Source organism: Procambarus clarkii, chromosome 71 (genome assembly GCF_040958095.1).
Source record: "Procambarus clarkii isolate CNS0578487 chromosome 71, FALCON_Pclarkii_2.0, whole genome shotgun sequence".
Classification (NCBI taxonomy): Eukaryota; Metazoa; Arthropoda; class Malacostraca; order Decapoda; family Cambaridae; genus Procambarus; species Procambarus clarkii.
This window is the reverse complement of record NC_091220.1, coordinates 14,733,689-14,861,681: the sequence shown is the minus strand read 5'-3', so window position 1 is coordinate 14,861,681 and position 127,993 is coordinate 14,733,689. Positions and strand designations below refer to the sequence as shown.

Here is a 127,993-nt window from a genome sequence, read left to right as displayed (position 1 = left end):
CACTGACGCACACATAGACGCACCATACAGGCTGACAGACAGACAAACACACACGGCCATGGTGGCTGAGTGGACAGAGCTCGGGAGTCGTAATCCTAGAGTCTGGGGATCGATCCCCGACGATGGCGGAAACAAATGAGCAGAGTTGCTTTAACTCTCTGATTGCTCCTGTTCACCTAGCAGTAAATAGGTACCCGCGAGTTAGACAGCTGCTACAGGCTGCTTCCTGGGGGGTTAGTATGTATGGAAAAAAGTGGCTTGATTGACAGTTGAGAGGCGGGTCGAAAGAGCCAGAGCTCACCCCCCCCCCCCCACAAGCACAACTAGGTGAATACACCCATGCATACGTGCTTCAACACCCGATACAATTAAAAATGCCATGACGCACTAAGATGACTAACTGCCATACAGCTCTGCCAAATCACTCCCTTGTTTGTATATTTCCCATTCTCTAGCTCTCCCTCTCCCCCCTCCCCCTCCCCTCCCCCCGGTGGCCTCTTGACATCTGTCTGTCACGGTTGATGAGGCTTGGATGGCTGGCGAGGCTCCCACAAGAGTCATCGCCGTCATCTAGATCAGCGGCTGTGATAACGATCCTGAACAGTGTTAGTCATGTGGCCGGAACAGCTGGCCACACTGACGTAAACACGTTCAGAACCAGTTGGCACCAGACCCACAATAGGGTGAAAGGATATCTTGCCAGGACGTAAATATTTACATAGGCGATTGTGTCGTGAAATTTAAATGTATTGATCTATTGTGTAATAGGATTTGCATGTAATGGTAATGCGGTTACATAACAACATAAACAATGTGAGGAAGAACAAATCCACAAGGGCCGTGACGAGGATTCGAACCTGCGTCCGGGAGCATCCCAGACACTGCCTTAATCGACTGAGCTACGACAGGGTAAAAGGGTTGAAACCGAAGTTCTACTGAACTTACTGGATCCCGTAGCCTCTCCGAGGCACAAACCAGGCTTTTACACCCCCCCCCCCCCTGCACCCGACCTATGTCAATAGGCCGTTCTCCCTCTTCACCCTTACATCATTACACACAGAGATCACACTAACGTGATGCATCAAATGAACAAATCCACAAGGGCCGTGACGAGGATTCGAACCTGCGTCCGGGAGCATCCCAGACACTGCCTTAATCGATGTGTAATGTGAGGAAGGATTTGAATAGGCTTTCCGCAGTTCAAATTAGCTCATGCGTATGACAATTGTTATATATAGTGATTCCCGCTAAGTTTACTCAAGTTGTGAACTGTTTACTGCTCAACTATACCTGCTGGTTGGTCAGTACTAACATATTTTTATTTATTTACTTATTTATATATACAAGAGTTCTTCCATTCTTGTACAGCCACTAGCACGCATAGCGTTTCGGGCAGGTCCTTAAACATAATTTTCCCTGGAATATGACCCACACCAAATCGTTTAACAACCAGGTACCCATTTTACTGCTGGGTGAACAGAGGCTACAGGTAGGGATTGGCGCCCGGTCAATCCTCCCTGGCCAGGATACGAATCCAGACCAAACCGCTGGCGAAGCGCCGGGCGAGTGTAATACCACCGTGCCACAAACAAATCTTATTTTTCCTCAGCCCTTGTTGAAGAGTGGCTGGTCGTAGAATCTAACCTAGAGCTAGATTCACGAAAGCACTTACGCACCTATACATCTTTTCTCAATCTTTGGCGGCTTTGTTTCCAATTATTAAACAGTTTACAAGCATGAAAATTTCCCAATCAACTGTTGTTATTGTTATAAACAGCCTCCTGGTGCTTCGGAGCTCATTAACTGTTTAATAATTGGAAACAAAGCCGCCAAAGATTGAGAAAAGATGTACAGGTTCGTAAGTGCTTGCGTAAGTGCTTTTGTGAAGGCCCCTAAAGTCAATGTCGCTGGACGACAAGTTTTCTGAACCTGTTTACAAGTCTGGGTATTTCATGGAACATGACGACAAGGTCTGTAGATAAGTTTATAGGCTGAGGTAGTCTATAGGTAGGCAGCCTAAGGTAGGTAGGCAGGAAGCCTGAGGTAGGTAGGTAGGAAGCCTAATTTACAGACGACAATGTCTGTAAATTAGTTTATTATAGGCTTGGGGCTATGTTACGAGACAAGATCTGTGAATCTGTTTATGATTACAGACACTTTGATAAGAGACTGACTGAGCCAAGTCACTTTAGAAGACTTATCATATGCCTTATCTTGCGATGGGTCAGCTACTCGAATCTATAATTGTAATCTCATTTCGTAATCACCTCGAAAATCATAATAAAATAATATATTCGCAGCGTATAGTTACAAAAAAGGACGCACTCGACTCACATATTTATAATCGTTCAAATGTGTCTGAAGTAGTTAATATTAGTAAATATGATCACATTCGTTGTCTTAATGTTGGCAAAATTCTGCGTATCAAGCTCTCTTGCGTCAGCCTAGTGCTTTAGTAAATTAAAACAAGCTCTCTTGCGTCAGCCTAGTGCTTTAGTAAATTAAAACAAGCTCTCTTGCGTCAGCCTAGTGCATTAGTAAATTAAAACAAGCTCTCTTGCGTCAGCCTAGTGCTTTAGTAAATTAAAACAAGCTCTCTTGCGTCAGCCTAGTGCATTAGTAAATTAAAACAAGCTCTCTTGCGTCAGCCTAGTGCATTAGTAAATTAAAACAAGCTCTCTTGCGTCAGCCTAGTGCATTAGTAAATTAAAACAAGCTCTCTTGCGTCAGCCTAGTGCATTAGTAAATTAAAACAAGCTCTCTTGCGTCAGCCTAGTGCTTTAGTAAATTAAAACAAGCTCTCTTGCGTCAGCCTAGTGCATTAGTAAATTAAAACAAGCTCTCTTGCGTCAGCCTAGTGCATTAGTAAATTAAAACAAGCTCTCTTGCGTCAGCCTAGTGCTTTAGTAAATTAAAACAAGCTCTCTTGCGTCAGCCTAGTGCATTAGTAAATTAAAACAAGCTCTCTTGCGTCAGCCTAGTGCATTAGTAAATTAAAACAAGCTCTCTTGCGTCAGCCTAGTGCATTAGTAAATTAAAACAAGCTCTCTTGCGTCAGCCTAGTGCATTAGTAAATTAAAACTCGCCTGAAAGCGCATGAATAGAGCGATGAGGCTTCCTTCTGTAGGGGGACTAAAAGCCTATTTTGCCTTATCAACGTCCCCCAAAGCCAACAACTGATTATTCCCAGAATGCAACCCACAACAGCTGTCTAACTCTCAGGTATCTATTTTACAGCAAGGTGGCCAGGGGCCTTTCTGTTGATTGATTGTTTGATTGTTGCCGCCGAAGGCGGCTAGTTTATTGTGCACCCCATACTCATCCTGTGAGCGGTAGCGCAAAAGCATTACAGAGGGCACAAAAGGTCTTTATCAGACCTCTGTTGCGAGAACAGTATAACACGTGGTGTACCCCAGGACTCTGTTCTAGGACTGTTTATACGAACGCTATTGATGTTATTGTAAACAATAACACAAGCCTATTGTAAACAATAACACAACGGCAGACATGGAGAACATGGATAGGAGGATACAGGGCATGGAGAACATCACTAAATCCAAAGAGAACTCTTGCAGAACTTCAGGAACTTTCAGTAAGAGTCAAAGTGGAAAATGCAGGTGAATGTTGACAAGTGTAAAAGTTTTTACTTATAAAAATAGCGCACCACTCGATATCAGGTCAACAATGTTCATATTATTAATAACCCTGATTGTGAAACGGTTCCTAGAGTAATGAATGATTAATATGTTAATCTAGGCACAGCCCAAGGTAGTGTATTCAGCTCTATGATCTCATACTTACTTAGTATGATTAACTTACACAAGACTTGCCTGTTCAACCTATGGTAATAGGATATCAGCTCCCCTTAAGATTTACCAACATCAAAAAACTACTTATGTGTACTTATGTGCCCTCTCCTAACCTACCAGAGGATCCAAAACAGAAAACGTGACAGTATGTCAATTTCTCGAGCCGCTACCATTATCTAGTGCGACAATTGTTTTGCCTTAGGTAGAATATACGTCAAGATATGACGTTCTTTTAGGAGAACGGGTTGAGAATACAAGCATTCCTTAATGCCACTGCAGAGGAAACAACGGAATGCGGTCTCATTAATTTTGTTGATAAAACAGGGGGGCATTTCTTCCTCGTTCTCTTCACTCTGATAACTATAATATCAATGGAGTGCCCGCGGAGACGTGTTCATCTTATAAATACCAGGGACCTGCCCGAAACGCTAGGCGTACTAGTGGCTGTACAAGAATGTAACAACTCTTGTATATATCTCAAATCAAAAAATAAAAAAATATCTTGGAATCAAGAGCGATGATACCAATCTCATCATCAACCTTTGCAAAGAGCGACTTAAAACTCTCAGAACTCTTGGAGGCGTTAACGGATTTGCCCCCCAAGAGTGTGGGAATGTTATGTAAGACAGTTGGTGAAATAGCGAAGATCATGGAATGACTCTTGTCGATGATATATGTCAAATAATTTGTATCAAAAGCCTGGTGGGACCACGTGACCAGGTCTGGTGGGACCACGTGACCAGGTCTGGTGGGACCACGTGACCAGGTCAGGTAGGACCACGTGACCAGGTCTGGTGGGACCACGTGACCAGGCCAGGTAGGACCGGACCTTGACTACCTCAGGGACATAGTAATCCCTCGTGCCTGGTTCGACACGTGTCAGGTATAAATTATATTGGTTATCACTGCCGACATGCGAATGGGCGTCACCTAGAACATCTTGACGTGACGCGCTGCATTTGTTTCACCCCACAATGAGAGAGAGAGAGAGAGAGAGAGAGAGAGAGAGAGAGAGAGAGAGAGAGAGAGAGAGAGAGAGAGAGAGAGAGAGAGAGAGAGAGAGAGAGAGAGAGAGAGAGAGAGAGAGAGAGAGAGAGAAAATACTTGCTCTCTTTCTATTCCATTTTCTGGGCTCTTTTTCTGAATTTTGTTGACATGCGCATTAGGCTTTTTTTTTTAAATTGAGGTATCGAGTAAGTTTCGATTCTCTGTTCCTAAATCGTTCACCATCTTCACTGTACCCAAACACCTTTTTGCTGGTATTAGTGATGAGGAGTTGGACGGGAACTCGAATTCTAAGATTACAATCAACTCAGCAGGAAAAGATTGTTATGAACCTGACCATCTGTCTTCTCTACAACAGACCCACAACTCCAACACTGGAAATTCTTCTGCAGGACCACCAGACACCTGTACTCCCCTAGTTGTGCTTGCGGAGGGTTGAGCTTTGGCTCTTTGGTCCCGCCTCTGTGTGGTGGAGACAATACCTGCCCTCACACAACCCGAGGAAACACGTGGAGTTAGTTGATAGCTCGAATACAATCTACACTGTGACCTCTACTCTAGCCAGATTAGTCAAGTCTTTTTCTATAGCTGAAAACTTTTGAACCTGTACAAATGCAAATCCTCTACCAGCCAGAAGAGCAATGATTTATACGAGCAATTCCAACATTTATCGAACATTTCGTATTTTATTGCGAAATCAGACTTTGGCGGTCGGACTTCGCGGTCTTAACTCCCTCCAGCTCATATCCTGTAACTCTTATCATCATTACCTAGCCTCAAAACCTTACATTTGTCAGCATTAAACTGCATCTGCCAATCTTTTGACTATTTCAAAACCCTATTTAGATCGTCTTGAAGTGATTGTGAGTCTTCTTTAGTGTTTATTTCCCTCCCGATTTTCGTATCGTCATCAAATTTGCAAATATTGCTGCTCAAACCTGAATCTAAATCATTTATATAGATTATAAATAACAGAGGCCCCAGGACAGAGCCTCGAGGCACTCCACTTACATTTTCCCACTCTGATTTGACTCCATTTATACTACCTTTTTGTTTCCTTTAGTATAGCCATGCCCTAATCCAACTTAATATAGCACCCCCAATACCGTGAGTTTCTATCTTTTTAATCAATCATTCGTGTGGCACTGTATCAAAAGCTTTGCTAAAGTTATGATATACAACGTCACAAACCTTACCATTATCAACTGCCTCAACTATGCTGGGATAGAATGATTAGCAAAATTTTTAAACATTATTGACCCTTAGTAAAACCATGATGTGAATCATTTATTAATCTATGTTTTTAAAGCAGAAGACGAATGGCTTTTGCAATTAACGATTCAAACAATTTCCCCCACTTAAGTTACCTGTTAAGTAAGTACGCTACCTGTTAAGTACCCTACCTGTTAAGTAAGGTATGTACAGTACCTTGGTACTTCTCTCCCCAACCCTTTCCATGTCACATGTCTCATATCAGTCTACCTGTCACTTAATTTTTTTCCCATAGTCACACTGCCCCACACACCTCCACGGTAGGCCTTACTGCTGCCTATACACACACGCCCTTCTTGCCGGAGAGCAATAGATCAACTGTACCCAGCCTCCACTTTATTTACGGGCTCACCATAACCCGTGCTACATGGACACTTTGTCCTGAGTAGCTAAATCTTTAACAACAACAACTCCACTTTATGCTCAACTCTTATACTTCTTCACTAAATGTTTCTTAGCTACCACGAAACTTAATATATAACATATTCGTTGGTGAAGTTAAAGCAGATTGTCATATTTTTATATATCAATCAAGAACAAAAATGTTGTGAGTTTGCGAGGAGTAATTTAATTTCTTCTCTTGAGCATAATGGACGTAAACCTCCTAACGAACCGATATTCGATCTGATGTTCTGTTAAAATTGTATGTACTAAAAGGGTGTAACCTCAGTATTGTTTAATAAATACAGGTTAAATAACGTGTGTATTTTTTGTTCATATTGTTGGCTGGATGTAGAAGGTAGAGTGAGTTGAAAGTGGAGGTGGATGTGAGACACCTGGAGCTATACTGTGCCCGAAACGCTGTGCTTATTAGTGGCTTTAGGCATTGTATGTACTAACTATATCTATAAATCCAACATTATGTTTGTAATTCATCTTCTATGTATGTATCTTTACCTGAATAAACATTTGATTTGATTTGATTTGTGTACCTCCGGCAGCATGGCGCCCTGCTGGGCGGCCATGCGTGGTACACTCAGTGGTATTGATCCACGCCACCCTTACCAGAATGGTCCAGTTCCTCTGGCCTGACGCATTACTACCCTTGCCGCCACGCTAGTACGTCACTACCTTCTGCTAAGGCCACATGCAAGCCCTCTGAGGACCTCCAAGTGGTGTACCTGTAGACTACTAATTGCTGCAACGTGTTCAGAGCTCCGCTACCGGCAGCCAGTGGTCGCTGAGCCAGCCAACCAGCCGACCAGCCAACTCCCAAGCCAGCCGCTATCCACTGCCAGCGGCTCGCCTAGCCAGTCGCTCCACGTGTGTCAGGCGTAGAGGAAGCAACCGTCGCTCGTCGCCAGACAGACTATGTGTATTTAGATCAAGTGAGAGTTTTGTTAAGACACTCTAGTGGGACATATTGAGTGGTGTGATTCCCTTGGTCGTTGTATCAAGCGCCGCACCCACCACCAGTCAAGCCTACACACCATCAACTAAAGAATCCTGGAGGGTCATAGCTTTCCCAGACTGGCACTATTCATTTATCGGTTTCTGAACAATATGGTCGTTTTCCCAGTTGTTCTCTAGCAGGAGGTGAAGAGGAGGCCGCCCGGCTTTGTCACAGCCCACAGACGGAGAGGAGAAGCGCCCCAACAGACACCAGCCCCGCACCTCTCACCAGCGTCCAACGCTCCCTAGGTAAGTGGAGCCCCAAGCTCGCTCCTCCTCCTCCTCCCAGTAACAATTAAATGTCGAAATATATATTAAAGTTTCCTGCTTTGTTCTTTTTTTAGGTTTTATATGTATAGGTTTGTCTAAAGTGGAATTACACCACTGACAAAATAAACTATGGATTGGTGTACTATAAGGCTTGGTAAAAGTCTAAAATCATTTTAAGATAGGCAACACCTCTGCCCCGGGCTGGCTGAGCTAGGGGAGTGCACATTATATAAGCAGTAACTTAACCATCTAACTTAGAAAATTATCGACGACACAGCAGTTTTGATCTCTTAACATCTCCTTGGAAGCCTTATTTAATAACATTTGGTAAGTCTTAATTTTGTCAAGACGAAAGTATATATACAGCACGGTATTGTCTATATGTACTCGCCTAATTGTACTAGCCTTGTTGTACTTACAAAGAATAGGCAACGGTTTATAAAAATTAATTTTAGGCAGCCAGTGTTCGTTGTCAGTAAATATATAAAGACTGTAAACAGTTGAGGGCTCTTAAGTAATCTTAAGTCCCTAGCGTCACTAATACACAAATCAGTGTTTCTTAACCCCTGGCTAGTCAATTTACGTGTCTAGTTAGGCTGTCATATCTATACATTTGAAGCTAGTTGCGGGGTTTGCTTACACTAATTATTGCACTTTGTCATCTGACAAGGGATGGGGGGAGGGGGGGGTATCTACGGCTCATTTGGTGCTCGATTCCATATGTTCGTCTACAATCTGAAAGAGAGATGTGACATGTTTGTACTCACATAGGCGTATGAATAAGCATGTCTGTATTCTTACTCTGGTAGCTGAGCTCCAGCTCCTGGGCTCTTTCTGAACTTCGTTGACATGCGCAGTAAGGTTGGTAATGGGTCTAGTGTGTGTGGGGTGGGGGAGGGGGGGGAGAACGACCAAAGGTGAACAGTGTCTGCAGAATGAACACGACCCCAATGTGTGTGTACACGCACGCACGCACGTACTAGACTTAATCGTTTGGGCGAGTCCAGCGGTGAGTCCAGCTTCACCGCCATGTTCCCGCTCTCAAATTTTAATTAACTGGTATACAGGTTCCCCGAGCCTATTGGGTTGTTAACTCGACCTTTGAAAGACGTTTCTTGGCACATTCCGTTTCTTGACTAATCAAAAAAATCTCTGGTCTGTGGTTCGTGTGGTTCAGCTTAGTTTCGTGTTACATATGCCAGGTACTCGATCCTGGCGCTGCATATTCCACAGCTGGTCATAGTAGTATACAAGGTCCTAAATCATAACTAATTCAGATTTGTGAATGTAATGGCATACGCCAATACATTTCAATATCATATCTACAGTATTGTTAACATGGAGTTTTTCTACAACCTGCGCTTTAGTTCATTCCATTTTTGCACTAATAGGAAAACGTTCTAACATTTGATGCATCACGTTAGTGTGATTGTGTAATGAAGTAAGGGCGAAGAGGGAGAACGGCCTATTGACATAGCTCGAGTGCATGGGGGAGTTGTGTAAAACCCTGGTTTGTGTCTCGGAGAGGCTGCAGGATCCAGTAAGTTCAGTAGAACTTAGATTTCGACTGTCGTAGCTCAGTCGATTAAGGCAGTGTCTGGGATGCTCCCGGACGCAGGTTCGAATCCTCATCACGGCCCTTCTGCATTTGTTCTAACAACTGACTCAGACGTGTCGCAAGCTTCCATTTCATTTTCCACCTTGTATAAAATATTGAAGGGGAATTGACGTCTATCATGTCTCCCCCTCCTCTTGTTTTAGGGTCGTCAGGTTAATTCCTTCAGTCTCTTCATCCCCCACAATTCTGGGACGATCCTTGTTGCGAACTCCTGATGCTCTATTTTTTCCTTACGTTGTATGCGAGATAGATACTGGTCTATAGTTCTGTACCTACTGTATCCCTTGCACACTGGCACTAAATCTGCCTTCCAACTTCTTGGTAGTTCTACTACCAGCTACCTATTATACACCATGGAGACTGGCAAGCATAGTGCTTTTGCTCCCTCTTTTTCGGTACCTGTAGTGAGATTTCATCTGGGCCAGCCTCACCACTGGTAATCACACATTCATCCATTGGGTGTGCCTGGTTCACCCCCCCCCCACACACACCTTGCTCTTACTTCAGCAACTTCTTGCTCTGTTGTGAAGACCTGGAACATCTTGAGCTCTCACGCCACCTTATTCAGTCTCTACCAGCGTGTCTACGTACGTGCATGTACTTGTCTAGTTGTGCTTGAGGGGAATGAGCTTTGGCTCTTTGGTCCTGCCGCTCGGCCATCACTCAACCGTTGTTGTTATAGATTCAGCTACTCGGAACAAGTTCCAAGTAGCACGGGCTATGGTGAGCCCGTGGTGGACTTACCTGACACAGAAGCGGTGCTGAATGGGGGTGACTCAACCCCCAGTAGACACTCAACCGGTATGCTGATTCTTTAGGCTATTGAGCTGTGTCATATCTACATTTGAAACTGCATGGAATCGGCTTCCACCACATCACTACCTAATCTATTCCATTTGCTACTAACACTAAAGAGTTCTTTCTAATGTCTCTATGGCTCATCTGGGTATTCAGTTTCCACCTGTGTCCCATTCTACGGGTACCACCAGTGTTAAGTCTTTCTACTCCTTATCAATTCCGGAGAATCTTGTATATAGTGATCATGTCTCTCCTAGCACTTAATTTCTTTCAGCGACGTGAGGTTGTTTTTGCAGGCTTTCCTCCAGAGACTGTGCCTGTGATTGTGTGCCATTGGTTTGTGGCCCAGCATTCACAGTTCAAATCCCATTTATCCTCCAAAGTCGCGTCTGGGTCACTTGTCTTAATTTATATTTTCAAGTGCTGTTTAAACTCGAGGAACTGGTTTAAAAATAGAATTCAATTAACTGCCGCATCAATGAAATTTGAACTCATGACGGCTAGGCTACGTTAGACTGCAACAGAAGATTTAATTGGTTTGGCAATTTTCCAAAATACAAAAGCATGATCTAACCGATGTTTTTTTTATAATTGGTATAAATGTATTATAATTTTTTTTATAATAAAGGTTCTTGGATTCTGACTTCTTAAGAGAACTGCAATATTCAGAGAGAACTCAAATAAGAGATACTAGGGGAGTTAGTTATAATATACTAGGAGTTATACTAGGAATAAGAGTTGCTAGGGGTTGAGGGAGGCTTGTTATAGCCTAATTATATGGCAAGCGATCTCGAGGCTGTCATAAACGTCACATGAAAACGACCAGTCGTTTTATAGAGGTTTTTAAAAGATTGTTTCGACAAATATGATTTTATTGACGAGCCGTCAACCAGGATGTGACGTCAATTTAATCCTTGGTCTGACAATTGTAAATGACCTATATGAAGACTTTTCAATTTGGTTAGGCTGATAAGCACATTTTGACTGGAAGAATATGTAATGTTGATGAATCTTTCATAACACAGTGTGGGATATCACCTTGGGGGCTCTGGTTCAGATACGGAATGCAAATTAGTTTGTCCTCAGGACAAAGGACAACCACGAGTCATTACCCTTGCGTAATATGCAACTCCTTGGGTTGAGTACAGATGTATGTGTGTGTTCTCAAGCGTAATAATTACAGTAACTACATTTAATAAAGCAGTAGCTTATGACTTCTAGAATTTAATTGTACTTGGTTCTTATTAATTTAGAACCGTACAACTGTTGGTACACGTATGCAGTTTAGTTCAGTTCATTTATTATGCATCCCATACCCATCTTGTGGGCGGTAGTGGAAAGGGTTACAGAGGCACATAATGGGCTCAGGGACTGAACCCCACAATTCATTTAGCTAAGCAAGTTACAATCTTGATGAGCTAGTTACATAATTCAATATAAGTCGTCACATCAACAATGGGTTCGAGATCGACCTCGAGTACAGGTTCTAAATTAAGCAACTGACGTATGCAGATGTATCTAAATGTTAATAAAAACGATTAGGAGCCCAAAGAAGACTTGTAAAATTGTGAAGTACTATTACAGGTCTGCTTGCCAGCATACTTTCTCCAGGTGTCCCAGATTTTGTTTACGCAATGTTCCCATGGCAAGGCTTAATTTTGTTTCAGGTCAGTTGCTAGGATAATGCTTTCGATCACTGTTTCGGGACACTGTTTGGACCTGAGGCACTCGCTACTGCAGGCCTAATGTGGAAGGCAGGCACGGTTTGTCAGCCGTGCCTCAATACTAAAATACAATTATTAGACCAACCTTCACTCTAAATTCCAAGATTCTTGTGGGAGGGGGTGTCAAATAATTTCAGAAACCTGTGTATAGTCGAAATTGAACCATAATATATAGACAATCGTTTTCTTTAGGTTGGACCTACACGGATCTTACAAACTAGGATGTAAATAGAAGAGTCAGAGGCTTGAGGATTCGGTCGGAGAATATGTAAAAAGATAAATTCGGTTCCATCGGCATATGGGAACCAGATTAAATAAAAGCGTGTGTAAGATAATTACGGTAGTTTCAGCATGCAGCCTCTTGTGATCTTGGAGGTGGCAAGAGCAAGCTAGCTACGTAGTGTAGTGTGTTTTCACAGCATCAGTTTACGACATCTTGACTCATGAGGGAGTTCTCCCTCACTCACGCGTCTCTGTTTGGTAACCCCGCCCCCCCCCCCTCCACCCACTCACACCCCTGTTAGTTGCCTCCCCCCCCCCTCTCCTCGCTCTCGCTCCTCTGTTGGGTGGCTTTGTCTCTTGTTACCCTGCGAGGGAGGAAATATACACAGGAAGTTCCACTTGATAATACTTTTTGCCGAATGCATTTCTTTACTTCCTCCAGCCTCGCCTTTGTGCTAAGCTCTACTGCTTCGCCTTTATATTATATAATGCTTTTAGTTCTCGATAAACCGGTTATGACCACCTGACAACCCATGGGGCTGAAAATGTCTGCCTTTTACAGGGTTTTGTAGGAATCTGGCTGACAGCGGATACTATGATAGGTTATCTGGCTGGCAATTCGTAGATAACTACCCCTGGTTAATGTAAGACATGGCAAGAACACTACGCTAGTCTATATGACAATTATTTACGACCTAGTAACTTGGAGAGTAAACATTAAATCTTCGCGAGGAACTTTTAATTCAGTTCCCAAGGTCTAAAAATTGTGCACTAGCCTAACCAACTAGAGTACCCACGAACAGAAAACGGGACATTACCAATTTTGCGAGCCCCTATCATTTTATATTCCTTATCAGTTTTTGGCCTTGGAGTAAAGTATACTTAAAAATGGGACGCGTGCTACAAGGTTGTTTAATCCACAATACGTTGTCAGTTGAGCTAGTTTAGTTTGTGCCCTTGAGAGGTCGGGCTATTGTGGAAAGGGAGGTGGGAGGTTTGGTAATACGAGGAGTATTACCAAATTGTGTCCAATAATAATATAGCTTACATCTTGCTTATTGTAGTCACCTTCTTACCTAGCAGTAAAATAGGTACCTGGGTGTTAGTCAGCTGTCACGGGCTGCTTCCTGGGGGTGGAGGCCTGGTCGAGGACCGGGCCGCGGGGACACTAAAAAAAAAAGCCCCGAAATCATCTCAAGATAACCTCAAGAAGATAGTCGACTTGACCCAACATAAGATTTATTTACCTTCGCTAGAATACCATGCCAAGCCACGATCTTCATTCATTGGCAATAAGCGTTTTACAATTTAATTTTCCTTACGCTACTGGTTAAAATTAACGATTTTCAGTTTTCCATTTTGTTGCAAATACCTTTTTAAAATCGCCGTGAGTTTAATGTAGCTACAAGGTTGTCGTATTTACTGAATAAACGCTTTATTTAATATTTACTCTGATCTCTCTAAGCCACAAAGTTTTTCTCCTAGAGTTTGCTACTGCTGGGAAGTGCGGCTTGGGTTTGAAGCTAAGTATATACCGCTTAGATGAATAATTGTTAATACTGTACTTCACTCTTGGCGTTGTTACGGCCCTAGACATATTAATCGTTCAATAATTGCATAATTATATAACTACAATAATTGTGCAATGATACAATAATTATACATTGTGAAATTATAATCAATTGCATATTGACTAATCAATCGGTATTGTATACGACTGGAACTTTCCGGTGACGAAGGGTGGGGGGTGGCAACTTTTCAGTCAGTCTAGTGTCCCCCCCCCCTAGTATGAGCTAAGGTAACGAGGTGAGGGGAAACAGGAGCCAAAACTGAACTGTGGCATACTTGAGAGGCGGGACCAAAGAGCCAAAGCTCAACCTCCGCAAGCCATACTAGGTGAGTACTGAGGCGTGTGTGTACACAGCATGGAGAGCATAATATAGTAGAATATATAGGGACACTGTTTCTTCGTTCATATAGAATGTACAGTAGTTAAAACAATTTAATTTTACAATTCAATGTTTGATATGAATCCACTCTAAAGGTATGGGGTTGCTAAAGCTATTTTAATGCCGTTTGGTATGTGTTTCTATATTTACACATCACATAAAATCAACATGTTACTTTGCCCAGAACGCTATGTAATATTTAAATTTCATTCTGTACGTAGGGAGTATTCATTAACGTACTAAAGTAAACATAAATATACAAGAATAATAATACATATTGGGATAGACTGTAGCAATTAACTACAGTCAAGGGGCCAGATTCACGAAAGCAGTTACGCAAGCACTTACGAACCTGTACATCTTTTCTCAATCTTTGGCGGCTTTGTTTACAATTATTAAACAGTTAATGAGCTCCGAAGCACCAGGAGGCTGTTTATAACAATAACAACAGTTGATTGGCAAGTTTTTATGCTTGTAAACTGTTTAATAAATGTAACCAAAGCCGTCAAAGATTGAGGAAAGATGTACACGTTCGTAAGTGCTTGCGTAACTGCTTCGTGAATCTGACCCAAGGTTATCGTTGTAGGAGAGTAAGGGCGGTATTAATAACAAAATAAGGAAACTATAGATTCGGGAATTACTGTAAGCTGACATTACTTTAATCTATTGAATTTTAAATCTATCGAATTTACAGGACGTCTAAGTAAATTTTATGTAATCGTCGATCTTGGTGTTTCCTCAATCTATTCTCCGAATATGGTAATCCTTATAGAAACTTAATCGACACGTTGCCTAAAAAAAGTTAAATTTGTACTATTGGATTACTGTAAATACCATGCTAAAAAATTTCTACAACCTGGCCTAGGCCTAAATAAGATATACGCCGATTTAGACCTAATTAATTTGAGCTATTAGGCCTAGGATATAAATAATAAATAAATGTTTATTCAGGTAAGGTACATAAGAGATTGTTACAAAAATTGCTAGGTTTATAGATAGAGCTGGTACATACAATGCCCAAAGCCACTATTACGCAAAGCGTTTCGGGCAGAAACGCTTATTTGGATATTATTTGGTTTGGTTGTTGCATTCTTTTTCGTGCCCTATACAATATTTGTGTAAAACGTCAACTTGTGTGTGTGTCCAACAGTATTTGTTCGTATGTCCAGTATTTGTTGTGTGTGTCCAACAGTATTTGTTCGTATGTCCAGTATTTGTTGTGTGTCCAACAGTATTTGTTCGTATGTCCAGTATTTGTTGTGTGTCCAACAGTATTTGTTCGTATGTCCAGTATTTGTTGTGTGTCCAACAGTATTTGTTCGTATGTCCAGTATTTGTTGTGTGTCCAACAGTATTTGTTCGTATGTCCAGTATTTGTTGTGTGTCCCCAACAGTATTTGTTCGTATGTCCAGTATTTGTTGTGTGTGTCCAACATTATTTGTTCGTATGACAAATTGTTGCTATATGCAAAATATATACCTCTCTATACTGAGGTATATCACTGACCACCTCCAGGATCTACCCCACATCAGTTGCCTAACTCCCAACTACCTGTTTACTGCTAGGTGAACAGAAGCGTCAGGCGAAATGAAAGAGCCTAATGGTAATTTTTTTTCCAAGGCAATTAATGGTAAGCCGTTTTTAAAAATATTAATGATTGACATTAATACACATGATATTTAAAAAAGACCAGGTGTGTGCTATCATTTAATGTACTGTAATTTCAAAGCGTTATAGGACAGAGTGCTGGGAAGACGGGACACCACGAGCGTAGCTCTCATCCTGTAATTACACTTAGGTAATTACACTTAATTACTAGTGGCTGCGTGCACGGCTTGGATATCGTTAAGCGTCAAAGCTATACTAGTTTTCCATTTTATTTTAGCTTTGTACAAATACAATAAGTTAAATACACGAGGGAGTGAGGTTTCAAACCTACTAAGCTACGGGTGAACAATACTAAGATTTGTTCATTTGATGACATGCTCTTTATCAATGGTCTGTTTTAATAGGGTATATTCGATTGATAATAAATATTAAAGTTGAAGTGCACCTTTTTTATATTATGACTTCGCAATACACGGTCCATTAGGGCAGATTTGAAGTTAACCTTCTTTCTTGCTAGTTGAGGTGCAAGGCTCCACAGCAGTACCTTCCCTGAGTGGCGTGTTGTCATACAGTTACGCATAAGGATGGACTCCACACTCACCAAACCAACAAACACCGCATTTCCGTCCCCGAAAGGTGAGTTGACCCCCCACGAATGTCGATATTCAATAGTTACCAAACTTTTAAACTCTAGCAAAAGTGAGCATTATAGCACATTTACCCCATTTCAAAAAAGTCTGTCAAGTAGTAGACAGCTTAAATAAATCTACAGAATATTGATATACGTAGTTATTGAGCTGCGCATGTATGCTTAGAAATGTCTGGGGTCCACACTGCAAACTTGAACTCACTCAAGGTAAGCAGGGTCCGCTCTTAACATAGTACGCAAGATCAAGTTTTCACATGACAAGCCTAGCGCCAGACCAGGCTTGGAGTAGGACAACTGTTCACAGACTAGAGGTAAACATACTTAACCCGCGCAAAGTAGATGTCATAGATATTACGTGTTGACCAGACCACACACTAGAAAATGAAGTGACGACGACATTTCAGTCCGTCCTGGACCATTCTCACAATCGACTTGAGAATGGTCCAGGACGGACCGAAACGTCGTCGTCACTTCATTTTCTAGTGTGTGGTCTGGTCAACATTTCAGCCACGTTATTGTGACTCATCATCTGCAGAGATATTACGTGTCAAGGCGTACTGATGAACACGTAACACATGGCGGGATAAGAACAAAATGTGGTGGTGGAGGGGTTCAGTTGTGGGAAGGGCGGGACGGTCAATCAGAGGTTGTTGTTAAGGCAGAGGTCGGAAGAGGACGGCATGGTGCGTTGGAGATTTTGTGGCGCAACCGCCCGTAAGAGCAGTCGTACCTTCACCCAAACCTTGACCTGTACCTATTGTGCAGACACAAGGGTGTTCCGAGGCTGGGGCCAGATTCGCGAACCTGTCCATCTTTTCTCAATCTTTGTCGGCTTTGTTTACAATTATTAAACGGTTAATGAGCTCCAAAGCACCAGGAGGCTGTTTATGACAATTTCAACAGTTGATTGGGAAGTTTTCATGCTTGTAAACTGTTTAATAAATGTAACCAAAGCCGTCAAAGACTGAGGAAAGGTGTACACGTTCGTAAGTACTTGCGTAACTGCTTTGTGAATCTGGCCCCTGGTTTCGGGCAGGTGTTTAATGGGGTGTCTTGACGTACGCACAAACTGTAGAGCATCAAGGGATCGATAGAGGTAAGAAATTGAATTATTGATAAAGATTAAGCTACCCAACATGTCCTCGGGGCCTGACGGCTGAGTGGACAGCGCTTGGTATTCGTAGTCCTATGACAATTGGGGCAGTTGTTTTCACCCTGATGCACCTGTTCACTTAGCAGTAAATGGGTACCCGAGAGTTACAGTTGTTACGGTACGCTATTTGTTGCTTCCTTTGGGGGGGGGGGGGGGCGGGAGATAATCGGTTAATTGATTGACAGTTGAGAGGCGGGTCCAAAGAGCCAGAGCTCAACCCCCGAAAGCTCAACTAGATGAGTACACGCACGTGAGTACTTACATTCTTGTAAAGCCACTAGCACGCATAGCATTTCGGGCAAGTCCTTAATCCTAATTTTTCCCGGAACAAGACTCTCCAAATCGTTTAACACCCAGGAACCCATTCACTGCTGGGTGAACAGAGGCTGCAGTTAAGAGTTGGCACCCAGTCAATCTTCCCTGGCCAGGATATGAACCCAGGTCAAAGCGCCTGTGAAACGCCAGGCGAGTGTGTTACCACTTAGCCACGGGGACTGCTACTTCGTTCGTCTATTTGCTTTACATTTATGTACAAAATAGCTTGCAAAGTTTAAAGGAAAATGTAAAGCACAATTGTTGCAATATTGAAGCCTTCACTTGCTCACGCTAATGAGCAAATAGTTTGTTGGCGACCCTAAGGTACTTCATTATTTTATTTATTTTTTATTTATATATACAAGAAGGCACATTGGGATTGTGAGGATACATAGCATAGTAATTACAATCTTGTAAAGCCACTAGTACGCGAAGGCGAAACAGGGCGTTATAACCGAAACAAGAGTATTAGCTCAAAATACTGTCTTTAGGAAGACCAGGCTACCGCAACGCAACGTAATACTGATGCTCCAAGTGTAAGAATATTGGAACAAAACAAAACCTGTATATGGCAACAACCTAACAACGCATCTTCACAACAGTAGCAAGTTTGCTCGTAATAAGAAAATAAAGATTTGGCATCGTTAACAAAACAAAAGATCCTGATCTCTTGCCAAAAAATTAATGGAACGTGTTTGATCATTTTACATTGGAAGGAGCGGGGAGAGAAGAGCCAGCTAGCCCAGCCAGCTTGCCAAGAATCGCAAAGAAAATATTCCCGCAACTGATCTCTAGTCCAAAAAAAAGTGAATATTGTAAAATGCGACATCTTCTATTGTTAATCAACGTTACAGTAACAATTATTCATTCCGCTCTAATACAGGATTGCCATTAACAATCATATGAAACCTGTAATGCAGTCTAAATAGGTAGTATAATATTGTATTTAAAATACCTTATAATGTATTATATTTTATAAATAAAATAATGTATTTAAAATACCGTGCAGTGGTTGACTAGTTGTTACATGAAATGCATATTTAATAACTATATTCCTTGTATATCGCTAAGGAATTGTGTAATTAATCCTGCGTTATAATTTCGCGAATTTAAAATAGGTTCCAGATAATGCATTTATAAAGAAAAAAAAACCTCCCGAAACCTATCGTAGTAAGCAGACTTAAAGCCTAGGCGGCCCGACTGCCAGTTAGCACCTTAGCTAACTGGATTAAGTGTGCTCCCGCCAAAGCCTAGTTCCAGCAACCACTCCTCATCCGGGAAAGTTATCTAGACATACGTGAGCCACTAACCACTATAAATTCCTTTTAGACTTGTATCATGTTCAAATAACGCACTTGTACAAAAAAAGGTTCTCCGAAAGGCTGAAAAAGTCCGGGTGAATGGAAGTCTGGGAACTTCCAGTATTAAATAAGACTAATACTGTAAGGAAGAGGGAGCGGTAATTGTTGACAATTGACTACAGTATTGACGGATAAATGAACTTTCTTTGTCACTTCAACTTTCAGAAAGTCCATAATATCTCTGCGAGAGTTTTTGTTTTTAAGCCTAAAAGCTGGGACAGATACCCCTGATAATGTTTAAACAGTAGCGTAGATAGTCGGATTGGTAGAGCGTGAAAGTTGTTGATTGGGAGTGAGTAACTTGGTTTACTCATCACAATCAGCACTTAGCCGAGCAGTAGTAGTAGTGCTGATTGTAGTAGTCTGATTGTAGATGAGTAGTACTCATCACAATCAGCACTATACTCGTCTCTTTGGAATTTGCTTTTAAAATGTTCTCTTCAGTATTGGTTTGAATTCGAATTATGCTCACTGATATTTTTCCATCGGATGGGAAATAAATGTTCCAATACGTAATCCATAATGCCTTATCTTAAGGCTTAAGCCAAATATTTTGATCTTGCCTATGTAATTATTACACGATAAAATATTAGAGCAACACAAAGGTATGGACCCGCATCCCTCGTCTAATGCACACACAACCTCATGTAAGAAAATCCCAAATTTATTTTCATTTTTTCATTTTCAAATTACGTCCATATTCGGCCATACGGGCAAAAGTGACGTTCTTTTTAAGAGGACAAGTTGACCTCATTACACAGCCTCAACATTTTCTAAAGATAATTGCGTTCTTCTGGTTTCTTAACTTAAGTAAAGATCCCTTTCGGTGTTAATGATGTAACTTCATAGAACACCTTCAAAGGTATCTGATTAACAAAGTTGTGATTCACACGTTTCTGGGCAGAGGACAAGGGTATTGGTCTTGGGAACCAACGTAAGGTACCCGGCCAGATGAAGGGTGTGTAGCATTCTTATCTTCCTCGCGTACATTACCTTCAGTTACGATATGATTATTGTTTATTCTGGGGGACCGGAGCGTACCAGAGAGGAAGTGGATGTTTACAGTTATACTGGCAGGATGGAAGCTGTCTCTCCTCTTTCCGTTATGTCTCTGCATTTCTTTATTTGTTACGGTATTATAATAGTGATAAGCACGATTTAAGTGTATTTTGCAGTTTTTTCCCCCCAGGGTATAATCCTCCAATTTGAGCTGAGGGTGTATCAATATTTTACTGGGAAGCAGAGTGAAATGCGTGACAATTTCTGGCCCTACATCTCCCGCTCCACCCCCCCCCCACATCTCCCTCCCCCCCCCACATCTCCCTCCCCCCCCACATCTCCCTCCCCCCCCACATCTCCCCCCCCACATGGCCCCCCCCCAACCCCCTTGTGCTCGTTATAAAAATAAATCTAAGATCCTGACACGGCCCTGGAAACATAATGACTGGGGCCAGGACTTGGTTTAGAATTGTCGGGTGGTAGGACGAGATGGAAAAAAATATAAAAGATGAACACTGACGCGATAAAGATAGATACAAGAGGACAAAGGTACGATACAAAGGAGGACAAATAGGACAATTACTGGAGGAAAGGTTTGTGATAGAACAGAGACGGAGTGGCAATACTTGAGTAAGAGAGACGTATGCGGGTTGCAGCGGCAGCACATGTCTATCTGGAAGGCTCCGCTGACGGATAGATTCCTCAGTCTCTTTCACCTTGCCTTCTGGCATAAACCTGCGGCCCACGCTGGTGGCTCAAGCCGCCTGCGACGCGCACTGGGGACCTTCATCCCAGTTACTGAAGAGGCAAGTTCCTAGTTAGCCAGTGTAATGCACTGTAATTGTTTCATCTATTTACATATCTTCACAGAACTGTACTGGTCAATTCTCATGGGCTCCCTTGTCCCTGCCAGTATTTACAACCCTCCCTCCCCCACACGCACGCATGCGTATGCATCATCATAACCTACAATGACCTTAAGAGTTGATAAATCGCACGCATATTACTGATTATGTGGCCGTATCTTATGTAATACCTTCTATACTCGTGCTCCACCCATCTGCTTGATATTTACTTGATGGGGTTCATGGAGTTCTTCTCCCCTAGCCCGGCCTGAGGCCAGGCTAGACTTGAGTGTTTGGTCCACCGCGAAGCATCTATGTGCTTCGCTGTCACATACACCTAGTACCTCGTCAAACATCCACACCACCATCAAAACCATCCACATGCACCCTTAACCGCTTGCAGAAACGGTCCCTCAACATGTCAATGATCAAAATGTTCAGATCTCGTGGAACTTGCATCAATCAAGTTGACGAGACACTCGTGTATACAATACTCAGTCCTCCCAGCGTGGGTGTGCTACACCCTTTACACTATACGGATCAAATACCAATTGACTGACAGTTGAGAGCCGGCACCAAAGAGCCGGAGCTCAACCCCGGCAAACACAAATCCCACATTAGTGACCCGACGCCGGGGCTCTACCTGCACATGTACCATAGAGCGGTGCGAGGAAGACCTGGCAGCTTTAACGAGGGACTGGTCTCTTGATCAATGATTTCCACACACACAGTGTATCCTAACCCACATTCTGCAACCATTGTCCCTAACTTGCTTTCCCAACACCCACACTGTAACTCTACCCTTAACCCATTCTTCACGTAAGAAACTGGAGAATTACCAGAAAACTGGAAGACGGCCACTGTGTCAATATGTAACAAAAATACACAAAAAAGGGGTACTCTACTAAAACCCAGTATCCCTTAATTGTATACATTAAAGATAATTTATAAAAGCCGTAAGATAGGCTAATAGAATATCGGGGAACAATGGCTTTTATAATGAAACAATTGCACTGTGACTCCTACTCTCCTCAGTGTAGCCTACTCTCCCAGTCTCTCCACACTGCTATCCATTGTGCTTCAGAAACACTGAAAATGGCGAATGTTAGCATACTTTGCCATCTCTCACTGTATCGTTTTGAATATTTATATTCGGTACCAATAACCTCGTCGTTAATATTCCAGAGAAACTAGAAGACTACATGTTATAATATTCATGAACGAATGTCTAATGGGGAATATGACCAGAGTTAAGGGGATGTGTGTAACCCTGTTGGCACTTAACAGGTCAGTCACTAAGAAACGTATGGGTGAAAGTATATTTAGTCTGTAAGTCAAACATACACACACACACACACACACACATGCTTGGTTCTCAATAGACAACATGGTGAGGATCAAGTTCAAGTATGTTTATTGAGACAAGAAAGAAATACATCTCAAAGGGATAGAGTAGCTTAGGCTATTTCTCTCCCCCCCCCCCCTATGGTTGAGGTCATGGAGACGAAAGGTCATGGAGGCGGTCAGGTAAGGTAAGGTCAGAATTTCACTCCACTGCCTCCTAAACCTAGCTCTACCTACATCTCTCTTCCTCCTCCCCCCCCATCCCTTTCCATTTTACAAGCGCTAAGCCCTGTGCATAATTTGATTAAATGAAAGGTAAATGTCATATGAAAGTAGTCTACTCTGCTTAGTGTTTCACTACATCATTGTACTTAATTCGTCCTCAGTTAATTCAGAACTTAATGTGTAACTAGCTCTTTAAATGACGAATTTGTGTATTAAAATATTTTTCTAAACTATTTGCAACAACCTGTTTATACCCTTCAATAAAGCCTTTAACAGATGTAAAAAAGATAACGAAACTGAACGATACCACTCTTCACACAAATGAGTCAAATAGGACAAATTTAAGTTTTAAAAGGCGAGTAAACATTAGTTACGCAGTTGTATGGAGTAGAGGGGGGGAGTGTTAAGTAGCATCATTTAATCGAATACCTTCTTAAGCTAACAAAGCTTTCTACTTGGCCCTTTGTCCGTTTTCGAAAGATTGCTAATAGGGCATAAAGTTGGTTATTACAATAAGCATTATTACGCCTATTAAGGCAGCGTCTGGGATCCTTTCGGACGTAGGTTCGAACCCTCGTCACGACCCTTGTGAATTTGTTCATTAAACTTGGTTATCCTTTGTTTTAAAGACATCATTCTGTAGCACATCGAACAAACCTGTTTAGTATAAAAGTGGTTTAGCTAGGGCTGTGTAAAGATTTAGTATTAAGGTAGCCTATTATTCAAAGGATTAAAACTTTTACGCCATATAGAAAACGAAATTTTTTTTTTCCACAAACACTTGCACATCCACTGCTGTTTTGTATTTCACAATACTAAAATCATAACATGCGCCTACACACGTTATATAATCCTATATTAGGCGTAGGAATGTATTTTTTTAGCTTTATTTTTTCTGACTATAGAATTTGGTACCATTTACTTAAATCGAATTGTCCATTACGTAAAAAATATGTACGCTGATCCACTAGTTACAAAAAGTTTTATCTAAACAAAATAGGCTGAAAATTATTGGTATCGTGGTCAAAGGTGTAAAATTATATATCTGATGATGATGTAATCGGACATCAAAGAAGTACTGAAATTGAATTGAAATTGAAATAAGTTTGAGGTAAAATACACAAAGGGATGAGGTAGCTCGAGCTATTCTCACCCTGTTCAGTACATAAGAACATAAGAACAAAGGCAACTGCAGAAGGCCTATTGGCCCATACGAGGCAGTTCCTATTTATAACCACCCAATCCCACTCATATACATGTCCAACCCACGCTTGAAACAATCGAGGGACCCCACCTCCACCATGTTACGCGGCAATTGGTTCCACAAATCAACAACCCTGTTACTGAACCAGTATTTACCAAAGTCTTTCCTAACACAAATGGAACATCGTGTTTAATACATACATATACACACATCACAATAAACATATTACCAAACATTCTGAGAGATAAACATATAAAATTCCTCCTTTACACAAGTAGTATGGTATCAGACGTACACATACAAACCAAGAAGCACAGGTAATGCTACTAGACTAGGCGGGGAGCTACACCTTGACCTCTATATGCAAGGGCAGGGGCGGGTACGGTGTAGCAGGTACGGCCACAGACTACAGCTCAGAGTGAAAGCTTGACTAGCATGCGTCTGGCTTTGTAGAGATCGATAATTTGCTTAGGAAGAAAAAAGGTTAACCTTGTGTAGGCCCCTTCTTGTATGCACTCTCCTAAATGTCATTCAGGGTGGATAGCTAGCTTCTGAGCCCCTCCTTACTGAACTGTCGGTTGTTATAATCCAGCGACTCTAGGCCTGATTTCTCATGTTATCTTACATTATATTAACAATGTGTTATGACAACTTTGCATTGTTCCTCGGCTGCGTATAACTACAGTATGGGGTCTTCGGGTACACCATTTGACCTCCCTGACCTGAGGCCCCTTACCATAACCCTGTTTCCTGTCAGAGGTACTTCAATCCAATTTGAACACCCTTCTGGTCACCTGTGCTTGATCAGCAAGTAGAGGCCTCTCCCGTGAAGCTGCCATCCTTTTGTGCCTTATGTTACTTTAAAACTCCGGTTGGTACCTCATTTTATAACGAAATCGGGTTCATTTAGTTACCCAAAGCCACAACATTGTCGTTTGGAGCGTCGACTTCCTGTAGCTTCACCTGCCACTTAGTTTCGTCTAATTTAGTTATAAAATTATATTATTTCGGAGTAAAAATATATTTTTATGCTCTACATTCAACACCAATATTATAGTGAGTAAATATATCATTTCTTGATGACTTGCGTAATGCTAGGAAGCTTTGGGTAATTAGACGGACCGCCGTAGCAAGTCTAATCTTTTCTGTTAAATTAAGGTTGGAGTTTGCTTCCACTATAGTCCACTTCATTGATTTTCTGTTATCATATTGTGTAATTTCTCGTATCTCTCTGGCTCGTGTGTGTGGTGTGTGTGTATCCATACATGCCTTTGTATTTTCTTGATATTGTGAATTTTTATTCTAGTGTCGATTAAGGCTCGTTTCGATACAGCGCTCTCTTTTTTAATTGCACGATTTCAGCATAGCCTCGTTATAAACCTTTGTGCATTTGGTTCCCCATGGGGCTTGTTTGAGATGGGCTTCACAAGCATAATATTGTGAAAGCCTTCTTTTGAGGTTAGGGTATTGGTTAGTGTGTACTGCTCTGGTGTATCCTAATTGTATGTTTGTGATTAAATCTTGTTTTCCTTTCTTTCAAGAAAGTGGCTTCCGTTGCAGGCGATGAGTCACAATAACGTGGCTGAAGTATGTTGACCAGACCACACACTAAAAGTTGAAGGGACGACGACGTTTCGGTCCGTCCTGGACCATTCTCAAGTCGATTGTGATGAGGACAGGTAGGGTAGGTAGGGACCTGTCCTCATCACAATCGACTTGAGAATGGTCCAGGACGGACCGAAACGTCGTCGTCCCTTCAACTTTTAGTGTGGTGTCTGGTCAACTGGCTTCCGTTAACTGTTATTGTCTTTCTGGGCTTGTCCCCGAGTTTCATCATACATACAGGGTGGAGTGAATTGATAGGGTAGAGAAAGACAGGCTATTTAACACAAGGGACACACGCACTAGAGGACGGGAGACATCTCCCGTCCACGAGGCTCACCATAGTCCGTGCTTCTTGCCCCGCTCCTGTGCCAGGTAAGTTACGGGCTCACCATAGCCCGTGCTACTTGGAACTTGTTCAGAGTAGCTGAATATATAACAACAACAACGCCGCACTAGAGGTCACAGGTGGAAATTGAGTGCCCAAATGAGCTACAGAGATATTAGAACTATTTTTTTTTTTTGTAAAGAGTGGTTGACAAATGGAATGCATTAGATGTGGTGGAGGCAGATTCCATACACAGTTTCAAGTGTAGATATGATAGAGCCCAGTAGGCTCAGGAACCTGTACACCAGTTGACTGACAGTAGAGAGGCGGGACCAAAGAGCCAGAGCGCAACCCCCGCAAGCACAAATAGAGTACACATTGGTGGTGTTTTTGCACGCGTGAAACTCATACATGCATGCACATTGGTACATAAAATTCATGATGGTAATTTTCAAACTGGTGTGAAATCTGAGAAAATGTATAAAAGTAGCCTTCGGCTACCATTCTATATCATTCTATAGGAAGCCGGTCGGCCGAGCGGACAGCACGCTGGACTTGTGATCCTGTGGTCCTGGGTTCGATCCCAGGCGCCGGCGAGAAACAATGGGCAGAGTTTCTTTCACCCTATGCCCCTGTTACCTAGCAGTAAAATAGGTACCTGGGTGTTAGTCAGCTGTCACGGGCTGCTTCCTGGGGGTGGAGGCCTGGTCGAGGACCGGGCCGCGGGGACACTAAAGCCCCGAAATCATCTCAAGATAACCAAGATATATCACGGCAGGTTATCCGATTTGGACATTACGAAAAACTAAAAAGGAACACTTAACAAAAGTCGTTGATCGAACGACTGTGACGTCAGCAGAGTATCCACTCGACTCTTCTGACTATGCTTATTTAAATATATTATTAAATATACTAAGCCACATGGTTACGATAATTGCTGAAAAAATAACGAGCATTATCATTAGGTTATCTTGAGATGATTTCGGGGCTTAGCGTCCCCGCGGCCAGGTCCTCGACCAGGCCTCCATCCCCAGGAAGCAGCCCGTAGCAGCTGTCTAACTCCCAGGTACCTATTTACTACTATGTAACAGGTGCATCAGGGTTAAAGAAACTGCCCAAAGGTTTTGTATTTGTTGAAAAGACGACCTAAACTAACCTTCCTAGGCCTAATATACGCTATCTGAGGCGTAACATCGTACATATGTGCTAGCCTAGGCCTAGAAATATTTGTTTTTTAATTTTTTTCGGACTTAATTAAGAAGTGATAGTACCAAATTCTGTCAAGTTGCCTGTTACGTCAATGTTTGTACTATGACGCAAAGTTACAAAACGTAAAATGAAGAAATCCACAAGGGCAGTGACGAGGATTCGAACCTGCGTCTGGGAGCATCCCAGACACTGCCTTAATCGGGATCCAGTAAGTTCAGTAGAACTTCGGTTTCAACCCTTTTAACCCTGTCGTAGCTCAGTCGATTAAGGCAGTGTCTGGGATGCTCCCAGACGCAGGTTCGAATCCTCGTCACTGCCCTTGTGGATTTGTTCATTTGATGCATCACGTTAGTGTGATCTGTGTGTGTGGTTACAAAACATACTATCTAAAGAGGAGAATGAATTGTGTAGTGGGTGTCGGAGGGCGGGACAGGATTGGGAAGCGGGTGAGGGATTAGACACAGTCACCATGTCATAGTGGGTATAAAGGGAGGGAATGGGGCCATACCCTACAGACGGGAGACATCTCCCGTCACGCAGGGTGCAGTTGCACCTCCACATATCTCCAGTATCAGCTCTTGATACTGGTAATGGCTCCAAAGGGCCACCACCACTTACGGGCTATTCATGCCCGTGCCACCTTTTGAGTGGCTTAATCTGCATCAATCACCATACCCCGTAAAATGGGTGTGAGGGATCATGGGGTGGCGGTGATTATAGTGCTTCACATTGTAAAGCCTTAAAGAATACCATTTTTCATACATTCCACCTTTCTGAATGGAGAAACAAAGTTGATATAGTAATGCAAGTCGACTAACCTGGTGTTGTGTGTGTGTTGGCAGGCAAGATGGTGACTGAGGGCAAGATGAACACCAGCCTGGTAATGGAAGACCGGCCAGATGTCCTTCATCAGCGCCTCGGACAGCTCAACCAGCTCAGGAAAAGCAGACATTTCTGCGACGTCATCCTCCAGGTGAGTCGAGGAGGGAGGCGATTGTAATCCTTGGGATTGCGGGGAGTGAGCAAATGGACGAGGGAGAGCTGTAGCAGAGAGAGCAGGGAGCAGGGTAATTTCAGAGGCATGCAGGCCGGCGGGATTTATTAAGTGCATGAGGGTAGACAGAGGCATTGTATGGCCTGAAGGGAAGGCGATATAGGGCTCGGCCATCTCCCTTCCTCTCCCCCTAGCCAGCCTACTCATGCATGCATGCAATATTAATCCATCCAGCAGGCAGACGGGATGAATGATGCATGCAAGAGTAAACTGGCAGAGGGGGAGAAAGCAATGATATGGAGGGAGGGGGATGGGGCTAGGCCCCATCCCCCTCCTCCCGTGCTGGGTTGCGTGCACGCAAAATTACGCGCATGCAGGTTTTACGTGCGTGCACGCAAGATTACGTGCTCGTCGGGAAAGTCTTGAGCAACTGCAGGACTATGGGCGTTTCTCCTCGACGTAATCCTCGCCTTACATAGTTGAGCTAATTTTAAAAACCGCGCCGGTGACAGGCGAAGAATGGCTTCCCCGGAGTGAGGGCGGGTACCTGCTGACGCGACGCTAGTCACGTGGCACTGTCCCTTCACGGCCTCGCCCCTGGCGGCCACTGTCCCTTCGCTGCCTCGCCCCTGGCGGCCACTGTCCCTTCACGGCCTCGCCCCTGGCGGCCACTGTCCCTTCACGGCCTCGCCCCTGGCGGCCACTGTCCCCTTCACTGCCTCGCCTCTGGCGGCCACTGTCCCCTTCACTGCCTCGCCTCTGGCGGCCACTGTCCCCTTCACTGCCTCGCCTCTGGCGGCCACTGTCCCCTTCACTGCCTCGCCTCGTGGCACTGCCTCGCCTCTGGCGGCCACTGTCCCCTTCACGGCCTCGGCCTCTGGCGGCCACTGTCCCCTTCACGGCCTCGGCCTCTGGCGGCCACTGTCCCTTCACTGCCTCGCCTCTGGCGGCCACTGTCCCTTCACGGCCTCGTCTCTGGCGGCCACTGTCCCTTCACGGCCACTGTCCCCTTCACGGCCTCGCCTCGTGGCACTGCCTCGCGTCTGGCGGCCACTGTCCCCTTCACGGCCTCGCCTCGTGGCACTGCCTCGCCTCTGGCGGCCACTGTCCCCTTCACTGCCTCGCCTCGTGGCACTGCCTCGCCTAGCGCCATCTTCTTCACTCTTGTAAACAATCAACTCAAGTCCTGAAATGTGTAACTGTAATTAGTTAATATTTATTATTTTATAGGAATAAATAATAGGTTTATATAATTATTACATCACAAAAGTTTTCAACTTGGTGTTTATTGAAAGTGAAAATACTTTCACTTTGTGAAGTTAAAATTATTTTGAGGTAGAAGTGGTATAAAAATAGCGGGAAAAATCCACTTAGCATCTTGTTTCTGTACTTTATAATGTTCCTAATTACCAGTTAGTTAATTACCATCCTTCAAACTTTGTGTGAAAAAATTCTTCAAACTTCAAACTATAGACCATTTTTAACAACCACATTACAAATTTTAATATACTGTACTTCAGTAATAGCTGTTATCCACTGGTGGATAATTGGCAATTATCCATAAAGCAATTATCCACATGGCAATTATCCATGTGGTGTAGTGGTCAGCACAGTTGGGTCACAGCTGAAAGGTCCCGGGTTCAATTCCAGCAGCAGTAGGACAGTGGTGTTTGAACAATGTTTTCTTACACGTGATGCCTCTGTTCACCTATAGGTACGAATAGGTACCCGAGAATTGGGCATCAGTTGTGGGCTGCATTCTGCAACTTTGAGAAAGCATTGATGATTCTGCCCTCTAGTTTGGCAAGCAAATTAGCTCCTTGATAACACTTATGTCCTGATTGCGAGTTGAGAATGAACCCAACTGTTTAACTCAAACCCGTATAACAAACAAATGGTAAAAATGCCATAGGAATGTATTCCATCATTGAAATTGTTAATGGTAGTCGGTGGAAAAATTGTCACATTTCAGGAATTAGATGATCTAGCATCCTAGTGGTCTTTGATTATTCATTTACAGAAATATATTATTTTAAGTAGTGTTTCCATCAAGTTGGACAGTTATAGCTAGGAGGGATTTGTGTGGGTTTTATTTCTACTATTCTCATGAAGCTGGGTGATTTTTGAAAGTAACACGTTGACTTAAGCAGTACACACACATTTTAAAAGTACAGTACATGTACTGGATTTTTATTTTATATTTTTTGTAAGTTAAAGTTAATTTTGCTTTTCAGGTTGGGAGCTCTGAAATACATGCTCATCGCTCTGTTCTGGCTTGTGCATCTGCATATTTCTTTGAGTTATTTACTTCGGATGACGATCGCAAAACTGCACACGAAGGAAGGGTTAGTACACAGAGTATATTTACTGTATACACAGCACTGACTATTTTGGTGATTTTGTACTGTTGCTAATTAGTCACATTGGGGAATTCCAGTACTGAACAGGAAACCAAATGGTTGCTTAAGAAAATCTGCATTAAGGTAGATTGAATGAAAGCACGCACTGTAAACTGAATCTCTTGAAGAAATAGATTTGATTAGGGTAGGGGGAAGGTAGGGGTTCGTATACAACTAGCTCTCTCTTTGCATCCAAAATTTAATTACCATATAAAGTTTACTGTTATTTTATACCCAAAAATAATTATTAATTTAAATGCTAAAATACTTGCGCACATACTGGGTCTTGCTCTTCAATGCAGTCTATTTCTTTATAATGATTGCAAACTTTGTTGCATCCATCTTTCTGGTACAGTTTTTGTTCTTAGAGCAAAAGTCCAGTGTACTAGTAATTTAATATGTAAACTTGTAACTAATGTTGCAGATTTAAACGGAAATACTTATTTTCTATTATCACAGTGTTAAATTGTATTTTTATTACATGGGGTAATTTTTATATTAATACAGTAATATGTAATATTGTAGTTTTAAAAACCGTGATAAATAAATAACCTGTTAACTCAAAATTATCGCTGCCTGTTATCAGCGCTAACTAAATTATCAGTTCATGGAAAAGCCTGTGATAATATATTTAGATAAAAATCACTGGCACATTTTTTTTGTAGTTTCTTGCATACATTGTTAGAGTACTGTATTAATAAATTAATCCTTTTTCTTCAGCTGATGTATAAACTGAGTAGTGGATTTGAGAGAGACTCGGTGGATAGGCTAATAAACTATGCCTACACTGGATGCTTGGAGGTGCCTGACCCCCTCGTCAAGAGTGTTTTTATTGCTGCCAAAAGGCTTAAGGTATGTGCAATAACCATTAATATTAGGAGGTAAGAGACAATATACCCGAATCATGTAAGCATGATCAGTAGGCTGTTTCAGCCCCTTAATACAGAACAGTAAGTTGTTTTAAGAATGTCTGCTTTACAGCACAGTACTGTATACAGTATTGCCTTCACATTTTTTTAAACAAATGTAAATGAAATCATGAAGACTCCCAAAAATACTGTACTAATTAGGTAAAATATTTGAGTTCATTTTTGCTTAAAACCTCTTGTCAATGTGATATTGGAGAACACCCTCTATACAGATTTGAAGCTTTTAGGACTTGTCTATGGTGGCCCGTGGACGATCCAAATTGTTATAGAATTTCGTATTGAATAACTATTAGGAATTTATAAACAGGATTATTACTTTTAATTTTCTACTAGTGTGGTACATTTTACAATCTTCGGAACATAACAGCTGGTGTTAGTATGTGGAGTGAGCAGTAAAGGAGTATGAGATGTCGTATAAACGAAAAGATAATGGATGAAACTTGAAATGCTTAGGTAGTACGGGGGGGGTGCACAAGTACAGTATTGATTAACGAGAAGGTGAAATAGGATCATGTGGTAGTGGTAAATGACCAGCATCTTGTAAGGAGAAAAAGAATAATATAAAAGAATTGATTGGGAGGGCTGGGACAGAGCTTGTTTCAGAGTGACAGGTGGAGAAACCTCAGTTGTGGCCACCACACAAAAATTGTAAGATCCCTGGGCGAGTATCCTTCTTATCTTGAGGTTATCTTGAGATGATTTTGGGGCTTTAGTGTCCCCGGCCTGGTCCTTGACCAGGCCTCCACCCCCAGGAAGCAGCCCGTGACAGCTGACTAACACCCAGGTACCTATTTTACTGAAATCCTGATTAGGTAATATTTAAAAATGTTCACACTGGTTAAAATCCTGAATTTTTTACCAATACAGTATGTCTAGTTGCCTAGAAGATGGGGTTATGAGTCCAGAAAGGTTGAGAACCACCCACTCTTAGGAGGTTTGATAGGCTTTTAGCCCAATAAGTAGACACTATTGCAACCAGTTAAATACTATTACAATAAATTGCCTGTAGAGTGATGGTCTCGCTTCATGTACCATTCTTTTCCCCTCGTTCCAATCCCAAATCCCTTCCCAGTGCTATATAATCATGACTGCACTAGTTCCCTTCCCTTCAATTGCCACTACTACTACTACTACTACTACTACTACTACTACTACTACTACTACTACTAAAAATTATGGTCTCGCTATAGCCCGTGCTACATGGACATTTCGTTCTAAGTAGCTAAATCTAAAACTACTACTACTCTGCTAAACTACAAGCAGCCTGCAATTATTGCATCACCCTGTACACCTTGCACTACCCTCTTCGTATCCTGAGATGGTAAAGGCCAAGGAATACAGGACCTTTCTCGAATCTCGTGATTATTCCACTCATAATTATAGAGGATATTAATGCAGGGTAAATTACTGTATACATATTGCAAATGTAATAATCTTTAATGTCCAAGAAATGTGCAAATCACAATGGTTAACCAAACATTTTCAGCATAAAACAAAAGCATTCTGTTTTGATCAGTATTGTTTTGAAACGACTGTATCTGTTGACAGATGGAGACTGTTGCTCATGCCTGCGGTGAACATCTAGTGGCCCATTTGACTCCTGAATCTTGCCTAGCAGTGCGAGCTATTAGTGGTATTGCTTCCAATGATGAGCTTGTCACTCGTGTTGATGAATATATCCAACAAGTGGTGAGTTTTGTAATTACTTCAACTACATTTATTCTATAATGGTTTTAGTTGCATTAAACTGAAATATTTAATTCGGACTTAATATAGAGTAAAAGTTTGCTTGCGGCCAGTGGTGAGTTAATAATATTGAGAGCGTTTTAGTAGTTTCCTTCAAAGAATAGCATGTGAAATGAATGCAAGTAACGCGCTATTGAAGACTGTTAATTTTAATGTTCTGCATTATTTAACTAATACATATTTTTAGGTACAGTAATGCCCATTATATACACTAAAACACTTATTTCCTGCTTGTCATCGGTGACTTTGCTTTTCCAGAGTGACCTAGTGCAGGTGACGAGAGATGCTTTGGGTATACCGAAGATCCAGGTCACGGTTATACATAGGACCCACGATGAAGCTGCCATCACAGGTCGTGCCCTTTGTATCCTTGTGCTGGAGTGGGTCAAGAAACAAATGGTTGAGGAGGACTTTCATTTGGATTTGATGAAGGAAAAGGTAAAGGATATTGTCCTGTTAAGAAATTGCAACATTGCGTGAAAATACGGTCATTGCTTGAAAGCTGCATTTTACATTAGATTCCTTGGAAATTTCTGGAATTTCACTTGGATGTATTACTGTGCAATATAAGGACGTTTCATTTAAATACTGTATACAAAATTTTATAAATTTATTTTAAAAATGTATAAATTTAAGCAATTCGTTATTACTATTTACTGCTTGTGTTTTCACATATTACCATCATGAATTATGGCGTGGATTCTTATTCTTTCAGAAACATATGCTGTACCTGAACATTGACAATTCACTTCACGACTGTTCTGACATCCAGTCAGGTGACCTCAATGATTCTGATATGGTTCAAGATTACAAAAAGATGTCCAGGAAACACTCCCAGACCAATATTAAGGTTAATATAACCCATTTTTGTGTATGTAATGTAATTCTGTTCACCAGTAGGTTTCTTGAATTTCTATAGAATGCTGTCAACACTATAGCTGTACTGTAGACGAATGAACCGCATACCAGACTGGTGGACATTAAACACACGATGGCATTCGAGCATATATACAGTATATATATTTATAATTTGAGATAGGTTACGGTATGAAGAGGCAGCATTAGGGTACTTCGAGCCACATAGCCAGGCAGGAGGGCTCGGTCAAGGCTGGCGAGTGATGTTACTCATGGCTGGGCTGTGGTGATACTGACTGGTCTTGGTCTGCAGCCTTATGTGCCACGTTACCAATTTAAGTAGTGAAATTGTACAAAAATGTTCAGTTGATTATTCGCTTGCTGAAGGAGAGTTGTTACTCCCAAGTGGAGTCTGTCCTTCCCCCAGTATGTATTGTCACTGAAGATATTTTAGTTAATTCAGTACTTTATCTATGCACAAAAAGTATCTTCTACAGAACTATCAATTTCAGTGCAATAATTTGTGGATATATATTCATGAATCTTTAATGATAATTCTAGATAAAAAATATTGAACAGAATACAGTACAGATTTAATAAATAGGTTATATTTAACAGTTGCGAAGGAAGTCGACAACACCTCAGCCTGTGAAGCCTCGTCTGATGCTATACTCTCGTAGCATCTCGGACAAGGATGATGCTGAGCATGATTCTGATTGGAAATTGATAGCCTATGCCCAAGTATCTGGTGAGTTCATCTTCTGTTGTAATTGCTCTCCTTGTGTACCATAATTTAAATTCTTAATATTATCATAACTTATTATAACTACTAAAGATGATAGCATCTTGCTGACAAATAAAATTGTAAGTGAAAATGTTTAAATTTAATGTTAAATTTGTTGAGAGTTCTAGAAGCAGTTGTAACTTTAGTCTGTGGTTTGCAGGCATGGAAATGGTTCACTATAAGAATGCAAAACACGTCTTGATATTGTCTGTTTAAATTATATAAAACCACAAGACATCCCAAACTCTAATATAGCTTCTCCAAAAATTTATGTGCTTGTCTTGGCACCAGGGGGTTAATCACAGTAGTATCAGTTACAAACAATACCCTAGGCCGTTTTGTAGCGAGCAGTTATGTAAATTTAAAAAAAATCGATGGAATGTTGACCCTTCACAGGTAGCTCTGAAGCGCCTTGGCATACGGCAGGGTGTTAACAGTAATCGGGTTACCGGTATGAAGAGTAAATCGTGTATTAATAAAATGCTCTTTAGCTCGGGTGATTAGTAGAACTAAATTCCACGCCTTCTGGTTTCAATATATTATGACAATAATGTGCAATTTATTTATTGAATGAATTAAATGATAATTTGATTTAAGACGTACTATTATCAGTGTGTAATAAGGAGATTAGTCATTGTACATCTAAAAACAAAACTGCTGTATTCAGCTGGTAGTGGTGACATAAGCTTTAGAGCACAATTTTGCATTTATAGAAAAGTGAAATGTGGAAATTAGTAGTTGCTACGAAAGATGAGGCAGAAGTATGGGTCAAATTAGCTGGGAATGAGCTGGCATGATAGCAGTATCACACTGCACACACAAAATAAAATAAGATGTAAATAAAATTTGGTAGCACCCATGGTTGGCCAGGCAAAAGAGAATAAATATTCTTCTTTCCACAATGCAGCGCCCTGTAATTCTTACACCCCGGTACTCATTACACCACTTTCTTTGTAGCCTAAAAGTGACTGCCATAGTCACTGTGACGTGACTGTGACTGCTACTTCTTGATCGACTGCATTTGCCACATACCTAGATTTTCTTTAAATTTGTATCTAAAATTCTTTAAACGAGCCATTCATTATTTGTAATGTTTATTTTCAGAGAGTTCATGGGTGGCTGTAGTGACACTAAAAGGATCAGTTACTGTAATGTCAGTACAACAGAGGATGGGAAGTGCATCACCTACTTCTACTCCAATCTCATCACGTCCTGCTTCAGTGGAGAAGGTTGACTATTACACAGTTATTCCTCATATGTCTTCTCCAAAGTGTGCTACAGGCACGGGGAATTTCAATGGTCGTCTTTTGGTCTGTGGAGGATACGATCGCGGTGAGTGCCTGCGAACGGTTGAAGATTACTCCCCCGACATTAATGTCTGGACTGCACAGCCTCCTATGCGTCAGGGTCGTGGCCGGTTCGATTTGACGGTTCTAGATGGAAAGGCATATGCTGTTGGTGGATGTGATGGTTCTAAGGAGCTCAGTACTGTAGAGGTTCTTGAGGGAAACTCCAAGAAATGGATTAGTGTGGCACCTCTACCCCTGGCTCGCTCTAACACTGGTGAGGCAACTGAGTGTGTAATGTTGGTTTCTACTCATTAATTCTTCTGCTGTTTTGCAGGCGAACCTGAAAAGAGCTTCCAGGAAAGATATGGAGGTTATACAAAAGGGAGTAGTGTCATGAAGGCAAGTAGCTGTATCATTACCAAATTGTAAGATTAGCACAATAGCCTCCTGAAGCTTTCTCAACTAGGCAAACACGTGAGTAACCTTGACTGTTGGCCATTAACAGTTATCTCCCTCTCTTTCCAACAGGACACTCGCTATCATGGACTCTCAACTTGCTAGATACAGGAAGGAAGGGGGCACAGAACAATTTTTTTACTGGCTATGATTATCTGTCATTTGTCCAAAATACAGGCAGATTCACAAGCCACTTTTCCAGATGTTCATGTGCCCACTTCTTGACCTGAGCTTTTGAAGCAAGTTGAGAATGTTGCTGTTGGCGGGAGAGTGCTCATCACAACACTTGGAGAGTAACCTTTTGGCTCTTTGTTATGCTACATCGGTAAGTAACAAAAAGGATCTGTTAAAGTTTTGCTCACCAAGCACTTGTACAGGAACATCATGATCTAATTTTGCTATTGCTCTCACATTTCATGATATCTCGATATGTTTTTCCAGATGGGAGACATATCCTATGACGCGCTCACAACTGGATGCCTGGAAGCCAAGCCAGAGGAGTCGGTCCCTTTTTCTATAGACCCCTGTTTTTTTGTTCATTAGTGTATAGCTATACTCGAATATTGACTAATCTCCATTCATTGGAAAAACTGTTGCATATGGCATACCACCTGATGTTTTGCTAAATTTTATTCATTAAAAGTTTTGTTTCACATCATAATTTGGATGGAGATAGCAAAGGCTTTAAAAGTATTGCTGTACACTAAAAATTCTGAACAGGATCCATTCAAATGTGTGTTCTTGTCTCAATCAAAAGTTGTATGACATTAACAAAGATTTAATTTTAAATTGCATTGTTGTATATAGTACAAAAACTCTTTGTTTGAGACATCAACCAGATTAGTGTGATTGCTCTGTTGTGAATGGATCCTGCCGAGTACTCCTGTATGTAGGTTTCTGAGCAGCAATGTTTCTGGCACAACCTTCACTGTCGTTCTTATCAAGTCTTGTTTTGTTTTAGAGACTGGGAGTAGTACTTTAATGCCTCATTTTATTTATTTTTTTACATAATGATTTTCATGAAGATAATTATTGCAAAAAATGTGAAATAACTTCAGTACTATAGTCAGTTTATATTTATTTTATATAGCCAGTAATATGTTCTACATACAGTATGTGCAAATTTATTATTTATATACAAGCAAAACAAATGTACCTTCAATACAAAACATTTAAGTGTGAATATTACAGTAGTAGGAAACTTATTTATGAATCTTTAGTATTGTTGTGTAGTTATTGCCAATATGTTAATTGTGAAAGTCTATTCCCAGTGCTCTTTGCAAAAGCCATAATTTCACCTACATTTATGCTCAGAAATTTACTGTAAACTCGCTGTCTTGTACAGTTGGCCAAATTAATACGCTTCATAGCAAAGCATTTTCAACTATGCATAATTGTTGTAATTAATTTGAATTTTTTTTTTTTTAATGTAGGTGTGTGCAGTGTAGATGGAAAGGTCTTCTGCATAGGTGGGTGGAATGGTCAGTATGGCATAAAGCAGTGCGATATGTACACACCAAGCACTGATACTTGGCAAACCATTGCATCTCTCCATGTTGGTAAGTGTTTGTTGTATTTAATAATGGTTTAGATTTTATAATCAAAGGTTTTATACATGCATGATACAGGTAGAAAGTTTCTTATAACCATATATCAACTGCTTCGGTCTGAAATGCTAAGCATGTTAGTGGCTTTGCAAAAATCGGTTTCCTTTCATAACCCATTGTACCTTGTATTTTTTTTTTTTTAAATACAAGCTTACAATTCATAAAATACAAGCATACAATTGATAGAAGAAATCAAATCTGTACATAATATCTAAACTGTTGAAGTATTGGTTTTACATAATTAATCACATGAAGTAGCTCCCGTAGCAGACTCGTACTGGCTTTAATGAATTGTAATTTATCTTTTTAACCAGGTCGGTACCAGGCAGGGGTGGCATCATATAAGGGCAAGGTATATGCTATTGGAGGCTGTGACTCGTGGAACTGCCTCAACTCTGTTGAGGTGTATGATTCTAAAGCTGATATTTGGAGATTTGTGGCTCCTATGACTACCCCACGACGAGGATGTGGTGCTGAAGTTTTCAAAGGTATGCTCATTCACACCCACCATTATCTTTAAATCTTTAGCATTATCTTTTAAAGCATTATCTTTTTAAAGTATACTACCTAAATAGATTTGTTTAAAGACAACATACTGATGTGTGTTTTCTCTGTAGATGCCTATTTATTTAGTTAGATAATTAGACAATTTATATTACTTCAGGTAAGCTGTATGTCATGGGTGGTTCAGATGGAACGCACAGCTTGTGCACAACAGAGATATACGACTTGGAGACCAATAGCTGGATGCCTGGGCCGTCGATGACCACGTGCAGAGCCAATGTTGGTGTAGCGGTTGTAAATGGAAAACTGTATGCTGTCGGGGGATTTTCAGGTGAGACTTTAAAATTTTCTTATTCAACCTACATAATTCATAGGAGCTTTTCTCCTCTGGCTCTTTGTTTTAATGTTACAATATAAAAGCTTTTTCTGTCTACAGGTAAGAACTTCCTTAACAGCATAGAGTACCTAGATCCTGCTACAGATGAGTGGACCAATTTCACACCAAAGCCAGAGGTAATCAAGAATGGCATGGATAATTACACCAAGAAAAGTGGCTATAGACATGATGATGATAATGGCCAGGCTGTTGAAAGTGATGGTACACAAAGCAGTGATCATGAAGACACTATTGACCTGGAAGCCGGAGCAAATGGTCACTATGTGACAGAGAATGGTTGTAATGGTCTTTCAAATGGTGTATATCCAATTTCTGCTAATGGCCATTGAACTCCTTCAATGTACTACACTGTTACCCCATAATTTAAGAGAATATGGGGGTCTTCCCTCAGGTTAAAGAGCATACTTATAGGATGAATATTGGGCTCATATAAGAAAAGGTAAAACCCCCTTTTTTAAATCGGCTGTTTGCTCACCTAAACGAGATTATATTGGTGTTTTTGTATGTAAACAGCACAGCATAATGTTGCCCGAGAGATCTGCAAGAATAACTCGGCATTTTCTTCAGTGTACCGTTTTTTCTTTGAGGCTTTTATTTTTAATTAACTTTTTTCTTTTTCTTTATTCCAACTTTTGCTTCTTGCGCAAAACTTCCCTTTCTGGAAGTAGGTGCCTTCTTTCCTTCAGGTCATGCTCGGCCAGCTTTGATAAGGTACAGTATGTCACCCTGAGAAATGACCACTTCAAAACTGTTAGACCTGATTTCTGATCTTTAATTTATTTATAGGCTTGGGTCAAGTCACTTGCTTACTATGTTAAACCATGTTATATTTTACTACTACAGTATATTGATATTAAATTTTTATGACTGGGAAAATCTTGGTTGAACATTATGAATTCCCATATCTTCTGCCTCAAATGTATTTTGTTCTAGCTAATTTAAAGGGAAAAAAGGCTGCGTTATGTTTTCAATATGGTTCAAGGGATCAATTTTACCATAAGCTGTTTGCTTATAATTTTAGCCCAAGTCAATACTGTACCCAAAATTCCAATACATGCACCAAGTGCCAAAATAGACTCGTGGGTGACTCGTTCATCTGGATTACTGGCAATACTGACACTTTTCCATATTCTAGAATATCCAGATTCTAGAATCTGAAACGATATACTCTAGAATAATTCCTAATGCTATCTAATTGTAATACTGTACTGTAATATATATACGGCATTGATATTTTGTTGGACTCTTTCTGGAAAGAATCTTTGTTGGGGATCTGTGAGAGATGTTCCATGCCCTCTCCTAAATCCGTGGGTTTTCACCGTTTAGCAAAAGTGTAAGCGACACTTTTCATGCATAGTAATGTGTAAATATAAAAGATATGAATATTATATGGAAAAATTAATTAGAATGTTCATCCACAGCTTTTCTCCAATTTCTGTAGTTGAAAATTTTTCTGTACAACAAACAATTGCACTTTGATCTAAATATTAAATAATAAAATGTCAACGCATCAGTTTTGTTAGTGTAACATTTTCAACATGCTGCAATGTTACAGAAATGTGTATAGGGGGGGAAAAAAAGTTATTTTATTATTACAATCTCTCGAGGCATCATTGTGTCACGTTAAGCATGCCAGAGTAGAGAATGATGCATATCACACGGAAGCTTCAGAAAATTTCCTTGCATTTACTGGTCAGATCCTTTTCCGTCCAACTATTCCTGCTGTACTTATTGAAGTGTCTTAAGTATCATCTTGCTGTCTCCAAGTGCGAGTTGCTCATTGATGAAATTTTAGCACGTACAGTTTGGTGATAGTACATGTAGAGATAATGTGTAGCATTATCAGAGAGAGAATATATATAAATATATATATATATATATCTATCTCTTTATAATGTGCAAAATTGTAAATGTACGTATACAGTATGTACGATCACATTTAAAAATACTGTAGTGTGATATTATGAACACTATTGCATGTTCTATATTAATATATTTTAATATCACACTACTATAAATAAGACATTACATAGGTAGGGTTTTGTTATTCTTCATGCATTTGCAAACCTTAATTTTTCTTGCATTTGTTTAATATGACATTGAGGAGGCCTAAACATTAGTCATAATTTGTTATAGTGCTACTAGGGTGTTATAAATGCTTTATTTATTTTTCATAATTTCTCTATAAAAATTGTCACAGAGTTCCGCTCATTATACCTCAAAGAGAGCGGGTAATATATTATGTGACAGTCGTATCATAAAGATATTAAGAGCTAAGGTACATTGTATAAAAAAAAAATTAGTATTAAGTTTTTGAACACGAGTTTACTTTAATAATTGTAATGTTAAGTTTAATATTGTCTAGTTGCCTTTAATTATACTACTCATTAGGGGTTCATAGACACGAGTGGGTAGGGGGGGTGGTTGGGGTGTTTAAAGAAAACACAACAGTTTACCTAATCCACTGACTGCTCCAACTGGTGAAAAATATGGGGTCTGGTACATCATATAATCTTGAATCATCACAACTATTTTTTTTTTGGGGGGGGGGGGGGGGGGATGGGGAAGGGAAGGAGACATTAATTCTTAAGCATGAATAATAATCATAGGTGATCCCATTATCACATTGCATATGTCCAAGATGTACTTGTAGTTAGTGCAGTATCCTGTTTTTATCATTCACATTTACAGTACTACTACCAATGCCTGATAGAAGATAGATCGTCACTGTCAAATATAAATGAATGTCATCATGAGCAAATGTAATATATTTGAGGAAGATTATACATGGCGGTTTTCCAGTACTGCATACTGTCTGATGTTGAACCTGAACCTTGATGCTTTAATCTAGACATTTGCTCAAGTAATAATTTAAGTGTATAAATTGATACAGTATCTGCATACAGAATGGTTTAAGGGACCTAGTACTGTACTGAAATGGGACTTGTCAACCCCACTGTAAAGTACAGAATTTGCCATCTCTATTTTATAATGCAATGAACATTTTTTAAATTTGATATAAAATTAATTTCTCAAGATTAATGCATTTGAAATATATACACAAGTGAACGTAAACATAAATTCTAGCCGATTTAATTATACGAGAGTAACTTTTTCTGAAGACAAAATTTTAATTTTGTGCAACATTAAACCACATGCCTAAACTGCATTAATGCAGCAGACTTTAATATTACTAAAATTAATTTCCAGTTACAGTGCTGGACATGCATTTTTTTATTATGTAAACTTTACAAACTATCTTACGGCAATGTGAGTTTGAAAGGAATGAATGTATAATTGGGCATACAAAGGAGCTAGTGAAATGTCTAGGTGAAAAAGTTTTGATCATATATTTATTAGGAACACTGTTCTCTTTCGTGATCTTGTGCTCGAATCTATGAAAATCACGTTTCGTCTTTAGATCACCAGATACCTTGCAATATTTTGATAGTTTCTCAATTTTAAAAGCACATGCACTGCAGTTGTAATGCTATCAATTTTTGTAGAGTACAGAGCAGCAGCGCAAGTCATCCTGACATACATGAATATGAATACTTTCGTATTTAAATAAAGATCTTGTCTTCATGACTAGGATTTAAATATACCTCACTTTTTATATGTTAACATCTCATGGCAAAGAAAATGTTGGAACTTAGACGTTAGATTTGTCATGTCATCTCCAGTCTTGTAAGATGATGCATGTGAGATTAGCAATTGCTGTGATAAAATGGATTTAAAGATTTTCTAAACACAATTTTAAGTGATGCTGCAATTATTTATAAAGTTATTTATAAACAATTTCTCATTGTGATTGTGCTGGATAGTTGTTCCAAACCAGAATAATGAATTTGTATAAATTTATTTTCTCAAATGTACCACAGGATGTAACTGTGGAATTTTTTTTTCTCTAATTTGTATAATATGAACAAATGTTTAGTAATACGCCTGTGTTGTAGTCGGGCAAATAAATGTTGGTTGTTGCACCAAAGCATGATGCCAATATTTAAAATTTGGGATTTGCTGGTCACCCAAAACAATATATTTTGTACTATATAAAAACCACGGTTCTTTGTCAGGTCTGGTGGTTTGCCCTTATTCTACTGATTGTCAACCACATTGTACATTTAACTGAAACAGTACCTATATATGACAATGGCGACTGATTTTTATTTTCCTTCATGTACTGGTAAAGTGAAAATTTATAGGAAATTGTTCAAATTTCTATTAAATTATTCTGTAATTCGGTCGGCCTTTAGAGCCTGGCAGCTGTTAACGGTTGATTATTCCTACACATTTCTGGAAGAAACGTGTTGTCATTTGCACCACATCTTTAAAAAACGTCCACGAGCGTGTCTTGCTTTCCAACTGCCCCTCACGGTCACCTGTCCCTCGATAGAATTCTTGGTGACTGATACTTTTGATATCGTTCGCCTTATGCGTTTTTGTTCTCGTATTGGCATCCTTGGTGATATTTAGCGCCCTCTGATTATTCCGCACATTTGATGGTGCTACATAGCCTTCCCGGTTTGGTGCCTTCTTTTGATAATTACTTGTTTAAAAAAACGTCCAGCCATAGTTCCCCCCCCCCCCCCACTGCTGCCACTCTTGCAAAAGGCTTCATACCACCTGCCAGTATGAGACACTCGTCTGTACACATTTAAATATAACCATACTAGAGATCCTGATTCGTGTAGTTGATGACTAATATACTCTGGTTCGCAGAACTTGACGAGCATTGCACACCTTCACAACATGGCCATGTAGAATGGAACAGACCGTGAAATTTCGCATAGATTGAATTGCTCATTTTGCCATTGCATAACTACTGTATTGCATTGTCTTGTCTACTACTGATGCCCAAATGCAGTATTCATGTTCACCTCTACTAATGCAAGTATTTAAATTTGTCCTTATTGTGACTGCCCAATCATCTCTACACTCCAAATTAAATATTCAAGGTTTTCAGTGTTGGACCACTGACCAATCATTGTGAAATGTGGGCAATTTTTTTTTTTAAATATAACAAAATGTATGGTTATTAGAAATTGTTTAATAAGATGTAACATAGGAACAAGTAATCGTAACATACTGTGTGTCTTGGATGGACGGATAAAGGATATTGATAATATAAAAGCTGTATTATAAATGCAAAGTACAATATATACATTAGAGCAAAGTGAAAATGGCCACCTATTTATGGAATGTGTAAGTATTTCATTAAAAAAGACTTGCCAGAAACCTGCAAGAAAATTTATCCGAATAAATTTTGACCAATACCTTTCACAGGATGGGTATGGGTACCAATACCCTTCACAGGATGGGTATGGGGGACCAATACCCTTCACAGGATGGGTATGGGTACCAATACCCTTCACAGGATGGGTATGGGGGACCAATACCCTTCACAGGACGGGTATGGGGACCAATACCCTTCACAGGATGGGTATGGGGGACCAATACCTTTCACAGGATGGATATGGGGGACCAATACCCTTCACAGGATGGGTATGGGGGACCAATACCCTTCACAGGATGGGTATGGGGGACCAATACCCTTTACAGGACGGGTATGGGGACCAATACCCTTCACAGGATGGGTATGGGGGACCAATACCCTTAACAGGACGGGTATGGGGGACCAATACCCTTCACAGAACGGGTATGGGGACCAATACCCTTCACAGGACGGGTATGGGGACCAATACCCTTCACAGGACGGGTATGGGGACCAATACCCTTCACAGGATGGGTATGGGGGACCAATACCTTTCACAGGATGGGTATGGGTACCAATACCCTTCACAGGATGGGTATGGGGGACCAATACCCTTCACAGGACGGGTATGGGGACCAATACCCTTCACAGGATGGGTATGGGTACCAATACCCTTCACAGGATGGGTATGGGTACCAATACCCTTCACAGGATGGGTATGGGGACCAATACCCTTCACATGATGGGTATGGGGGACCAATACCCTTCACAGGATGGGTATGGGGGACCAATACCCTTCACAGGATGGGTATGGGGACCAATACCCTTCACAGGACGGGTATGGGGACCAATACCCTTCACAGGACGGGTATGGGGACCAATACCTTTCACAGGATGGATATGGGGGACCAATACCCTTCACAGGATGGATATGGGGGACCAATACCCTTCACAGGATAGATATGGGGGACCAATACCCTTCACAGGATGGGTATGGGGGAGCAATACCCTTCACAGGATGGATATGGGGGACCAATACCCTTCACAGGATGGATATGGGGGACCAATACCCTTCACAGGATGGGTATGGGGGACCAATACCCTTCACAGGATGGGTATGGGGGACCAATACCCTTCACAGGATAGATATGGGGGACCAATACCCTTCACAGGATGGGTATGGGGGACCAATACCCTTCACAGGATGGGTATGGGATCTACAACAGCCCCCCCCCCCCAGGATGGAAAATAGGGACCATAACACCCACAGAATGGGTATTGGGTCCAATACTACCAGCACATGCACCCTGTGCTGTGCCAGGATACCGGTAGTACCAATGGGTTCGTTCTCTACGCACAATCGAGAATTCTGGGTTCGAATTCCCGTCGGGACAGAAATGGTTGGGCTCATTTCCTTTCACCTCGTTCCTCTGTTTACCCAGCAGTGAGTAGGTACTCAGGAGTTAGCTTGTTGTGGGGTTGCATCCTGGGCGGGGTCAGTAAGTTTACAGCCGAATTGAAAGCAAAGGTCAACAAACTGATCGAAACTGTGAACTCCAAGAAATCCGGACTCCACCTGCCAAAGATCATTGGGGAATATAAAACCTGGATATGCGTATGGACATGTCAAGACACACAAGCCTGGAAACCCACTTCGGCCAATCATTAGCCAGATACCCACACCCACGTACAGACTGGCGAAGCGACTCAACGGCCTGCTGACTCCTTATGTTCCTTGCGCCTTCAGCCTGAAGTCTCCAAAGGAATTTGTTGACTTACTGCGGGGCACACGGGCCACAGGGATAAGAGCCTCGTTGGACGTAGAATCGCTGTTTACCAACGTACCTGTGGACGAGACAATTGGGATGATAGCCGACAGAGTGTATCGTGATCCAGCCTGTACTCCTCTTGACATACCAGAAAATATTCTGAGGACACTACTCCAAGCTTGTACTAAAGAGGCACCATTCTTGAGCCCGGATGGGCACATGTATAAGCAAGTAGATGGGGTCGCCATGGGTTCTCCCCTAGGTGTCCTGTTTGCAAACTTCTACATGGGTACCATCGAGCAAAAAGTCTTAGTCGACATGAACTTGAAACCGGCCATATACTGCAGGTATGTTGACGACATTTTTACACAGGTATCTGATGTCAGACATCTGCAGGAGCTGAAGGAGGCATTTGAGCAGAGTTCCGTGCTGCGTTTCACTTACGAGATGGAAAAGGATGGGAAGCTGCCCTTTCTAGATGTAACAGTCATGGAAAAGAGCGGAGGTTTCCACACTGCAGTCTACACTAAGGAAACGAACATAGGAATGTGCCTAAATGCCAACAGTGACTGCCCAGACAGGTACAAGAGGAGTGTTGTTAACGCATATGTCGACCGTGCTCTCAGCCACAGCTCAGAATGGAAGCAAGTCGACGAAGAACTCTGTAGGGTAAGGCAGGTCCTAGTCAACAACGGCTTCTCCAATGGTTTTATCGAAGACATCATAAGAAGGAAAGTGAAACGCCATGCAACCTCTGAAGAGACAACTAACGCAACACCTATACCCTCTATTAGACTATTTTACAGGAACTTCTTTTCCACAGCTCATAAAACGGAGGAAAGGGTCCTGAAAGATATTGTTAATAGAAACGTTATCCCTACAGACAAAAATCAGAGGATACAACTGACGATTTACTATAAAACCAGAAAAACGGCCAGCCTACTCATGAGAAACTCTCCAGACACAAAGCAGAACGCTTTAAAAGAGACCAACGTCGTCTATGCCTTCAAATGCCCACTTGGGGACTGTAAGCTCCAAAAAACCCAGTATATAGGCAAGACAACAACATCTCTTTCTAGGCGTTTAACGATGCATAAGCAACAGGGCTCCATTAAGGAACATATAATCTCTTCCCACAACCAAACCATCGCCAGAGAAATCCTAGTAAACAACACGGAAATCATCGATAGATACAGCGATAGCAGACGGCTTGACGTTTGCGAGGCACTGCACATTAAGAAGTCAACACCAGCAATCAACAGCCAATTAATGCACAACTATATTCTACCCACCTCAAGACTCCGCTCCAATATAGAAGCATCTAGAAATATGGACCAATAGGCTTTCTACAATCACTTCCATTTCAATACCCATTGTTTCGTGTTCTGTCTTGTGTTGATGAAATTAATACCCTATTAAATACCACCTCACCCCATCCACCTCACTCAAATGTAGATATAAACAAATTGGAGATATGTAAGTTCTATTCAGTTGTGTATGTGTAAAGTCTTTGAAAATGTAATAAGTTTTACGAAACGCGCTCAAGTGTCGCGTCAGACTAGAAATAAAAATGAATTTTGGAGAATTGATTTTTGAATTACCTCCAACAGTGAAAAGAAATGTACGAAAGATTGAGAAAATTCGTGTTAGAATTATTAATCTTACTTTTTCAGTCATATTTAATAATATATATTATATATATATATATATATATATATATATATATATATATATATATATATATATATATAGTGAAAGTATTAACTGGTCTAATTATTTTATTAGACCACGACCGGTACATGTATGTGTGTGTACGTGTGTGTGTACATGTATGTATGAGTGTGTGTACATGTGTATACAACATTACAATACAATACAATACAATTTTATTTAGGTAAGGTACATACATATAATAAATAATTACAAGGATTGTTTAACTTATAGGTATAGCTAGTACATACAATGCCTAAAGCCACTATTACGCAAGGCGTTTCGGGCATGATAAACTTAAATGACAAGCTTAATACTAATTGAGCATAATGAGTAGAATGAAAACATAGATGAAAAAGCAGCACAAATACAATTATGTCGACAAACAGCGCTCTTTAAAGAAACAAGATGAAAAGAAAAATGGTAAAGCTGAAAAGGGAAAAGAAAAACAAGATGGTAAAGAAAAGATGATTTACTAAGATGATTTACTAAGACCTAAGATGATTTACTAAGTGGATGGCACCTATAGCTGATTCCTTCCTGTGATTGGCTGTTGTGTGAATGGCAACAAAGAGTTTCTACCAATGATATGCCACTATTTTTTTTATTATGCACCCCATATCATTTTGTGGGCGGAGCTTGGAACCTCCTACCCGAGCACAACAACCCGCCTTATGGGTTACTGTTTGGCAATTTATAGTGCGTTGGAAAAGCAACAGATGGCGTTAGTTGTATTTTGTAGGATGATTTGTATAAGTGTAATTTGATGTCAACAGATGGCGTAAGCTGTATCTTATGGCCACTGTTGACCAGCCAGTTGATAGTGTTCTCTTCTGCCGACAGATGGCATCAGCTGTATTATTATTACTTCCGAATTCCCTTTAAATACTGATCTACAAATCCCTTGGCTTATGATAAGGTTTTATACCATTTATGATATGTATTAGATAACTTGAGTTCCGCAATTACTTTTATTTATCAACTGTTGAGGATATCATCATATAATGTCTGGTTAGGACGTACTGCTCTCGATTGATGAAGATTAAGCCACCCAAGAGGTGGCACGGGCATGAATAGCCCGTAAATACTGCTCTTGTAATATTATTCAGGGGGGTGGGGGAACTATCAAGTGAAAGCGCCAAGCCATTACGACTATATAGCACTCGGAAGGGATTAGGATACGGATTTGGGATGGAACGGGGGGAAAGGAATGGTGCCCAACCTCTTGGGCGCACCATCAGGTCACCATTTGGTCCGGGAGACATCTCCCGGACCATTTGGTCCGGGAGATGTTAATAATTTTGTAACTAGCGTCAAACACTGTTACTTGCTTAGCTAACCGAACTAGAGGGTTCAGTTCCTGAACCGATTATGTGCCTCTGTAATCCTTTACACCACCGCCCACGGGATGGGTATGGGGTGCATAATAAAGAAAGAAATAGAAGAAATTGAAATTGCATAATACGGTTATTGACATTCAATAATAGTAAGATAAATCAATGAGGACCAAATGGGAGACCAGTGATCAGATGAATATTACAGACTCAAGAGTAGCCTTCTCTTCTTGTATATAAATGAAAAAATAAATTCGTTTGTTTAATTCTAATGCTTGTAGGCGAGAACAGGTGTGAACGCCAGCTAGCGCACAAGTACATGAGCGGCCAAAATACTTTTACACAAAAGACATGTACAGACAGGCGTGTGGCTTCTGACTTCTTTTTTATTGATTAATATTAAATATTAGGCGCTTACCTATAATAGTTATCATTTTATGCAAGTATAACTATCACATAATCAATATAAAAGGAGTTTATCAAAAAACTGACAGAAGTGTTGTGTTTTGTGCGTTGTATCGTGTTTGTGGGCATTCGGGTGTGTTGTGTTTACGCTGGCGGGCGGCGTCCTTACCAACTCCGGATTATGTCTATTACATCACTAAACTTCATTTAATAACTATATGCCTGTTAAATAGAAGATTTTAATTGTTAATAGCATTATATTGTCGTTTTAATATGGAACACGTACACATATGCGAAACGTCTAAAGCTGGTGTCGGAAGTGGTAAAAATATTAGTGTGCGATGTTGTCAATGTACGAAGTGTCTTGTATCCGAGTCCATAGGAATTACCGTTTGTCGTGGCGCCATCTATGTTTTGACAGCAGTACTACTAATGTTCCCACGTTATGTGATGATCGCTATACGGCTGTTACGGTCAGTTGCTCTTCTATATATGTTTATGGACAACGTAGGTGATTTGAGGCAATTTGCGGCCAGAGTGAAATAGTATCCAGGCGGTGAGTGATGGAGGAGGATATATACTGCTGTGTACTCGACCAGCGGGTGAGAGGTAAGTTATATCGAACAATTATGGGGAATAGATGGGTTATTTTAAGCGTAGAATGTCAGGTAACCGGTAACTACACAGATGGGGTAGTGTTTTTTTAGGTCTTTATTTACTAAAGTGGAACATTACATTATGCCTTTAGCTGAACAAGTCTACTGGTGGGGGAAGTAGACGGGTTTTATGAAAGTATTTTACCTAAATATTTGCATTTGGTTAACTAGTTCAGCCGTTGCCAGGGAGGATGTTCCTTTAATCTAATCTAAAAATTCTAGCCGGACAGTGATTAAATAAAGAAAATGAATAGAACGAAGTGGTTTGCCAGGGTGCTTAACATTTAGTTTAGTTCACTTACTATGCAGTCCATGCTTAAAGAATGCAAGTTTATCATATTGAATTTACCGTAGTTTTACTGCATTTAATATACCGTTTTTACCCTATTTAATTATGTCGCGTAAAGGCCGGTCGTGGAAAGTTCCTAATATAGCAAGTTTTAAAGGAAAAGTTTGAGTTAACTTTAACGCTTAAGTTGGTGAGCAATTAGCTTAGTCTATTGTGAGGAATGTTACTAGAATCTAACATTGCAAGTGCCATTTCTCTACTCTTTTTTTGCGAAACATGACTAGATACATGAATCGCATAGTTTTATTACTAAATGTTCATGGATTAGGTTGCATAGTTGAGGAAATGGTGATAAGGTTTGTGATTTTGTGTACCTTGACTTCAGCAGAGATTTTGATAGTGGCGCAAAATTGATAGGGGCTCGGATCATTGGGAATGCTGAATGAAGTTGATTAGGTCATGGCTATACCAAAGGAAATTAGTATAAATGGGGTTAAGTTGGGAGAAGTGTTGTAAGTAGTGCCTAAAAGCTCTCCTTGGACCTCGGTTATTCGCAAGATTATGGTTTAGACTGCAATAGTTGCAGAATTGGCAAATCAAAAATACCGATGCCCCATATAGTTTTTGAAATGGTTAAGACTACCAGATGCAGTTTAATGCTGACAAATGTAAGGTTTGGGGGCTAGGTAAAGATTAGATGGTGTAGATTGTTAAGAGTATTAAATTTTTTGCAGGTGGTAAATTGTCCCCGAGCTGGCACTGCTCTCCAGCCTGGGATGTTGATTGGTTAGTCTTCAACTGCCTCCCAACATGGTACTGAGGTCCTGAGCTGACATGCAGTGAGGAACGTGGAAAGCTTCCTGAATTGGCACATGGTATGCCTCCCTTTCAAACCAGCAGCTGGCACAAATGTTCCAGCTAACATCAGAATAGTGGATGAAGCCCACACTAAAATGTAAGTGGTACGGTAAATGGAATAAGAATTTGTATATATAAATTTTGTATTGCTTTTATTAAAATGTTATACATGGTTAAATTAAAGTTTTTGCAATGTTCCAGAAAAATGTTCATGACTAAAGTTGTTGGAAAATAAAATTTGTATAGGATGTTGACTTGAAATGACTATAGCTTTGTTTGTAATAAAGATTGGACAAAGATAGTTAGTGTGCCATTTAAAACGGCAACTGTTAAACTGGTGGTACAGGTATGAACAAAATAACATTGCTATGCAAATAACTTTTTAGTAATGTTTACTGTTCACATGACAGGTTGTGGAAGGTCCTGGCAACACAGAGCTGCAGTAAAATACTTGCAGATCTACAGTAAGTAGTGTTGTGTACATTGGAATTAGAGGGTAGAAGTTAATTGGTAAAAACCTATTAAATATTAGGGTATGGAAATTGAATGGAAGTCTAGGCTTAGGGTAGTGGGTACCATATCTGCAAGTTTAGTCCTTTCAGGAATGTATTGAATAGAATGGTATGTTGAAATTGTGAAAATTGTAATGTGGGGCATTAGGTCTTAAACAGCATAGTTGAGGGTGTTTTATTAAGTTTTAATGAAATATAAATCTTTTTTAGTTAACATTAAATGTTTAAATAAGCTTTAATCTATAAATGTATAACACTGTTAAGGGTAATCATGAGTCAAAGTTAATGGCAGGAAAAGTTTTGTTCTAAGTGATTGTATTTTTCCCTTGAAAGTAAAAAAAATATTCAATGTTTACTTTAGCTTGGTTTTAAATTTATATAGTTTTCCAGAATGTGGTTTGGAGAGTCCAGAAGTCCCTCTTCCAACTGACAGTTAATTTGCTTCAACAGAATCAGGTGAGTTGTAGTACAGGTTAATCTGAATAGATTTGCATAAAAGTAAAAAAATAGTAATAACTTAAACAATATAGCATTGGCTAAAGATAAATGTAAATTGCCATTGAAGTGCAGTTGTGGATAGTTTCTCAAATGACATTTACTGAAACTTGGCAAATTGATGCCATATATTTATATTGCTAAATTAGATCTTTACTAGTGCTACTAGAATATGTAGGAAAGGTAAATTCCTTAAAGAAATTTTTTCCATCTTAATTTGTAAAGTAAAGCAAGATTGGCTTTAAATCTGACATTAATTTCTTGAAATATTTTTCAGGTGAAAGTGATTATGATGCATGGACTGGCTTGGAGTGAGGCTCCTTTACTCTGCAAAAGGAAATCTACAAAAGTGGGTGAGTTTGAATTTGATGTTTTAGCTATATCAATGACCTAATCTTTATTCTCTTATCTAGTCCATTTATAGGTGTGTAACCATGTCCTACTGTTACAACCCACAGGGATTGATGCAGTGTACTGATCCTACCCCATTTCATAAAAGGGGACCAGGCAGTCTTGCAGATTTTCCTGGCTTGGCTTTTTCAGAGCTTTGCTCTACTACCCATCTAATGGATGGACTAGATTTGCATAGGTTTAGGGACCCTTAACAATGGTTACATTGTTAATTCTCACAGGGCTTGTTTGCTGAATGGGTGCATGCATCTAACACTTTAGTGCCTGGCATGCATTGTACAGTGCTTTCAGTAAAGCATATGTACAATGTGTTGATGGCACTAAAGTGGTGGATGTACTGCACCCATTCAGGGAACAAGCTCTGCACTGAAACCAGAGGAAGGGATAGGCCTGCTGAGCCTATCTTAAAAGATAGGATGTTAGGGTTTTTGGGGCTTCTTATTAGGCATTGGTGATAATAAAAGTAGTGTCCCTGTTTAATGTTTATTTTTCTTTTACAGGTGATTGTCTCTGGAGTTGTCTTGGCCTTTTGGATCTTCTGTTCATCTAGGAGCATCTGTCCCCACAACCTGAAACTAATAAATATTAGATGCATTATAAATACTATATGTAAAACTTATTAAATAAAACAATTTTAATGAAACTACTTTATATACCTTATCCTGAAATTATGCTGGAAATTATTGTTTACTACTATTGATGCAATGTTTAAACATCTGAAATTTTTTTACTTTGGAAATAAATACTTGGTAAAATTTACTTATTTGTAACTTGTTACATAGGTGCATGCAAAATACATTGAAAAGATGTAAAAGTGGACTACCTATTCAATTTACATAAACTAAAATATTGCAAATTAGTCTGAAATATTAAAGTGGAAGAAACTTTAGTTAATCATAATTTGTACAAAGCTTAGGTGTTGACTAAAGATCATTGTTAAATTTACAAATTAGAAAAGTGACACTGAAAACCATGTTGTATAGATGCTTCAAAGTCTTTGGTAACTTAAATTTAATCAAGGCTCTTAAATGATTTGTCTGCCAAACTTATCAGATATTCTGAAATATTTTACCTAGATTAAAACCATCATTGTTTGAAAGGGCAAAACAGATTACTGTCAATTAGTTTGACCTAACATCTGCAAGGTCCTGAAGGAATGGATTTTTTTTTTTTGTAAAACTTTGTTTGCTAAAAACAAACCCTGTCTAATGAACCTGCTCATTTTTTTTAGAAATGGTAATTGCAACATTACCAAAGGCCATTGTTTTAATAGCCAAAGTACCAAATGAAAGGCCAAGAAGCAACAAACAGGTACATGGTAGAAAGGACAAAATAACAAATGAAAGGGTCCTCATAACCAAAGAAATGACTGGGAAAAATGCTGTCATACCACAAGGAGTCTTAACCCTTGTCATAAACATCACTGACATTAATCTAAATATTACCAACCACAAAAATTGCTGATAGCATGTTATAAAAAAAATAAAGAATATAATATTGAGGCCTTAATGCAGATTTCTAACTACAAATAGTAACAAGACTGGCAATTTCATAACATAAAACAGAAAAAAATCAGAGCTTGCACGTGAGCCAGAACAATCCATATCACAACTACCACATTAAAATGAAACAACAATGAAGGTAAGGTAATTACCAAAAGAAGGCACCAAACCGGGAAGGCCATGTAGCACCATCAAAGTGCAAAATAATCAGAGGGCGCTAAATATCACCAAGAATGCCAATACGAGAACAAAAACACATAAAGCGAACGATATCAAAAGTCCCTCGATAGAATTCTAGGTGAATCTGATACAAGTGACTGCGAGGGACGGTCGGAAAGCAAGACACATGCTTGTCCTGGAAGTCAGGACATTCAACAAGGATATGCACAACTGTAAGAGGGACAACGCAATAAGGAGCAGGGCAGCGCTCCATTAAGTGACCGTGGGTTAAGCGGGTATGACCAACCCACCGCCGGTTACGGTGGTAGGAGGAAGGCCACGGGGACACACTTAGTTTGAGAGTGTGCAGCTTGTTACCAACCACAGAGGACCAACAACCCTGCCAACGGGGAAGAATGAATAACAGGATAAAAGTCGGAATAAGGAATACCTTTACGGGAGATGGGACAAGAACGGATAGCTTCCTTAGCGGCAGCATCCGCACGCTCATTGAAACACCAATATGGCTGGGAACCCAGCAAAACTCTACTGATTTAAATTTACTAGAAATAAGAAACAGCCAATGTTGAATCTCAATGACCACCGGATGGACAGGATTAAAGGACCCTAGAGCCATGAGGGCACTACGAGAATCAACTACAACCACAAAGGAGGAATGAGAAAGCAAGAGACAAAGAGCATAGAGAATAGCATAAAGTTCTGCCGTAAAGACGCTAGCCTCCGAAGGGAGGCGACACATGTAAGTACGGTCAGGAAAAACAACAGAGTAGCCCACACCATCCGCAGACTTAGACCCATCAGGGAAGATGGAAATAGAGTGGGAGTGCGAAGAAAAGTGCTCAAGGAAGAGGCTTTTCAGAATTGTAGGAGGGGTAAAGGCTTTAGTAATACAAGTCAAGGACGTACAAAACTTGGGAAGGGGGACTCTCCACGGAGGTAATGAAGGAACAATACGAGGAGAAACATTAGAAATATGAACAGAAAGAGAATCCTGTAAGCGAGATAACTGGACAGAAAGTGGGAGACAATGAAGACGAACAGGAACCACAGGAGGAGGAAAAGTCAATGCACGACAGAGGCGAGAGGAAGGATGTTGGAAGGACCGCGCAAGATAGCGAAGACAGTAGCGATCACGGCAGTCCTGAAGAGAGAGAAAGCCAGTGTCAACATACAAACTAAGGGCGGGAGTCGAACGAAAGGCACCACAGCCGAGACGCAACCCAGTATGGTGCAAAGCATCAAGACGGCGAAGAGTAGAAGGAGAAGCAGAAGAGTATGCAGGGCAACCATAATCGAGTTTAGACAGGACGAGAGAGGAGTGCAAATAGAGGAGCGTGCGCCTATCCGCTCCCCAAGAAGTATGGGACAAAACCTTAAGGAGGTTAAGGGCCTTAGAGCATTCAACTCGGAGGCAAGAGATATGGGCTGACCAAGACAAACGAGTGTCAAAGACTAACCCCAAAAGCTTCGCGGAATCCCTGTACACAATGAGATGACCATAAAGCAACAACAATGAAGTAAAGGTCCTTTCAGTAAGAATCTATCATTCACTGAAAGTTGCTGCAGTTAAAAATAAAAGAAAATACAAGTCCCTAGAAATAAACAAGCAACCTTTTTGACTAAGGAAAAGAAGGTAGTTATTCTACTGTATAAGTCTAAGTATTCACTTAGATAACTGTATCCAAGCATAGAGGTTCCCCCCCCCCTTCCCTTTCAGAAAAACATCTACTTTCGAAAAAGTTTAACATTGGCCAACAAAAATGATTCCAGAACTAAATTGCCTAATACCAGGAACAACGAGAGCCATGACAAACACTGCAACCCTCTCCTACCCCCAAGTCTTATGCTATTTATGATCCAAGGTAATTTGACATACTATACTGTACTTCCTACAGACGAGTCTAGTGAGAGGGTGATCTCCTGGCGATTAAATTGAAGCACGATACAGGTGTCAACGAACATCAGTCAGCCCACTTGTCAGCACAGTGGATAACTAATGACATCATAATCTGCAGTGTTGTATGCCTCCCTGTGGCCATTTAAATCAATAAAACACAGGGTTGTGGCAATGTTTACAGCATAAGGCAAGGTATAGAGGAATCCTGGAATGCCATGTAATGTGTAGTCCTTGAATGTGCTTTAGGCAACCAAATTGAATAACAACATTTCTGGTGTTCGGCTATATAATCCGACTTTCTCATTCGGTATAATGTTTTAAACCTAAATAGGAATTCACTTTAAAGGTCAATTTATTTGGAAAGTGCTAACCAGATTCCAAATTACTGAGCTCTGAAAGTACTACAAGGCAAGTTTAACCGAATGAGTGTTTGCCTATCCATACCCCCATGAGGTATGTGACAACACTGAATAAAGAAAGGGTCTTTGAGCATTCACCGTGCAGGTATTTGACATGACCAATATAGCCAAGTGTTAAAGATCATTCTAAGCAGTTCTGCACAATCCATATACTATCAATTAATATAATTGTACAATGGTGCTTGGTGGATGATATTTCCTATTAAAACTCATTGCACAACTGTTTCTATTAGACATTTTAAACCTACAAATGGTAGCCCTAGATATCGCACTACAGTATTAATTACAAGATGAACAATGTAAAATCAATACCACAACAGCAAAGGATGACGGCTTTTCAACAACCGACAAACACGCAGGTCTAACACCAGCCATCCCGAGAGAGGACGTCCCAAGCATGTACACCCCACAACTTTACATCACCTTTGCTACCTCACGCGAGCACGCAACAGCATGAGGATGCCATACTCCCAAACCAACTCCATGCACTTTGAGGCTTTACCCACCAAACACACACCGAAACTACGACGTTGCTACAACGTTCGAACAAGATTTAACACCTCCTAACCAGTTATAAGAACCAATATAACAAGTTGTAACAACGTTCTAATACGTCAAAAACACGTTAAGCCAAGATGTATCAACTTTATTACAAGTTGTAACAAGCGCAAAATAGGGTCAGTTTCAGTTTGTGTTTCCAGGGTAACAACTCAACATTTAAAAAGTTGATTTAAAAAATCAAACACCTGAATTTTTCCCTAATTAAATTTACTAGGGAAATGCACACCAAGCCATGAAACTTACAATGAAGATGAACAAACTACACACAACTGTCACCAAACTTCCACATACCACCCCCTTCTCACTCCTGCCCTCCCTCCTTAGGTGCTCTGATTGGCTGAGCACCTGAGCCACCACCACTCACCTCCTGTTGTGAGAGCCTAAAGCATGTTTGGTTGCACTTTAAAAGTTCCCAAGTGTACTCGCCTAATTGTGAGTACCGCCTGCCCGGTTCATTTTGTTTTTCAATCTACCTCAATTTACCCCTTTACAGTCAAATATTATGCAAAATTCTGTTTAAGACTTGTCCCTTCTTAACTTAAATAACTGCTTTGGCCATCTGCAATCTTTCTAGGTGGGTAACAATAGACTCTTGAGGCCAGAAAGGACTTATCAAACGGCGATCATAACAATACGGTACACACACAAAATCACAACCTGATATACACAAAGCAGAAAATCCACTGGAGCTGTGAGGCGACGTAAACCTTTGCCCAAGGCACTGGCAGCTGCATACTCTAACACAGTATATTACTGACTTTGTAAAAGTCTTACAACCGGATTTCCCCATAAATCACAGCAAGTTTTGAGGCCACTCCTTGAGTCAACGTCTTACGTAAGCCCTACAAGCACTCGGGTGAAGGTTGAAGCAGTTCAACACCATACGCCCCAACTTCAAATACACAGTTGAGAGGCGGGACCAAAACGTGATTTTCTGTGTGTGCCTGAAGTTGGGGCATACGGTCTTGCTTCACCCTTCACCGGCGTACTTCAGGGGTTTTATTTTATACTTGGACTGGCTTCAGTAGGGCCTCCAGACTTTCTGTGGCTTCACAAGTGTCATGTGAATCCTCTGCATAGCAGTGGAACTGCCTTTTCCCTTCACCTTCAATGCCTCTGCACTGGAAGTATACATCTACACCAGCCCAGAAGAGTCATCAGTCCTGCCACCTCTCCATACCCCCCAGGGCCTGGCACGGCCTGGTACGACTCAGAGGCAAGCCGGGCGCCTCTGCTAACTGGCAGTTTGTCCCCACAAACAAGCAGTTAGTCGCCTTCAACTGACAGTGGTACAGCTCAACACAAAGGCACCGCCAGCCACAACGAGCAGTTTGCTAGTTGACCAGATGTCCACCTCGTGTTGACACTGGATGAGTCATCACCGCCGGACTATATAAAGAGCGCTGCCTCCCTGGAGAGGCAATCTCTCCCTTAGCGCTCTAGGATCACCTTCGTGTCTCTAACCCGTCGTCCACTTCCAGCCAACGTTGTGTGACTGATGCCATGGTGGTATGGTAGCTGTCTTCAGAACACCAGTATATCTTCATACTTTTATTCATTGCTTATAGTTTATTTTTTGCATTTAAGGTCATACTAAGTTGTTCACCTTTGCATTACATGATAGTCAAGTATTGTCATGTGTTATTTTTGTTCATTACTATTTCAGTAAATTGTTTAATTATTTATTTGATAATTTTCATTTGTTTCCACCTGCAACTTACACACTGCAAGGCCAATAGCAGCATTTCTTTCATTTATGTGAGGGAGAGCCATACCATCTTGGTTCAGTATAGCTGTGATACCATAACCCGTCACACAAGATATCTAGTTGTAAGACTTTTACCATCAGTGGTGGTAGAGTATGCAACTGGCAATGCCTTTGTTACAGGTTCGCTTCATCTCACAGCCCCAGTGGATTTTCTCACACATTTGAATACATGAAACAACTTTATTTGATACATTCCAAACCAAAGTACTGTACAGTACAGTAATTATCAAACCATCAAATGTGTGGGATAATCATAGTGCGCTAAATATCACTAACGTCGCCAATACAAGAACAAAAAAGCATACGGCGAACAATATCAAAGGTATTGAATTTACCAAGAATTTTATCGAGGGACAATTGACAGTGAGGGATGGTCGGGAAGCAAGACACGTAAGTCCTGGAAGTCAGGACATGTAGAGACAACGGTTTGGACAATAAGAAGCAGGGCAGCGCTCCATTAAGTGCCCGTGAGTTAAACGTGTATGATCAATATACAACCTCGCCAGAGCCGTTTTCCACCACCGGTTACGGTGGTAGGAGGAAGGCCACGGGAACACACTACTCTTAAGAGCACGCAGTTTGTTACCAGTAACAGAAGACCAACAACCCTGACAACGGGCAAGAATGGGGAAATGAATAACTGGGTAAAAGTCATAATAAGGAATACCTTTACGGGAGATGGGACAGGTACGGATAGCTTCCTTAGCGGCAGTGTCCGCACGCTCATTTAAGAACGCACCAATATGGGTGGGAATCCAGCGAAATTCCACTGTCTTAAATCTACTGGAGATAAGAAACAGCCAATGTTGAATTTCAACTACCAAAGGATGGACTGGATTAAAGGATTCTAGAGCCATGAGGGCACTGCAAGTGTCAACTACAAACACAGAGGAGGATTGACAGCGAGAAAAGAGTTGATGAAGAGCATAGAGAATAGCATAAAGTTCTGCCATGAAGATGCTAGTCTCCGGAGGCAGGAGACACAAAGGTGCAGTCAGGAAAAACAACAGAGTAGCCTACACCGTCTGCAGACTTAAGACCCATTGGTGAAAACGGAAATAGAGTGGAAGTGTGAAGAAAAGTGTTCAAGGAAAAGGTGATTTAGAACTGTAGGAGGGGTAAAAGTTTTAGTCATGTGGGTCTAGGCTTACAGAATTTAGGAACGGGGACCCCTCCGTAGGGGCAAAGACGGAATGACACGAGGGGAAATATTGGTAACACAAACTGAAAGAGCATTTTGTAAGAGAGACAACCGTACAGAAAGAGATAGGTGGTGAAGGGGAACAGGAACCACAGGATGGGTAAAGGTCAAGGCATGACATAAGCAAGAGTGAGGGTGCTGTAAGGACCGTGCAAGGTGGAGAAGACAGTAGCGATCATGGCGATCCTGTAGAAACAGGACGCCAGTTTCAACATACAGGCTTAGGGTAGGTGTCGAAGGAAAGGTACCAGAGCTGAGCCGTAACCCAGTATGATGCAGTGTGTCCAGATAACCCAGTATGATGCAGTGTGTCCAGATGGTGAAGGGTAGAAGGAGAAGCAGACGAGTAAACAGGGCCATAATCGAGTTTAGACAGAACGAGAGAAGAATGTAAAGAGAGGAGCAGTGTCGATTAGCTCCCCAAGAAGTATGGGACATGACCTAAAGTTAGTTAAGGGCCTTAGAGCATTCAACTCGGACGTAAAAAATATGGGGCGACAAAGACAAACGAGTGTCAAAGATTAGCCCTAAAAGCTTTAGCAGATTCTTTGTACAAAAGGGGATGACCCCTGTTACCTAACAGTAAATAGGTATCTGGGAGTTAGCTGTTACAGGCTGCTTCCTAGGGGGGTGCGTGTGTGGGAGAAAAATTTTTTTAGTAGTTAACCACTGAACTGCTCTGTTTCCAAATAACACCCTGGTGCACAAGAAATAAATTCTTTCCAAAATTTTTTTTTCTCTTCTTATATTGTTAAAATGCAGAGTCTGATCACGGGGAAACTAAACAAAAAATATTGTATGTGACTTACCTTAGCTGTGATGGAGCTGGGAAGTTGAGCAAATTATGGGCGCTGAGCGTTGGAAAGATGGGGGTCTGTCGGCCCCGCCACCCCGTGCGACGGCAGTTGCTGCAAATAAAATGTTGCGCAATTATTTTGAAGTTTCTCATTCATTTCTTCATTTTTTTTGCTGTAATATTATTTAAAAGTGTGTAATTTGTGGAATTTATATAATTCAAAGTATAGAACATCGCTATGCTCAAAATTATGGGCCTCATATATGCGACATATTCTACAATCAAACAGTGCTTTTGCTGTTATTACACTATATACACACATTGTATATACCCATCTACGTATGTATTCACCATAACGATCCACTATGTTGGTATGGTGAGCCCAAAAAACATGAGTGAGCTGCCACACCCTGCCAGTCCTCCCTCCCTCCTCCAACACATTACTCGCCAACATTCCTACTCCCAAAATACTGTTATTGTGTTTATTACACTATTTACACACGTTATGTATAAGTATGTACATGTTTTATTCATGTACATACGTACATACTTGCCATCTCCTCACCTCTCTCTCTTGCCTACTTAATGCTCTTGCTTCCCTCATCTCATCACAATCGACTTTATAATGGTCCAGGACGGATCGAAATGTCGTCGTCTATTCAATTTCCAGTGTGTGGTTTGGTCAACAATGAAATCTTCATGCAAGATCTTATAAAGAAAACCCCTAGAACGAGTTTTGCAGATACGAAAGAGTTTAAGGTGAGTAGGGGATGGTTTGAGAAATTTTGAAAAGAGACGTGGTATTCATAGTGTTGTGAGGCATGGTGAGGGTGCCAGCTCAGACAAAGTAGGGGCTGAAAGATTTGTTCGTGATTTTAAAGATTTTGTAGATACTGTATTGATGGATATATTCCACAACAAGTGTTTAATTGTGAGGAGACATGGCTATTCTGGAAAAAATTGCCGAAGAGGACATACATTACCCAAGAGGAGACGTCACTGCCCGGACACAAGCTAACTTGGGCTAACTTGTGTCAGGATAGGCTAACTATTGTGCTGTGTGGCGATTTGAAAATTAAACCCTTGCTCGTGTATCATTCCGAAAATCCAAGAGTTTTAAAAAATATATAACGTGCAGAAAAACTGTGATGTAGAGTGGTTTGCCCTGCCATCAAAAAATATCTGCAAGAGAAAAGTTTGACACTAAAGGGCCTGCTTCTCGACAATGCTCCTGCTCATCCTCCAGACTTGGAGGATGCATTGTTGGGGCCACTTTTTTTTTTTAGGGATATTCCTGCATGGGCCCTAAGTTTCTGGCTAATGAACCAATGACATGAAGGAGGAGTTTTCAACCTACCTTGTGTTAGGTGTGCAGGGGTCAATAGACTGAACATAATGTCAGGAGCAAAGGGGGGCGTTTGCCTCTTCAAACACAATTGTGACCATCTTCATCTCTTCGAACTATCCTAAATGCTCTCTTCACCTGTCTGACCAAATTGGGTGTCCAGACCACCTTTGAATCTGAAATTGTAAAATTAATAGTGATTTCAGAATATTCAGTCCATTTATACTAACAAAATTATATGCAGTATACTGTAATTGAAATTTTACAGAATGATAAAGGCAATTTAGCAACTTTGTTAAAATGCACATGGGGGAAATACATGAAAATAGGTTAATATTGTTTGTAAGGTTGATGGGAAATGTTTATTACTTTTATGATTTAAAAGATGTATAGCCCTAATACTCCATCCTGGGTGCATTCCACCAGGTAATGACCACAGCAAAAGTTTTCTACAAGGCTCTATTGTCACACAAACTTTTCACATTTTCAAACTTGATTCATCTTTTTCCCCCTCGTTCCAGGGGTTTTCTTTAAAAGGTCTTCATGCAAATGCCTTGGTTTCTCACAAATGATGGCCTCTGAAATGCTATCACCTGCTAACTCTTTGTTGTGTATCCAAATTAATAAAAACTTTTCAACATCCTCAAGTGTTTGTGTTCTTTGTTTCGGGATTGTTGATATGCCTTTTGCCACTTTAACGCTCATAATGTCCTTTTTCTTAGCAAGTACAGTGCATATTGTTGACATAGATTTGTTGTACTGCCTAGCTAGTTCAACAACCTGTGCACCATTTTGACGTTTATGAATGCTCTCTTGTTTTTCCTCTATGGTCATTCTAATATGTGTTTTCTTGGCTTGAACCTTACCACTGGCTTTCTTGGGACTCATGGCAAGATATATAATAACAAATTTTATGTTCAAATAGCCAAAAATCCCAAAACAAATGTAATGCTTTATAAAGAATTCAGGCGCGATAGTTACTAGGCAGGAGACACTGGTAAACTGAGGTGCGATCACCATGCCACCACGCGCTAGGTCAGCCCATACGCATATCAACAAACTCATTTCCCGAGGCAAAGTTTGTAACCCGATTCAAATTTTTCGAAGAAATTAGGCTCGTAACCCGAAAAGTTCATAAATATTCATTCGTAAGCCGAGGTGACACTATATATAAGTAAAAAATTAAAATTTTGTAGATACACTGTGCTGTATTGATGGATACATTCCGCAACAAGTGTTTAATTGTGAGGAGACATAGCTATTCTGGAAAAAATTGCCGAAGAGGACATACATTACCCAAGAGGAGACGTCACTGCCCGGACACAAGCTAACTTGGGCTAACTTGTGTCAGGATAGGCTAACTCTTGTGCTGTGTGGCGATTTGATAATTAAACCCTTGCTCGTGTATCATTCCGAAAATCCAAGAGTTTTAACAAATATATAACGTGCAGAAAAACTGTGATGTGGAGTGGTTTGCCCTGCCATCAAAAAATATCTGCAAGAGAAAAGTTTGACACTCAAGGTCCTGCTTCTCGACAATGCTCCTGCTCATCCTCCAGACTTGGAGGATGCATTGTTGGGGCCACTTTTTTTTTTTTTTAGGGATATTCCTACATGAGCCCTAAGTTTCTGGCTAATGAACCAATGACATAAAGGAGGAGTTTTCAACCTACCTTGTGTTAGGTGTGCAGAGGTCAATGGTTGAACATAATGTCACGAGCAAAGGGGGGCGTTTGCCTCTTCGAACACAATTGCGACCATCTTCATCTCTTCGAACTATCCTAAATGCTCTCTTCACCTGTCTGACCAAATTGGGTGTCCAGACCACCTTTGAATCTGAAATTGTAAAATTAATAGCAATTTCAGAATATTCAGTCCATTTATACTAACAAAATTATACATACAGTACTGTAATTGAAATTTTACAGAATGATAAAGGCAATTTAGCAACTTTGTTAAAATGCACATGGGGGAAATACATGAAAATAGGTTAATATTGTTTGTAAGGTTGATGGGAAATGTTTATTACTTTTATGATTTAAAAGATGTATAGCCCTAACACTCCATCCTGGGTGCATTCCACCAGGTAATGACCACAGCAAAAGTTTTCCACGAGGCTCTATTGTCACACTAACTTTTCACATTTTCAAACTTGATTCATCTTTCCCCCCCCCCCTCGTTCCAGGGGTTTTCTTTAAAAGGTCTTCATGCAAATGCCTTGGTTTCTCACAAATGATGGCCTCTGAAATGCTATCACCTGCTAACTCTTTGTTGTGTATCCAAATTAATAAAAACTTTTTAACATCCTCAAGTGTTTGTGTTCTTTGTTTCGGGATTGTTGATATGCCTTTTGCCACTTTAATGCTCATAATGTCCTTTTTCTTAGCAAGTATAGTGCATATTGTTGACATAGATTTGTTGTACTGCGTAGCTAGTTCAACAACCTGTGCACCATTTTGATGTTTATGAATGCTCTCTTGTTTTTCCTCTATGGTCATTCTCACATGTGTTTTCTTGGCTTGAACCTTACCACTGGCTTTCTTGGGACTCATGGCAAGATATATCATAACAAATTTTATGTTCAAATAGCCAAAAATCCCAAAACAAATGTAATGCTTTACAAAGAATTCAGGCGCGATACTTACTAGGCAGGAGACACTGGTAAACTGAGGCGCGATCACCATGCCACCACGCGCTAGGTCAGCCCATACGTATATCAACAAACTCATTTCCCGAGGCATAGTTAGTAACCCGATTCAAATTTTTCGAAGAAATTAGGCTCGTAACCCGAAAAGTTCATAAATATTCATTCGTAAGCCGAGGTGTCACTATATATAACTAAAAAATTAAACTCAGGATTACTTTCAACCCCCACCCCTTTTGCTCTACTCCATCGCCACCTACCTTCACCCCCCCTCTATGATGTACTCTTCCATAGACACCTACCTTTGCCCCCCTCCTCCCCTCTACTCCTCCATCATCACCTACCTTCACACCCCCTCCCTTCTCCTCCTCCATCGTCACCTTCCTTTCACCCTCCTCTATGATGTACTCTTCCATAGACACCTACGTTCACTGCATATAATGCTCCCCTCTACTCCTCCATCGTCACCTACTTTCACCCCCCCCTCCGCTCTACTCCTCCAGGGTCGCAGACAATTTCACGAGCGTGAGAACTACGAGTTCTCTAACCACTCTCACACTCCTACTCTCTCACCAGTGAGGGGGAGGGAAGGAGGGAGGAAATGAAGGAAGAAAGGTGGGGGAGAGAGAATAGGCAGGGGGGAAGGAAGGGCCTAGATACATTTCTTCCATATAGATAGGTAGACTGAGGGAGAGCTGCTTGCCAAGAGCCCTATCAGACAGGCTTCCTATTCCTCAACCCTCCCTAATATGCCACATCCTGGTCAGGACAACTTGCTCGATTGTTATTCTTGGTGTGACTCGAGAACTGACCTCGAGGCGGGGCATGGGCATGGATTATCTCCCTGGGGCACGCACCTCCCTGCCCCAGCTCTCTCTCTCTCTCACATAATCTATCAAGGGTCTAACATGAGGTCATTGTGCCTACCAGAAGTGTATATGTCCAAGGCTGGCCACCTGTCTGGACCATTCAAATGTATAAACACGTAATTAGTCTATTAAAATTATATATAATGCTACAATTATAAATTAATTTGTTCATGATCATTCGTTTATCAGTATTTTAATATGAGGTATATATACGCATGTATGTATACGTTGACGTACACATATATGATTATGTGTATGGAATGATTATGATTATGTGTAATCATATATGATTATATCTAATGGAATGCATTAGTAAGTGATGTGGTGGAGGCTGACTCCATACACAGGTTCAAGTGTAGATATGATAGAGCCCAATAGGCTCAGAAACCTGTACACCTGTTGATTGACGGTTGAGAGGTGGAACTAAAGAGCCAGAGCTCAACCCCAGCAAGCACAATTAGGCGAGTATATGAACGAATGCACATGTACACTTTCAAATGAATTAAGATACCTTGAGATACACAATGACTTAGTTTAAATAGTTTAAACACATTATGGTACTGATTTTGACATGCTGATGTCTGGAAGGGAGAGGGGGTGTGGGGGGTTATTGTCTGAGGTGGAGGACCAGAGGAGGGGGTCAGTGGAAGGATGGTGGCTGGAGGGATGCCATTGTTCTAATGGTTATGAAAACAATTATTGATGGCAGGAATTCAGTGGGTGTGTACTTCACCCGCACCATCACCATACTGTGCCCTGCTACAACCCCCCCTCCCCCACTCCATCCATGCTGTGCGGGGCGTATTACACATTATGGGATAACCGACTGTCTGTCCATTCCTGTCTGCTCGTTATGCTGCCCTTCCTTTTGAAAATTGTCTGCTTTATCGACTTCCTTCAAGACCACACGTTAGCCTCTTATCACGCCCTCTTACCACTCTCAGGGAGCCGGCTCTTCTATACAATAGTTACCACTCAGTCCTTAAGGTGAAAGAGTGTCCGGGCATATAACTTGTACGTGTACTTATTTGCGATTCGTTTGGGCTGTCACGTGTGGTGATTAGTGTTGGGTAAGGCTAGGCCAGGTCAGGTCAGACTAGGCCAGGTCAGACTAGGCTAGGTAAGGCTAGGCCAGGTCAGGTCTGGTCAGGTCTGGCTAGGCCAGGTCAGGCCAGGCCAGGCTAGGCAGGGTGAGAGAAGTAAAGCGGCAGGTACTTACGTTTCCGAGAAAGTAGCGGCGGTAGTATATTGTTGATTTAGATTCGACGACATCCTGAAGCTAGTAGGTGGCGGCCTCATCGCTCTCGAACTTGTTGTTGTTGTAGGGGATACGAGGCACACCCAATATCCCCCTTACATTGATCACATATCGCACACTAATATTTTGACTATTTCCGACACCAGATTTGTCTGTTTCGTATATGTATAATTGTTCAATATTAAAACCACAATAGAATGCTCTTAACAGTTACAATTTTCAACTTAACAGCCATATAGTTGGCAAGAACGCCGCCCGCCAGTGTAAATGTCTCAGACCCTGTTGGAATATACCCCTGGTATATTCCAGGGGTATTCCAGGAATATACCTGGGGTATTCAGGGGTATTCCAGGAATATACCTGGGGTATTCAGGGGTATTCCAGGAATATACCTGGGGTATTCCAGGAATATACCTGGGGTATTCAGGGGTATTCCAGGAATATACCTGGGGTATTCAGGGGTATTCCAGGAATATACCTGGGGTATTCAGGGGTATTCCAGGAATATACCCCTGGAATATACTCCTGTTGGAATATACCTCAGACCCCTGTTGGAATGTCTCAGACCCTGTTGGAATATAACCAATCTGTCAATCGGGTCAACCCAAGTGTTGCGTTTCCATGCGTTTCCAAAAGGGTCGCCCATGTTGGAATCGGTGAACGCCCTAGTAATATTGTTGAAAACATCTTAATAACTTATTAAACCAAAGGTCTTTTTATGTCAGAAGAACGGCAGAAACTAGATCTATATATGAAAACTCTTTCAGGACAAAATTTAAAGTAAAATTAAAGATATTTGTAGTTGTATAAAAGTTGCATTTTTCATCGGTCGTAGAGCCGGAAATCCGCAATATTCATCTCAGAACAATGCTTATTTCACGCAGAATCGTTAATAAACGTAAGATTTTTATACGTCTCAAGAAGGATAGAAACATAAATTTACTTTAATCTAGTTTTACATAATCTAGTTGGCCATGAAGCCTTGTTTAAAGTATGAATATTTTTCCTCTCTAATAAGGTATAATCTCTGTGATGGATTCACAAAAACTATTTTATATCTGCCTTTCTGATAACATATACAAATATAATCTTTATTTGTGAATATTTGTTAATTAAGCAATATATCAGAGGGCGTGTAGGGTTCGGTGTTCAATGAACGAAAAGGACTGGATCACTGTGTACAGGAGGCTGATATGGCAGCAAACACTCTCCAGGCGACCATATATCTTGGATAAGTCGCTCCACACAATTGTCGCTTGGACCGTCGACTTCCTATGGCGTCACCTCTCACATATTTACGTCTCATTTCGTTATGAAATTAGATTATTTCAGAGTAAAATTAGGTTTGATCATATTCTACGTGTAGCACCAACATTATAGTAAGTAAATATACCATATTTCTTCATTACTTACGTAATGCTAGGACGATTTGTGTAGTTTTGGGCTGATTTGGGTAATTCTATGGACCGCGCAGCTGACCCAAGGAGGGGCGGCGGGCGTATTTCCTTTATACAGAAATTTACCCATTTTTATGTTTCATGTGTGTGCTTTTAATGTGGTATTTCTAATCCTTGTATCCTTTCCCGAAACGCTATGCGTACTAGTGGCTTTAGGTATTGTATGTACGAACTCTATCTTTAAATCAATGTTTGTACTGTAACTCTGCAACTTTGTATGTACTCTTCCTAAATAAATTATTATTATTAATTATAATACAATGTAATACATGCACCTAGCTATTGTTTAAATCCCTCAAGACGAATTAGTTGAAAGTTGTTCACTTGGTATGCCCTCTTGTTCAAATTGAAAATATTGAAATACAAAAATGCCCTTAAAATACCTTTTATATTATTTTGTTCCCTAATACAGTACTGCATTAAATGTATGTGACACCCTCTCCCTTACAGAGAGAGGGGGGGGGGGTTTAACCCCTGCACTGCGCACATGATTTCAGCAAAAAATTTTTAGTGCAATTGTCAAGGACATTTTTGTTGCTTTTATATATATATTCAGGTAAAGTTAATGTCAAAATGTTTCCAAACTCAACTATTTCTATTTCAAAACACAAAGAGTAATGAAACATTAAAATGCAATAAAATATAGCCTAATTAAAAAAAATGCACAACTCTCAAAATGCCTAAAGGCACTTTGCGCAGTGCAGTGGTTAATATCAGTTAGGCAATAGAAAAAAGCATGTAATAACTTTTTATTTATTCTAAAAAGCATTTTATAACATGTGTATTTCTCAGTTGACCCGCATCTATGGACATGCAAACCTCAACCTTATGCAGTTGTGTCTGAAGTATAAATATTCTCTACAACCTTGAAACTACATTATTTTCATGGAACTTGATGAAATTTAGTTATTTGCTATGTTGCTATGACAACAATTCCACAGTTTAGAACAAATTTGTATATATAATGTATTTGTCCTTTGTGAAATTGCTTTTTAGAATTTCACAAGAGCATGAATGCATGTACAGTATGTATACAGTATGTATGCATTTATATATATGTATATATATGACAATGTCAGACCACGGAGGAAAAATGAAACAGGAATTTCCTTAAGTACTTTCGTATATTAAATACATCTTCAGAAGGTCATTTTACAGATCGAGTGATGGGTATAAATAGGCAGGAGCGAGTGGTGAAGTAAGGTGAGGTACAATACTTGGACAACGCAGACGGCCCATTGGCCCATCAGATGCATCCAATTGGCCCATCCGATGTAGCCCAATGGCCCATCTGATACAGCAGACATACAAGCATGGGCCATTGGGCTACATCGGATGGGCCAATTGGGTGCATCTGATGGGCCAATGGGCCGTCTGCGTTGTCCAAGTATTGTACCTCACCTTACTTCACCACTCTCTCCTGCCTATTTATACCCATCACTCGATCTGTAAAATGACCTTCTGAAGATGTATTTAATATACGAAAGTACTTAAGGAAATTCCTGTTTCATTTTTCCTCCGTGGTCTGACATTGTCACATTCTTAATCACGTGTTTATTTTCGTGATATACACACATGTATATATATGTGTGTGATGTATGTATATGTTGTTGAATATGACCAAAAGGGTAAGATTAATGATTCTAACATGAATCTTCTCAATATTTCATAATTTTTCAACTACCCTCGACAGTGAAGAAAAACATGAAATATTGAGAAGATTCATGTTAAAATCATTAATCTTACCCTTTTGGTCATATTGAACAACATACGTTTACAAGAAAGACTGCTACCAAAAATATCAAAATATGTATGTATATGTATATACTGGGCATGTGTGTGTGTGTGTGTGTAATTAATATATATATATATATATATATATATATATATATATATATATATATATATATATATATATATATATATATATATATATATATATATATATATATATATATATATAACATATATATATATATAACATGTTTATATATATAACATATATATAAACATGAACAAAAATACAGGTAATTATTGATGACTAGATCAGAAACGGTATTAGTTTTGGTCCTGTCATAGACTTTCAACATCCAGGTTTGCTGCTGAGGGCCTGTGATATGACTAAAATTTATACTGCTGTAGGCTTCTACACACATTCAATGGAGGCAAAGAGCAGGAAATTAATTGATCAACAAGAATTTTTTTTTTTACTGCTTCTAAGGCGTCATTTGCTGTTTTCCTAAGGTTTTAAGGCATAATCTTAAATACTATTAAGTCGTCATCTGAGGATCTGCACTGACAGAATAGTACATGGTATGTACATCTAAATTTTATGGAAACTTATTGATGTGCTGATGCCTTGAGGACATACAATTAGAAAATTTGGCCTGGTTTTAAGGCCCACAAATTAGTTATGTGGGCATGATTAACTGAGACAATCTTATACAAACTCTACAAAATAGTTACAAAAATGTTAAATTAATATACAGTATATAGATCCTATTGCCAAGCATACATAACAATTTACAATGTTTTGTAATGTACTCATCAGATAACTCAAGATGCCAAGTGCAAACTCTCATCATCAATGAACCTCAATAAACTCAAGACTGGCACTGTGTTGATAACATTATTTACAAAAGTAAAACTGGCTCAATAAGAGTGCATCTGACAAACAAAATGGCACTAAAACAAACATTAGAAATGTGCACATGAAGATTCACAGAGCATGAACCTACACCCTGCATGAAAACAACTTGTATATTTCCTGGCTTGCAAAGTGTGATTTGTTTGTTATAAAAAGAGCGACTGTATCTTGTGGTGTGATTATTATCTTAAGCATTATTGAAGAGGGGGGGGGGGTTCTACAGGTTTTGGCACATCTTGCCTTGTGTGTTGTTATCTACATATTTGTAGTTACGGGTAGAGAGGAATGCTCACCGTTTCTATTCTTTCTTGTAGGTTGTAGCATCTTCTATAAACAGTTTTAAAACCTCCAGTGATTTTAGCAAACACCAATCCTACAGTTTATTCTGGGAATTACATCTCTTTTAGCCAAAAAAAATGCATTTCCTGTTATCACATCTTCACATTTCCTTCTCATGAAGGAAAGAGTCTACAGTTTATGTAGAGAGTTTTTGAAACCAACAAATAAGGAGAAGTAAAGTTTTTTCCTAATTTATGGTTTTAAAAACTGTTTTCAATGTCCTTTTTGTAAACTTATATTTGTGATCATATCCAAACCCTTCAATTTTTCCTTATAGCTTGTATTTATTAATTCTGTAATCCATTTTGTTGATCAAAAAATTATTTATTTAAGTGTTGGTACCACCAAATCATAGCAACATTCTCCAGTTTTGGTCTGACATACTGTATTGCAAATAATTTATCCATTCATATATAGCACTCAATGGCTATTCTAAACTAAACTGTAGTTGTGTAGGAGTTTGGGCTGGTCTGCTATTCTAAACTAAACTGTAGTTGTGTAGCAGTTTGGGCTGGTCTTCAGTATCTTTCTAGATACTACAAATATTGTAATGAAGAGCTCAGAACCTACAGGCAAAAATGGTCACCCTCCATTAGGATAAGCGATTGACTTACACTTGTAAAGTACTGCACTGGCCCAGCAAGAGGCAAATTTAAAGATTAGTGCACAACTAATGACTTCTCACTGAACCTGGCCATGGCCTTATAAGGCACCCATTTCTCAGCAGGAGACATTATTAGTCTAAAAACCCCACTAAGAGAGTACTCCTTTACTCTTGACCTAGTTCCTTAACAGTAGTCAACATGGGGTCTCTGCCAACAGCCCGACATCTGTCCTACAGGGGTTCCATATCATAAATTACTCACCACTATAATGTGCAGTATTGAGCATATAAATTGTTGATTGTTAATGTGTTTCAGTGCCCATCTGTCTGGGTAATATAACAAGTTTTTATACTTACCACTTTGCTTACCCTTACCACCTTCCCTACCACTGACCACCTTGCCTACCCTTCACCACCTTCCCTACCACTGACCACTTTGCCTACCTTTCACCACCGTCCCTACTTCTGACCACCATGCTTACCCTTCACCATCTTCCCTACCCTTCACCATTTTCACAACTATTCACCACCTTCCCTTACTTTCCCGTTTAACTTCCCCGTTTAACTAACTTTAGCAGTGCCCATTGTGTAGTGGTCAAGACACTCGCCTGGCATTTCACAAGCGCCTTGTCCTGTGTGTGTGTGTGTGTGTGTGTGTGTATCCTGGCCGGGGAGGATTTACTGGGTGCAACTCCTTAACTGTGGCCTCTGTTTAACCCAACAGTAAAATGGGTACCTGGTTGTTAAACGATTTGGCGGGGTCGTATTCTGGAGGAACATTGGATTAAGGACATACCCGAAACACCACATGTGCTGTACAAGAATGTAAAAACTCAAACAATTCCACACCCTTCTTCACTTTTCCTTCATCCTTGCTATCTTAATGAGGATGGAGTCTTTTATATATCAAGGTTGGAAATTAGCATGATTTGACATGTTATGCAAAGAAGGTGGGGAAGGAGGCATGGAACTCCATGCCCTGTCCTGGAGTAGACTGGGGGGCATGGAGTGACATGCCCCCCTTTCTCCCCCCATGACCATGCCCAAACAAAGGCCAGTCACCATGCAAAGTTTGGTGAGACTTACATGAGGCCAAAGTGTCTGGCCCCAACCTCGAACATAGGTATTAGTCATACCTAATGATCAGTTGTCTCACATGCTGAATTTAATTACAATTTTAGTGGTTTTGTTTGTTGACATTTTTATTTATGGATTGGATATGGTCAGTTAAATAAAAAAGATACACAGAATTTAACCCAATTAAAAAAACTGACCTAACCTAAAACTGCCTACTATTCCTTAACTCTAACATGGATAAACCTACATAAAAAACAGTGGCCAATTAATGTACTCAAAATTAGGATTTCAGGAAATCCAGATTAATTTTGTACAGATTAAATTGCAAACCAAGACCTGGGGTGTTCTTGTAAATAAACACGAGACCACACTGGGTGGGGCTGTCCTGAGACCACACTGGGTGGGGATGCCCCGAGACCACACTGGGTGGGGATGCCCCGAGACCACACTGGGTGGGGATGCCCCGAGACCACACTGGGTGGGATGTCCCGAGACCACACTGGGTGGGGATGCCCCGAGACCACACTGGGTGGGGATGCCCCGAGACCACACTGGGTGGGATGTCCCGAGACCACACTGGGTGGGGATGCCCCGAGACCACACTGGGTGGGAGTGTCCCAAGACCACACTGGGTGGGAGTGTCCCAAGACCACACTGGGTGGGAGTGTCCCAAGACCACACTGGGTGGGAGTGTCCCAAGACCACACTGGGTGGGAGTGTCCCGAGACCATCCCCAAGACCACACTGGGTGGGGATGCCCCAAGGCCACACTGGGTGGGGATGCCCCGAGACCACACTAGGTGGGGCTGCCCTGAACCTTCACCACTAACCACAGGAATGTTCACGGCCTCTTTTAAAGTGAGCAAATGGCTGCTACCCAAAACTTAAATTGCAACCTTGCCAAACATTAACTACGGTAATATCAGTGTTTGGTCTCCCTCCATATTCTCTCTAAATGTGAGCTCATATATATATATAAATAAATATAAATATTATATATATATATATTTATTTATATTATTATATATATATATATATATATATATATATATATATATATATATATATATATATATATATATATATATATATATATACACACACATATATATACACACACACACACACACACACAGATATAGAGTACATACATAATCTATACTGTATACAGCACTGAATATATATTAAAATTTTAACTTGTAATATAAACAACTGTTATACCTGTATATTTCTTAAAAGAATAACAATTGAAGCTATACAGCTTTAAAAATAGTTATGATAAATCTTTGAAAATTATTAATTAACACTCCTTTGTTTAATATTATCACTGTGTCACAGTGGAGGCAGGAGACAATGTGTACTGTCATCTCCTTGGGCGACTACGACATCATTCACCTACTTAACGTATGATGACTGACCCTTATTTATGTGCTCCACAAACAATACAAACATATTAATTCAGAAGGGTATGGTCCCATTCTTCAGAAATGACCACTGTAATCTAATTAAATTCATATAAAAGTATTCAATCTGTCATTGTGTAGTTGCATATTGCAACTATATATTCTAAACACTTCAGTTTTAAAATTGAGCTATGGAATATCAAAAATAAAATTACAAATAATTTTTGGTAAGACTGAACTTAATAGCAATAATAAATATTAACACTGTCTAACCAATACGTTTAGAATTCCTCTTGCAACTTATAATTTGTCTAAAGATTGGTCTTGCACAGTCACCAGTCTCATCACTGAGTCATGATGGTTAGGAAGGCCATCATGCAAATAGTATTGATTCAAAGTTGTAATTAAGGAAGTTTTTACAATGAAATCCAAGATGGAGCAAGATTAAGATGTGTTTCTTCTGTTGCTTGTGATGTACAAATGTCAGTAATTGGGCACCAGTTTACCTATCTTATGTTGCAGGCTATATACTCACACTTAAATATATTTTATGTGTATTTTAACAATTGCTATAAAACAATATAGCGATGTTATATTAGTGTGTTAAGTATATAACTTCACACACATCAAATGGAAGCCACAAAAAACTTAAGATAATGCTATTTTCTAACCAAAACACACACTGCTTGTTATCATATATCAAATGATAGTTTATGAAAAGGAATAGAGTAATCTTGACTCCCTTAACTATTGCATTAGTTTAAGATTAATATAACAATAGTGAAACAATTGGAAAGAAAGGTTATTGATACCTGACATTTTCTGATACCTGACATTTACCGATACCTGACATTTACCGATACCTGACATTTACCGATACCTGACATTTACCGATACCTGACATGACGTTCTTACTGATGGACAATCCCAGTGTTTCATTTTTGAGCCAAAATTCAATCATATCTAATGAACAAATCCACAAGGGCCGCGACGAGGATTCGAACCTGCGTCCGGGAGCATTCCAGATAGCTCGGCCTTAATCGACTGAGCTACGACATGGTCAAGCTACGAAGGAAGGCGTTTTGTTCATTTGATGCATCACACAATTGTGATTTCTGTGTCAATTATATCTATATCACTCTATCTTCTGGTTTAGTAAACTAGGAGGAGAAAAACAATGGGCATTTGTAGCCTAACAATATAGTGTTCCATGTAAACCCTTCACCAAATGGAAGACAAATGACAAATAAAGAGCCAATATTTATGGAAAACAATTACAAATTTGGGTTTTAAATACAAATTATATTGAACGTTTAAAAAGTCTGATAATGTTTTACATATTGTTTTCTGTTGCTAACTCAAAAATAAAACTATCCCAATTTAATTTGGATGTTAGCTTATTATTAAACCAGTATCTTGTACAGCACAGATTTATAATTATACTTATCATCAAGTTTATAATGGAATATTTCCAGTACAGTAATTGTATATTATAAAGGGGTCATCTTTCCTTGCATTTCTATAACCGGCCAACAGTAATAACTTCCTTGCTCCATAATCTCCTCTTCCATAATCTATGAAACGTTTATTGTAACATTTTATTACTTGTCATTTGTATGTATATATATATATATATATATATATATATGTGTATGTACATTATGTGCCATATGTACATGTGTTTTGAATTACATAAATGTAACTAATGAAGGAGAGTTAAGCTTGTGGTGTCCCATCCTATCTTTTATGTTCTTCATCACAGAGTTGTCAAGCATCAGTGTTGGATCACCCTCTCATCTCATTTAGTCTATTTGTTTACGACTCTATTTACAAAAGTGTACTGTATTCTCAAATGTTTTTGCAGCACTTATGTTTTCAAAATTTGTACCTGTATTCACATTCTCAATGATGCAGGATTTAACAAAAAAAAAAAAAATGCCTCTATTAAATTTTAGGAATACTTTTGCTGATACTTGTATCAGCATATATTTATGCATATAACTTTCTAATACAGTAATGTTTTCTTGAATATGTCTTATGTGGGGAATGGTCCCCTACCTCCCCCTCTGTATATGTACCAACAAATTATTCTGAAGAAAATGAAGCTTATAAAATGAAAGAGCTATATTTTACATTAAGTAAGTCAACATAGGTGTTTCCCTATTGCCGTATTAGCCTGGTAGGAAATGTTGCGAGACTGGGCGAGAAGGTCTCATTACTTTCTATTGCCATCTCACACACAAAATTGTTGACTAGGAGAATATTGGAGGGGGGGCATCAATGGCGTTGTTTTTGCTTCTTAGTTCATTTGTCTTTGTCAATGTAATTTATATATACAGTACAACATTAGTGAACAATGATATTTACAAATACTGCATAATATACTAAACACAAATAATATACTACCTTAACTATGAACTACTGTACATACATATTTTCAGCACATTCTCTCCAGCATTTAGACATTCACTCTTCCCCAACACACACACACACCCTCACTCCTCCCCCAGAGCATACATCCTTCCTTTTCTTCCTAACACAAACCTATCATTTCAAATACCAAAATCCTTCCCCTCTGCAATTTGTTCCATCAAAACTGGGAATTGTTGGCATAAAATTTGTTAATTTACCCACAGAAAGGCTGAGTGCATAGTTGTGTGAGAGGCACCTGGCTGTGACTGCACACCCTCCCCTCTCTGTCTCTCTGTCACTGACGAATACTTAAATCATATACAACTTTTTTATTTTTTAATTCCAATCATCAGTTCCATAGATCTGAAATCAAAGTTTGATGCAGTCTTCATGGGCTCAATGTCTGCTGTCATTTGTGGGTACAATCACCTAAGGTGGGATAGGGATATGCATCTTCCATAGTGAATGAATAGGAACCGAGACAGAAAGGGCCTGCCTGAACCTGCCTCCTTCAACATTCTGTGACATCTGTGGACAGTGTTTAAACTATTTGGTACCAGTTGGTATACAAACACTGGTTGAAAGAATTTGTCACGTAGCTGGTATTTAAGGGTTAAAAATATTGATTTCTAAATGAACATATCTATCAATACTTTTAATCTTTATTTTCAGTAAGTTGATTTTATTTGTAACTTGTTTACTATGCTGTAATCTCTTCTACAGTATTACATTTTAATTATCAACTGTTTTTCTTCTCTTTTCATTAATAGTGTTGCTTACTTTGCCCAAAACAAAATTAAGGCTTTCCTCGTGTTGATCTGAGAAATCATGAAAAGATCTGCCATTGTCTTTATTAGATGTATATAAACTTGCCTCCTTGTTAACTATCGTGGAGAAGTCTGTTGTGTACAATACTGGCATGTTTACATTCACATCTCTTAGAACGACGTGAACAGTACAATCCCCCCCCACGGTAGAGCGACGGTCACGCTTCATGCAGGTTTGCGTTCAATCCCCCCACCTTCCAAGTGGTATATAGTTGTAATGGCTTGGCACTGTCTCCTCATATTTCCCTTCCCTTCTAAACATGTGCTTTTTTCCAGATTATATTATAAAAATTTTGCCTAATGAAACACCACATAACCAAGATCTATTCTAAGAAAAATCTTTTTGTGTGTAATATTATATTATATATATATATATATATATATATATATATATATATATATATATATATATATATATATATATATATATATATATATATATATATATACAGTATATATACAGTATATATATATATATATATTATATATATATATATATATATATATATATATATATATTTATATTATATAATCTCACACACACACACACACACACATACAGTGGTACCTCAGTTTTCAAATTTAATCTGTTTCCAGAGACGGTACGAAAACCGAAATGAATTTTCCCACAAGAAATAATGTAAATTGAATTAATACGTTCCACACCCCCAAATATATTAACTAATAAATACATTTTATACAGAATAATACTCTTAGGTACCTTACCTTTTTTGAGGACTCTTGCTGGTGTATGGAAGACAGTGAGGAAGGGGGGAGGAGGAGAGGTGTTAGTGTTTGGAAAGGAAGTCCTCTTCCATTATAACAGTAGTGATAACATTTCTGGGGTACTCTCTCTTATTTCTTGCAGGCATACCACTTGAATCTGGTTGTGGCTCACTGCTTGCTTGTCTTACTAAGAATCTATCTATAGACACTTGTTTTTCCCTACGTTTTAACACTTGTCTGTAGTGAGACAACACATTGTCTCATTATGAATGATCTCTATTTTTCCTCAATCATCATCCTCACAACTATTTCTTAGATTGAACATTACCACCGACTTTCTCGGAACCCATGGCATGATAAATAATAAGAACTTTTATGTTCAGAAACCAAAAAAGCATAAAGACAATGAAATTCTTCACAAAGAATTCAAGGGTGATCATCACTAGCTGGGAAACACTGGTAAACTGAAGCGCCACACACTCGGTGGACCCATACGTATATAAACAAACTCCGAACACCGAGGTTAACAATGAGTACCTAATCAAATTTTTTGAAGAAATTGAGTTTGAGTACCAAAATATATAAAAACAGGGGCATAGGAAAACCTAGGTTCCACTGTTACTGGTATATGTGTGTGTGGGTATATAGATATATATATACAGTAATTAAAAAGTAAGATAGCACTCCAGTTGGGAAATCACTCTTTATTCGTCAACAATAATGGCTGTGGTAACAGGCGTTCTCTCTAAGTCTGAGAGTGTCATACAACAAGCAGTCATTCATGTCTTCCTGCCACAACCTTTAATTAAAAGTAAAGTAATCACTCCTGCAACAGCTCTCACCACTTTATGATGCTGTTACTTAATTGTAATATAACGACATTTTGTCTTCAAACATCCAAATTTCTGTTACTTGGCCTGCATCATGCACATGATTTCTCAAAAGGATATCTTCCAAGGCATTCAAACCTCTTAAAAGAAAAGTTATCACTAATGGTGTGCTCATATAAATGCACAAGCACAAGGTGCCTGTCCATTGTGAATAACCCAAGAGCAACACAGGTTGTGTGTTGCACATTATTCTCATACCACAAGTCTGCAATGGCAAAAGTAATTAGGTAGAGGACAGACTAGGGTTCCTGTACCTGCCGAATCATCATTTAAAAACTTCAGGTAGTATTCGTGTAATGTGTATCAGTCAATTAAGTATCTTTCTCCAAAATCTAGCACCTCTCTTCCTAGATGGTGGGTGTGACCAAGCCAGAAGCTATTATCAGATCATTTTGCATCAATCTTCACCCCACCTGTATCAGTTTGATTCAGCAATGTCACATGATTCCTGTATTGTCTGGCTTTACTTTTGAGATCTCAAAATATCTTCTGACACTCACACCAAAGTAGCGTCAATTCTCTTACCAGCTGACTTTAGTCTAGACCAAGGGGATCGACCCAGTTTCGTCTAGTGCAGCTTACCTTCTGATCAAAATGGCACTTAAGTTAACCTAAGGAACTTGACTCCAATCAAATTGTACTTGTAAAAATCACCAGGGTTTTTGATTGGTTGCCTTATGCTCCTCAAGTGTAAGTGCCACATGTGCTGTAAATATAAAAGCACCTGAAACAAGAAAACTTGTGCACCATTACCAGCATGGAAGAACTCCTCACAGCTGTGTGTACATGTGTGTGTGTACGCGGTCGGACTCATTGGGTGGGCGTAGAAGAACTTGGTTGGTAGGTGACTTCGATGAGCCACCAGACTGGGAGATTCCTTGTGACCTTTGAGTTAACCCAGAACTGGAGTTTGACCTTTGACATGGTGGGGGAATTGGACTTGATCTTGGAGAGGACTGAGGAATAGGACTTGACCCTGAGGAGGATTGTGGACCAGAACTAGACCTCTGAGAAAATGGGTCACTTAAAGAAGTTGAAACTCTAAGGTGAGGATGTTGGGGAGGTTGGGATGTGGGAGAAGGTGGGGAATACGAAGATGCTGGTGCTGGGGGGCACTGACTGCACTGTTTCTGTTGTGGTGCCACTGGAGAAGGGAATTGTGGTGCGGCCATCTGAGCAGTATTGGCAGTGGGAGTGGTAGCATACTGCGGGCTGGGATTTGGAGTTGGTGTTGGTGAATAGTACTGCGGGGCCATGTTGGTGGTGGGCGTGAGGGCACGTGACAGAGCATCTCGCAGCATTTCTCGAAGTTCACTCCGTAGGCTGCTGACAATCTCCTTTCGCAAATAGTCCATTTCCTGTGGTGCCAGCAGGCATCCTGTCAAGTTACCTGCCACACATCACATCAGTTAATATCAGTTAAAAATTCTTGACAAAGATAATGCATAATACCAATAAAGTGGGTGCTTGTGTTCTCACATGTGCACAAGTATGTCTTCAAGACACACTCATTAAAATACTGTATACATTACTTAGACTGTTATTGTGCACACGGTTAAATCTAAGGATACTGAACATAAGGAAATGCTTACTGAAAAATGAGAATTGATGCCAATGTAATTATTGATTCTCTTGTATTAAAGCCTCTCTCTCCTACCTTACCAGAATTAATGTAATATATATTTATTTGTTTGAAGGAATAAGATATATTGTATTGATGTACATAAATATTATATATTAATATACAGTAATTATAAATTCATTTTTTATGTTGACCAAATAATTTGTTATGCATTTCAAATTGATGATATCCAAATAATCTTTAGTATTTCATTTTACTATTACTGAGTTGTACTTGTTAATGATGACCCAGCTTCCCAAATGACGACTACAGTACCGTGTACATGGCACTACGGATGGTACATTGCTGACAAAATGGGAAGAACAGTACTGTGATTGGCACTAGTTGGTATAATGATGACAAAACTCTACTAAACAGCATCATATAGATATGCATGACCACACAGCACTTACCCACCATCTTCTCCTCCCCCCCTACCCAACCACTTGGACTGGACGGTAGAGTGACGGTCTCGCTTCATGCAGGTCGGCGTTCAATCCCCCGACCATCCAAGTGGTTGGGCGCCATTCCTTTCCCCCCCGTCCCATCCCAAATCCTTATGCTGATCCCTTCCCAGTGCTATATAGTCGTAATGGCTTGGCGCTTTCCCCCTGATAGTTCCCTTCCCTCCCCCCCCACACACACACACACATTTAATTGGGGGAAAATACATCACGAAGCACTGTAGTGAAGTAAAACCAAGACCAAATTTAGCTTACAAATTGTGTAACAATAATAAAAAAAATACTTGGCTGAGGAAGGAGATTTAGGGTTGATGTTTGATTGAAATTGAAATTGAAATAAGTTTATTGAGGTAAAATAATATGATGTTTGATAGTAAGCTGGTATCAGAGGACCATATCAAGGATGGCTAATTTCAAAAATGCCTTTATAATACTGTATACACATTAATGGTGAAATGTTAACAACATTTTTTTTAACAACATAGACAAGACCTAAATTAGAATTTGCAGCAGTTACTTGACGTCCATATACAGTATATGTAAAATAAAAGACTAACAAATTTGTTCATCTTTAAGTGATCACATTCAGACTCGTCAACACTTTGGCCCGTTGCATTTTGTAAACACTTAAAACGTGTTCCCTGATCATGGTTTAACAATGTTAAAACAAACAAAATTTCAGAATTAATTTATTTTCTTGTTAACCAGCTGGTTATGTAAATTGAGTGTACAGTGTAGGGACTAAGCTTATTTTTTTTGTAGCCATACTTATGTTTTTGCTTGTATTTTTGTATTTGTATTATGTATGTATATGTATACTTATGTTTTGTAGCCATACTTTGTGCTGCTTTTTCAGCCATGTTTCCCCCCTCTTTTATCTCTATTTTTATTTGTTCTCAACACATTTTATTATTTATACCCAATTAGTATTAAGCTTTAGTCATTAATGTTTTACCTACCCAAAACGCTTTGCGTAATAGTGGCTTTAGGCATTGTATGTACTAGCTCTATCTATAAATCCATCAATCTTTGTAAAATCTCTTGTATGTATGTACCTTACCTAAATAAACATTTATTTATTTATTTATATTTATTATTTTAGGCTATCTTCCAAACACACATTAATCTGAAAATGTTGTTCTAGGGTAGCATGGGTTTGGGTTCCTTAAAACTGCAGTTGATGAAATTTATATAAGAGGCAGGACTCATTGAGCATAATTTCCTTCCTGCGACTACAATTAGGTACACACAAACACACAACCAGCTAACCAGAAAGACATCACTTACACCAAATTTATAAATATAACCGTGTAATAAATACACAAAAATTAGAGGAGGAGGAGGAGGAGGACAAAAAGTTTGTGAGAAGTGTAGTCATTCAAGGATCAGTGCTGACACCCGACATGTTCATTATACAATACACACAAATGACATGTCGGAAAGAAATCAAAATTATATAAGTACAGAACAGTTTATATGAAAAAGATGCAAAGATGTGGAAATACATGAAATCAATGTGTTTGTAATACAGTACTATGAGACCTGGCTATCTTATGTGAATGTAGTAGAAGATAGAAATGTGGGAAAATGCCTTAAGTGAATGAAATGGGTTATAGTGGATATAGACCTCAAAGAAGTTGCAAACCGTTTGAATATATATGGTTAGTAAATTGAACAGAAAGTGATCTAGGGGTGATTATCAAGAGCAACATGCTACCACCAGTGGGCCACATGAGTGGCAATGTTGAGAGAGGTATATGTGAAGCTAGCAAATATTAATGGGGTAAAAAATTAACAAACATATTTGCTAGCATACATCGGTAAGTAAGGTAGTGCTGAAAAATATATTTTACCATATGCAAGCTCATAGCTGGAATATGCAGCAGCAGTAGTAATAATAATGTGTTTTCTGTATTTAAAGCAAAATTTACTCATTATCTCAAGTTATGCCCAAAACACTAGCATTATAAAGATACAAATACTGTACCTACTAAGTAACCACTGTAATCTAATGCTCTGTATTTCTTAATAATAATAATTAATTACTATTATTATTATTATTATTATTATTATTATTGTAATAAGGACCTCAGGAACTGAAGGTACCAAATTGGTAGGCAGAAGAGCGAGAGGTGATATGACAAAAATGTACAAAATAATGTTAAGGTCTGTCTCCGAATCTACCCATCTATCTACTATCCATCTACTATCAATCCATCTATCTATCGCAATTTTCTCCCTCTTCTCTCAAAAAAAGAAAATAGATTAAGAACTGCTGAAACAACTGTATTGGTTAAGGAAATTATAACAAACATGACCATCTTAACCAATGTACTGCACAGACCGCCCTGAGGCCCTCTGAGATGTTTTCATCACTCTCTGTTTTGAAATGAAAATGGTTAAGTTTGGAAACATTTTGATATAAATTTTACCTGAACATTTATAAAAACAACAAAAGTATGTCCTTGACAATTGCACTCTGAAGTTTTTGCAGAAACCAGGTGTGCAGTGTGGTGGTTAATCTCACACACACACTCACACCACATTTCACACTGGTCTCCTTGAAAGACTCCATGAAAATGTTCCGGGAAAGTTTATAATTGTTAATAATTCTTGAAGCACTTAACATAGACCTACCCAGATCAGTGTATGTCCATCCTATTACTCAAATTTGCAGGGGAGGAATAGTTTGAGTGAGACTAGCCCAAAGTGTCTGGCCTCTAATTTAGATAGAATACACACACATGGACAGACAGACCAACATACATACATACATACATATATATATATATATATATATATATATATATATATATATATATATATATATATATATATATATATATATATATATATATATATATATATATTTATATATATTTATTTTATAGGCTTAAAGCTAATACAAAATTTAGAGCAAGTTTTAAATTACATGGTAGACAGTCAATTTTAAAACTAGTGACTGAGGTACAGAATGGGAAACTGAACTAATTTGAGAGTTAAACATAATTACTATATATAACATTAGTGTATATATAGTAAATTACTTCCAGTGAGTTAGCAGCAAATGGCGGGATACTGTATACTTTTGATACCTATACTTTTGAAAAAATTACAGGCTGAACAATATATTTGACTTTATTAGGGAAGGGAGTTCTACATACATGGTCAATTGATTTGCACGGCATGTTTGCAAAGATTTAATATGACTGGGAATATTAGAGAAGTATGTTGACCAGGCCACACACTAGAGGGTGAAGGGACGACGACGTTTCGGAATATCCTGGACCATTCTCAAGTCGATTGTGTAGTGTGTGGTCTGGTCAACATACTTTAGCCATGTTATTGTGACTCATCGCCTGCATTAGAGAAGTATTCATTTCTGATGTGATATTCATCAGCTCTATTACATCCATCTAGGAAGAGTTTCAAATCAGCATTAGAATTATGGAACAAGACTTTGTAAGTGTAAACAGCAGAAGATAATGTGTGGAATGAGTATAATAAGAATGATTAGGGATATGAAGTGAGTGACTGTATGTTGTCCGATGACAGAAAATGTTATAGTTCCGATGGCTGGTTTTTATTGTGTTACAGTAATGGGTTTGTGGTCATTTATGGTGGTCGAGTCTCAGACACAGATAAGAATAATTTAAACAGGGATAAATTAGATATATATAGCGTGAGAGGAGCAGACTTGGGGTACATAGTATCTGATTTTTAAAGTATGCTATCTGTTTGTTTTGAGATATTTTTGGGTATGTACTCTCACTGCTGAAGTTTAGTCTAGGAATCTTCCCTTATTTTTATTGTTAATGCTCACATGACTTATTTGAAGTAATATTTGGGTAGATGATTTGTTAACAAGTAAAATAATGTAATCGGTCTTTTCTATGTTTAGTGTGAGGTTGGTTGACATCCAGGAGTAGACTAACTCAATGTTAACTAAAGTACATTATTTAAGGTATTTGGGTTTGGTGCTAAGAGAAGATGAAGGCAACAACATCAGCAGGAAACAGTATAAGTTTAGGAATGTTATAAATATTTGTTAAATCATTATGAATACAAGAAATAGGAGAGGTCCTAAAATGCTGCCTTGTGGCACTCATGGGTTTACTGGGAAAAGTTTTATAGGGTCTCTTGCAGTGGATACCTTTCAGTTCTACTGATCGAGGTGAGGGGTACATTTAAATCTTTTTCCCCTGGTTCAATTTGTTGCTCTGGGTTCTGTCCAGTCCAGAGTCATAATTAGAGGGTGATCCTTTGGGTTGTGCTTTGGGTAGACCCGGTTTCCCTTCTTCCCTGTTCCAGGGCTCAGGTCTCCCAGGTCGTTCACAGGGTTATTTGGTCCAGCTGGTGTAAACTCGTGCCCATGACGTTCTCAAATTTGCTGCTTTAGCTGGTGTTTTTGGTACTATGTCTTGGGCTGACATTCGGGTGCGAGGATTTTGGAGGTCAAACAAAGTCCTGGCCGCCCATTACCTCGTTAGTGTTCCTGGCCCTAGTCGGGAGTGTTGATTTGGGTCACAGGTTGCAGCCAGTTGTCTCGACTTCGAGTTGAGATGCGAGTGGCAGCCGCCTCCTGGGTAAGTCCCTCTTTACTTTTTCTATGGTTAGGTAGCTCTGAGCTAGAGGGGCTCTTCTTGGAAAACCAACGTTGAGTGCAATGAAACGCCATTTTCTGGGTGAGTCCCGGAGGCAACCCTCCCTCCCTCCGGTTGGTGGTTTTTCATGATTTGATATTCAACCTCTGAACTGAAGTTGGGTAGCCAGTGTGAGGGGCCTGGGACTCCCCCTTTCCCCTCCCAGGGAGAGAGGAGCTCCGCAGACAGCGGCAAAGTGGTGGTTGTGACATTATGCTTGTTTGCTTGTTTTCTGATTATGGAGTTCTGCTTGATAGTTCGATTTTTGGTAGCAATTTTATCCTGGTGGAGTCTGTTTTGGGATGACTACCTTTCGGGGTGCCTAACCCAGTAGATGGCAGACGTAGAATTCTCCCAACCTCACGGGGGTTTCTAGAGGCCATTGCTCCTCGTGCCTCTCTGAGGGAGCCAGGTTCTGGCGTGTGGTCCCTGGTAGGCTAGAACTCCAATCCAATTGACTGATGCCACAATCTAATACAGTATGTGCATATCAACTCGGTATAGCTCCGGGGAGCCTCTGGGACTAACCCAGAAAATAGGGTTTCATGACATTCAACGCTAGTTTTTTATCATGTGGCATTGGCAGAGTCACTAGTGCTTGCATTCAGTGTCGACTCTTCTTTTGCGCCATTCCACAAGTTGTCTTGTGCATTATTTTCACCTCCAGCCTACTCACAGTCCTCTTGAGCCATCCTCATCCCTTGACAAGGATTTGGTATTTATTTCCTCACCTTGGTTTACAGTTTCACCTCAGCTTGGTGTTTTTGTTAGGTCTTGCCTCCGGCTGCCATGGGGGGAAAACCTGCTTGATGGGGTTCTGGGAGTTCTTCTACTCCCTAAACCGGCCCGAGGCCAAGCCTGACTAGGGGGAAGCTTTATGCTCTTCTCTGGAGGCATGAGTTTTGCTTCTTTGGCCCTAATCGGCATTTTGTTCATTTGCAGCCTTCTACTTTTCTGGTGAAGAATGAATTGGTTGGTTCCTTGAGGGGCCGTTTGGTGATTGATGCTTGGTTGGTCTGGCTAAGGGTGCATCATTTGTTGTGTCCAGTTGTGGGCTCTTTACCCAGTTCCAAGGCTCGCATTTTCCAGGTTGTCCTCAGTATCATCAAGGTTTGCAAGTTTGCAGTCTACCCATAGACTCATGGTGATGACAAGTACACCACAGCAGTCTTTTCCAAACATGTCCCAGGCTGATATTTTGTCTCAGGTTTTGGCTGTCTAACAGGGTTCTGACAGCTCAGTCTTTGGGTAATGTTCCTGGTCCCAGTCAGTTAATTTAGTGTTGCTTTGGGCTATATCTTCTGGCTGCCTCTCCTTCTCCCCGATAAGTCCCATGTTTTCATTCTCCATTGTTAGTTAGCTTCTGGGAGCTACTATGGGGCTTCCCCAGAAACCCAGCATAGAATGTAATGAAATGCCTCTTTCCACTAGAGCCCCAGTGGCTCCCTGATTCCCCTCATCCAGGCATGGGGCTAAACACAAGGTTGAAGTGCTCAGAAATACAGAAAAATTACAAAATGATATGTAATTATTCAGTGTCACTTTCTTAAGTACTGTACTGTATAGTTATGGGATGAGACTGCAGCTTGTCTTCCTCATAATCTTTGTCATGTAAGATTTGAAGCTTTAAACAGTGCTGCCATACACTACCCTCTCATTTTATTTATTCCATCTATCTACTAGTACAGTATTTTGAATTTGAATTTGAATTTGTGGAACAATTTCCATTAGTGTTTTTGACACTTTTTGTTTCAATAATTTGTCTCTATGCCCACTTGCCCTCAATATTATGAGGTTTCAAAAAGTTCTCTTTTACATTGATACCCCATTATAATACAGTACATAGATACCCCTTAGAATTAGATTTTGTACAATGTGATCATATCTCCTGCATTTCTGCCTATTTTGGTATCCTGGGCACTTTTACCCACTCCTCATAGTTTTTTTTTTTTAGCTTAGGGAGACATTTTGTGGCATGTGTTTGTACATTCATATTTTATTTGTATTTTTTAAGGTATGGACACCATACTAATGTTACATATTCTAGCTTAGGTCCCATGAATATCAAACAATATTTTACCCTTGCAATGTGTGGTTTCTTGTACTCTAGTATACTGCAAGTTTCTTGAGATCATGTGTGGTTTATATATGCATCAGATCGTGATGCTTCAAATAGCATGTGAGCCTGACGAGCGTCAGACTGTGATGATCCGTCTAGCGTGTGAGCCTGACAAGCATCAGATCGTGATGCTCTGTCTAGCGTGAGAACCTGACAAGCATCTGATCATGATGCTCCATTTAGCATGTGAGGCTGACGAGCGCCAGACTGTGATGCTCCATCTAGTGTGTGAGCCTGACAAGCGTCAGATCGTGATGCTCTGTCTAGTGTGTGAGCCTAACACGCATCAGATTGTGATGCTTCGTCTAGCGTGTGAGGCTGACAAGCATCAGATCATGATGCTCCGTCTAGTGTGTGGGCTTGACAAGTTAACAAAGTAGGGGCGTGTGTGGGGAATTTTTTCTTACTCTTACTTAGGCAGACTAGTAAAACTTGCTTTAACTGAAGCAAAATACAATCTTCAGGTCATGAAAAATATAAAAACTTTACTGATATTTGCAAAGCTTTAAACCAAATAGCCCATGCCATTGCACAATTTATATAGGATCCAACTAGGTTATTAAGAGTCCAATATAGTTGAAAAGAAATTATAAGGAACTAACTAGGTAAACCTTCTGTCAAATATGACAAATTTCCAAATTTACTTACAGCAACTAGCAAATATACGGGCATGAGTAGCCAGATACAATGTTTTGGAGGCCTTACTAAAATTAAATTGATGAGCAGAGGGGCAAATATGATAGGGAAGAGCTAAGGAGATTAATAATTTATTGTTACGTGCTTGGAAATGGCTAAAAAGTGACGTATGATGAAATTACATGAAAGGAAAGGGAATATATGGATGAAGCTAACAAGAAAATAGATTCAATAAAAGCAAAAATGTAGGGGGATATGGGAATGAAGCAGACAAGAAGAGGGATACGTACCCACGGGAAGAAGACTTTGAGGTGAAGGAAGACCCATCGATGCTTTAAAGAAAAACATAAACTAGGCTATACGCTAACCATAGTTGCCAACTGCTGTACATGTGAATGAAAGTAAACTATATTTTTGGACACTTTTAATTGTGCAGGTATTCAAACTGCAATGGCAGAGCAGTTTTTTTTAAATATATTACAAACACTAATTGTCTGAAGTAGAGGTGGCAACCTGGGGCCGTGGAAATGCAAGGCGTATTAGGACGCTGAAGGATTTCATTTAGAGGCAGAAGCTGATTAAGTGAATCTGCTTTTAATATCTTGTCAAATCATGTGTGGATGTTTCTTACTCTATTTCTTAACTGATCCTGTTATCAGAGTTTAATGATTACCCAGACTTGCTTAGCATACTAATGTATGCTAAGAGTATAGAGTAAGAATACATTTATTGTATTAATGCATACTAATGCATCGTAAGAGCCACAATGTTGGACAAATACAATCTAAAGGTTGCATCTTTAAAATGTAATTGGTGGTTTAAATTCTCGTTAAGTGTCAGTTTAAAAGAAGCAATGAATAAATGGAACCTATCCACTGCTTTGAGTCTCCAAGACCACTCAAAATGTTTGGCACCCAGTCCTAAGGATATCCTTAATTTCTTTCTCAGCCCATATCATTAATTAGACGCGAATAATTTCACTCTCTATAAATTGAATAAAATCAGTGTTCAGCATAATGAAATGTTTCATTCCATAAGGACCTCACACGGTCCTTACAAGTTATTAGTGTCTGGATACCGCCAAGCCTAATGCATTCCGTAAGGTCCTTACAAGTCATTAGTGACTGGACACCTCCGAGCCTAATGCACCCCGCAAAATCCTTACAAGTCATTAGTGACTGGACACCTCCGAGCCTAATGCACCCCGCAAAATCCTTACAAGTCATTAGTGACTGGACACCTCCGAGCCTAATGCACCCCACAAAATCCTTACAAGTCATTAGTGACTTGAGACTTCTGAGCCTAATGCACCCCACAAGGTCCTTACAAGTCATTAGTGACTGGACACCTCCGAGCCTAATGCACCCCGCAAAATCCTTACAAGTCATTAGTGACTGGACACCTCCGAGCCTAATGCACCCCGGAAAATCCTTACAAGTCATTAGTGACTGGAGACTTCTGAGCCTAATGCACCCCACAAGGTCCTTACAAGTCATTAGTGACTGGACACTTCCGAGCCTAATGCACCCCGCAAAATCCTTACAAGTCATTAGTGACTGGACACTTCCGAGCCTAATGCACCCCACAAGGTCCTTACAAGTCATTAGTGTCTGGACACCCCCCAAGCCTAATGCACCCAGGTCTAATGCGCAAAGTCCTTACAAGTCGTAAATGCCCTACTAGGGCCAGGCCAGAATCTGGGCCCCTCAATAGGGGACAAAGGTGAGTCTGAGGGCACAAGATCAATCCAAGCTGAAAGAAAAAAACCACCAGGAAGATACAGCACATCAAAACAAACAACTGTATGGAAAACATTGGAAAACTGGGAGGGTGTTTTTCTTTTATAGCATTTGCAAAAAGGGTTAAGATGCACTTTACTGATGTAGCTCTGTAATTTATTTGAAGATAATTTTAGAAAATGTTAACCCTCTACCACCACCTACCTGTCTACCCCTACCACTATGTCCACCAGCCTGTCAACCCTCTACCACCAATTCCACATACCTGTCTACTCCACCCACCTATTTACCCTCTACCACGAAATCCACCTGCCTGTCAACCCCCTACCACCAACCCACCTGCCTGTCAACCCCCTACCACCATGTCCACCAGCCTGTCAACCCCCTACCACCATCCCACCTGCCTGTCAACCCCCTACCACCATCCCACCAGCCTGTCAACCCCCCTACCACCATCCCACCTGCCTGTCAACCCCCTACCACCAACCCACCTGCCTGTCAACCCCCTACCACCATCCCACCAGCCTGTCAACCCCCTACCACCATCCCACCTGCCTGTCAACCCCCTACCGCCATGTCCACCAGCCTGTCAACCCCCCTACCACCAACTCCACTTGCTGATCAACACCTTCCCGCCATATCCTAACCTACCCACATTCACCTGCTGCCACAATGTAAGGGACTATGCATTGTATTGTTATACCCTGTAGCCAGTGATTTTGAAACTCCCACCAAGGCAGTGGGCATGTTCATCATAAGAGAACTATTCCCCTCAAAAAATGGGCAAACAATGGTCCCTGGCTTGAAAGAAACAATTCCATGTACATTTGTGTGGAGAAAACAGTATTTCAAATATAAGTGTTAAATGTAGAAATACAGTTTGAAAGTCTATAAGAGGTTTTAAGAAATAATAATTGAATACAAAAAATGTTGGAATGTTTGGCAGGAAGGTTGAGGGGGAAACGAGGCAGCATTCGGCCATTGCAGCGGGGGACCGTCGTGAGAGTGGATGGTTGTGACCCTGCTCGAGGCTTTTTATTGATCTCCCTCCTCCTCCTCCAGCTCATAAATACACTACTGAAGATTTGTTTTTGTGTAGTGTTTCCTTTTAATCTTTTAGCTTAGAAATATCTTTTGTGGTACATGTAAATTTATGTCTATGGCTCCCCAGCTCATCCTGGCAATGTCTTGATATCAGTCCTAGTGTGTGTTGACTATTGTAACCTCTATGTGGGGGGTCTTTATATATTCTATAGGGTATCCCATGTGTAATATAACCTGCCTATACCTAAGCCAATACAACTAATCCATTGTTAATATATTCAGTCATGTGCACTCTTACGGTGAACGGAAATTCAATGCTGATGTTGTGAAGGATTGTATAGTACTGTATACCTCCTTTGGTGACAAGGTCCTGGCCTTTGATTGACTAAGTTGGTTCTTATCCTAGTACTCATTCTGTGTTGTCAGTAAAGTAACGTTAAATAAATATTTTATAAACCAATTCTTAAGGCTATTGAAAATAAAAGTTATTAATTCCAAGCTATTATTTAGACATGAATCTGTGTGTTTATAAATAAAATGGCCTTTAACAGCGAGAAGGACTAGTTCTCCATCAAGGTACGTCCCATCAAGTGTAGCCTTAAGTTGTGTTCGATTTGTGTACATGGACTTGTACCTTCGAGAAGGACTCGACATTCTCAAGAACACTAATTTCCTGTAGTAATGTAAGGATAGGTGACAAATGCTCGTGTCCTTACAGTTCCCCCCCCCCACTCCCCCTCCTCCTCTCAGCATCAATGGTCTAGTTATTACAATGCCAGGCAAACAAAAACCATCTATATTGAATGACTACCCGCTCAAGCACAAAACTGGGAGTTTGCCCTCGTAAAAAAATAAAAAAAATAAAAACAAGAACAGTAATCATATTTTAAGATTACAAAAAGTTTTATCAGAATTTATTTTGTATGCAGGAAATATATACCTTATTTTTATGAGGTGTCAAGTGTAAGTGGGTAAGTTGTTATATTTCTCCCCTTGGATCCTTGGATTTTGATAAACAGTGGGGAAAAAGCACCCATTTGCCACCTCTTTCACAGCAACTTTATTTTCTATAAATCCATGAGCAGTGTACTGTACTATCTACTCAGTGAAATAATTCTACTTTTCCATTTATCTAGTGCCAAAAGTCCACATTTTTATTCAATTTCTCATTTGCTTCCAGATATATTTTTCATCATCCTCATCAAACAGCAGTACACATAACTTACAATTCCAGACTGTATCACTTTGAAATGTGCATTTTCTTCAGATAGATCTTGCCATTCCCTTCCAAAATGTCTGTTGCTTGTACTCAAATACAGTAATTTGTCTTAAAAGGTCAATCTAGCAGGCCTTCTTCTTCTACCTGAGTGTCTTTTCCTTTGCTGTGACAAACATCTTCTTATTTACACATGAGTTTCCCCCATTTAGACTTACCTTGTGAATACGTGAGGTTACAAGGTAGAGAGGAGGCTGGAGTGACGGTAATGTCGACAGCAGCCGAGGTGGGCTCGCGGCCTAGCATTCCCAGGTCCACCGAGTGCTGCTGGACAATACCAGGGGTCCCCAAACTTGGGTGGCAGGGACTAGTCACACCTACACCTATTTCAAATGCATAGAATAAGAATTTTACAGTCATTTATCGGTTACATTTGTGAAAATACTGCACTCGCCAATCTGGCCCAAAAGTGAATCATTTGTCCACTGTTTATGAAGCAGGTACAATACTCTGTGCATAATTATCAGTGGTATTAAATTAAAGAATTAATCTCTGTTATGTAACCCCCCATTTTATTGCAGTTGATTTATAACACAGATCTCTATATTTGTGTATACGGTACTGTAAAAGCATTATAATTTAACTGAATGATCATATAGAATTAAATGCAATTAGGGATAATTCTAAGATCTGAAATTAGCTTAGAGACAACAATATTTGGTAAAGATCTCCAATTTCTTATAAGAGAGTAAGCGGGTGTTGTTAGCGATACTCTCGAGTACGGCTTTCAATCCTGTACCTTACACAATTGTTTAGATAATAAAGGATTACCTGGAGAGTGGATGCAGGCAGGACAGGGCGCAACACTGGTGGTTAGAGCCACAGGGTTGGCTGATGCCCCTCCCACAGCCCCTTCAGTCTCTCGGCCATTTCCTGATCGGGCGGCCGTACGCCCACTCTGCTTCAAGAGTCTCAGGATATCCTTTTTGATGGAATCCATCTGACCGTATGCCCTTGCCGTTTCTCGTTTTCTGTCCTCTCGCAACTCATACCTGCAACAAACTCTGTCCATTGGTAACCTGAAACTGAAGTGTGTGCTGTCTTTTATAGATAGATATTATTTGCTGAATGATACATAATTGTTCAAATTGTGATGAGATTTTCATCATAATACAAATGTTTCATGTTACCTATATTCCTTTTCCAAAAGCAAGCCCAAAGAAGGCATATACACTAAACCTTATTTGTCAGTGATGCTTTCAGGAAAATCTCTTAAACAATGAAATAGAAATTAGGGAAGCATTGCTTATATTTCTAATTCTTCACATTTGTTCACTCGTATCTCAATAAAGCTTTTGTACATAAATAACATTCCTAAGTACAATATTACACTCCCATCACTTCTAAGCACATGTATATTGTGTATAGTATATTTATTCACTTGCAAATGATGAAGACGAGAGGAGATATTACCATTTGTTTCGTAACTGGAAGTATCTTTGGACATGGCAGAAATTGCAGAATGTTTAGGAGGTGCAAATTGACACAAGTTGGCTTTGCTCTCGACTCATAACTGGGGATCCTGGGTTCGATTCTCAGGAGGGACAGAAATGGGGCACATTTCCTTTCAACTAATGCTTCTGTTCACCTACCAGTAAATAGGTACCTAGGAGTTGTGGGGTTGCAGCCTTTGGAGGGTCAGTAGTTTGATCTTGGTGGACCTCGATACAAGCCTGAAGTACATGTACAGTATACACAGGCTTTGTAACCATGACAAAACAAACTATTACATTATTATTATTATAAAGTGTGTGAAGCACACAAATTGCCATGCATGCTTACAAATCAGCAAACCAACATCACCAAGCACAGGACACTTGCCCAACAGCCTAGAATGCTACCCAGGGAACTGAGGCAAAACCCTAGGACATCGCTCAGAGATCCAGTACATACCCCAATGATCCAGGAAACATTCCTAGTGATCTGGAGAAATGCCCCATATGATTTAAAGAAATCCTGGTTTTGGTAGGTAAGTGGGGGTCTTGGAAGCCAAGCACATTCCTTAGGTTTACTGGTGCCCAAACAGGGACAAATGAAAGCTCACAACTCCCTAGGACCCAACTGCAGAGAACGGGCAATCAGGGAGAATTGTAGCGCCAGCCAAACATGTAAGCTGGAGGCCCACCTCAATGCGCCAGGTAGGTTGTGCGAATCAAAGTGCACCCCACCAGCAATAAACACTCCCAACCTGAGAAAAGACAGGCTAGTCCAAGCCAGCCAGCTTACCTGAAGGGCGAGGGTTACCACAAGGGAGGTGACCCCTAAAGGAGCATATTCCCAAACACACCAGGGAAGAGAACCCTGACTGTGCAAGGATGGCACCTAAGGAGCACCCAGGAAAGGTAACCCTGATCACTTGCAGCTCCTAGCACACTAAATGCCTGCCTCACACTACACAAATGCGTTCACAAACAGCCTCAAAGGCAAACACCACCTTACGTAAAACAGGAGATTGGAACCAAAGCGAATTGAGAGGGTGACCTGGCACTGGATACATTAGTATAAGAACTAATGGAGGAGCAGCTGGCTGACCTGGCCTGCCTCCCTCTTCCACACATACAAGGGAGGGAGGTGGGGCGAACTAGCTTGTACAAGTTTTCACAATTTTTTGTATTGTTTGTTTACTTTGTTGGGGAAGTTCTTATGGCAGTTTTGAGGCCGCGGTCTCATTTCTAGCCAAGCAGTAGTCTGTTTTGTTTCACTGAGTTTCTGAGTGCCTTGCTTTGGTGGTGGCAGACATGAATAACCTTACATAAAAGGTTTTCATAGTGCCACTGCTCCCTGTGCCTCTCTGAGGGGGCCAGATTCTAGCTCGTGGTCCCCGGTAGGCCAATAAGAACTCAGTGACTGATGGCACCTAGTAGTATGGCATTATTTAGTGTAGTAGCTTCAGGAAGCCAGACGGCGCTCCCCTCCAGAAAACAATTTTGACAGTCTCACACAAGAGGGTGTTTTGGAAACTGGAATGTGCTGGAGGGGTGACAGGCATACTGTTGACATGGATGAAAAAATTGACAGAGATAAGGGTGGTAATCAGGGGCAATGTATCAGGCTGGAGAAGTGTTACTAGCAGAGTACACAGGGTTCAGCTCTTTCACCAGTAGTGTTCGTTATCTAAACAATTTACCAGAAGAAACACTAAACATATGAATACTGTGTGTTTGCTGATGATGCTAAACTTCTAGGGAAGATAAGAGACTTAGACAGTTGTCATGCCTTTCAAGATGACCTGGGAAAAATAAGTGTATGGAGCAACACTTGGCAAATGGGATTCAATATAAATAAATGCCATGTTATGGAATGTGGAATAGGAGAAAAGTAGGCCCCACACACATTACATATTATGTGGAATTTGTTAACTATGCCCTGTTCTTTAATTTACAGGTTTCAAGAATTCCTCTTTGTCAATTTTGTCAATTCCTGTTACTATTTTGTATTTAGTGATCATATTGCCTCTTCCTCCTGTGTGTGTGTGTGTGTGTGTGTGTGTAATTACCTAAGTACAGTATAGTTACAGGATGAGAGCTACGCTTGTGGTGGCCCGTCTTCCAAGCACTCTGTCATAACGCTTTGAAATTACTGACGGTTTTGGCCTCCACCACCCTCTCACCTAACTTGTTCCAACCGTCTACCACTTTGTTTGCGAAAGAAAGAGGCCCACCACTAATACTAGGCTCAACCTGCGAAGCGTGGCCGTGCAGGACCCTCGAATGTGTGTATGTAATTACCTAAGTGTAATTACCTAAGTGTAGTTACAGGATGAGAGCTACGCTCGTGGTGTCCCGTCTTCCCAGCACTCTTTGTCATATAACGCTTTGAAACTACTGACGGTCTTGGCCTCCACCACCTTCTCACTTAACTTGTTCCAACCGTCTACCACTCTATTTGCGAAGGTGAATTTTCTTATATTTCTTTGGCATCTGTGTTTAGCTAGTTTAAATCTATGACCTCTTGTTCTTGAAATTCCAGGTCTCAGGAAGTCTTCCCTGTCGATTTTATCAATTCCTGTTACTATTTTGTATGTAGTGATCATATCACCTCTTTTTCTTCTGTCTTCTAGTTTTGGCATATTTAATGCTTCTAACCTCTCCTCGTAGCTCTTGCCCTTCAGTTCTGGGAGCCACTTAGTAGCATGTCTTTGCACCTTTTCCAGTTTTTTGATGTGCTTCTTAAGATATGGGCACCACACAACAGCTGCATATTCTAGCTTTGGCCTAACAAAAGTCATGAACAATTTCTTTAGTATATCGCCATCCATGTATTTAAATGCAAATGTGTGTGTGTGTGTGTGTACATATGTACACATATGCTGTATAAGGTTTATTTTACATAAAAGTGGGGTTGCATGTTTTATATCATGCCTAAATGTAAGTCCTTAAAAATGGGAAACTGAAACTACAAGTTGTAGCCTTAATCACCTAGAAGCAGTGTGTCATAGTGGTAACACAAGTGCCCTTTGTCTCATAAAGGATTTGGTCTGAATTTGAGTCTTGGCCAAGAGGATTGTCTAAGTACCAATCCTTAACTGTTTGCCCCTGTTCACCCAGCAGTAATTAGGTCCCTGGTTGTTAATATATTGGTGGGGGTCATGTTCCAGGAAAAAGTTCTGGGTAAGGCTAACCATGGGCTATGAAAAGAAAAAGCTCTCAGCCTACTAACTGGAGTCAGAAGGCATCTGTTTCTGTACCTCCTGTGTAATGGAAAAACAAAAGTGAGAAGATAGCAGCATATCCCCAAGCTGAGAAGATAGCAGCATATCACCAAGCTAAGAGGATAGCAGCACATCCTAAGCTAAGAAGGAAGCAGAGCACCTGAGCTTATGATAAAAGAAAGCAGAACACCTGAACTTATGATAAAAGAAAGCAGCACATCCTAAACTAAAAAAAAAAAAAAAGAGTGATAGGAATGAAGCACACCTGAGACTGGAGATGTCCTGCTTGATCTCTAGAAGATCATCCTCATTCACTCCATCTTGGCGATGTTGCTTCTTGGTCTGGTGTATATAGCGCGAGACCAGACGACGCATCACCTCCGCATACCTGTTTGACTGGCTCATCCGACCAGGAGGCGCCCCTCCCTGCACCACAAGGCATCAAGGATGTGAAAGGAAGGAGAAAGTATATACTTATTGTGGGAGATGCTGCATGAGGTGTCTGTCTATATGTGTGTGATGATTATTGACTTAGTTATAGGAAGAAAGCCATGCGCATTGGTGTCCTATATTGGATCAAAATTAGTTTTGCAACTTGCAATGATTTTTAGCACATATTCCTACTTGAATTCATTCCACCAACTTGCTGATCTATTAGGAAATATAATGCAGTACTGTGTAGTACTATTTTGTGGTCCTTTGCACATTTCATCTACTTAACTCTGATTTTCAAAAACCTCCTCCCAGTCTATCTTTTTATCATGTATGTTGTGTCCCCAGTGTTTTATTCTGTCTTCCCCCTTTGGCCACATGCAACACTTTTAAAGTTTTCCTCATAGTTCATATTATTCCATATTGCTTTTCTATGTTTCTTAACCCTTCAATAGTGCATGTAGTATTCACAGATTAAATATGAATAAAATGGCATAATGAAATGCCTCTTTCTATCAGAGCCCCGGTAGCTCCCTGAAGCTATTTTTTTTTTATGCAGGTGGGTACAGGAACAGATGACTGCTGGCTCCTGTTAGCAGGCTGAGAGCTTTCCCATCCTTTAGCTCATGGTAAGCCTTACTCACTAGTTTCCCTCAAATATGACCCACCAATCATTTAACAACCAGGTATCCAATCACTGCTGGGTGAACAGAGGGGGTAGTTAAGGATTCGCAGCTAGTCAATCCTCCCTGACCAGGATACGAACCTAGGCCAAATCACTTGCGAAGCACAGGGGGTGTGTGTGTTACCACTACACCATGGGGACTGTCTTCCTCAGATTACTCCATATTAAAAGGTTACATCAGTCATGGAAGGTGTGTTTGGTCACTGGAGACCAGAGCCAGAACCTGGCTCCTTCACAGAGCTGCAGGAAGCAAGTGACATTTCACCACCCCTCTGGGAACACATCCAGAAAGTCAGTGAAGCTGTTCAGAAAACTGGAGGGTTCACAGAAAATGAAGCCTTGAAACAGCCAAACAACTCTGCAAATAATTCACATAGAAGAGGGGAGACTTATTCCAATGAGTTTGAAACCCTTTAGCACCATCAGGCAGCCTGGCCCAAGTTCACAGCTGGCTCCCCTGACCAGCTAGTTTTGGAGCTGGTGAACAGGCCACCAATGAACCGACAAACCTAGAGAGAAGGGCAGGAATCAGGGAGCCACTGGATCTCAATCATAAAGAGGCTTTTCATTACATTCAATGCTGTGTTTCTGGGGAAACTCCCTGGTGGTTCCCTCAAGCTAACTAACCACAGAGAACAAAACTGGCCCTTTCCAGGGAGAAGAGAAACTGGACTGGTTGCACAAAGCAACACATGACCAACTGGGACCAGTAACATTGACTAACACTAACAGTCTGCCAGAACCCTATTAGAATGCTAAAATCCTTGAGCCTGAAATTCAGCCCAGGAAATGTTGGAGAAGACTGTGGCCAAAGCTGCATATTTGCAAACATTATGGGCCCAAGGGTAGACTGCAGGCTAGCTTTATGGTCCAGCTGGAGGGGTGGCCCCCACCGGGGCCAAAAGAACAACCCCCACCACCAAAGAGGAGCTTGAAACTCCCCAACCCTGCAGTCGGTGGAGAAAAAAAACAAAACCTTAAGAAAGATATCAAAAGCCGAAGGGGAACTGTAAATCGAGGCAAGGATAGATAAACAAAAACCTGGTAAAAAAACCAGGATGGCACAGAAAGAGCATGAGCCAGCTGAAGGTGAAGAAACGCACAAGACAACTTGCAAAACAGTGCTGTGGAGGTGTTGACACCACACCAAAACAATAGTGACTTTGCCAATGCTGAACGATAAGAGGTTTCAGTTTTGAAAGTCATTTTACAGCATGTCTTTCTAGTTAATTGATGTGCTTCTTGAGATATGAGCACCATACAACTATTGTACTGCATATTCCATGTTTTGGTTTCACAAGTCATGAACAGTTTCTTTAGTGCAGTACTTCTCCATCTAGGTACAGTATTTAAAAGCAATTCTGAAGTCTGCAAGCATAGCAAAGGCCCTTCTTACAATGCCCTTGATGTGATCCTCTGACAGTTTACTATCTAGAACCACCGTTAGATTTCTTTTCTTTGGTCAAATTCTTGAATATTTTTTCATATAATTTGTAGGTTGCATGTGACTGATTATCCCTATTACACATTGCATAATATGACATTTATTCATATTGAGTTCCATCTGCCAGGTAGTGCTCCATTCATTTATTTTGTCAGGTCATCTTAAAGGGCATGACAGTCATCTAAGTCTTTTATTTTTACTAAAAACTTAGTATCATCAATAAACATGTTCATATAATTTTGTATCCCCCTCCTGTATATTATCCCCCTGTATATTTGTATGATAGGGAGCCGGTCAGCTGAGCGGACAGCACACTGGACTTGTGATCCTGTGGTCCTGGGTTCGATCCCCGGTGCCGGCGAGAAACACTGGGCAGAGTTTCTTTCACCCTATGCCCCTATTACCTAGCAGTAAAATAGGTACCTGGATGTTAGTCAGCTGTCACGGGCTGCTTCCTGGGGGTGGAGGCCTGGTCGAGGACCGGGCCGCGGGGACACTAAAAATCTCCGAAATCATCTCAAGATAACCTCAAGATAACCCTCTGGTAGAGCATTTATATATGGACATTGAACATTACTGGTACTAGAACTGAACCTTGTAGTACTCTGCAAGTAAAAAAAATTTCAATCTGATACACTGCTTCCAATTACCACCCTCATTTGTCTGTCAGAAAATTTTCGTCCATTTCAGAAATCTGCCTGTAATTACCTAAGTGTAGTTACAGGATGAGAGCTACGCTCGTGGTGTCCCGTCTTCCCAGCACTCTAACTGTCATCCCTCTAGCATGTTTTAACTCCCTGAAAATTCTCTTGCATGCATATCTGTCAACCCGTCAATCTTTGCTCTAAGATCTATGTGGCTCTATTATAAAAGTGAAGTAGATTTGGTACACAGGATCTCGTTTCCAAAAGCCATACTGTTTGTTGTATTATGTCACTTCTTTTCCAATATTTCAGTTTCAGTGATAAAGGTCTACAGTTTAGAGCAAGGATTCTTAACCTGTTTCCCTCCACTCACTCTTTGAGGTATCCCCATAATGATAAACAGAAAATAACTAAGTAACATTCAGTTGCATATATTTGTAAGTAGCATCAATAAATGGAAACAATGACTATTTACTGTGTTTCCAAAAACATAAACAACAACTGAAAAGAAATTTATAGAACAATTTCACATTCTTCATCTGCGGTTGTTTAGTATAAATTTTCAAGCAAACTACAAAACTACATAATTAAGTATTTTTTAGAAAATATTTCACACAAATTGCAGCAAAACTAAGGGAAAAGTTAGCTATTATCTTAACTTGTTTTAAAATATTACTTATAAGGCCTCAACTGCAAAGTGAATTATTGAGATGGCGGGTGCTGCTTTGATGTACTGCACTAGCCTCGGAAGCTGAGGAACAATTTTGACTAACGCATGTCAAATGTCGGCTTCCACATTGTTGAGATTAAAATAATTTAGACTGCACGAGAAAATTTTTTGAAAGTCTAGATTCACACAAATATTTAGTCAGAGAAAAGTAAATAAGAGCGACAAATAAATATGAAAATATCAGTATTTATAATATGCTATAAATCCACTTCAGACACATTGGGAAAATATATCTCTGGAGTAGTTCATTTTGCAATGAGAAAAGATGTTCCACTATTAAATTTGGCACCAGTTCTGCATTAGAGGTATCCTGCATGTCGGCAAGTGTCTCAAACATTTACAGTCTCCGTGGTGTAGTGGTAAGACACTCACCTGGCGTTCCGCGAGCGCTTTGTCATGGGTTCGTATCCTGGCCGGGGAGGATTTACTGGGCGCAAATCCTTAACTGTAGCCTCTGTTTAACGCAACAGTAAAATGTGTATTTGGTTGTAACAACAATTCTTCGCGGCGGAGATCGTATTCCTGGGACCTGCCCGAAACGCTACACGTACTAGTAGCTGTACAAGAATGTAACGTCAAAATTTCCCTTGCTCACTATTGTCTACCATAATTCTAGTGGTTTCATTAGAAAACTCTTCCGTTTATCAACAAAGTTGGTGAGAAATGACATCGGCCCATTGTAAAGATTTGTTGAGAGTATTTATGCTAGTAAATATATAAGCAAGATGGGGAAGATGAGTAACCTACTTTTGATCACAAATTTGGCACGATACAACTCAGATTTCTTTTTGATATTACAGCTTCTTTTCTTGACATTACTGAGCAGCTTATTTTTACTGACGAACATTTTAGCACCACATTAAACATGGTAATATAAATATGCCCTCAAAATATTGCTGAAATACTGCCAGACACCACCTTGACCCCTAACAAGGCCAGGTGCCCTTAGCCCTTTATAAACCCTTGGTGTACCCCCCCCCCTTATAAACCCCCTGGTGTACCCCCCTTATAAACCCTTGGTGTAGCTCCGTATAAACCCTCTGATGTAGCCCCTTATAAACCCCTGGTATACCACCCAAGGGTACACATACTTCATGTTGAAAACCCCAATTGAGAAGGGGGTCTTCTCCATTACCATTTTTGTAGATTGAAACTCTCAACTTTTTCATTATATCGGCAAGGTTTCCTTTATGTAAGCATGTCTGAAAAATTTATTTGTAGCAGAATGCTCAGCTCAGGCGTGCATTTCCTCAGTACCTAGAGTGAGCCTCCATATAGCTGGCCCAACTGCTTTGTTTCTGCCTAGTATCTTGAGCAGCTTTTCTACCTTGACTGTAGAGAATTTTTTGGTACTATTTTATGCTCTAAAGTCTGTATTATGTCCTATATTCTGAAAACTTCTTTTTGCACAAACACACTTTGGAGCTGTTCATTTGGTGTTTCGCACATTTACTTTACAGTCTCTGAATCTGTTTCCCAATTTTAACCTCTTGATTTTATCCTTCACATGCAAATTACTTTTTATGAATTATGTAATAGGCCTGGTTCTGTTTTACATTTGTCCACTATCCCTCTCTCAAAGTTCCTTTCTGCCACTTTTCTCACTGTTATGTAGCCATTCCCTCCTTGTTTGGATTGATAATATATTTGTGTGTTAGGCCTCTTCCTATATAATGTGTGTGTGTGTGTATGACAGAGGGAGAAAGTAATAATGTATATAGATATCAATACATTACAGCAAATTTTAAATTTGAATATGAATAATACAAACTTAACTAGAATTATAACAATTCTAATAACTAAAATTGAACAGTAGAAAATTTTTCTACTGTATGTAGAAAAAGTAACCAGATACCAAGCTGCTACATTCTTGCATCTCATGCCTTATTCAACTCATATAAGAAAATTGCTATACCCTGTACCTAAACTGTACTAAAAATTTTGATGTATGTACACTGACCTGTAAGGTGCCTTTCTCCATAGTGAAGCTCCTTCTCTTGTCAGAGCGTCTGCGATTTCTCCGGTAACAAATGTACTGGAGACAGTTCTTGACGGTTCTCATAAAGTAGAAAATGGCCTTGGGGCTAATGATGAGGTTGAAAGGTGCGGGCAGGGTGGAACCTGGGTCGAAGTAACTCATCCACAGTTTAGAGCGAGCAAACTTCCATTCCTGATCAGCATGGTCCTGCACAGTGTATTCAGGTGATAGTTGTCACCATATTAATAATGGGATGAAACATAAACATAGGTCAATAATTTAAGTGTTCAAAGCTTTTACGTCTGATATTAGAGCTATTATTACCCTTGATGCAGTGGTGTTAATGCAGGGGAATTTTTTTAATTATTGATATGATTAGTTAATTTCTGTATTTAATTTTTGCTGCAAATATAAAATTGCATGATTTACAGAAATTTCAAGATATATGGTACATTGTTCTTTTAAGTCTGAGATAGTGTGATGACGTAAAACCTTGATTACACGTCAACACCCGGTACTCTGAGTTAGCCAGTGGATAATTATGCTCCCCGAGCATTAAATATCATCCTGTAACTACATTTAGGTAGATATCTTCATTGTGCCATTGCATATAAAGTTCAATTTTTTTATGTTTCTCATTATTAGGGCCCACAGTTGATAATTTTTAGTAACTTAAATGTAGAGAATTGTGTTTTACAATTTGAGCAACTATCATATACAGTACTACTGTATCTTCAATGCAAATAATAACCCACGTATTTCAAAAACAGGATTTTGGGACCGAAATATTCAGTCTACGTTTCCTTGTATTTTCATAATAGTGGGTTATTATTTTCATGGATTAGCGGGCTATTGCACTTCATTCTCGTATTTAATGCATGTACTTACAGTTTGGTGTAAAGGTAAGGTAACAATCAGGAGAAAACACCAAGCCAATACGACTATACGACTATACAGTGCTTGGAAGGGATCAGGTTAAGGATTAAGGATGGGACTGGGGTAAGGAATGGTGCCCAAACACTTTGACGGTCAGAGATTGAATGCCAATCTGCATGAAGTGAGACCATAGCTCTACCGTGCAGACCAAGTAGTTGGACAGCTTGGAGCAAAATGTGTGAGGCTAGGATGACCTTTGATTAATGGTTACAAGCTTATCAGTCTCTAGAACTGCTTAGTAGTTTATAATAGTTCATAAACATGTAGTTAGTTATATATAAAATGTGTATATAGTGTTATAATAGCAAAAACAGAGTGTTTCATTAACTAAAGACTATAATAGTAGGAGCAAATGAGTGACATGAATGTATGTGTGTGTGTATTGATGTTCTGCATGTTTTTAAAGAAATTTCTCAAATTATACACTATTACATAATATAACTGCAAGAAACCAGTGAAAAAAAAAAGTCGGTGACGCTGAAATAAATTGGGATAAATATAGTCGCAGCAACCTCCATTGCCCACCGGGCCCAGGCGACTTGCACATAACAATGAATAAGTTACAATGATAGTTATGATGTGTACTGCTATGATCTTTATGAAAGTTCTTACACTTTTTAATGCTGAAAACCAATTTCCAGTCTTTTGACCATTTGTTGTGAAGTTCAAGTAGATTGCTCTGCAAAGCCTTAATGTTAGTTTCACTTCCCAAAGATCTTTGTCACCTGCATCAATGTATATTACAAAAAGAAGTTGGCCTCAAGATAGATCTTTACCGTTTTCCATTCAAGATTTTTCCATTCAGATTCATTTCCATTTAGGATGATCCTTTACTATCTTTGTTTAATCATTGTCTAATCCATTCAAGCATTAAGCTGTTTATTCAATGTTACCTTGCAATGATTTCGGGGCTGAACATCCCCGCGGCCCGGTCCTCGACCAGGCCTCCTAATGTGCTTGCTATTTCTGTGCCATTCTTTCATGTGATACCATATCAAAGGCTTCCTCTAATGACTGGCTTACATTACCATAAGTAAGTAATTATCGAAAGGAGGCGCCAAGCCAGGGAGACTATGTAGCTACATTACCATAAGAAGGCAAGGTGATCCAAGAGCTGATAAATTTTAAACTCAAAATAAATCAACATTGCGAATTGTGTTGTTATCTCTGTCTTCAGGAGTGTCAAGCATTAGGGATCCTCTCGGACTTAGGTTCGAACCCTCATCACGGCCCTTGTGGATTTGTTCATTTGATGAACAAAATCACGCTATTGTGATTTCTGTGTGTAATTTGTTCATGGGGGCTGACATTGACCTGTGGTTTGCTAACTTACTGCAGAGTACCAGGGTATTGAAGTGTGGGGAACAGTAGGGAAGAGAGGCCTTCACCTTTGCCAGTAGAGGGCAAAAATGTATCTACAGGAACAAAATTATGAACTTAACTTTAAGAATTCAATTTCAATAAAAATCAACTTCTAAATAAAAATGTATTGCTATACTACAATATGAGAACAACACAAAAAATTAAAGAAAAAACTACTGAAGAGACTTTGAGAGAAAAAATGAAATCCATGCTAGTCAAAAGCTACAGGCAAGCAACGCATATGTCATACATCCTTCAACCAAGCATCCAACAGAGACATTATGAGAGTGAAGAACTAAGATGTGACAGCTAAATAAGAGGACAATGAAGATAAGAAGAAAGAGCTGGAGCAGGAGGACTTAGAAGAAAGAGCTGGAGCAGGAGGACTTAGAAGAAAGAGCTGGAGCAGGAGGACTTAGAAGAAAGAGCTGGAGCAGGAGGACTTAGAAGAAAGAGCTGGAGCAGGAGGACTTAGAAGAAAGAGCTGGAGCAGGAGGACTTAGAAGAAAGAGCTGGAGCAGGAGGACTTAGAAGAAAGAGCTGGAGCAGGAGGACTTAGAAGAAAGAGCTGGAGCAGGAGGACTTAGAAGAAAGAGCTGGAGCAGGAGGACTTAGAAGAAAGAGCTGGAGCAGGAGGACTTAGAAGAAAGAGCTGGAGCAGGAGGACTTAGAAGAAAGAGCTGGAGCAGGAGGACTTAGAAGAAAGAGCTGGAGCAGGAGGACTTAGAAGAAAGAGCTGGAGCAGGAGGACTTAGAAGAAAGAGCTGGAGCAGGAGGACTTAGAAGAAAGAGCTGGAGCAGGAGGACTTAGAAGAAAGAGCTGGAGCAGGAGGACTTAGAAGAAAGAGCTGGAGCAGGAGGACTTAGAAGAAAGAGCTGGAGCAGGAGGACTTAGAAGAAAGAGCTGGAGCAGGAGGACTTAGAAGAAAGAGCTGGAGCAGGAGGACTTAGAAGAAAGAGCTGGAGCAGGAGGACTTAGAAGAAAGAGCTGGAGCAGGAGGACTTAGAAGAAAGAGCTGGAGCAGGAGGACTTAGAAGAAAGAGCTGGAGCAGGAGGACTTAGAAGAAAGAGCTGGAGCAGGAGGACTTAGAAGAAAGAGCTGGAGCAGGAGGACTTAGAAGAAGTGGAGGCATAGGAAAGGAAGACAGTGCATGAAAGTGAGGCACAAAGCAATTCACTACAGCAAGCAGGACGAACAATGATTTACGAGACTGTAGGCTGCAGGACAGGATTGTGAGCTGCAAGATAACTCACAATACAAAAGGATCAACACCTCTTGTTACTGAGTCATGGACATTAAGGAATTACCCTCCATGGAGCCTCCTTCATAGTGATAGATGATGTGAAGAGGTTGAATATGGCATTTACTCTGTTTTGTGAATACACAACTGATTTTTCATTTAAACTGGGGGGGTTCCCTTCATTATAAGACATTAGCTAGCTCTAAATTTATTGATTTAATGTCAAGTACAGATGGTTCACTAACACTATGGCATAAGTATAAATAAATATTTAAACAAAATTTAGATGCATGTGCTGTCCATTATAAATTTTATACAAGGATACATTCCCAGACATCTTACACACAAGCACACCACTTGTATCTGTAAAGAATGTTTTGGAAAAAATGAAGCATTGAATATAATGAAATGTTTTATTTCTGGTTGGCCCCCAATGGCTACCTGTGCTTATTTTAGTACTGTACTACCTAGTTTAGTCCAACACACTAGACGTCTGAAACTCATCTGTCACCTACCAGGAGCCAGAATCAGAATCTGACTCACCATGAGGAGAGGGAAGCAGGTGATCAGAGATGAACCATTAAACTAGGGAAACCCACCAGAAAGCTTTGGTGCAATAAGCCGATCAAGACTAGGCAATACTGTAGACTAGGTGCCTGACAGCTGAGTGGACAGCGCTTCGGATCCAGAGTCCTGAGGTTCCGGGTTCGATCCCCGGTGGAGGCAGAAACAAATGGGCAGATTTTCTTTCACCCTGATGCCCCTGTTACCTAGCAGTAAATAGGTACCTGGAAGTTAGACAGCTGCAATGGGCTTCTTACTGGGAGTAACAAAAAGGAGACCTGGTTGAGGACCGGGCCGCGGGGATGCTAAGCCCTGAAATCATCTCAAGATAACCTCGAGATAGACTGCAATTGATGAGTCAAGAAGAACCAAGAGAGAGAGAGAAGTTAACATACGGATAAAAACTGACACAAAGGATAAATGCTGAGGAGATGAACAGGAGGAGAGACAGCTGAGCTACCACACAGCATCAGAACAAAGACACCAACGCAGGACCAACAAGTCCACCATCCGACTGACTGAAGAGTTAGGAAAGGACAAAGAAACCCCACACTTGAGAGCTGATGGAGTGCTTCAAACCATTGACATTAGGCACTTTGCTGAACCTCAGGAGGAGACAGAGCTTGGAAGGAAAAGGAAGGGAACTATGGAGAAACTGGTCACAGGAAAGATAAATCCATCACCCCCAGGCCAGATGAAAAGCACCCTCTTTGAACACTGCATGACCTAAAACAGAATCCCATAGAATGGAAGCTGCTGGGACCATGCAGAGGTAAACAGGCCTCCGTGTATGGCTGAAAAGTGTACAAAACCGGAGGAAGAAGGCCTTGTCCATCATCCATTTCACCGATATGGATGGAAAGGAGAGAATGAGAATAGTTCACAGGCGTCAAAAAGGAACAACACTAAGACCCAAGAAAGAGAAACAAAAAGCAAGAATACCTTTAGCAACCAGCTCCACAGGGAGGGAAAACAAGCCCTTCTCCCCGAAGAGGCACTATCCGAAAGATAACTAAGAGTACAGTATAGCCTTGTGGGAGATGGGCAGAATGAAGTAACACTGAGTGGACAGCACAACCACTTCACAATAGCATCCCTGGGATTAATTGCCATAGGAGGACAGAGATATTTGGGTACATTTTGGAAGTTAGACAACTGTTGTGGGTTGCATTTCGGGAAAGGTCACTAGTTGACCTAGGGACCCCACGATAAGCATTTACAGGATTCCTGTCCAAATATGGGAACCAAACTTTCATACCATAAAGGCTGAATGCTGCAGACTAAGACATCATAGGCACTGACTGATGTGGGAAGAGCTGGAGATGAATCCACAACAGAGGACTGACAACCTGTAACAGAAGAAGAGGGTGCCACAAAACTGACACAATCAAAAGTCAAAACAGATGACACAGAATCTACCTCGGGCAAATGGGGCATGCTCCACACGGAACTGGCTGCAGCCGAGTGGGAACGCAATGCAGGTAAAGGCAAGGCCACCCAAAAAGTAAATGAGACCACTCTACAACCAGCCATATTGAGGAGGCACAGGCATATCGGGTCCAACCAAGGAAGATAAATGAAGGCTGGCCTTAGACTTGGTCTTAGACCAGGCCCAGCCAGATCCTAGGAAGGCATCTAAGATCCTAAGATCTCATAGTTGAGCAAAACTCTAGAGCAGGCCAACTGGGAAAGGATTAGATCCCTAGCAACCACACAAAAGGGATCACTATGGGCCAAATGTTGCCAGTTGCTGAGATAGGAAAGAATACAAATCTCCCAAAGATGATGGACAACCATGCACGTTAGTCTGGGGAGTATTTGGGGTCCAGAAAAAGATTAAATGACAGAACCTAAAATTGGTACAAGAGGTGCCTCCCACAAAACCCTGAACACAAAAATTAAGAGGACATGCCAAAGGAACATAAGTATAAATACAGACGATGAGTCACAATAACATGGCTGAAGATATGATATCCAAACCACACATCAGAAAATGAAGAAACGACAACATTTTGGTTCGTCCTAGACCATTACCAAGTGGTGTAAGGATTACACAACTTGACAATGGTCCAGGACAGACCAAAAAGTTGTCATCTTAATTTTCTGATGTGTGGTTTGGACATCGTAAGTAAAAATGGAGCTTCAAAAGGCCTATTGGTCCATAGCACCCATTTACATCCACCTAAACTATTCATATATACTACAAGATGGGATACCCAGTGGTGCCTGGGTCTCCCTCCCACCTTCCCCCATCTTTCCCACCTCCCATGGGGTCTCATTCACCCCTCCCCCCCATCTCTCCCACCTCCCCTGGGTCTCACTCTCACCTCCCCCATGTCTCCCGTCTGCCCTCTCCACTTTTTCCTCTTCTCTCCTTCAATCTTCCCCTCTCCAACTTTCTTCCCTCTTTCCTTCCATTTGCCCCCCTCCCTCTCCTCTCTCCCTCCATCTCATTATGTAATGCTGTAACCCTGATGGAATTAACATTCATTGTTTTTTAGTAAACTATAAAAATGCACAGATAAACAACAGGAGTAAGTATAAAAACTATCTACTGAAAAGATATCCCTAATTTCATTTCAGATTTCATGAAAGCCACGGGGTCACTACAGATGTAGAATTTTATTAAAAAACGACACTTGGGCCAAACCCCAACTTGCCTATGGCACTCCCATACCTCCATATTTCATGTTGGAAAGCTGGGTGAGACTACCCACAAGTATTTGGTTTCCTACTTTAGACAGACACTGACAGACATTCTATTTTATAGATATGTTTAACCTATGCTTGAAAGAATCAAATGATCCCAAGTCTTTCATGTTATCCATTGATATGTTCCATAAATCACCCACTCTATTCCAAACCATTATTTACCCTAGGCCTTTCCTAAATCTCAACTTCTCTAGTTTATGTTCGTTGTTTTGTGTTGTAATTTATGTTGATACATTTAACACCTCATTAATATCCCCCTTTATTAATACCTCCAATATCCATTTGTATACTGGATATTCAATCATGTATATTCTTCATCAATTTAGTGGATGTAAATTAAGCTTTCTTGACCCTTCAACTGCACGACACGGTCAGGGATGTTCTTGCTAATTACTGTATCCATAAATTATGCAACATGGTCAGGGATGTTTTTACTGTTTAAGATTTAAAACTTCCACAGGTACAATAGGCTCACATCAGCTTCCTCAGGCAAACAGAAATTTTCTCCTCCATTTGGGGGAAAAAAATAAAAATCGTGACTGATGTGGGAAGAGCTGGAGATGAATCCACAACAGAGGATGTTGTGGATGGACCATTCTCAAGTTGATTGTCACAATCGACTTGAGAATGGTCCAGGGCGGACCGAAACGTCGTCGTCCCTTCACCTTCTAGTGTTTGGTCTGGTCAACATACTTCAGCCACGTTATTGTGACTCATCGCCTGCACGTTGTGGATTCAGGACCTCTGGACCTCTTCTGGGCATGAGAGCCTGGCATACAGCCTCAGCAATACCATGCAGCTCATGCCCACAACATCATTTGATAATGATGAAATGAATAAGTAACTGCGCTTAACGGTGATAGCATCATCAAAAATCTTGACTGATAAAAGATTATGTATAAGGTTCAGAGATCAGTGAACCCAATGGTGGTTACAATGTCCACAGGTTTATATAATGCTGCATCAACCCATGTGGTTTTTATGCTGACACTTGGTTCATCAGCTTCCAGATTTTTCTTTATTGGCAAAAACAAAAGCAAAATTATGTATATATGTATTTTTATGCTGACACGGTCTAATGCTGGTGAATTGTTGATTTCTTCAATTATCTGTTCATCATATGCTGTTATATGTGGCCTTTCTCTCTGTGCCACTACTCTCAGGGGTCCTCATCATAAAGAATGATGAGTATTCTCAGGGAGTTCTCATCACTCCCCTTCTGATATCCTGTTCCTTAACTTTCAGACTATGTACCCAAGTACTAAGGCCCATCTCAGTCAACTTCTTCTGTAGATTTATAATAATAATTTGTTTTGTTGGGACAGGTAGCCTGTGTATATCTATATGTTAGAATTACATCAAGGTCCCCCCCAAGGTCAATCTACTGGCCTTCCCGAAGATGCAACCTCACAATTGTTGACTAACTCCCAGGTACCTATTTACTACTAGGCGAACAGAGGTATTTGGTGAAAGGAAACGTGCCAAACCATTTCTGTCCTGACCGGGATGCCTGATTATGAATCGAGAACGAACCTAACTGTACCAGCTAGGCGTTAATCCTTTGATCCATGATCTGCAAAAGAAATGTCCAAACCCCCAGGCCTGGGTTTTGGAGCATGGGGCCACATCCACATTTGGCACTACTGTACTTCTCTACCATCTCCATCTTTCAAGTTGTTGTGTAGTGAGTCACTTCTCCTCGCACTAATCTACCTTCTAATAGGAAGTCAGACCCTCGAGTGTCTTCTCTCCAGGAAAGTGGTTCTTTTCCATATCTGTGTTTGCTTCAGGACCCATTTATGATCATGGTAAGTGCTCCATTTTTCTGTATCATTATTTAGTTTCTTTTCAGCTACCCCTATTAATTCATGCTTAAGGGAGTGACCAACATGGCATTAAGACCTGTATAAATGAAATGCTCCTTAATGAGTCAGTTCATCAGTCACTCGTGGGCCTTCCCAAACTTACTCTTTACAAATTTTGGGGAATGCCTTGAGTATGAAAAGGAAGGCATGATCACCAGTTGGGGCCGTTTACATGTTCTGCGCTTCAATCTGGTGGTAAGAATGGTGATAGATATATCACCATTGATACAGTTTGTATCAATAAATGTTTGTATCATTTATCTGGTACTTTGGTAATTGTTTTTCTGGTACCGATTTGGTAATCGGTAATTGGTTTATCTGGTAATTTGGTAATTGGTTTGGTAATTGTAAAGCAGAGCTTTACATATTTCCTTAACTTCAAGTATTGCTTTGATTAAGTTTTGTTGAATGCAGAGGAAAACACCTTGTGAAGATTATTCTGGACCAGAGAATTCTCTAGTATCCGTCTTCTTTTGTGGTTAGTGAAGACGTTTGCAAAGATCCTGCTGATTTTTGAGAAGTTAAGGCCATTGTGATCCTGGTTCAAGGCAGCAAGACACGCTGGGTAAGTGGCACTTGCTTAAGGAACTGATTGAGGGGGACCGACTCAAGAAGGAACATTTCATCTACCATATGTTCGGCCTAATACCTAATATCTAATGTGTTTATAGTTCAAGTGAATCGTTTCTGCTTGGTAACCTCTGCATTTTGATTTAACATTCATTTAATTCCTCTACTGTATTTCTACATGCATATTTTTATCTACGTTTCCTACTTTCTTGATGATATCCCAATACTTGTACTATAATGATAATCTCTGCCTTGCTATAATTTTCTCAACTATTTAAAACTTTCGCCAAAGATAATTTAATAGCTGCTGCATCATTCAAATTCTGGTTCACCTTAAACAATTTACTAATAATTTAGTGTATGCATGTATAAAAATTTATTCAGCCATATCCATACCTTAGTGTACTCTATTACTTTTATAAGAAACTAAAATCTTTCAATAGCTGCTTCTTATTGTTTTTATATATCCATTTTCAACATTTTGTAAGGTTTCCCTATTTCTTTTAAATGCAGTAAGGTACACCGTAAGCAAGTTCAGGATACGGGAATGATTCTTCATGTAGACGACTACACAAATATTAATCGACTACACAAACATTAATAAAGATTTCAGTCTATCTCGTTATAACGAATAAAATCCTTACAACATTTCAATCATTTGTACAGCAATAGGTAAATAGGCCATAGTGTTACACCTAGCTCTGACCTGACCTGTTGTTTTGATTAAAATCTAAGCGAATAGCAAGAAAGGATAATCTTATCCCAATCACTATCAAATTTCATCAATGTTTGTATTGTAGCTGCACCATCTACAGGTCAAGTGGCAAGAATTTAGTTGTTAAGAGCAACATGCAGGCCATAATTTATTATGATGTATTTCGAGTGTATGAAGAAAGTGTAATTAATTGCTTATCGATAGTAAAAACTGAAGGGATGTGCCTATACAAAATACTATATGAAATCATTAAGGAAAATGCTATGCATGGAATTGTAGATGATAAAAGTTTATCGCACTGTTCACTACAAGAGGTTTATACACAATAACTAATTACTTTGTGCTGCAAATACGCTATGAAGTGGCTAAACACGAAGCCCTGAACAGACTGCAGCAAGGAATCATGTGTTGTGCGTAGACAAGCAAAAGTTGCAAATGCAGCACAAAAAAAAAAAAATACCTACGAGAATTAACTAGTACCTCTATCTGTTGGAAACTGTTGGACATCATAGCTATGAGCATATTAATAAGAACAATGATGGACATGACGTGGTAGGCCATGAAGAGGCCCTGCCCCACAGTCTCTATGAACCCATGCTCCTCCTCAAGGTCCGTACTCTTGGGAGAACTGATACCAAACAGGGACCAAAACAGCGTTGCAAATGTCACGTCCAACCTAGAAAACACAGAGGGTAATCATAGAACAAAAAAAAAAGTTTTTTCCACATGCCATCACAGAAAATAAACAGGACTTGAGAGACATTCCGAAGGGAAACTGGAATACAAGATACAGTACTGGAAGAAGAGCCACAGCTGTAAAAGGAGGTCAATTATTAATATAAAGGTATAGGTGAGAATCAAGTCATTTATTGATACAGGAGAAGGGAAGACTGTGCAATACAAGTGGATCAGAAAAAAAAAAGAAATATAGAAGATCCAGTTTAGTGTGAATATAAAAACATTCATAGCAAAATTGTTATTTAATTAGCTTAAAAAACTAGATGCTTACATAAATATATTCAGAGCACTTCAAAATAAATACAAACAATTTGGAAAGTAAGTCTTCAGCATCAATATCACAAAACAATAAATGAAGCAGAGATTAAATAAAACTACTACAGTGTCATCCCTTTGTATGACGCGAGCATCACATCATTCAAAATAACAGCTCGGGTAGATAACCAATTGTCATAAGCTTGTCTGCATAGGCAGTTGATAGCAATGCAACAGTAATAAACATCACATAATAGGAACCATTGTGAGAAAGGGGCAAGTTCCCAAGATTTTTTTAGTATCGGATATTATTTATTTTATTTGAAACAAAACAAAAATCAACTCTGCAACAGCTTACAAACAACTAACCATCCCAGTGGCATCAGCAACAAGGATGAAACACATGCCACTCCACAAGTGATGATGATCATCATAACAAAACCTTAAAAGTTACATCCAATTCAGTGGGTCAAGGCTGCAGTAGCGGCACAGGAGCTCCAGCCACCTTGTTTACCTCCACGATCTGGAAAGAACGACTCATCATGGCAATGAGCATGTTGACCATCACTGTGATGGCCATGATGAGGTACGCTCCAAGCAGTGAGTGGCCGACGATGTCCGTGAAGAGTTGGTCCTTGCGATTTGACAGTTGCTTCAGGGGGATAACACCGAAGAGGGACCAGAGGAGGGCGGTGTAAGACTTGTCGATCCTAGAGTGCGGTGGAGGAGGTGTCAGGGTCAGTGAGACACGGCCATATGTATGTATAGGTGTATGTATGTATGTATGTGTATGTAATTACCTAAGTGTAATTACATGTGTATGTGTGTGTGAGTGTGTGTAATTACCTAGGTGTAGTTACAGGATGGGAGCTACGCTTGTTGTGTCCCGTCTTCCCAGCACTCTTTGTCATATAACTCTTTGAAACTTTTAAACTTTGTGTGTGTGAGTGTGTGTGTGTGTGAGGTGCACACGAGAATAAATTCTGAAGTATACAAAAGGGTTCAGTTATTATGGCTGTAAAAGGTTTTAAAATTAAACCTTGCACATTATCACCATGGAGCCTGGACAATGGGTAGTGATGTAATAAATATCCAAGGAGTAATGCTGGAAAATTTGGGTGAAGCTGTTTTAGGACGAGGAAGTAGTATTGCTTGTAATTCAAGAACAATTACACTATGTTGTTATAAAATAAACATTAAAAACTAACCAGTTAAAGAGTAAGATTACTGTAGTAGTGGTTGTATGTTTTGTGCTTACATTTCATACTTGAGTTTAGAAATTACTTTTTACCCAGCTACACTTCATCAAAGTTTAGTGTTTTGAGGTGGTACACATCTTAACATGATCAATAGCAGTAGTCTTCTATATTAAAACAAAATCTTACTCAGAGGTGCATAATGATTAAATCACAGATGTTATAAGGCGAAAGCTGTGAAAGTAAGATATTATAACTGAGAAACAGTGTAGTAACAGCTTAAAGCCTGCCATCTTCTCCTTATAATCAAGAAGATGGGTTGTGAGAAGACCTGCAAGAAAAATATAACACTCCCAATATAAACAAAAAATATCGAGTGTAATTAGAAAGTACGGCTTTGCACAGATCAATTAAATGATAAATAATAGAGCAAGGGTCCATGTTTTTGTAATTCACTTGCCTGTGTTACTAGCAGGTGTGATGGTTGACACTGCAAAGAACTAGAATTGCATTACAACATTTGGGGAAGCAGAAAAATTATCGGAAATTATCTTTGAATTATTACAGTATTGCATATTTTCTGGCAATGGTGTTCTGCATCTTTGTTACATTCCACCTGCCATTCAAGTTTCATGAGTACATTATCAAATATATGAAGGGAAAGCAAAAGTGAAAAAAATACAATTTCTGAAATACTGTTATCACAAGTCAAGCCTGGCCTCAGGCCAGGCTCAGGGAATAGAAGAACTCCCAGGTAACATTATAATACAAAGGAAATGCAAAGTTTCAGGGGCACGTCTTGCGTAAACACTGCTACACAAACCTAGAGCTGTCACCTTAGCCTATAAACATTAGTGCACATATATGGGGTATTACAAAAATATGGATTATTATAATCTCAGTGTACTATACAATATAACTCAAATAATTATTTCCTGCACACTATACACAACTGTACACAATATAGAGATTACTTAAAAGTTATGAATAGAGACTGACATGCGTAAGTTGAAAAGTTATAATTGGTCAAACTATATTAGTAAAATCTTAGCCAGTATAATGTGTTTATCATGTAATACTGTACTAAATACATAACACTTGCTTTCTGTATAGGAGTTCTGGTATTATTTCTCCTTGTAACATGATGAGCATTTTTAGAAAATAACCATTCATCCTAGCATGCTATAGATCTATTTCACAAGCTCATCATACCTCATCACGCTGGAATCATCTATCTATCTATATGTCAGATGTGATACCACTGACAGGACCTCTCATGCCCTCAGAGTGACTTAAATCAGAAAAACCTTTAAGCATCACATTACTGATATAGTCTTTATTTTGGAACCATCACAAATATGCTGTATGCAATCCTTCACTTCTTCTTCCTTACCATGAGGAAAAATGTGGCGCCACAAGGTCACTTCCCCGTCAATCCAGCCCCTCTGAATTACTTTTGTCCAGGCCTGCCATCACACACACACACACACACACACACACACATACATACAAGATATCTAGACCACTGTATCGTACTTCTTTTGACCCACTCAGTTACTTCATGCTTCTTATCTCTGGTCTTTGCCATCCTAGTTTCTTATTATTCCCTCCTTTCATTGTTGTGGAGTGAGTGTAAGAAATAATAGTTTATAATGTGCTTCATATATGAATATATTTATGGTAAGCTGGATGAATATATGCCGAAAAGTCTATGCTGAAAGAGCACACACAATGATAGCATTACTGTATAATGTAAATGTTTGGTTCTACATATTAATTAATTTTGACATCCAGAAATGCTGTTGAATCAATTTTTTGTTTTCTTTCTATATCTAGAATCATGCTACTTTGAGAGCTAAAATCTACTCAGGAAGTTGAGAATATTTGCATCTGATCCTATATTTGATACCATACAGGAACTTTGAAGAAATAGGCTAAAGTTTGTACAGGTTATAACTATTTCTAAGATATATACAGTATAAAAACTTGGAGCCAAAATCTCAATGTCATTAACCTGTTCTGGTGTGGGATGAACCCTAATTGAACATACCTGTCAATGTTCAAGCTGTGCTGCATGGAGTCTTTGTAAGAAATAAATTTCAATATGACTAAACTAATATTGTGCTTAATATATAAATACTGGATTTATGGCAGGATGGGAGGAGAGAATATGGCAGGTGTACTACGGTGTTTAAATATAGAAACTTTTAGTAGCGTACTGTAGGCCTAACCCAACAGTGAAGCTTGTGTGGATAGGACACCGGTGAAGGAAATAATGTCAGTTGCAATGGCTCAAGTAACTAGTCAGGTTCCATTTATAGATCAATTTTGGCCTAAACTGAAGTTTGCATTATTAGAAATGTAAATAACTATCACGTTTTAAAATGGTCCTCTTTCATAGTATAGCATATCCTCTTGACTTTTTTTTTTTTTAAAGAATATTCCAAGAAAGGTTTTCCTTAAAATCTATAATCAAAACAAGCTCTTAATCACAGAATTGTATAAGTGAATTGCCCAACTAAATTTCAGCCCATCCTCCAATATTGATACTACTGTACTTATAGCAACAGTTTGGTCAAATATACAAAAGTAGACTGTTAGATCACAAAAAAAACATCACTGAATGTAATGAAATGCCATTTTCTGGGTGAGCCCCAGAGGCTCCCTAGAGCTATGGGACTAATGTGTGATATATTAGACCGGGGCATTAGTCTATGTAGTTCAACCTACCGGGGACCACGAGCCAGAACCTGGCCCCCTCAAAGTGGTTTCATTGAGCAATGGCCCTGGAAAACCCCTTCTGGAGTTTTCCGCCCTCCCCTCCCCTCCCCTCCTTTCCCCGTGCCACCTACCCTGCACTCCAGTTCGGAAGCTAGGCATCAAACAATGTGAAATACAGCTGACCGGAGGAAAGGAGGGTTGCCAGGGAGCCTCCAGGGCTCACCCAGAAAATGGCATTTACCAGCAATGTGAGGTAAAATTCCTGTAGTCTCTCCTTGTAGCTCATACCCCTCAGTTTGGGTATTAGTCTGGTGGCAAACCTTTGAACCTTCTCCAGTTTAGTCTTATGCTTAACAAGATATGGACTCCATGCTGGAGCTGCATACTCCAGGATTGGTCTGACATATATGGTATACAAAGTTCTGAATGATTCCTTGCACAAGTTTCTAAAGGCTGTTCTTATATAGGCCAACCTGGCATATTCCGCTGATGTTATCTTCTTCATATGGGCTTCAGGAGACAGGTGTCGCATGATATCAACACCCCAGGGCTTTCTCTCTCTCTCTCTGATTCTTGAATTTCATCTCTCAAATGATAACTTGTATCTAGCCTCCTGCTCCCTACACCTATCTTCATTACATTACATTTGCTTGGGTCAAACTCTAACACCGACTTGTTGGACCATTCCTTCAGTTAGTTTAGGTCATCTTGTAGCCTCATATCATGTTCCTTTGTCTTAATCCTCCTCATAATTTTTGCATCATCAGCAAACATGGAGAGAACCGAGTCTATTTCCTCTGGGAGATCCTTTACATATACTGTATCAGAAACAGTAGAGGTCCAAGAACTGATTCCTGAGGGACTCCACTGGTGACGTCTCACCCCTCACAGTGACTCGCTGTCTTCTGTTGCGTAGGTACTCCCTTTTTCAGTGGAGTACCTTTCCTTTCACTCCTGCCTGCACCTCTAGTTTGTGCACTAGTCTTTTATGTGGCACTGTGTCAAAGGATTTTTGGCAATCCAAAAATATGCAGCGAGTGTGTGCGTGTGGGGGGAGGGGAGGGGGTGCTCTCTCAGTGTAAGTAAGAACAGGGAGCCAGCATTTGGCCCCACCAGAAAATAAATATCGTAAATATAAATGTAGAATTGTTACTTTACAGTGTTCACTTAATGTGGGTAAATATAAATAATTAGTAAAATTACCTGCAGAATTATGACTGGCTGAATTTTGCCTCTAGCTGATATTATTTCCTTGGTTTAGGTCATTTGAGATGGTGGCTCAAAGGTAAATTCAGGTCATATTTAGCGAATATTGGAATTAAATCCAAATTGAAGGTTATATTTAAAACTGACTGGTTACAGTTAGTTGAGAGAAAAAACTGGCTAAAGTTCATCTTGTTGTCCTTTTGTGTATTAATGGCAAGCATAGCACATAACTACTGAAGCAGGAAGCCTGTTTGTAGGAACTATAGGGAGGGGTAGAAGCAGGTCTCCAGGCTGACTTGTGTGTATATAGCATCAACTTATTGCAACGGTTGAGGTAAGTCTTTAACGGAAATTTGGTATGGATGATATTTCTCGTGGGCTTTTACAGGCAGCTTTTATTCATTATTCTTATGGACTAAAGTTAAAATGACTTTTAAAGGCAGTGTAAATATCAGTTTTAAACATTTCCTTTGAAAGTACAGTAGAAGATATTTAAGGCCACTAAAGGTGACTTAAGAATTATGCTTTAAAATGAGCTTTTATGAATCCTTGAAGAATGGTTTTAAGGATCTTTTTTTTCCAAGGTGATCAAGTGGAACTTTATAGTACTGCACTCTTTTACAGGGTAATCAAGTTGAGCTGTTAGAATAACCCTCTTCAAAATGTCCATCAGGAGAGACTGCTTGAGAATGACTTAGAGGAGACAATTCCACACTAACTACCATGAAGACATGTTTCACCTTTAAAGGTGGCCATTACATGCAGCTTTATTTTAGGGAAATGGTGAAAGATGACTTCGAGATATGAACAAGTCTAAACTTTAAGAGGAAACGTGTAAATGTTACCTCTAAGAATGGCCAGTGATTTGTTACCTTAATAAGGGGGACTGAATGTAATTATCATTAATGATGATCAGTAAGGTACAACCTTTAAAAGGGGGAATATTAAGATTTCCTCTAAGGATACCCATTGAGTCTATCCTCGAAGGGAAACACTCAAGGGTGGCCTGATCAGCGAGTGCAACCTTTAGGGGCAACAGATAAAGGTGATTTGGAAGGATGGCACCAACAAGTGTCACTCACGTCTTGAAGCCGCCTTTGTACTCGCCACCATCACTGCGCACGAGAAATACAAGCATTAATAAATTAAATTGATTCAATAAATCATAGTGGATCAGTAGCTCAAGATGCAAATCTCGTTCAAAATGAATTACTGTACAGTGAATTCAAGATACAAATGTGCTTCAAAATGAATTACTGTACTCTAAAGTGAATCCCAAATTCAAAGCAAACCAATTAATAGAAATGAATTAATATGGCTCATAGGAGAAAGCTTATCAACAATCCACAGTTGAGGAAGAACCATAGACATTCAATAGACAGTCAGAATGACTTAATTCGTGAAAATGTGTTGGTGAATCTCGATGGTAACTGGCCTGAATTATAAGCAATCAAGGCGAGTCAAAATTATAAAACTGTTCATCAAATGTCAATAAACACCAACGTATCATTATTGTTTTAAATGATCAGTAGCATCATGTGGAATGATAATTGTGAGCAGATGGACCAAAATGAATTATTGTTTTGAAATAACGAACAGATATACATCAAAGGTTATGATGACAACACTGGATCTGTGGGTAGAAGATGAGTAATGAGTAAAACTGCATACTGTATGTGGATCCTAGTGAACCAAGAGATCATGCTGCATCTGTGGAGTATAGTGAATCAGTGGATAAAACTAGTTTATTAGATCAAATTAGATCCCATGAGCACCTGCAGATGAACTGGTGAAACTGGAACTGCTGAGAATCAAGTAGAACAACGGAGTTATGGTAAATCACTGAAAGGTGTGACATACGTAAAGGACTTGATCTTAGCCTCTTATACAAACAGATCTTAGCAGATCTTATACAAACATTAGATCTGTTTGTACAAGATCTTAGCAGATCTTATACAAACAGCAGGATCTTAGCATCTTATACAAACATTTGTATTCCGTATATATATCTCTGTTATCCTGAAAGTAGACCATTGACATATACAATGAACATTATGGGTGATGGGTCTGAGCCTTGTGGATGCCAGCTAGTGGTATCTCCTCAGTCCAATTACTGTTCTCTTAATCACGTTACTGCTTTCATCTTGCTATTTGCTAGAAAGTTTTTATTCACACTATTGGTCTCTCTATCACTCCTAAAATATACTCTAGCTGTTAAAACGATACATGTATCTTGTGTGGGACACTATCAATACCTTTCTGAAGTTCAGAAAGATGCAATCTACCCAGCCATCTCTGTCATGAAATATTTTTGTCATTATTGTAGAAACTGATGCCAATTTGGCACACACAAGATCTTTCAGTCTTAAAGCTAAATTGTCTGTTTATCTTGAGATGATTTCGAGGCTTAGCGTCCTCGCGGCCCGGTCCTCGACCAGGCCTCCTTTTTGTTACACATCCCCAAGAAGCAGCCCATAGCAACGGTCTAACTCCCAGGTACCTATTTACTGCTAGGTGAACAGAGGCATCAGGATGAAAGAAACTGCTCATTTGTTTCCACCTCTGCTGGGAATCAAACCCTGAACCTTAGGACTACAAATCCCGAGTGCTGTCCACTCAGCAGCCATGCCCCCCCCTGAATGAAAAGATGTTTGACCCCTCTGGTTTGAAAAATTGTGTTTTTATAGATAATCCACCCCACTTAATTTTAATTGCATTTCCTAGTGGTATGGCTTAAGCTCTGCATTCTATGTCTCATATTCCTCCTGTCACTATTGTCAGCTTCAAGCTCAATAAGCCCCAATGCAGGATAATAAAAAACAACTATTTTTGCACCTACGTATCTAGGTTAGCTTAGCATTTTAAAAGCACCGAATCACCTTCTGTGGTTGATTGTTCAATAAACCCTTGAACTATATGTTTAACACATCTCTAACCCTGTCCATGGAAGACAGAAGAAAATGTATATATGTTGATTAGCATTGTAACTGTGTGGCCACGTCTGTGGTAGAAAATAATAATAAGAAAAAACCCTACAGGAGTAATACCCATAGAATTACCTACCCGCTGATGGCATAAATGCCCAGACAAGACACCAGTTTAAAATTCAGCTGGAAAAATACTTGGAAATTAAGGTAGGGACCTTTGACAAGATGCTAGTTTCCTGTCATCTTCAAGGTTACTGAGATAATGGCCCTCAGTCTTTGAACTTTGATTTCACATGCAAAATTAAACCCAGAATACACTGGGTCCTTTCTTACATTTGTCGGTTATTTCTTCCTAAAAATCTTGTTCCTTTTATATTTTCATGTAGTGGTTTTGAGCATGTGTGAAATTCTGAGATATGTACAAGTTAGATCTATTCCTACAATTGGTCCATTTTTTCCTATTCAAATCCCAAGCTCTCTCACAACTTCTGTTGTAATTTTCCTGCTTTCCAGTCCCATATCAATTTTTGTTTGTTACATATTTTTGACAGAATTTTGCATGCAACTCATGTACATCTTTACTGGAAAGCAAAGTATCCCAATCAAAACTAATAAGGAACTCACTCAATCTTCATCATGTCTTTCTTTTTCTTTTGAATCAAGAAATTCAAATTTCTGAAATGTCTGAAGAATCAAGAAATTCACATTTCTTGATTCCTGCCCTTGTTCCACTCACCATTATGTAATACTGAATCACATAAGTAATTTTGAAGAGAACATGATCACTTTCTAACATAGGCAGGTACTCAAAACCGGATTTTATTTTTTTCTGTCTTGATGAAAAAGAAATACAGCTTTGAGGAGCAATGCTGTATTTACAGCAAATACAGCAGTGCTGTATTTACAAATACGGCATTGTAAAACTTCATGTTTTACTCATGTGGCCGGTTAATGTGCTAATCCATACATGCATCCAGTTCGTGTTGTATCATAAGCCTCCAAATCATTTAGATTTAATATTAACATCCCCCAACATCAATAATATGGCTATCAATATGACTATCCTTTTGTGCCTTTTGAACACTGCTCATTCAGCCCGTCCTCTCAAGCATTCCCAACGTCACTAAACTGATGTACTAAATTGCCTGAACCTAACTTAACCGAGGACCCACGAATAGTAAACGGGACATCATGTCAATTTTGCGAGCTGCTATGATTTTTAGCAAATTACGGTAGTTTTTGGCATAGGTGGACTTATACATTAAAATGTGATGTACTATTCTAGAGGACAGGTTGGCTCATTAATATGACAAGCAATTCTAATTTTGTATCAGATTTCTCTCATTTTCTCTCAAAAACTGCAGCAAGTGGTTATCATTTATTCATTATTACTCTATTTGATGCAGATGAAGAGTCATAATAACGTGGCTGAAAAATGTTGACCAAAACCTCACACTAGAAATGGAAGAGACGACGACGTTTCGGTCCGTCCTGGACCATTATCAAGTTGATTGTCTTGCTAATGTCTAATAATCAACTTGATAATGGTCCAGGACGGACCGAAACGTCGTTGTCTCTTCCATTTCTAGTGCGGTTTGGTCAATTCTACTTGATGTTCCAAGCATCGGAATCAACCAAAGCAGAAATGCATGCAAATTATGAGTTCTAAACTGTTGAATGACCTCCCAAATGCAATAAAATGTTGTCAAAATGTGGCTATCAGCAATATTGTCACTGCTTATGCAAGAGAAAAATAGATACATTTGCATGCAAAAACTAAGGGAGGTGGCTGGATCACGTGTCTTTCTACACTGAGATGTGAGGGTTGCTGACACGGTGATATGGGAGAAGAGGACACGCATGCTCGCCGTAAGATGTTTTAAGTTTGCCACTTCACATATTAGTTTACCTATGCACAATTCATGTTGAATAACTATTGAATTTTGTTGGAGGAATACTGTGTATACAGTATAAACAGCGTTAGCAGGGCTGTTTATAATGACGTCCAGCCCTGCTCTTGCGCTCCCCACATTCCATGCCATTGATGAACCTTGCAAGTTATATCCCCTGTATTTTCAGCTTTTGTTGTCTTCTCCCACATTGTTTAGGCGAGAGCTGTAAGCCAATCAGGCTTCGAGTCTCACACTTCAATCAAGATGAGGAGGAAGTACTGGATGTTAATTCAACAGATTAAAATGTAAATACAGTATGACAAAATCCTTGGGGTAAGGAAGGCATCTCACCAGTTGATTCAACCCACTCTTTTGTTTAGATAGTAGCTTTTGTTACTATGTGTACCATAGTACAGTACAAAGATTGCCATTCTAAGCAATTAGATGGTAGAACTTTGTACTATTCATTTTATAAGAGTCAGAAAAATTAAGCTAAAAAACAAACTTAAATATTCCTAGGCCTAGTATAGCATACATATGTATTATATTAGGCCTCAGAAATTGTGTATTAGGCCTAGGAAGGGTAGGTTAGTTTAGCTTGTACAGTATTTGCAACATAGGTAGAAAATAGTTTTTCAGTTTGTCCAATTCAATAGTGCCGATTTCTACTTTTTAGTTTTGTTGTACATTGGTACATGTACTATGGTCCTCATCATTACTATAAGTACCATCAAAGCAGGAGGATGGCTCAATTATTGCACTGTAAGGTCCAGGAGCTGAAGCTTATTCCCTTGAAAAACAATTAGAAAAACAGCATACTGTACTGTACTTATATTCCTGTAAATGTTTCACAATTATACATATCCAACATACTTCCAAACTCTAATGATTCACACATCATCACCTACGTAAAACGTCTTATGAACTACTCCATAACTTCTACACAAGCTGCTTCATACTGCACACTACCACCACTACACAAGCAGCTCCATACTTCACACTACCACCACTACACAAGCTGCTCCATACTTCACACTACTCTACCACAACTACTCAAGTACAAGAATGTAACAACTCTTGTATATATCTCAAAAAAAAAAAAAAAAAAAAGTGGCTCCATACTGCACACTACCACCACTACACAAGCAGCTCCATACTTCACACTACTCTACCACAACTACTCAAGTGGCTCCATACTTCACACTACCACCACTACACAAGCAGCTCCATACTGCACACTACCACCACTACACAAGCAGCTCCATACTTCACACTACCACCACTACACAAGCAGCTCCATACTTCACACTACCACCACTACACAAGCGACTCCATACTTCACACTACCACCACTACACAAGCGGCTCCATACTTCACACTACCACCACTACACAAGCTGCTCCATACTTCACACTACCACCACTACACAAGCTGCTCCATACTTCACACTACCACCACTACACAAGCAGCTCCATACTTCACACTACCACCACTACACAAGCGACTCCATACTTCACACTACCACCACTACACAAGCAGCTCCATACTTCACACTACCACCACTACACAAGCAGCTCCATACTTCACACTACCACCACTACACAAGCGGCTCCATACTTCACACTACCACCACTACACAAGCGGCTCCATACTTCACACTACCACCACTACACAAGCAGCTCCATACTTCACACTACCACCACTACACAAGCAGCTCCATACTGCACACTACCACCACTACACAAGCGACTCCATACTTCACACTACCACCACTACACAAGCAGCTCCATACTTCACACTACCACCACTACACAAGCAGCTCCATACTTCACACTACCACCACTACACAAGCAGCTCCATACTGCACACTACCACCACTACACAAGCAGCTCCATACTTCACACTACCACCACTACACAAGCAGCTCCATACTTCACACTACCACCACTACACAAGCAGCTCCATACTTCACACTACCACCACTACACAAGCGGCTCCATACTTCACACTACCACCACTACACAAGCAGCTCCATACTTCACACTACCACCACTACACAAGCAGCTCCATACTTCACACTACCACCACTACACAAGCGACTCCATACTTCACACTACCACCACTACACAAGCGACTCCATACTTCACACTACCACCATTACACAAGCAGCTCCATACTTCACACTACCACCACTACAAACACACCTATACAAGTAATAACATTCTGAAGCACGCCTAAAAGCATGTATCTATGCAAAAACAACAACTGTCATTTCTAGGAAGACGTCAACCAGCAAAGGCAACTCACGTGTTGAAGGCGTCTGAGCCAGAGTGGCACGTAGTGTCCCCACCAACAGTGCTGCAAGAGGTACTAGGAGGATCATAGTACCAATAGAGCTGGTTAAGGCCACATGCGAAGCTCGTCAGCACCAGGAAGAAGATGAACAAAAACTTGGCAATATCTGTAATCAGGAAATCAGTGCTGATGAGACCCCTTTTTGCAATATTATTATTTTCTTATCATTAGAGATTTATAGCCGAATTGTCCACTTTAATATAGATTGGATCACCCTCGATCTTATTTCAGTGATAGACACCATATGTTTCTGCGATGGATCCTATTTCTTCCATATTACCTATGTGTAACCTTAAAATTATCTTCTCGTACTGTGTGTAACCTTAAATTATCTTCCGGTACTATGTGTAACCTTAAAATTATCTTCCGGTACTATGCGTAACCTTAAGATTATCTTCTTGTAATATGTGTAACCTTGAAATTATCTTCTCGTACTATGTGTAACTATCTTCTTGTACTATGTGAAACCTTAAAATTATCTTCCAGTACTATGTGAAACCTTAAAATTATCTTCCAGTACTATGTGTAACCTTAAAATTATCTTCCGGTACTATGTGAAACCTTAAAATTATCTTCCGGTACTATGTGTAACCTTAAAATTATCCTCCTGTACTATGTATAACTTTAAAATTATCTTCTGTACTATGTGAAAAGTTAAATTATCTTCTAGTATTGTGTAACATTAAAATTATCTTTCAGTATTATGTGTAACATTAAAATGTTAACATGTAAACCAGTCATTCATATTCTAATTATTTGTAACGTGTATACTATACTAATTATAAACTACTGTATAATTAGTACTTATAATAAATATAATTATATTTATAATAAAAATAATAAACCAAAATTTTCTGCAACAAATATCCTGCATTTCATATGTTCATAAAATAGCAATACAATTTTTCAAATATTACATGACTCTTAATTTAGTTTTAAGTTTGCACAAGATGCTGAGTATACTAATGGCCTTATAAAAAATTAATTTGCAAATACTGATTCACTACCATGCCACCTAACATTTTTATGAATAAAGATTCTATTCTATTTTAAATGTTTTACTTGCATTGTTTATATTTTTGATATGTTGCAAAATTATAGACATTCTTTAGAAGGTTTACAAAATTTCAGTGAGGTAATTGGCATCAAAATTCCTATTACAATATTTTGTCATCAGAAGTGCAAGGGCAGCTAGTCTTTAGTTTGTGTACTATTGGGTGCACAAATAAGCAAGAAAGCCAGTGACATCTTATTTTTTTTTCACAGTGGCATATATGCCTTTGTTGACAAAAC

At 40.0% G+C, this 127,993-nt stretch overlaps 3 protein-coding genes and 1 long non-coding RNA gene across 11 annotated transcripts in view; 2 read left to right on the top strand and 2 right to left on the bottom strand.

Moving 5' to 3' along the window:
- The first annotated feature begins 7,072 nt into the window (after positions 1-7,072).
- On the top strand, positions 7,073-39,487 carry LOC123745557 (influenza virus NS1A-binding protein homolog). Of its 2 annotated transcripts, XM_045726215.2 has the most exons (14): positions 7,587-7,727; positions 16,186-16,304; positions 27,745-27,875; positions 30,131-30,241; positions 31,016-31,147; positions 32,773-32,913; positions 33,229-33,408; positions 33,686-33,820; positions 34,444-34,573; positions 35,714-36,172; positions 37,788-37,913; positions 38,276-38,449; positions 38,626-38,796; positions 38,902-39,487. In XM_045726215.2, the coding sequence occupies exons 2-14, from the start codon at positions 16,253-16,255 to the stop codon at positions 39,189-39,191; spliced, it is 2,232 nt and encodes a 743-aa protein (XP_045582171.2). In that variant the 5' UTR covers positions 7,587-7,727; positions 16,186-16,252; the 3' UTR covers positions 39,192-39,487. The 2 variants fall into 2 exon arrangements, with proteins under 2 accessions (XP_045582172.1, XP_045582171.2); XM_045726216.2 differs by lacking the exon at positions 16,186-16,304 and having other exon boundaries at positions 7,073-7,727.
- A 9,836-nt stretch (positions 39,488-49,323) lies between these two features.
- LOC123745504 (uncharacterized) lies at positions 49,324-53,159 on the top strand. Of its 3 annotated transcripts, none has more exons than XM_069312056.1 (6): positions 49,324-49,904; positions 50,975-51,195; positions 51,509-51,562; positions 51,993-52,066; positions 52,383-52,454; positions 53,017-53,159. In XM_069312056.1, exons 2-6 carry the CDS (start codon positions 51,177-51,179, stop codon positions 53,137-53,139), a joined length of 342 nt encoding a protein of 113 aa, XP_069168157.1. In that variant the 5' UTR covers positions 49,324-49,904; positions 50,975-51,176; the 3' UTR covers positions 53,140-53,159. The 3 variants fall into 3 exon arrangements, 2 of the variants coding, with proteins under 2 accessions (XP_069168157.1, XP_069168158.1); XM_069312057.1 differs by having other exon boundaries at positions 49,331-49,904; positions 52,383-52,458; XR_011224296.1 differs by having other exon boundaries at positions 49,358-49,904; positions 52,001-52,066; positions 52,383-52,458.
- LOC138356239 (uncharacterized) lies at positions 52,986-68,384 on the bottom strand. 3 transcript variants are annotated; one of them, XR_011224298.1, is made up of 6 exons: positions 68,370-68,384; positions 66,918-67,108; positions 63,859-64,021; positions 62,198-62,361; positions 60,854-60,952; positions 52,986-53,091 (listed from the first exon to the last, which is right to left on the bottom strand). It is a non-coding gene; the product is annotated as an uncharacterized lncRNA (long non-coding RNA). The 3 variants fall into 3 exon arrangements; XR_011224297.1 differs by lacking the exon at positions 68,370-68,384 and adding an exon at positions 67,467-67,481 and having other exon boundaries at positions 66,918-67,434; XR_011224299.1 differs by lacking the exon at positions 68,370-68,384 and adding an exon at positions 67,467-67,481 and having other exon boundaries at positions 52,986-53,085; positions 66,918-67,434.
- Positions 68,385-79,137: 10,753 nt separating this feature from the next.
- Positions 79,138-127,993, bottom strand: part of LOC123745556 (transient-receptor-potential-like protein) — a 129,076-nt gene continuing 80,220 nt past the window's right edge. The window contains exons 12-20 of one of the 3 annotated variants that reach the window (XM_069312053.1): positions 126,653-126,806; positions 120,609-120,641; positions 113,891-114,086; positions 103,427-103,651; positions 97,797-97,957; positions 93,652-93,872; positions 93,039-93,203; positions 89,112-89,153; positions 79,138-80,728 (exon numbers count right to left, since the gene is read on the bottom strand). In XM_069312053.1, coding sequence (XP_069168154.1) covers positions 80,109-80,728; positions 89,112-89,153; positions 93,039-93,203; positions 93,652-93,872; positions 97,797-97,957; positions 103,427-103,651; positions 113,891-114,086; positions 120,609-120,641; positions 126,653-126,806 — 1,817 coding nt within the window. In that variant the 3' untranslated portion in view covers positions 79,138-80,108. The remainder of the gene's footprint in view (positions 80,729-89,111; positions 89,154-93,038; positions 93,204-93,651; positions 93,873-97,796; positions 97,958-103,426; positions 103,652-113,890; positions 114,087-120,608; positions 120,642-126,652; positions 126,807-127,993) is intronic. The other 2 variants (XM_069312055.1, XM_069312054.1) reach the window with 2 other exon arrangements.

Excerpts from the sequence above, each read along its gene's own strand:
- LOC123745557 (XM_045726215.2), top strand. The coding sequence starts at position 16,253 with ATGGACTCCACACTCACCAAACCAACAAACACCGCATTTCCGTCCCCG. Across the intron at positions 16,305-27,744 it reads CGCATTTCCGTCCCCGAAAG|GCAAGATGGTGACTGAGGGC; the intron begins GTGAGTTGACCC and ends GTGTGTTGGCAG. Across the intron at positions 30,242-31,015 it reads AAACTGCACACGAAGGAAGG|CTGATGTATAAACTGAGTAG; the intron begins GTTAGTACACAG and ends CTTTTTCTTCAG.
- LOC123745504 (XM_069312056.1), top strand. Across the intron at positions 52,067-52,382 it reads ATTTGCTTCAACAGAATCAG|GTGAAAGTGATTATGATGCA; the intron begins GTGAGTTGTAGT and ends AATATTTTTCAG. Across the intron at positions 52,455-53,016 it reads GCAAAAGGAAATCTACAAAA|GTGATTGTCTCTGGAGTTGT; the intron begins GTGGGTGAGTTT and ends TTTCTTTTACAG.